At 36.4% G+C, this 144,179-nt stretch overlaps 9 protein-coding genes, 3 long non-coding RNA genes and 2 pseudogenes across 18 annotated transcripts in view; 8 read left to right on the plus strand and 6 right to left on the minus strand.

The window, feature by feature from the left end:
* Positions 1 to 3,519, minus strand: part of LOC114821036 (uridine nucleosidase 1-like) — a 3,660-nt gene extending 141 nt beyond the window's left edge. Inside the window, exons 1-9 of the mRNA XM_029092745.2 lie at positions 3,131 to 3,519; positions 1,890 to 2,005; positions 1,701 to 1,760; positions 1,280 to 1,462; positions 1,077 to 1,181; positions 737 to 833; positions 520 to 627; positions 298 to 433; positions 1 to 214 (exon numbers count right to left, since the gene is read on the minus strand). The exon at positions 1 to 214 is cut by the window's left edge and continues 141 nt beyond it. Coding sequence (XP_028948578.2) covers positions 106 to 214; positions 298 to 433; positions 520 to 627; positions 737 to 833; positions 1,077 to 1,181; positions 1,280 to 1,462; positions 1,701 to 1,760; positions 1,890 to 2,005; positions 3,131 to 3,245 — 1,029 coding nt within the window. The 5' untranslated portion in view covers positions 3,246 to 3,519 and the 3' untranslated portion in view covers positions 1 to 105. The remainder of the gene's footprint in view (positions 215 to 297; positions 434 to 519; positions 628 to 736; positions 834 to 1,076; positions 1,182 to 1,279; positions 1,463 to 1,700; positions 1,761 to 1,889; positions 2,006 to 3,130) is intronic.
* A 4,497-nt stretch (positions 3,520 to 8,016) lies between these two features.
* On the minus strand, positions 8,017 to 13,152 carry LOC103427529 (transcription initiation factor TFIID subunit 12-like). Of its 6 annotated transcripts, none has more exons than XR_011575671.1 (9): positions 12,535 to 13,152; positions 12,151 to 12,315; positions 10,624 to 11,223; positions 10,166 to 10,266; positions 9,591 to 9,669; positions 9,436 to 9,500; positions 9,263 to 9,298; positions 8,930 to 9,111; positions 8,017 to 8,333 (listed from the first exon to the last, which is right to left on the minus strand). XR_011575671.1 is itself a non-coding variant. In XM_029092909.2 (9 exons), exons 1-8 carry the CDS (start codon positions 13,072 to 13,074, stop codon positions 8,968 to 8,970), a joined length of 1,704 nt encoding a protein of 567 aa, XP_028948742.2. In that variant the 5' UTR covers positions 13,075 to 13,151; the 3' UTR covers positions 8,017 to 8,333; positions 8,930 to 8,967. The 6 variants fall into 6 exon arrangements, 4 of the variants coding, with proteins under 4 accessions (XP_028948742.2, XP_070668622.1, XP_028948743.2 ...); XM_029092909.2 differs by having other exon boundaries at positions 10,166 to 10,240; positions 12,535 to 13,151; XM_070812521.1 differs by having other exon boundaries at positions 8,017 to 8,336; positions 10,166 to 10,240; positions 12,535 to 13,151.
* A 1,341-nt stretch (positions 13,153 to 14,493) lies between these two features.
* On the minus strand, positions 14,494 to 18,649 carry LOC103427542 (uncharacterized). The gene is made up of 11 exons (XM_029092060.2): positions 18,367 to 18,649; positions 18,032 to 18,126; positions 17,851 to 17,908; positions 17,008 to 17,199; positions 16,853 to 16,929; positions 15,807 to 15,889; positions 15,642 to 15,693; positions 15,451 to 15,519; positions 15,268 to 15,354; positions 15,094 to 15,158; positions 14,494 to 14,997 (listed from the first exon to the last, which is right to left on the minus strand). The coding sequence occupies exons 1-11, from the start codon at positions 18,506 to 18,508 to the stop codon at positions 14,877 to 14,879; spliced, it is 1,041 nt and encodes a 346-aa protein (XP_028947893.2). The 5' UTR covers positions 18,509 to 18,649; the 3' UTR covers positions 14,494 to 14,876.
* A 15,190-nt stretch (positions 18,650 to 33,839) lies between these two features.
* LOC103433250 (zinc finger A20 and AN1 domain-containing stress-associated protein 4) lies at positions 33,840 to 35,464 on the plus strand. The gene is made up of 2 exons (XM_008371484.4): positions 33,840 to 34,105; positions 34,509 to 35,464. The coding sequence occupies exon 2, from the start codon at positions 34,622 to 34,624 to the stop codon at positions 35,189 to 35,191; it is 570 nt and encodes a 189-aa protein (XP_008369706.1). The 5' UTR covers positions 33,840 to 34,105; positions 34,509 to 34,621; the 3' UTR covers positions 35,192 to 35,464.
* An 816-nt stretch (positions 35,465 to 36,280) lies between these two features.
* LOC139191588 (uncharacterized) lies at positions 36,281 to 36,915 on the plus strand. The gene is made up of 2 exons (XR_011575673.1): positions 36,281 to 36,486; positions 36,843 to 36,915. It is a non-coding gene; the product is annotated as an uncharacterized lncRNA (long non-coding RNA).
* Positions 36,916 to 37,597: 682 nt separating this feature from the next.
* On the minus strand, positions 37,598 to 42,270 carry LOC103408336 (purple acid phosphatase 22-like). Its single transcript, XM_029093113.2, has 5 exons — positions 41,999 to 42,270; positions 41,506 to 41,797; positions 38,805 to 39,361; positions 38,573 to 38,661; positions 37,598 to 38,063 (listed from the first exon to the last, which is right to left on the minus strand). Exons 1-5 carry the CDS (start codon positions 42,146 to 42,148, stop codon positions 37,835 to 37,837), a joined length of 1,317 nt encoding a protein of 438 aa, XP_028948946.2. The 5' UTR covers positions 42,149 to 42,270; the 3' UTR covers positions 37,598 to 37,834.
* A 2,667-nt stretch (positions 42,271 to 44,937) lies between these two features.
* Positions 44,938 to 56,598, plus strand: LOC103433252 (probable purple acid phosphatase 20; annotated as a pseudogene).
* Positions 56,599 to 73,104: 16,506 nt separating this feature from the next.
* LOC103427531 (protein LITTLE ZIPPER 4-like) lies at positions 73,105 to 74,728 on the plus strand. The gene is made up of 2 exons (XM_008365587.4): positions 73,105 to 73,254; positions 74,144 to 74,728. The coding sequence occupies exon 2, from the start codon at positions 74,180 to 74,182 to the stop codon at positions 74,426 to 74,428; it is 249 nt and encodes an 82-aa protein (XP_008363809.1). The 5' UTR covers positions 73,105 to 73,254; positions 74,144 to 74,179; the 3' UTR covers positions 74,429 to 74,728.
* A 5,264-nt stretch (positions 74,729 to 79,992) lies between these two features.
* Positions 79,993 to 83,527, minus strand: LOC103427532 (CAAX prenyl protease 2-like). Of its 2 annotated transcripts, XM_029092326.2 has the most exons (8): positions 83,207 to 83,526; positions 82,867 to 82,926; positions 82,468 to 82,680; positions 82,137 to 82,248; positions 81,541 to 81,612; positions 81,275 to 81,337; positions 81,053 to 81,130; positions 79,993 to 80,329 (listed from the first exon to the last, which is right to left on the minus strand). In XM_029092326.2, exons 1-8 carry the CDS (start codon positions 83,408 to 83,410, stop codon positions 80,196 to 80,198), a joined length of 936 nt encoding a protein of 311 aa, XP_028948159.2. In that variant the 5' UTR covers positions 83,411 to 83,526; the 3' UTR covers positions 79,993 to 80,195. The 2 variants fall into 2 exon arrangements, with proteins under 2 accessions (XP_028948159.2, XP_008363810.3); XM_008365588.4 differs by lacking the exon at positions 82,867 to 82,926 and having other exon boundaries at positions 83,207 to 83,527.
* On the plus strand, positions 83,476 to 85,519 carry LOC103419290 (uncharacterized). Its single transcript, XM_008357403.4, has one exon. The coding sequence runs from the start codon at positions 84,487 to 84,489 to the stop codon at positions 85,252 to 85,254; it is 768 nt and encodes a 255-aa protein (XP_008355625.3). The 5' UTR covers positions 83,476 to 84,486; the 3' UTR covers positions 85,255 to 85,519.
* A 685-nt stretch (positions 85,520 to 86,204) lies between these two features.
* LOC139191589 (uncharacterized) lies at positions 86,205 to 89,776 on the plus strand. Its single transcript, XR_011575674.1, has 3 exons — positions 86,205 to 86,244; positions 89,022 to 89,108; positions 89,641 to 89,776. It is a non-coding gene; the product is annotated as an uncharacterized lncRNA (long non-coding RNA).
* Positions 89,777 to 100,752: 10,976 nt separating this feature from the next.
* Positions 100,753 to 103,127, minus strand: LOC103433253 (protein TERMINAL FLOWER 1-like). The gene is made up of 4 exons (NM_001293865.1): positions 102,930 to 103,127; positions 102,716 to 102,777; positions 101,971 to 102,011; positions 100,753 to 100,970 (listed from the first exon to the last, which is right to left on the minus strand). Exons 1-4 carry the CDS (start codon positions 103,125 to 103,127, stop codon positions 100,753 to 100,755), a joined length of 519 nt encoding a protein of 172 aa, NP_001280794.1.
* A 1,924-nt stretch (positions 103,128 to 105,051) lies between these two features.
* On the plus strand, positions 105,052 to 105,736 carry LOC108173273 (uncharacterized). The gene is made up of 2 exons (XR_001789884.3): positions 105,052 to 105,273; positions 105,507 to 105,736. It is a non-coding gene; the product is annotated as an uncharacterized lncRNA (long non-coding RNA).
* Positions 105,737 to 133,096: 27,360 nt separating this feature from the next.
* LOC103414877 (uncharacterized) lies at positions 133,097 to 136,988 on the plus strand (annotated as a pseudogene).
* Positions 136,989 to 144,179: the final 7,191 nt, after the last annotated feature.

Here is a 144,179-nt window from a genome sequence, read left to right on the forward strand (position 1 = left end):
CCGACTTGGGGCATCTCTGAGAAGGGAAAGGCCATGAAGGAAGGTATTGTCAATGGAAACTAGGGGCAGCAGCAATTATCCTTCTCACTGACATGTAGTGAGCTTTCAAGATTTCATCAACTGATTTCGTATATAATCAAGGACTGCATCCACATTCACCGTCCAAGCAACTTCAACAGGGGAATAACCTGTCCATGGATTGCTTGTATTCCACCTGTAATATAGTATACTCATTAGACTCATAGAGAAGCATTGTGTAAAAACAGAATTCATTGGAGCACGCTAATTTGCACATACTTTTTCAGTCCTTGATCCATCAGTGTATGCCCGACGCAGATACCCTGAGTCTCAACCCTCACAACGCCCTTCTTGTACGTGAAGAGATCAGGACGGACTAGTGCTACAAAACTGACAGGGTCATGAAGGAAAATCCCTGAAACATAAGGCAAAGAATCATTTAGATAGAACGCTATTAACAGATTTTGAGCAGGTTAGTGCACGGCTATAGCTTAAGTTTACCATAAACACCATCAGATTTCACATGCCAGTCTCTGTAGAATTTGCATGAGTCGCATATGAATTGAGTATGCTTTCCTTTAGATTGCCGCAGTTGAAGGAGGTCGTCATCTGAAACCACAATACGATAATCAAGTCAGTTAGGATATCAAAATTCCAGTGGAATAGCTCATGAGAATGTGTCCGGAAAGTTAAGCAAACTGTAAACTGGAAGTTGCACCTGTAAATTTCACTTGGGTCGTAATATTTATTCCAACAACAGTAATCTTCGCCCCAGACGTAAACACAACATCTGCTGCTTCTGGATCTCCATAAATCTGCAAGCCAGACATTGGTTTCTTCATGTACACATTATTGAGACAAAACCGACAAGTAAATGTGAATAATTCTCAACAGTTAATGGCAGTTATGCAAGTATATGAGGGAGAATAAGCTACGAGCCTAAGAGGGATGAAAACCAATCCCCACAATTTTTTTCAGCAAAAAGTTACTTCTAAATAAAGCATGAAATAATTTGGTGAAGTGTTATTTTTACTTGTTGCATGCACGGTGACACTTACATTTGCTTCAGCAGCAGGATTTACATTTCCCAGAGCAAAGAAGGAACCACCAAGTATGACCACCCTTTTCACCTTTTTTGCAAATGAAGAATCCCTTTTGATTGCCTGAGCAAAGAAGCATCGTCATAATAAGGAAAGATATCAAGTCTCATAAGCTCAGGTCAACACCAACATGAAGAAGTAAAAAGGACTCTTCAACTTACCAATGCTAAGTTTGTCAAGGGACCCAGGGCCAGTATAGATACTTCACCAGGATACTCAGAGACCATATCAACTAAAAACTCAGCAGCATTCTTCTCAATTTTCTTTGCTTTTGGAGGAGGTAGATGCAAGTTCCCCATCCCATCAGAACCATGTATAAAGTCTGCCACACGGGGGCTTCCACCCTACTTCCACAAGGAAACATGGTTATGATAAACTAAATAAGCTTACTTATTAGAAACTAAAGGAGGGGGGCATAGGGTAGGGTGTGAACATTATTAAACTATCAACTATCAAATGAAGCAAGTGACAAAAAAATAGCCAATGAACAAATATAAAGGTGTAATGCTCAAGGAATGCCCGAAGGCTAACCTCAATTCTAGCCTTCTAGGCCAGCTAAAGGAATACATATCAAATTATTACCTTTAGAGGCTCAGGACTTCCCTCTGCCACAGGCAAACCTGGATGCCCTGCGATCTCACACTATCCTTTTGCAGATTAAGAACAGTAATTGATCATGAACACACTCAAAAGAAAATTAAAAAAATGAAATTGATAGACAGACCCGAAGTCATTACAAGAAGATGAAAATCAAAAGACATGAGGACGAACCAGAAGCAAGGCATTGCGAGTGGCGTCTTCCGTGGTGACATTACCAAATATTGTTGTGAAGCCTAAGATTTCTAACTCCGGTGATTGAAATGCCATTAAGATGGCCATGGTATCATCTGCGGATTAGCAATAAAGAAAAGTATTACACATGAAAACATGTTGGAGAAAGAACAGTCGATAATGTTGTTTTGGATTCCATAACAAACGATTTTCCATTACATTTAACTACTAAGTAGATGTCATTCAATTCCCATTTCTATGCAAGCATTATAAAGTTTCTAAACCCTCAAGGGCATATTCTCCCACAGACTTTAACTTTACTACTCTATACATTGTGATAAAAAGGCAAGAGGGACAATCCAAAAAACAAGCAGTTCATAATATATGATCCCAATTCTTTACTTTTCCATAATTCACTGATTAACCATGAATAAGTCAATAAAACTCATTAGAATGTGAGCATCCAATCGGCAATAGGAGGAAGAGGCCCAAGAATATGTAAACTATTAAGGTAAAGCTTCCGTTTCCGATGTGGGACAACTCTCAACATAACTAAGCTTTCCCTTCATGCTCCTCAACTCCCAGTTCCAAACTATTATTATCCAAAAAATGGTTATGAAAAAGTCAAAATCACCAAATAAAAAGTGAGGCGTGGACAAAGAAACACTCCACAATACGATCACATTTCGGATACATAATTAATTCAATAACTAAAGATCCTCACGCTAACTCCATCACCATTTGGCATAAAACCAATCAAATATTCAGAATAGAAATCATCAAAATGCAGACGATTCAATGAACGAAAAACGCAAGCTAAGCCTAAAAGTAAGACAATTGAGCCTAACCCAGCAGTTCTTTTTCCTCAATTTTAGCTTAGCTCAAACAAGTTCCCCACTTTCCACAATCCAAACCATCACAAAACTCAAAATTAAAAATTCATCCTAGTTACTGTTCCCACATTTTCTCAGTCACCAAACAGAGCAATAGGAACCATCCCAAAATTCAAAATTTGAGCCAGGTTACTACTCTCTCAGCAACCAAACAGATCAAAAGGAACGATCACAAAGTTGAAAATTTAAAATTCCAGCCTGGTTACTAATCGCAAATTTTCACAGCAACCAAACAGAGCAAAAGGAACCCTCAAAATTCAAATTTTCTAGCAACCAAACACGCAATAGGAACACTAATGCCTAACACTTGGAAAAAAAAAATCAAGCAAATTGAAACTGAAAACTGACCAATTCCAGGGTCGGTATCGATAATGAGCTTCTCGCGCTTCAGATGATTAGCCAGAACGCAGTCTCTTTCGCCATCGACAGCCACGCCGTTAGAATTCGTCATCGCGCTCTCCATGAACAAACGCCTTCTCCGATCTCTCTCAGAACGATAAGAACAATCCCAGAGGAAACAACCGCGAGTATGTATTTATATAATGTGTATGTATATGCGAGAGATATACTATATTATAGTATGTATACACATATACATACACACTTATATATATAATAATCGGAATTGGGGTTTCGTCGGATTGGGAGGGACGACAAGAGCGATGGTGCCTCAAGAGGCATCTCGGCGAGTTTATATAGGTTTTAGGTGCCGGAAGATGAGGAGGAGACGTGTGTGTGTGTTTGGGATCAATCATGTGGACAGGTGGCATGTTTTAAGTGGATCTCGGTCTTGTCCGGTCACTTTGTAACTTTGTTTGGTGAAAATCCCCAGCTCGAGGGAATATTCATGAGGGGACGGAAATGCCGAAATGGAATTACAAAAGGATAATACCTGACCGGATTCAAGTTACTGACTTTTTGATGTAAAGAGATTTTTCAACGTGCTTGAAACTAAAATACGCTAGGCATTAGTCGGACGGTGGGATGAAGTTTAATGCCTAGGTGGCTAGGCAAGGTCTAGGCGGGCGTCTACGAGGATTAGGCGGATTTAAGTAAATCTATTATATTTCGTGTAAATAAGTGTTTATACTTAAAATACATATAATTTCATCATAAACTACAAAATAGAATGACATATGTATTATGAAGTATTGGACATAATGAAAACATGGGAAATAAACATATAATGTGTGTTCATTTAAGTATTCAACAAGTCTTTACAATTTATTGAAAAAATAAAATAAAATGCAAAATGAAAGTTATTTATTTTCTGTCTAAATGAGTCGCAACCTAGTCGGTGTCTAGGCAGGACTGGGCAGGCTAGGTGGCTGCCTAGGCTGTCTAGGCGTCATTTCTTAATTTTTAAACGTCTAGGCATTAATCGGGGAAGTGATCAGCCGCCTAGAGCTTAGGCGGCGGATTTTTGGAACAGTGCTTGAAACACGAGGTGTCATATGTTATATTACAAGTGGAGGGAGAGTTGAAAATTTTAATTTTTCCCTATTTATATAATGACACATAACTTTGGAAATCTGCGAGATTAGAACTCGTGGAAGATCACAGGATTTAAAGTTTGGAGCTGTTTATTCAGAATTGCAAACGACGATGAGAGAGAGAGATAAGGAGATGCATGGGAGGGGAGGCAGTGGCGGAGGCAGTTAAGGACTACAGTAGTCCTAGGCCTACTCTCACTTAAAAAATAAGATTAGTCTACTACACCTATTTCTATTGCTTTGCAGCCCTTCTCAACAAGTAAAACAAATTCATTCATTATCTATTTTTCATCTCATAGATACCATCCCAAAAATAAGTATATATTTTAAATGGTCATTTATCACAAAGAGTAGTGCTATCTGCATACATTTTTTTACCTTTAACACACTCTTGTTAATTTATGTCATTTGATATTCAATTCATTCAATCAGATGATCGCAAATTGAGAGGGTGTATGGAAAGCAAAAAGAGGTGTGTGGATAGCACAACCCTCTCACAAATCAATAACATTAAATTAAAACCCATCATTCACTTTTAATTAAAATAAAATCGCTTTTCACTTATGCACGGGGGAGTTTTCACCTTTTCTTATTGAATTTCATATATTTAGCCATTCTTAATCCCAAATTTATTGAATAAAGAACAAAAAGGTTTGTAATACTCTATTATTCACTATAAAACATTTGTTTCTATTCTATCCCACCTCTTACTTGAGTTTTAGGGTTTGCAAAGATTTTCGTACTTCTCTCTATTCAGTTTAATAATTATTTAAATACTATAGATGACATTATGCAACTGTTTCATTGCAATTCGTCAAGAATAATTTTGATTACTATGGATAGATAAAATTATCTATGCATATGTTAATTTTGACTACTTAATTATTTGGATAAATATTATGATGTTTTGCATTAGTAATTTTATAACCACTATTCGTTTTTTCTCCTTCTATACTTGTTTGAGGCCCCTCCTCACAAGAAATCTTAGCTCCGCCACTGAGGGGAGGTGGTGGAAGGTGTAGGGGTACCGGCTGGCAACGACGACGACAAAGAGGACAGTTTGGTGAAGGTTGGCGAGGGAGAAGAATAACGGTTGGATACTAGAGCGGTGAATGTTTGGTAACCAGTTTTAGTTTAGTGTTTGTGTGTACAAAAAGACACGTGTCGTTATTTGATTGTACCACATAAGATAGTTAGTATGTTGGATACTCCCTCGTGAGTACCGATGAAAAATAGATGGGTTCCAACTTCCAACTTCTTCTCGATTTTTGATAAGCGAGGAGGGGATGTCGAATTTAGGGCCTCGAGTGGAAACTATTTTTAATTACCACAGTTATAAATTTTTATATGATTATATAACATTTTGTTACGTGGTGTATTTTTCACATGTTATAATTTGAGTAGACCACATACATTTTAGGTATTAATTTTTGTTATCAAATTCTTATACGACATAACTTTTTTTATTTTTTGGTCTACTTATATGACATAACTGATGATCGTTTTTCATAAAGAAAAAAAAAATTGAAACATGATATAATTATCATCAAATTTAATCCAATCAATAATTTAAAATGATCAAGGTAAAAGTTTAGGCATACCATAATTTAAAATGATCAAGGTAAAAGTTTAGGCATACTGATCTAGCTAAGTGACTTAACTTGTATTTGTAACAAATTTACTCATAGTAGATAAGCTTAATTACCTTGAGTTACAAATTTCTTAGTTTTTACAGAGTTTTACATTATTTATAATGATTTTTGTGATGCCAATAAAATAAAATAAGGATTTCATTATTGTCATCCCCCTCAAATGTATTATTTGAGATTCCCACACAACACAACCATATGGTTTTGGTCATTTTATAGTGATTCTTATCCTTCTTGGTTATTAAATATTGCAATAATTGAAAGTGGTGGTTAGGCTAATCTATTAATTAGGAATAGTATTTGGTCGCTGAAAGAAGAGCAGCAAGTCTTACTAAAATGAATAAGTGCGCAATTAAAAAATGAACACGTGGTCAAATGATTAAAGATTTGAAAACTTTAACCAACATCACTTTAACAATAGACACGTGTTCATTTTCAATTGATTTTCAGCAGGATTTGATATTCTTCTTTCAGCAGTCAAATATTATTCATTAATTTCGTTATTAAAATAATTCGAACACGAGCTCACTGTCAAAGTATATTTTAAATAAATCCCAGTCCTACCTAGCTGTATTAAAATCAATTGAATAATGTGATGACACGACTATCATAAGCTTTTGAATTTGGATGGTGACTCCAGTCACACCACCATTATATAAAAAGATGACCCCACTTTTACAATTAAATATCCTACCTTTAAAGATAAAAATTAAATATCCTAAAACTTTGAGAAAGAATATCAAATATTTTTTCGCTAAAAACGTTTTTGTTAAAAGCATAATAAAATATTTAAAGAATATCATTTTTTTTTTCACAGAAAGCGCTTTTGTTAAAAACACAATAAAATACTTATTACAAATTCACCTAATTTTTTGAGATGTACTATCCACGTACCATTTTTAACTTCTCAACACTCCTTGTTAATTTCTGTCATTTGATATTCTTCAATTCATCCGATTCAACGGCTGAAAATTAGAAAGGTGTGTGAGAAGTAAAAAGAGATGTGTAAATATCACACCTCAATTTCTTTTGAAATACAAAGATGGGGAATCGAACTTTAGTGCTTAAAAAGAAGCATATTACTCTAACTAATTTGACTAAGCTCAGCACATTGCAAAAACATCTTTAGCCATTGTTAAACAAGCCCTAAAAGGTTGTTGCTCACTTTTCTTCAAATTCAAGAGAGCCGCCTAAAAGCTAAGCACATATTTACTTACCATGAATGAGTACGCACGGTATGAATTATCATTTATTTTCTTGACGTCTCTTGCATCTACCAAACACACAATGAATCAAAAAAAATTGAGTGGGCCTCTAATAAAAATCAGTTTATCTCATACCTGAATAACCCAAGGTCACCAAGAAATAGGTAGTTTATTCCAAACTTGAACAACCAAGTATCAATCCGGTCGATATTTTATTTCATTTCAATCATGTAAGCATACCTGAAATTCAACCTTAAATTGTGGTTTTCAAGTATTCAACTACTTGCACCATGACAGTTGGTATTCCAAACCATATTTTCGGTACACTAAAAAATCTCTCGAGCACGTGACAATGGCATTCAACATGCGACAAAGAAATCCACATGCGTAAGACAATACAGTGGTGCCCCAACCAATTAAAATAATTCACAATATCCTTTTAATGCCAAGACAAAAACATATGGGAACACATGGAAAAGCCACTTTTCTTCCCACATAAGCAAACATAATTTGGTTTTACCAATAATTTAGCGGTCAAAAAATCCGCTTTATGCAAGATATAACGGTTGCAAAGATTTATTAGATTCGCACATGGTACATACAAGATATAATTGTTGAATGTACGTATCATGAAAGAAAAAGTATGAAATATATGCAAAGGAAAGATCAAAACCAAACATCTAATGTGGAATCAGTAGACCAGATGTTAAGCCCACATACGAGCCATTTTAAATATCTTTCTTTGATTCCAATTCCAGAACACAAGATCCGTTTTATTAGTTATATCTTATATATCCAGCAAATCGCTATTTCATATCATGAGGAAAATCTCCATCAAAAAGTTAAAAAAAATGAATTTGGATTTCGTTGGTTTTAATGGAATGAGATTTCGATCTAAATTTTTACCATATCAGTAAAGACGGATGATAAGAAGAATACAAAACTATGAACTTGCCAATATGCACTCCAAGTGACAAATTTGAGTTCTTCCATATACACATCTGGTTTAATGGTGATCCGAAAAGTTCGGGGATCAATCAATTTGTGGAAGTAGAACTTCGTACTTTCAATGTTACCCCAGGGAAGAGTTATGGTTCCTTACCTCCAGGAAGACTTCGGCTGCTAGGATTCTCCTCATTCTACCGTCAGATCAAGAAATTACAGCAAAATTTGGCCCCTGCACCAGGTATGCGATGCCAGATACCTGCTGACATATGGATAGAAGCACAACAATTAGTACTTCACATCGTATGGATAGAACCACACATGCAGTATTTAACAATGGCAGAAGATAAAGGTGATAAACAGAAACAACTGAACATGACAACCGCTCCTCTCACTTGATCATATGGAACTCTGTTAAACCTGAGACCAAAACCCGAAAATTAATTCATGATGCTAATTATAGACCAACAAAATTTGATAAAATTGAGTATATTTATCAAATCCCAATCCAGGAAAGGAGGAACCTTTTTTTTCCTTTTTGGTAAATAATGGAAGAGAGAAGTTATAAGAACTACCGTCTACATCTAGTATTCATTTAATAACCTCACACAAACGAAAGTAAAAACCAATCCGTTGGCTAACCAACCACCAGGGCTAGTTAAGAGCGAGATTAAAGGGTAGACATTATAAACTCGAAACTAAGAGCAACTTTTCTCTAAAGAAATCCTGAACTGTCTACATGCATATACTTGTAGTAAGCGTAATGAGATAATTGAACGCAAATAACAGCAGCAATTAGCTCCAGGACAAGCTCCTGTTTATTGAACACAAATATCAGCATCATATTTGACATACCTTTGTAGTATAAAATCTGCTTGTAACAGTTAATGTCGTTATGTAACTTCACGCATTTTAGAGTTCAGGGAGCTTATGATGTTGGCAGGTGTCTTAACAAGACTACCCTTTGCATTTCCCGCAGCTTGTCCAGTGGGATTCCTAGCATTTGCTGTCTCAGTTGCTACTATGGACTTCTTTATCTGCCAAAGAAAGGAAGGAGAAAATTAAAGCAAATCAAATAGGACAAACCTAAGGATAAGCTTTACATGTTTCATAATCATTCATGATGCATTATTCTAACCACCCAAGTTCAAGTCAAAACACAGCAAAGAAAACGCAGGCCAAACTTACCACAGCAAGACGCTCCTTGTGGATATCATTTGTAAGCTGCAAAACCATCATAAAAAGCAACCAACAATTAATGAAGCATTAAAAGGTTTATTATTTTTGCAACCCCGTAAGTAAACATAGGTTTTTAAGTTTTACGATGCTAAAGTACTAGTAACCAGTCAATCCATGCTTACTGGTTTTCTGAAGCCTTTAATCTCATCACCACCGAACCCAGGCAGAGTTATATTCCAATTCTTTTCTGTAAAAGAAAAATAAATACAGAAGGTTAAGCACTAGTGTACATAATGTGAACAGAAATATCATCTAGCACTTCTCCCACATAACTAACCAATATGTAGAAGTATGTCTTTTGCTTCTAATTGAGTTGATTTTCTATGCTTGGCTAGTGAGCAACTAAATGTTGTAATCTGCAAATGGAAAAAAAGCATATTGTCACAATAAGAATTTTGAACAAAACAGAATAGATATATATAGAAAGCTATAACTGGGGATAATGAAAAGTCAATCATTGTACAGCATACTGAAAGCGGTGAAGCAAAGACCATACAAAACAAATAAGCAATATAAAGCCTTTTCCTATGAAGTTAGTGCTGGCCACACAATGCTTTCTTATCAAGGCAAATTATTCATACCCAAGCACCTATTTCAGCTAGAGAAGATATGGACACAAAGGACATGAGTTTAACAAAAAAAAAAGAAAGATAGCGAGCACTTACAAATTAAGAAATTGTGAAACATATGCAGATCATATTATATGATTAGCAGCGTACAAAAGGGCCCAGAATCACAAAATAAGGCAATTTTAACTTCCCAAAATTTGCTTAGGAATACATGCTTAATAATCAGGGATATCCTTTAAGTGCAAGAAAATACAAAACACAAAATACTAGCTCAATTACTCACAGAATCAACAAATTCATCTGCAATGTCCATGAGAATTTCTTCAACTTCTGGATCCAACTTCTCAGATGGATCAATCTGTCCAAAAGCAGAATACTCAGTAACTGGAAGCAAAAAGAAAGATATTAATTTTAAATATAAACAAAAAAGATATTATCGTCAAGCGGTTGGGTTAGGCAATCCCCTCTTATTAATAAGGAGTATATGTTAGAAAAGGATACAGCAATTTAGAGAGATCAGGGCTGCCAATTAACATGCTAGAGACAATTTTTCTCTCCCAAATATAAATAGGTGAGACTTGTTCCTTTAAGAGCCATTAACAAATTATATGTACATCCACTCTAGTGCAGAAGGAATGCCTCTTACAATTAGCTTTAACAATGAGTACTGATGAAACTTCTGAACAAATGCAAGCATGAGCGGATATCAAAGTACGAAGAAAGAAGGCCAACATGACTCACCTGGTTGACTAGCTCACGGATGCTTCTTTTGCCAAGAATTCTATTACAAGATTCATCTGTTTCTGGACTAAGAGTTTTATTTTGGGCCCCTGATTGGACTGTGTTAGGCTGTGCAGCTACAAGAGCGGAAGACTTAGGATTCACAGGGCCCTGAACCCTTGTGATCTGTTGCTGACGAGGCGTGGTTTGTGGGACCCTTGATTGCTGAACTTGTTGCGCAGATGATGTATGCTGTTGCTGTGAAGCTGAAGGCAGGGGTTGTTGTGGTGAAGCAGAAGGCAGGGAATGGTGCTGCTGCTGTGAAGCAGAAGGCAGTGGATGGTGCTGCTGCTGGGGAGCTGAAGGCATTGGATGGTGCTGCTGCTGTGAAGCTGTAGGATGGGGATGAGACTGTTGCTGTTGCTGCGGAAGATGTGATCTTTGCTGCATGGATGGCGAGTTCATCTGCTGCCTATATGAAGGGGAAGGAATAGGAGGCTTCCCTTGTGGCCCAGATGACAACCATGGCTGAGTATGAGGCAGCAAACCTTGAGATGCATTTGGTGATGAACTAGCAGATCCAACTGATGAAACTCGTAAAAGGCTGTGCCCTTGGAAATTCTGCATAAAGGAAATGGAATAAGCAAGCATACTTGAAGAAAATGAAAAAGAAGGGGGAAAAAACTATTAACACCAGATATCTTTAACAAGGCACAACAACAAGAATTGGTATAGAGAAGATGCACCAACAAAGATAAAGGTCAATAGCAAATGAATGCATGGTCCCATTGGGCCACAAAAGAACAAGCAGGACACATAAGTGGAACCCCAGGGCATACTCGACTTACACAATACTGAAGGAAAAATGACGCCAGGTTCCTGGAGACAAAATTCAAACAATAAAGGTCGTACCCAGTGCACAAGGCTCCCGCTTTACGCAGGGTCTGGGAGAGGTGAATGTCGGCTAGCCTTACCCCCATTTATGGAGAGGCTGCTCCCAAGTCTCGAACCCGAGACCTACCGCTCATGGGCGAAGGCACTTGTCATCGCACCAAGTGCGACCTCTTAGACAAAATTCAAACAATAATATAACATATTTGCTAATCATCATACTCAAATCCTTTGCCCTATTTTGGATAGGGGACTTTCAAAGTCCCAAGGAACTTTAAAGAGACTCAATTGTTTAAATTGCAATAGAAGAGCATGACCAACTACTCAAGGATTACAAAGCTGCTACTACAACGCTACAAATGCACTAAAATAAGGATTTTCAAATGACATAGTTTAATGAGTTATTTGAACGTTCCCTCAGATGTATTGCATTCAAGTCACAATCTAATTTTTGTAAGCATTCCTGACAATTTTGGCCTAGGTTCCATGGAACTTTAAAGTCCCTCGTCCACACTCACCACGAACAATGAACCTACAATACAACTCCAGTCATTTCTTTGCTTACACCATATATCCACATTCCCGTGTGTCCACAAACTATATATTGTACATGGAAATCAAAATAGTAAAATGTGGGTGTGGCAAGTGGATACTGACTTGGGAAGACGGGGACTGATTACTCGCAGTAGATGGTGGTCTAAGAGAGGATTGCACTGGTCTCTGTGGATGGTGTGCCGGAATCCCAGTTGGCCGCATTTGAGAACTAGAACCGAGTGAACCCATCATCCCTATTCCCTGCATTCCTTGCATTGATGGTCTCACCTATATATCCCCGAAAACTACCATTACATATTCCAGCACGTAAACCACACAAACATCCATCAAAGTTCCAAACCAAATAGAAACACAATAAAATTACAAACTTGTAGGCCAAATTGGTCACCCAACATATACCAAAATATCAAAAAATCAGTAAAATTATCTTCTTTTTCTTTAATGGAAGTTACAATGATACAATGTTAAACGGAATTGAAATGTCACCTGGGAAGGACTGGAATTGGATACAGGTTCGGGCACAGAGACGCCGCCACGGCCCATCCCACCAAAATGATGCCCGTAGGAAGACGAATACGGAGTGGGTTGAGGAGTAGAAGGGCCGGTGTGATGCGCAGAAACACCAATGGCAATGCCGCCCCTCGGTGGGGGAGGCTGAGAGGGTGAAGGCGGTGGAGGAGGCCCAGACGAAGCGGAAGAAGAAGGCGAAGGGTACTGGTGGAAGTGGGACTGCTGCTGCCAAGGAGGACGAGTCAATGTGGAGGGAGGCCTGGGCTGCGAAGGGGGTGGAAGGGACTGGGGTGGCGGTTGCGGTTGATGTAGTGGTTGTGGGGGCAATGGGGTTGAGGGTTTAGGGTTAGGGTTTGGGGAAGGGGGGCTTGGGGTGGAGGTTGGAGTGGTTGTTAAGGAGGAGGACGGCGGTGGCTGAGGCTGAGGTGGAGGCTGGGATTGGGCGGTTGGGGGTGGTTCAATGGATGGTTGGGAGGCGGAGGGAGTTGGAGTGGTGGTGGAGTTCTGTTGATCCATGTCAGCTTGTTGGGGGTTTTGGGAAGGAGGGAAATTTTGGATCTTTTTTCGGATTATGGTTTTTGGGTTTTTATAGGGGAGAAGAGTTTGGGCAAAGTATGTTGCTTTATCGCGGACGGCTGGAGTGGTGGAAAATAATCGATAATTTTAACGAAAAATTTTCGGTACTTTTTATTTTAACGAAAGATTAGGACATGTTTGGTACTGTACTTGAATCTAATTTTTTAAACTTAAAAACACTTTTCAAGTTTTAGGCCTTAAAAACTTGTTTGGTAGGATTATTTTCAAAAACTGAACTCAATACTAACTCAAAAATATAGTCTATTATCTAAAAACATAAAAAATGAGTTTTTAGAGTTTCTAAATTTAAACTCCCTCGTTTCTTTTCTCTCCCTCCTCCCCTCTCACTCCAAATCTATCTCTCTTTTCTTCTTTCTCCTTTTTTTTTTACCTTTTTCGTCTCTCCTCCAATTCAATCAAGTTTAAGTCATAAGATTTAAAAATTTTAAATCGCAAACCAATTAAGTTTTTGAGTCTTAAAGAAAATTGTTTTCAAAAAATGTTCTTAAGAAATGTTTTGAGAAATGATAAAAAAATTCAAATAGGATATCAAACATGCTATTATATTTTTACACTAAAAGGTCAATCATGATACTATTCATTTTACCCTATATTTTGTCCTTATTGTTAAAACTTAAAGTTTTCAAGCTTTTTTCATTAGTTTTCCTAAAATAATTATGTTTATGTATTTTGGTACGAGTTCAATCTTTATTGTTTTTTTTATCTTAACTAATAATTTAAGTCATTAACACTATTGTTTGTGGAAAAAAAAATCCGTAACTTTAAGCCTTTGTTTTAGATTTTTTTTTTTTTTTTTTTTGAAACTTTGATGTTTAGGCCTAATGACCGGGGACATATTTGATAAGAAAAAAGATAAAGTTACAATTTTTTTAGACGTTCAATCAAATCAAATGGAAACAGGCTAATAAGATTAAACAAAAGTATGTAGAGAAAAAAAAATAGTGTGACTATTATTTTCTGTTTGAGAAAAAAAAGTTTATGGAGGCTTTGAAGAGTGTGAAAGTTGACTAATAAAATGATGAAGTGAATCGTTAAAGACAATCACGAGTGAACCAAGTTCAGTAAGCATGCCTGATAGAAGACCTTGAGTTCTTAGTAGTATTTAATGGGAGCTCTTTAGATATTAGAAATGTATTCTTAACTCTGCTAACAGCGATGTAAAATGAGCGCTAGGTGTGACATATTCCAAATTTGAATACCCTTTCTCTAATTAAATTCTTTTTTTTTAAATCTTTTTATACCCCTTTTAACTCCATCACATATGTCACGTCTTCGTTTTGCTTTCCTGAAGTTTGTGTATAATTCGCCTATATTTCTTATACGAAAAGGCAAAAGAACTCACAATAATATGCTCTACTTGAAAAATGTCATAAAGTTTTGGGACTATACCGATACATTTGATATATGGGTACAAGATTGGCTATACCGAGGGGCAACCTGAGTGTATATATAAATCTCATACGTATCTCTCTCGCCATATAACACACATCACGTGACGAGAGAGACAAACACGAGAATGAGACATACATTCGGTTGATCTTAAGATTTTGCCTCGACACAATGACATTGGCATCCGTTTTCCAAATATTGGAGCTTGTCAAGGCTGTTGGTAGATATAAAGACTTAAAAGCAAGAACAGAGAGTCTTCTCCCTTGAGTCAGTCCCTACAGAAGATAACATGCATTCATGGCTTCTAGTATTACTTGTCATCACCACTGCTTCTACGCCTCTCGTGCAGTCGGAGACTCGTTTCTGGATGCAGCGGTTTCATCTTCAAGAACGTGGTATTCCAAGCTCCGATTTCCATTCTCAAGTGAAGTTACCGGAGCAGGATCTTTTTCCCTGTAACAGCAAACAATCAAGCAAGCGTCCGAGTAATGATTAATGACGGACTTTCACTATTTGATAAAGCATTTTCAATACAAGGTCAGAACGTACGTTAGTGAATAAATGACGAGCCCGATAACTACAACCGAAAAAGCTACATAGTATAACCAGTCCACCTGCATTTCAAGGCCGATTTGCTATCAGTATACAACAATTTATATGGATATGGAAGAGGTATGAACAAATGAATTCTTTCCAATATATAGGAGTCTGTCACTAGGGTACCTGCTGGCGGTAGAAAAAGATGCGAACGACAACTGCCCACATATCAGATGTGAGAATAGACAGATTCAACAACGTGGCTCCACTCCGCTGTATGCGAAAAAATTGAGTTAGTTCGTGCAGATCCTAATTTGCACGTACAGAACTTCAAAGAATTGGACAGCGGGAGATGAGAAGGACATTGACCTTGAGTACGAATGGAGTAAATGTGTAGAACAATATGCCTGCTAGAGTATAACCAGCCCAGGCTAATATCTGGCGGAAAAGAACGGAAAAGAAAAGAGCATTCAACTGGAGAAGTTGCAAGAGAGCACCGGGAGTATACAGAAAGTATTGGCAAAGCTATTCACATATTATACAAAGCTAAGACTACTTACAATATCTGCAGACCACGCAACGGATTCCAGAGTCCGTAATTCCAGGATAGACCTGCAAGAGGGTTAAGGAATCGAAGAAATATTGTTCTGTTCTCCAATAAAGAATCATGGTACGGATTATTTGAAGCTACCGTCTTGTATGCATTGTTGTGATGAAAAGGATACATCTGACACACACTCACTAGAAATCCATAAGTACCAATCATGCAAATTACTTCAACGCGATCTTTTTTCTTGACACAAAACTCCTGCAGTTAAACAAGGATTGAGATGAGAAGTAACTCAATAGAACTTGTGCAGACAATATTAGCACCAATAGAACTCGTTACAAAATTAACTTCTGTAGACAATATTAGCACCAAGCGGTCGCACTTGGTGCGATGGCAAGTGCCTTCGCCCATGAGCAGTAGGTCTCGGGTTCGAGACTTGGGAGCAGCCTCTCCATAAATGGGGGTAAGGCTAGCCGACATTCACCTCTCCCAGACCCTGCGTAAAGCGGGAGCCTTGTGCACTGGGTACGACCTTTAGACAATATTAGCACCAATAGAATTGGTGTTATGCACAAATAGAACTCGTTACAGAACCCAGTTACAAACTTTAATAAATACTAAAACTTTGCACGCTAAACAGACAATAAGCCGTATATAAAACACAGGTTAACACCCTTTACCCGATGAAAACAGGACCTAATGAAAAATTAGGAAGAAACGAATAATGCAAGATCGCGTTGAAGTAATGTTCATGATATAAAACACAGGTTAACACCCTTTACCCGATGACATAACACCAATTCTATTCAAAATCAACAAAAAATTGAGAGAGAGAGAGAGAGAGAGAGCATGGTTTCCTTAATCTTGGATTATATTAGCACTTCTGCAGACAAAAATGGCATAGGAAGAAAAGTGAAAGTTTCAGGCACCTAGTTTTCTATTGTGAATCTCACTGGGAAAAGCTTTCCCTTCGTTCATACAGCCGGTGCCTTTTACAAAGATAAAAAGGTCGTACCCAGTGCACAAGGCTCCCGCTTTACGCAGGGTCTGGGAGAGGTGAATGTCGGCTAGCCTTACCCCCATTTATGGAGAGGCTACTCCCAAGTCTCGAACCCTAGACCTACCGCTCATGGGCGAAGGCACTTGCCATCGCACCAAGTGCGACCTCTGCCTTTTACAAAGATAAAGTGACAAAATATGAGTTCAAAAGGATTCACCAACCTCTCCAACATTGCTCATAGCGAAGAAAATTGTTCCTGCAATAACGAGTATGTCCCCTAGGAGAGGTTTTGAGCCACCTGAATTATGAACAAAAATGATTAATAGATCACTCAAGAAGTAGAAAAGTTAGTCCAAGAGGCATTAGAGAAGATCACCTCCACCGCCCACCCCTGCATCGGAGAGGAGCACTAAACCAAGTCCCACAACACAGATGGCAGAACCAAACAATTGCCACAGGGAATACCGAGTGCCTAGGAAGATCCAAGTTAAAAGTAAGACCCAAGCTATTGTGAAACAGTCCAACAGCGTCACACTCGTAATTGATGAGAACTGGTATGCTTTGTTAACTGCATCAAAGCAACACAATGTTAATATCTCCCTGCATCGTTCATATAAAAGTTACCTATATGCAATAAAATCCCAAAAATCCTCTGCAGTAAGGCATTTCAGACCAAAACACGTCATGCCTCTTTTGTGGAAAACCTTCCTTCTTCAAAATGGAAACAAATCTCTTCAGATTAGGGATCACAATTCCATCTGTGGCAAAGTAATCCTTCGGCAATGAGGAAACTTTCCTTTCAAGGATTCTAACGTGTATAAGCGCATCGTGTTCTCCTATGTTAACTATGAGCCTATCATTATTAAGGATTGTAACATGTATGCAAACTATAAGCATATTAATCCTAGTCTTGTACAGCCTTCTCTTTAAGCTTCCTTAGAAGGCTACTTAGTGACTCGCTATCTAAAGATCCGTGAAACATGTACAGATATCGGCTCTCTTTTGCAACTGAGACAGCTCAGGCAAAATCTAATTCCTTAAGAATCGGTTCATCCTTAATGTAAAATCACCCAACCAAAACACCAATCAAACAATGTCCAACCGAATGTCGTGATGAAGACATGGATTTGATCCGAACCACTAGCAAACCGATGTTTACAGAAATGATCGATAACAAAAAAACTTAACAATCAATCAACAATCATTAACTAGCACTCACCAAGATAGTTCCCCTGAACATCAACAAATCCCAACAGCACATACCAATACCAAGAAACCTGCAAATCCCAAGTTTTCAACTTCTTCATTCCACATTTCAGAAATTGAACCACAATGGCAAATCAAATGACAGTTAATTAACAATGATCCAACCAATTAATGCTTGAAAACTGCGAAAATACCCGTAATTTCTCACGCCTATACAGCAAAATGCTCCCATAAACCAAAGCCAAACCCAAGTAAGTGGGAATGGTCTGTGTAAGAGGCGCATCCACACCTGCGCACACCCACCAACCACTTAACACCGAGAATATGCACAAATTGAACTCGTTACAAAACCCGGTTACAAACTTGAATAAATACTAAAACTTCGCACGCTAAACAGACAATAAGCCGTATATAAAACACGGGTTAACACCCTTTACCCGATGAAAACAGGACCTAATGAAAAATTAGGAAGAAACGAAGAGGGAAACAAAAAGGCAAGAAATTTGAAAAGGGTTGGCGTGGAAGCTACCGAGAGTGGCTATGAGCGAGGAAGTGAAGCTCATCATTGCCAGAACGAAGGAGACGAGCTGACCCAGCAGCAGCAGGTACAGAGTTCGCAAGGTTCCATGGCTTCTCCACCAGTTGGTGGCGGATGAAAGGCACGAGTTCATAGCTCAAGTGTTCGATTAGTGACGTCGTTTTTTTGAGATTTGGATCCGTTTGACTTATATAGTGAAGAAGATTGAGAGTTTGACGTGACAGATCCACAGCGTGCAATGGTCTTCAGCTACCGGTCTCAGGTTTCTAATATCTCATTGGCGGGGAAGCGGTACTTTTTCTTGGCGAGCACTAACCTCCGATCACGTGATTGTGTTAAGTTTGTTAACTAATCTACGAGAGATTTTTCAGTCCAATTGGTACACGGGATTGATATCACGTGTCATTAAATAAATTGTGGGATATGTATGCTAAAATGTTAATAACTTAAAAATAAAATTTCCCTTCATTCCTATTAAAACATTTGGTGTACCACTTGTGTTCCTGTCACAACTAAAAATTTCTCCTAATCTACCATTTTTCATTGAACAAAAGAAAATTCAAAGAACTTAGCGAAGAAGGCTTTGGTGTATTTAACACAATACGTTGAAATGAAGGAAAACTTATTTATTGATATCCCCGATAAGCTACAAATATGTACATATACATGAGTCAAAATAAACAAACAAGATGGAGCCTTCACAAAGGTTGCTTAGGAGAAGTCTCAGCAGTCGGTAGAGCCCCAGAAAGAGAAGGCATCGGAGGGGGATCATTCGGAGCCTCAGTAGTGGACAGAACCCTAGAAGGAGGAGGCATCAGAGGTTGATCATTTGGAGCTTCATTACGCGGTACAGCCCCAGAAGACGAAGGCAATAAATGCCTTTGGAACAAACCCACAAATCTTTGATGATCAAGTAAAACCTGACCATCAGTTTCCTTCATCTGGTCAAGCTTCCTCTTCATGTTTGTAGCATAGTCATGTGCGAGCCGGTGCAACTGTTTATTCTCATGCTTGAGACCTCTAATCTCCTGTTTGAGACTCATCACTTCGGCCGCCAATGATTCAACTTGGCGGGTTCGAGCAAATAGGCGTTGGGCCATATTAGACATAGAACCTGCACACTGAACACTGAGAGCCAGTGAATCCTTAACAGCTAACTCATCAGACCGTTTGGAAAGTAGTCTGTTATCTTTGGGAGTGAGAAGGTTCCTGGCCACCACCGCAGCGGTCATATCATTCTTCATCACGGAATCCCCAACGGTAAGAGGACCAGTAGGGGAGACGAAGGATGGGCGTCATATGTTGTCTGGAGAAGGCGGGGCTACCTCTTCAACAAGGTTCAAGTCAAAACGACGGTCGGAGGGGCCAGACATTTTCAAAGGTATTGAAGAGAGAAGAGGTCGGACAAATCAAGATCTTAGAAGTGCAAGAATTGAGCTTCTACTGGTGGAGATTCAAGTGTGCTTTGGAACTTAATGCCAGCCCCTATAAAAAGCTGCACTCGACGGAGCTTCAGACATCGAAGAGGCGCCTGCTCAGAAATCGAAGAGGCGTTTGCTTTCTCAAAAGCTGGGCTGCTTAGAGACCACGAGGGTTGATCTCATAAATCGAAGAGGTGTTTGCTTTCTCAAAAGTTGGGCTGCTCAAAGACCACGAAAGCCGATATCAGAAATCGAAGAGGCGCTCGCTTCCTCAAAAGCTGGGCTCCTCAGAGACCACGAGGGCCGATCTCAGAAATTGAAGAGGCACCTACTTTTCCAGCCTTGTCAGCACCTGTCACACGCACACTCAGCTTTGCGGAAATTATGGGTATTCTGTCGAAGACTTCTGGGGAAGTAGAAAACACATGAATCTTACTGTCCAATCACCTACTTCCCACACGCAGCAATAGCTCATGGGTACCACAGATAACTTTGCCAAAGTTCTCTGCCAAAGTTGAGCACGTGAAGCTTGCAGCTCCCACTATATCGCTCTAACCAAGAAGGGTAAAAGAATAGCAAAGAAACAGCACTAACAAAGTTTAGACCCATAAATTTTGAAGGTCTAGCTACCATATTATTACCCACAAGGGTAAAGGAACAGTACCACTGTTGGATAATTGGAAAGTCCCTGTGTGTCAACCTCTGTGCCTCGTGGCAAGGTAGACTAGCAAACATGCCCAACCTTTACTCACATTCGAGAAAACACTCCCAATAAGATTGCTTGCTCCAAAATCGAAGAGGCACCGTCCTCCGAATCTCGAGAGCCAGACTCCCAACATGACTACTTTCTCAAAAATCGAAGAGAGGGTAAAGGAACAGTACCATTGTTGGATAATTGGAAAGTCCCTGTGTGTCAACCTCTGTGCTTCGTGGTAAGGTAGACTAGCAAACATGCCCAACCTTTACTCACATTCGAGAAAACACTCCCAACAAGATTGCTTACTCCAAAATCGAAGAGGCACCGCCCTCCGAATCTCGAGAGCTAGACTCCCAACATGATTACTTTCTCAAAAATCGAAGAGACACTGCTTCCCGAATCTAGAGAGCCAGACCCCCAGCATGATTGCTTTCTCAAAAATCGAAGAGGCATCGTTCTCCGAATCAATCGAAGAGGCGCTCGCTTTCTCAAAAGCTGGGCTGCTCAGAGACCACGAGGGCCGATCTCAGAAATCGAAGAGGCACCTTCTTTTCTAGCCTTGTCAGCACCTGTCACACGCACACTCAGCTTTGCGGAAATTATGGGCATTCTGTCGAAGACTTCTGGTGAAGTAGAAAGCACATGAATCTTACTGTTCAATCACCCACTTCCCACATGCAACAATAGCTCATGGGCACCACAGATAACTTTGTCAAAGTCTCTGCCAAAGTTGAGCACGTGAAGCTGGCAGCTCCCACTACATCGCTCTGACCAAGAAAGGTAAAAGATTAGCAAAGAAACAGCACTAACAAAGTTTAGACACATAAATTTTGAAGGTCTAGCTACCATATTATTACCCACAAGGGTAAAGGAACAGTACCACTGCTGGATAATTGGAAAGTCTCTGTGTGTCAACCTCCGTGCTTCGTGGCAAGGTAGACTCGCAAACATGCCCAACCTTGACTCACATCCGAGAAAACACTCCCAACAAGATTGCTTACTCCAAAATCGAAGAGGCACCGCCTTCCGAATCTCGAGAGCCAGACTCCCAACATGATTACTTTCTCAAAAATCGAAGAGACACTGCTCCCCGAATCTCGAGAGCCAGACCCCCACCATGATTGCTTTCTCAAAAATCAAAGAAGCATCGTTCTCCGAATCTCGAGAGCCAGATACCACATACCACTTTTTCAAAGTGCTCTGACAGAGTTAAAACATATGAAGCTGGCAGCTCCCACTACCGTGCTATGACCAAGCAGGGTAAAGGAATATCATTACTACTTGTTGTTAGGGAGACTCCTATATATGTCGACCTCCATCCCCAACGGACAGGCAGACCTGCAAAAATGCTCAACCCTTCCTCATATCTGAGATGGCACTCCCAACGAAGCCTTTCGAAATATTCAGCTTTCTTTCCCCCCGATAATACCTCTGCAAACAAGCTATACTAGAGCAAGAATATCTCATATCATCAGGGTTAAAAGCAAGAGTATCCCATATCATGCTTTTTCCCTGTCTTTTCCTTTGGCCTTGTTTTTACCTGCAAGACAAGGAGAAAGAGAGCAATCAGTCAGCACTTGAAATCAAGCTCCCAGCCAGGAACTGACAGCCTGGAACCCCTTACCTGATTACTTACCTGGCATTGCTCTCGAGTACTCATCTTCAACATCTTATGTTGCCAGGGAAGATACCGCATCTGCTTGAGGAACAGATAGGGCAAGTGCGAAGGATACAAGGAAGCATGTGGAGACAAGCGTAACAGCACACGTGCCGATCCATTCATTACTCTGTCAAAAGCAAAAGTATCCCATATCAGCAGGGTCGAACGTACTCTAGATTTGATGGACTTGTTTTGACCCTCAAATTCTTCAGTCGGCCTTATACTCTGGAGGAAACCAGAAAACCCTCCAGCTCAGTTCAAGAATAAGCCTGTGGAAAGTTACTTCTTCAAAAGCAAAAGTATCCCATATCATCTCTTCTCATTTTTCTTCTCTTTATCCTTCATGCTGCTGCAAGATAGGGAGAAGGTGAACAATCAGCCGGAGCTCTGATTGCTTACCTTGTCTGTCACCTCTTTCAGCAAATCCCCTAGCTCGGCGACTTGGGGGACTCCTACTACATGGTTTGTATCGCGCTTGACCAAGCCTGAAACTACAAGTAAGCTTCAAGTGAAATTGATACATTACCTTGTGCATCTCCACCAGTTAAAGATACCACCCCTGGATGGAGGAAGAGTACTTCCAGAGAAGCTGCCACATCTACCTATGAGACAGATAAGGCAAGTCAAGATGATACCACACTCCGATACTTAGAAGTTTCGTGATTACGAGATCATTCTCCCTCAATATTTCCTAATGTCATTTGTACTCTAATGTCATTTGTACTAAATCATTCACTTGTACTCACTAAAGGAGAGCTTGAACCTATGTACTTGTGTAAACCCTTCACAATTAATGAGAACTCTTCTATTCCGTGGACGTAGCCAATCTGGGTGAACCACGTACATCTTGTGTTTGCTTTCCTATCTCTATCCATTTATATACTTATCCACACTAATGACCGGAGCAATTTAGCGAAGATCACAAAAAGCGACCGTTTTCGCTACCTAGGATCTATCTTACAAGAGAACGGAGAATTAGATGGAGATCTCAACCATAGAATATGAGCTAGATGGATGAAGTGTAAGAGTGCATCCAGCATGTTGTGTGACCGTCGTAGGCCACTGAAGCTCAAGGGAAAATTTTATAAGACGGCAATAAGGCCAACGATGTTGTATGGCACAGAATGTTGGGCGGTGAAACATCAACACGTACACAAATTGGGTGTAGCAGAGATGAGGATGCTTCGTGGGATGTGTGGGCACACGAGAAAGGATAAGATTGAGAATGAGGATATCCGAGGTAAAGTAGGAGTAGCCGAAATTGAAGGAAAGATGAGAGAAAATCGGTTCCGGTGATTTGGACATGTGCAAAGAAGGCCGACTGACGCTCCGGTTCGAAGATGTGACTACGGGACAGAGGTTCAGGGCCGAAGGGCTAGAGGAAGACCTAGGAAAAATTTGGAAGAGACTCTAAGAAAAGGCTTAGAGTACTTGGATCTAACGGAGGACATGACACAAAACCGAGCGCAATGGCGTTCTAGGATTCATATACCCGACCCCACTTAGTGGGAAAAGGCTTTGTTGTTGTTGTACCATTTTTCATTGAATTAAACGTTTAAAGAGACTAATCTAAGATTTTGTTTGCAATAAATAGAAAGGTTTAAGTACTTTCACACCGTTGAGATTTGGGTTGGATTTTAAAATAAGGTATGAGATTTGGGTTTATTTTTAAACGATAAGATATGAAGTTTTAATATTTTCATATTACACTATGTAGTTTTGAAACTCGACTAATTTACAGTATTTATCCGTTGGTGTGGTGAGGTTGATTGTATAGTCAACAATTAACTAGTGGTGTGGTAATGTCGAATGCATACTTCAAGCAAACTAACAATACCACGAAGAAATCTGCAAGGTCATCTTTTAAATTTCAAGATGTCAAAAAAGTTAGCACTTGTGTTTAAAATATCAATATGCAAATTTGTGAAAATGTCAATGGATATATTATATATTAATATTGGTTGTCTTAGATCGAAATGATGGAAATTTACTCAAAAACGTGAAACTTTAGGAAATGTCAAATACTTGCTTTAAATGAAATATAAAAGTTTCTCTGATATTTAACAGATATATCAGAAATATTGACAAAATCTGTTGATTTTAGTCAAATTTAAGATTTTTTCTGATATAAGATGATGTTTGGACTTCACCCATCTTTTTCATCTCTTTTTTCTAAATATATTAACCGTGTCAAAGAAATTTCAAGCATTGTTGGGCACCTAAATGTTAAAACTTACCATCTTTCCCATCAACAAGCCAGACGCCAACTTACACTATCAGTGGCGAAGCCAGGATTTCCCGGACGGAGGGGCGGACTTAAAAGAGTGCAAGGTTAAAGAAAAATGGAGATAGTGTCTACGAATTCTTTCACGATAATTATGTGGATAATCAAGCATTCGAAGTCTATATGCAGGGTCTGCAGGAAGATTAGCCAATATTTCATCCAACTCAGTGGCATCACTTTGTTGTGATCTACTCGGAATATTCGAAGGAGGACTTCTTGGAATATTTGAAGGAGGAAGAGGACTACTCGGAATATTTGAAGGAGAAGGACTACCCGAAATGTTTGAAGGATGATTTAAGCATTGTTTCTTATAGTATCATTCCATTACGTAACTGTAAAATGGAAAGAAAAAAAAATATCTTAAACTCTTAATCCTAGAGTAAACTATACTATAGTGTGCATAATAACTAATCCAACCTAACAATTCAATTAATAAATACCAATAAACATACAAATTATTTGATAAATAAAAATTCAATTCAACTAATCATATGAATACAACTAATCAATTCAACCAATAATCAAGAATTCAAATTTTTTTTCACCCTAAAAAATATTTTCATATCAATAATCATAGAGTCATATCAATAATCAATAACCAATAACCATATTAGTGCATTATCATATGATTCTATACCAATTAACAAAATTCGTATTAAATAATTAATTAGGGTTAGGGATTATAAATTTAGGAAATAAAAAATTTACCTTTGATTGAAGCTGGAAGTCGCGGCTCAGATGAATGGTGACTAGTGTGATGGCTGCAAAAAGCCAACGGGAATCAAGATCAACCTTCCTAACGTTTCCATTCCGTTGGGCTGGGAGTGGGCGTTGGCTACTGGGAGCAAAGCTGCTCTCTCTCTCTCTCTCTCTCTCTCTCTCTCTCTCTCTCTCTGATTGGTGAATGAGAGAGGTTGAAGGGTTTGAGGGAAGTGGGGACACGGGGACATGCAAGCGGCGTTTATTTTAAAAAATTTAATTTTGTTTTACCAGGACCAAAACTATGTCGTTTTGGCCTGGATGTTTTAAAAAAAATAAAATTTTGTTGCTGCTGCTGCTCGCAGCAGAAACAGAACACCGGAAACAGAGGGCTGCACCAGTCAGTTTGCCGGCGAGGGGAGGGGCTGAACCCAGCTCTCCAGTGGTGTTTTCCGACAAGGGGAGTGGCGGCCGCCACTCCTCGCCCTCACGTGGCTTCGCCACTGTACACTATTTCCTGTGTGCGAGCTCCACCCCAACTTGCAATTCCTAAAAGTGAACCCCAAGACGGTTTTAACTCAAGTTGAGATTCCAATCCCAACAAGGGATTGTGTTGTGTGTTTGTGTTTTGGGCACAAAACTACATTTGGGCTCTTGGGTTACTATAGAGGTCCATTTTTTATTCGTGTAGTTTATGTATTTGGGTCTTTGTTCATGTAATTATGTTGTGTTTTAGTAATAAAGTAGCCCCTTTACCCAAAAAAAAAAAAAAAAAAGAAGGGTTCAAGTTTTGAGCACTAAAATATTTTTCACATCTTGAAAATGGATTTGGTGTGTTATATGTGATATAGTCATGGGTTTAGTAAGTAGGTCCCGCACTTCCATGTCATCAGTTAACAATTCACTAGACAGTTGCGTGTAGCTCAAACGCTTACAAACATTTATTTTTCCATCCGAAGTCCTAGGTTTAATTTTCTCTCCTCCATTATAGCTTGTATTTTAATCTTTGTCTGCTAACAAATTAAACATAATAGAAGCTAAAGCATTTCACATTTGATCTCGATGGATGTACAAATTGCAATGGGGTTGATTCTCTGCTCTCATAATCTCCCTCTCTTTCCTTCCCTTCATATTTGAATGGTTATAGCTAAACCACGTCAACATTTTGTATTGATTTTTTAATAGTCAGAAGCAATGGTGGAGCCATGAATTATTTGGTGGGTGGGCTAAACTAAAATTATTACTACGAAATCAAATGGTTAATTTTTTTTTTTTGTTACTTACATAAAGTTACATAATAATAAGCCTAAAAGCAATAATTTGAAGTAAGAAATTTAACTTTGGATAAATCAAGTTTCAACTAGATTTAACAAAGAAAACATTTAAAGTTGTCACTTATAATAGAAAGAAACATACATCATCAATCTTGTCATAACAACCTAACAAATAATAAAAAATACCTATTCAAGTTGTGCCATTTGATCCTTAATGGAATTGAAATCCTTTATTATTTCATCTGAATAAATATTTTCGGCAAGCTCTTTTTCACTGTAGAAAACCATTGAATCTGCTAAAAATTCACTCTCCATCTTGTTGCGAAGTCTTGTTTTAACAAGATTCATTGCTGAAAAAGCTCGTTCAGTAAATGCAAAAGGTATATCACTCTCTAATTTATCACCATCATCTCGTTTTCTAAAGAATGAATCAATAATTCTTAACCTCTCATCGAACAGACGTTGTGACACACCCTGATTGAAAATCAAGGCGTGATGGCCGTCACGTGAGGGTGACGTAGCCATATGCACAGTGCGGAAGCGATAAGGATAAGAAATATACGAATAAAGAAAAACCGAAAGCTAACTAATGTGCACTAATAAGTAGAAAGTGCTAGGAATGAGATACAAGTGTAAATACACCTAATTAGAGCGTAGAAAATCTAGGTACAGTCCAGTAGGACAAGTACTAGTTATACAGTACCAGAAGATATCATACGAATATTATATTTTGTCAGAACCGCCAAGATCCTCAAATGCCACCAACAACAAGTCTACCTAAAACCTGGAGGGGCGCAAAACAGAAATGTAAGTTGGCAAAAATAAAGCTTTTCAAAATCATTTCATTTACCAAATGCTCTAACCCCTCGCCGTAAAACATGTATAATTTTTCCTAGAAATAGAATATAAATATATACATATATATATATATATATATATATATTCAAATCATGCTTCACATATTCATAATCATAAATATGCCATGCCAAGGTATAAACAAAATAAGTAACTCAGGTGAAAATAAATTCATGGAAAATAACATATTGGCCGGAACCCATGCAGAAGTCTGTACGGTTGAATTCGTAGCTCATTAATCAATCTAGCCGGCGTCACTACAAGTGACCTATACGACACTACACTGCACACGAGTTGGAACCACTGTACGACAAGACTGAGTGTAATATAGTTATGCTCAATGCTACGCACTCATGATAGCTATGCGATAAATCGCTAGTCACCTACGAGTCGGAACCACCTATGATGGTTTGTACGACAAGACTGTGCACCTAAATTGGATCCAATGTGAGCATATGGTGCAGGATGTGACATTATATATAGGCATGTGCCATATCTCTAACTAAATCACTAACACCAGGGTGCAAGTTCATGAGCTTAATGTTTCTCAATTAATCACAATCATTATTCACATTCACAATTTATAAACTCACCTGGGACTTACATGAGCTTCCACAACACCACAATTATACATATATATATATATATATATGCAAACAACATATGCATATTCTAAATGTAAAACATTTGGCATGGCAATTTAAGTCATAACTTAGTTAAATGCATTTTCTAGGAAAATATCAAGTATATAAGTATATACTGAAAACCAAAAGCCAACTCATTGGTATGTCAAAGGGTCGGAGCCCCCGAGTCGCCCTTGACTGCGGTCATTCTCGGGATAGGTCTCACCTATATGCAAAATAACTATAAAAACGTTAATTTAAAACACATAACCAATACTAACTAATAACTTCTCATACATTGCTCAAATGAGGTATATAAATATACCATCATGACCTACACAACTCCACAAACACGCCCAAAATTTTAAAATAATTTTTTGAGCCATCACGCGCCGTCACGCGCCGGCAAGGGCACTGCCCTACGCGCGGCCACGCGCAGGGATCCTAACGGAATCCCCTAACCCCGTTAGGAATATTCCGTTAAAAAGTAACATAAACCATTCAAACTAACCAACGCCTTTAGGAATATTCCGTCATCCCCTACCTTCAAACTCCGATTACCGTTGCCGTTGCCGAAAACTGGAAAATAACTTTAAAACCTTGTATCCCAGTCATTTCTTAACCAAAACTCATGAAATTGGTCTCAATTTAAAGCTTATAACTAGAAGAACACATCCTTACCAATTTCAAGGCTTGAAATCCACGAAAACTCACCAGAGAAAGCTCGATAATCTGGCTAAAACTTAAAACTCGTCGAACTCGATTTCCCGACGTCCAAATTGCTTGGTTTTTCTTCTCTGAGCTTCGTGAGGATGATTCAAAGCTCCCTATGCCCTTAAAAACTCCTTAAAACCTCACATTAATTAGTGCATGAACAGTACCTTAATCGGAGTTCGTGAGAAACTAAGGTTTTTGAAGGTTTTAAGTCCAAATAAAGGTATAAATCGACTTCGAGGCTTGTAAAGAGTTTGAATGTTACCTTTAAAACCTCGATCTGTGCCTGAAATGGAAGGTTTGGAGTTCGTCCGTACAAGGTTGACGGGAACGGAAGAAAATCGAGAGGGAGGAGAGAGAGATCTATGTGTTTGTGTGGTGTGTACGTTCAGCATGTGTGTGTGTGGTCTACATTTCAGCTACACACACACAATCACCAAACATTTCCAAAAATTTTAATTGGTTCCAAAAGCTTAGGAAACCTAGATAGGATAAAAATTTAAGTACATACCACACACAACACAATTCAACGTCAAAGGGCAGAATAGTCATCTCACGTCATCGATAAAATTTTATTCCGGGACGGGGTGTCACACGTTGACCTAACAAATTAAACAACAATAAACAAGTTTATATAATAAATTATATTTCTAAAAAACCTATCAGAAAAAAATGTATTAAATTTGAAACTGAACATTTCAAGTACAAACTCTTAAAATTCAAACAATAAACATATTGTTGTGACATATGTTCTAATACATATTGTGATTGTGTAAATCCTAAGCAGAGATAGATTAGGTAGGAATCCTTTGGGATCTAGAAGATCTATTCTCCACTCTCTTTCTCTCCATGCCGCACCCCATAGTTAAACATAAGCCACAACACAAATAAACTCATCAAAAATTAAGAATAAAGTAGTGAGAAACTTACCTATTGATGAGAAAAATCAATAAACTTTCACAATTGTAGGCTCAGTATTTGTGAATTGTACACGAATGTCACCGAAGCTTTCTAAAAAGTGAAAAAACATGGGCTATTGTTATAGCCAAAAGCCGAAAATACAGCCTTAAGCAACGTGTAAGTACTCATTAAAATGAATAAAATAATAAAAGTGAATAATTACTCCTAAAAACCTAGAACCGTGTGTGACTACTTCCTATGAAACCTAAAATAATAAAATACTAAAACCTAGTTTTTCAAGGAAATAGATCCTTTCCGGATCTCTTCCATCAAAACCCATGATAAAGTGATTCGAACTCTTGAAATTTGATCTAACGGCTAAAATTATTATAATTTTTAAAATATGCCTCTATTTTTAGTTGTTTGATCAAATTTTAAATGTCCATATCACTTGATCCGTGGACTTTCGTAGAAGAGATATGGAGACAACCTCTTTCCTTTTTTTAAACCATGTGACTACTCCGTAGGAAATCTAAAAATAATAAAATATTAAAACCTATAGACTACTCCCCAATAAACCTAGGAGTGTTCATAATTTTCACTAAAATAAACAATTTATTTAATATTTTTTTAACTCTTTCTTTTTATAAAAGTAATCTTAGTGTAAGAACTTTTACTTATTTTTTTGTTTTTGAGTACATCAATATTTTTACATTAAGAGGATATAGAGAGTTCGGCTAAATCACACAAGGGGTAGCCTAATTTGGTATCGAATTCGTCATCCACGAGATTCGAACCTAAGACCTCTCACTTTTAAGTGAAGAGGAATACTACTAGACCATAGTACTGAATGACTGAACTTTTACTTATTGAGTGGGCTATAATAATTAAAAATAATAAAATTGTCTAAATTATTAGTATTTTAAGCCCAAACAACTAAAATTTTCTCTATGCTAGAGCCCACCCTAGCCTTGTTACTGCCTTTGTTATTGGCCAGAAGAAGACAAAAAAACAATTTGTGAAAGAAGAGAAGGAAGGGAATGAGAATATGAGGGAAAATAATCTCACTCCAATAACAATAGATGTAGTTGTGGTAATGGTAGGAGTTCACTTATAGAGTTCGAATTTGTTGGATTTGGATCCCGTTCGGATCTAAATTATGGGAATTCTAGGGTTTCTCACATTTTAGCCATTCATCGTACATTGTACGGTCAGAAATCATTTAATTTTTTATTATTTAAAATTAAACACAAATAGTACCTAACGAAAATTGAACACACGATATACAATGAATGACTAGAATATAAGAATCTCTAGAATCCGCACAAAGAGCATCTGAATAGAATCCTCACCCGAATTTATTCGCCACCATTACTTCGTGGTGCGCGTTATTACGTATTCTTAATGAGCGCCATGTGTCTAGGGAATTAACCACGATTAACTTATTTAATCTCTAAAAGATTGGTGGATTCCAGGAAGGCAGTTGATGAGAACCATAGGTAGCCAGTGACAATTTACACGTGAATCTTGATTTACTTTACGGAAAAGGATCGGATCCTTTGTAGGGATTTAAGGAATCAGTCAACCATATTCGTTTATTATATATCGTGTGATCAGTTTTTTTAGATACTATTTATATTTAATTTTAAAATAATTTATGACCGTATAATGTACGATAAACGGATATAAGTGATTAATCTTCTGAATCCCTACAAATAAAATCCGGAAATGATCATTTTCCTTAATTTACCCCAAGTTTTTCTTTTTCTAAGCCATGGATAATTATCACGATGTAAAGAAGTGGTGGTCAAAGTGGACAACTGCAACAAGACAAGTCACTTCATCGTTGCTTCCTTAAACGCGGTTTCTTCACATTTTGGTAGATTCCACAAACCATATTTACCCAACCCATGCAACTTTTGAATTTTTTTTTTCTAACTTTGATTGTTTAGATGAATTCAGTATAATTATTTTATTATTTATACTAACAAAATAACAAAAAAATTCTCAAAAATTTTAAAAATTCTCCAAAATATGATCGTGCACTCATTCTATTCTTATTTTTAACAATTTTGAACTTAAAATACTCGCATATATCTATACATCACCTAATAAACTAAGGAAATCTAATGAAAAATGCTTGAAAATTTTGAGTTTTATTGATAAGGACAAAATAAAGGGTAAAGTGAATAGTACCAGGATTGACTTTTTAGTGTAAAAATATGGTTTTTCGTTAAAGTGAACAGTACATGGTACTTTTCGTTAAAATTCCCAATAAACAATTGTGTTATTTTGAGAATTATAAGTAAACGCCAAAATTGATGTGCATCAAATCCAAAATTCTTTCAACGTAGTTGATGGTTTTTGGCTTTGAGCTCAATATTGGTTTGAAATTGAAAGCTTTCTCAACTTGCACTCACTCTACCCTTACTTTTTAGAGCATCTTCAATGGAGATGTCAAAAGATAAATGTCAAACGTTAATTTGATAGCTGACGTGACAATGTCAAAATTTCTCATTTTCCAACTGATATGTTTTTTTTGTTATAAATAATATTTGTAGAACCCATTTTAAAAAGAAATCAATTAAAAATAAAATTTTCAAGATCTATAATTAATGTATTAATAAGACTCACACAATAAAATAATTAAAAATTATTTGACATCACATTTTCTCATATGTCAAATTTGACATATGAAAACTCATATGTCAATCCACATAGGATTGACATATTGATTCGAGCTTGCTTCTACTTTCAAATTTGATTACATGACATTCCACTTATGATTTGACATCTCCTTTGAAGATGATCTTACAATTCTCTCATGTGCCGACGAATCCTTACATCACTCAATTCTACACATTTTGCAGGTTTCGATTTTGAGCTCAATTTTTTATATCGTAATCGAAAAAACTCTGAACCAACTGAATGAGCTTCAATTCGCACACATTATACAAAATTTGGGAGAAAAAATGCAAATAAATTTTCTTTTTTTTCTTAAGCAATAAGAAAGCTATATATAGTAGCCAAAATACTCCGTATCTGGCGAACCGAATTCAATGTACCTACCCCCAGGTTTGGTTTCGACTTTGTTGCTCCGAATACGGCTGCGCCAGGGAGGCGGACCAACCTAACCACCTCCCTCCCCTGCAATAGGACCACCCCTTAAAAATAAAATAAAAAACAACAAATTAGAAAGGCAAAAAAAAAAAGGAAAAAGGAAAAGAAAAAGCCACGCGTTGCCAGATGCATGATTTTCCGTAACCTTTATTTATCAATCACAATCATTTCCCAACTTTTATGTGAATTTTCCAGGCTGTCTCCTACCATAATTCCAATTTTTCATAAATTAATTTTTGATTTCTCAATCATGAGCAAACATTTACGTCATTGATATTTTTTTTGAACAAATGATATTATTAATATTAAACATATAGAGAAGTGAACCAATCATCACAATAGGTTAGCAGTAATACGGTTGAAACTCGCATTCCGTGAAAATCAAACCTAAGGTCCCTTAAATAAAAAGAAATACTATTAGATTGTATTACTAAGTGAACTATACCATTGAATATAGCAGTTGATTTAAAATGGGTCATGATATTTCAATTTTTTCATATGTATCTAACATTTAAAGTGTTTTTGTTTTTTAACACAATGTGAAAATATTGAAACTTCATAATCAGTTTTAATACTGATTTCAAACCTCGATAAACATCAAGAACACAAAACGTATAGATTTTAATTGCACATGCTGAAATATTTAGAAATGCTGATGAAACTCTCTTAAAAGTGAGGCTTTCCATATACTATTTACCACCTCATGTTTGTAGTATAACATTTTATAATGTTGACACATAAATTGATGCTAAACTATGAGATGACAGATAGTCCATAAAAAATCTCACTTTGAAAAATGTCTCTATAACATCTCTCATTGATTTAGTTACAATTATATTCAAACGATATTATTTACATTAAGGAGTGAGTGAGTGAGCTAAACCTCATAATAGATTAGCTATAATAATATGGTTCAATTTACCTTTAGCGAGAATCAAATTTAAATCTCAAAAGAATATCATTAGACTAATTTATTATTATGTTTTCCATTTGTTTATATATTGGTTTAAATATATTTTTTTCTAATAGGTAATATGTTAGGTCATAACGACTCGATTTCGGATTGGGTCATATTCGTTTTAACGGTCTTGCACGATACAATCCGTTAAGATATCCGGTATAACACAAAAATAATATGAATCCAAAAAATATAAAAACGACACGAATACGAAAAATACAACACGCATATTAGGTATAGTTATAATTTAAATAGAAGAATAACGCGAAGGTGACGACATTCTTGTGCAACAAATAAAATTGCTAATCAATCATATTAACTTTGGACGACGATAATTCTACTTTTGTCCCGTTTCGCCGCTCCTTCCCTTGTTTAATATGATATAATTAATATTCCTCCCTCTGACCTTCTCGATAAATCTTCCGTCTTAAGATTCTAAACCCCCTCTCTCTCTCCTCCTTCATATTCTTATACCCTCTCCTCGCTTCGCTTCACAAGAAAATCTCTTCATTCCTCCTCACACAGGTACTGAAATCTCTCCCTCCCACCTTTTATATATATATTTTTTTTTTTAAATTTTTTTGGTAATTTTCTGTTTGGTAGCTGAGAAAATTAAGGAGGAAAAATGAAAGAAAACAGATGGGAGAATCCAGAATCCGCTTCGTTTGGTTCCGAAAAATTAGTTTCCAAAAACGCGGATCCTCTGGCCGCTGATGGTTTAAGATTAGCCGCAGGGCTCGCTGTTTTTTGGAGTCTGGGAACCGGAGAGCGGATTTTCTTTTTCCTTCATGTGGTTTCTCAGCAACCAAACAGCACACCTCAGGATTATTAATTATTAATTAATCCTCCGGTTTCTCAAAATAATTTAACGGAAAAGCGTTTGAGATTTCGTCAATTTTTTTTGATTATTTTTTACTCTCGATCGCAGATCAGTTTTCCGAAATCAATTCTCTTCGGCGAAGACGACGACGATCTGATCTAATCGAATCCGATCGGCGAATTTAAGAAAAACAAGATCTTGAGGCGAAATTGTAAGCAGACATGGCGGAAGAGCACAGATGCGAAGCCCCGGAAGGCCACCACCTCTGCGCAAACAACTGCGGATTCTTCGGCAGCCCGGCAACCATGAACCTCTGCTCCAAATGCTACAGAGACTTCTGCCTCAAGGAGCAGCAGCAGGCCTCGATCAAATCCACCGTCGAAGCCTCCCTCTCCGCCTCGGCTGCCGATGCCGCTTCTTCCTCTCTCTCCGCTCCTTCTTCCCCTCCTTCAACATCCTTGCCTGCCTCTCCGGCAGCGATCGAGACTCTCTGCCAACCTCCGCCCCCGGCCTTGACTTTGCCGGAGGTAGCCGGAGATATAATCGGTGAGCCCGCTGAAGTTGTCCGGGCTCCTGAGGTGGCTACGGTGGTGTCGCAGCCGAACCGGTGCACCGTTTGCAGGAAACGGGTCGGGTTGACCGGGTTCAAGTGCAGGTGCGGGACCACGTTCTGCGGGGTTCACAGGTACCCCGAGAAGCACGCGTGCTCGTTCGATTTCAAGACCCTCGGGAGGGAGGAGATCGCCAGGAGCAACCCGTTGGTCATAGCCGAGAAGCTCGAGAAGATTTGATCCGGTCCGTCGGATCTTAACACCTTTGTCAAAATTCAAATCGCTGATCGGCGGGTTTCAATCAATCAGGCTGTCCGCGGAATCGACAATATGATCAGGACCGTTCATCGAGCACGCGTGGGAATTAAGCTGATATAAATATATTTTCTGTTCCCCTAGCTTTTTAATTTAATTTTATATTAGCTTTTACTATAAGTTATTGTGGGATTTGGCTTGTAAGTTAAAAAACCAAAAAAAAAAAAAAAAAAACGAATTTCTTGTTTGGGAGTGAAATTTCGGGTAGAATTTCCGCGTCGATTCGTCTCTCTTTCGATTTAATCTTCCATCATCGTCTCACGGTGCGACTTGCTTTCGATTAATTTTTTTTTCTTCTCAAAATGATAGATTTTGTCAAATTAAGATTAACCACCGACAAAATTTAAATTCACGTCGTCATATAAAGACTAAACTCATTATCACTATTGTGGTAAATGATTCCTTGCGATTGATCGCCGTTGGCAAACCAAGTCGCAACACATAACCTTGTAGGGTATGGTTTGATGTTGGCTTGTTTACATGGAAAATTATCTGCCATGTTGTGTGCTTTTAGAAAATGAAGATGATTGGGGCTACTTGGCCCGAATTTAGGATTTTTTTTCGCTCATACATGTGCCTGTCGCTACCATTCCCTCTAGATTTGACGGATCTCGTCACAACACTAGTTCGCTGCGTTACTTGAGTGTTTGGGTCATGGGTTGGTTAGGGATAAATTATTTTCTTTTAGGTTTTTTTAACTAAAATTATTTCTGAAATGGTATAACTTCTCACTTTTTAGTCCATGAGATTTAAAATCGATAAAATTAGTTCTCGAGTTTGTCTATCATCAATCATTTTGATCATTACGTGAAAACTCTCCGTTAAATAAAAATAAAATGACAAAATACACTCACTTTTTGTCAAATCATTTTATTAACTTGAGATATTTCTATCTTTTTAGTTCCTTTTTAACAGTTTTTTTTTTCTTCACAAAATGATCAAAATGATCAGTGATAAATTCAATGATCATTTCTATCAATTTCAAATCTCAGTGATCAAAAGTGAGGCACTAAATTGTAACTAAGCCCATGTTTGATGAGTCAATAGTGCCACAGACTTCGTTCAGTCTTTGTTGCCGTCCTCTCTTCTTTCTTGGTTATGGCAACAAATTCCAGCGTTCTTCCTCCACTTCGGCGACAATTCCGGCGAGCTAACCTCTTCGTTTGTGCGGCTTTCTCTCATCTCCTTTGTTCTGGTGAATCGGAGATGTGATTTTTCAGGTGTGGGTCGCAAGTCATTGATGGTGGTATCTTTTTATTTTTTTTAATTTAGTTTCCTTAATTTATTTTTCTTATTAATTTATTAAAAGTGTGTCTTATGTTAAAAAACATTGAAAGTTTAATTATTCAAAAAATAATAATAACCATAGCTAGTCCAGTCAAGCTGGCTTAGTGATTACCAAACAACGGAAATAAATCCAGTTAAGTCTCATCCAATTTAGTCCAATACTGCAAGTCATATCCATGACAATTCATGCCAGCCCACCAAACGCGCCCTTTGAGTTTCTTTGGCTTGTTTACAGTACTTGATCTTTCTCGGTATTTGCTTGATTCGGGGTATTTTGTTTTCGACCGAGGACTGAAATTGTTGCGATTGTAATGTGGGAGCTTTCTTTGGATTTGCATGTTTGCCACCTTTCAACCGGCGGTTTGAGTTTTAGCTTTAGCTGGTGTTTTATGAAGAATTTTCGGTGGCGAGTGATCCATCTTTTAGGTTTTTAAGACTTGCCTTTGTGGCCACGTTTGAGAGAAAAACTCTTTTGGAACGGAGTTATAATTTTAGTGATATAATTTGTCCAATAGATATTCGTCACGTGTTCAAAAAACGAATCGCCAGGGTTTGGATGTTCATAATCATCGACACTGAAATGCAAGCACACATCCCACTAGTAATAGTATATGAATATGATCATACTTACTCATCACGTCATGTTTCCTTGGAAAAGGAAAGACTAACAAACAATGAGTTATATGGGCATGACTTTGGTCGTCTTTGTTAAATAAGCCAAGTAGCCAACCACTCAGCCAGCCTGCTTTCTTTGAATTGCAATTTGCAATAGGAATCTAGCCCATTTGTCGTACGTTTGAGTATTTTGTTGACATCACAAATGCTAGCTTCTGAGTTGTCTTATAATTATTTCGCAACAATGCGGTAATTTAAACAATTCTAATTTACATGGAGATAGATGGATTCAAATTTCGACGTAAGGAAACACGTTCCTGTCTCGACCAATTAGCCTTACTCACGTATGTAAATTTGCTTCCTTTGCAAATGTTTTCAGGACCAACAAGATTAATTACAACATTTGATTTTTAGACAGAAAAATCACAATCCAAGACAAAACACAATCTGATGTTTAATTTACACTAACTTGTTTTTTTACAAAGCATCCAATACAGAAACATGATAATAAACTAAGAAATCAAAGGTAATAATCCACACCTTGCACTTAATTAGAAAAGAAGAATTTATAAATATTTGCACTCAGAAACCTTGTGACTTCCAATCTTTGCGAGCTAAAAAACAAGAAGGCTAAGATATTGTAAACTTTGTGTGTAACATGTGAGCCTATAATTCATCGTTAACGGATGATGAACCCACCTTCTGGTTCCCAGGATGCAAGCATGCCTTGGAACTGCTCAAACTTTCTAACCAGAGTTGGTCTTTTACAACGGAGTTTGAGTCGTTGTTTCGATGCCATCCCCAAAATGCGTGTGTTTCGTTTACTATTCTGAGTCTTCCATGTCCAAAACTAGGCTCTCTGTACAAAGACAGGGGGGAAGCCGGATCTTCGAACCTACATTTATAAAGATGGTTAAAAGTTTGGTTATTATGAATAGAAAATTAACACACGCATGCATACATACATACATACATACATATATATATATATATATATATATATAGAGGGAAGTGTTATTGGTACTTCAAAAATCTTATTCTACACTCCTCACAAGTGTATTTTACTTTCCAAATATAGAAAGTTTGGAGTGTAGAATGAGATTTTTGGAGTGCCAATAACAATTATATATATATATAAGGTTATCTTCTAAGATTATGTAGCTATGGTCCGTTAATCTTGGGAGAGATAAATTCAAACTTAGGTGTAAGGAGACGGGATCATTGTACAATCTACATATATTTGAATATGCAGAATGAATGTAAAAGATAGTTTCGTTTTTTTTATTTTTTTTTATTTTTGGAGTGTTTTTTAAATCTCAACAACTAATGTTACCATCAAGGTATCAATAGTCATAATAACATCCTAGCAACACAAAATCTTGACCTAAAATAAAGAGAACTTACATTAACGCTAGTCCTTCGCGGTTTCCACCGTCACCAACGGTCATATACACCGGACCACATGGATCAGCTTCATTGTTGTAAACCCTAGTCTGCAACATTATATGGCTAACAACGTTAGAAACCCCAGTTTTCATAACATCAATCATTAACAAAGTTAATCATAAAATACACTGTTAGCCATTCATTAATGTTAACGAATTTGCACGTAAGGAATCAAATTAATCCAACTTACAAATCGTTCATACGCATGAACATGCCCTGCAAAAACGACATCTACCCTTGCCTTGTACAACAACTCTTCCATTGCTTGCCTCATACTCTCCCCTTCACCTTTATGGGCAGTATTGGTATTATACCAAGGTGCATGCAGAAGCACAACCACCCACGGCGTCACCTTCCTATCAATCTTTGCTAAATCAGCCTGAAGCCACTTGTACTGATCCGACTCAGCATCAAACTCAGCATAGGACCCCAGCATGATGACGTGGGTCCCGACAACTTCAAAAGAGTAGTACAAGTTGGAGGTGGAGCCACTCTCTTGGTACGGCATCTGCCACCTGGCATTGTAGGCCATGACGCCAGGAGGGAAGTTCTCGATTTCATGGTTGCCTTCTGTGACCATCCATGGGCGTTTGCTGGCGTAGGGCTCGACAATGCGGCCAAAGGAGTCCCAAAGGGGTTGGAGTGAGTTGGCGTATGACAAGTCACCGGGGAGGAGAAGCACATCGTAGTCCATTCCTCCGATGTGTTGTAGGGTTGATTTAGTCCATTCAGTCTGACCTAGGTCGCCTGAAACCACCACGTGAATAAATGCAAGCAATGTTATATGCACCAAACTTCAAACTTATAACAAATTAATGTGACAGAAGCAGGGCCGACCCTGATATTGTAGGGTTAAGAGGCAAACCATTAAGTTTAATAATTCGAACCAGAATTAATGTATTTAATATGTATGCATATGAATTTGGGTGATCTTCATTATTTTCTTGGGCTAGAAGTTCAAAGATCTTCATCAGACATTTTTATTCACCAATCAAAGTACATTTTGGATTTGCTTAAAAGATCTAAAATTAACGGAGCCAAGCCCTGAATCTAACTAACTTGGTAAATGTAATGATTTACTATTACATTCATTTACTATTTTATTCTTATAACTTACTGGGCTCCCTTCATGGTTGGCTTTGGACTTATCAACTTATTAGATCGGAAGTGCTCTTATAATGAACCTGAATACGAATTCTCCTTTGCGTAGCTTATCGCTGTTGCCCAAAGGGCAAAAGTTTTCTATTTTCTTCAAGACCAATTGGTCCTTACTACAAAATTATGAGGTCTAAGGTGAATGAGTGGAGATTATTCTCAAAGCCACACACAAATACATACGATCCAAAACATATTAATCCTTTCGACAAACAAAAAAAACATATTAATCCTATTGGTCTCAAATATCTCTGATATATATATATATATATATATATATTATCCTTCTTTTTATTCCAGAGTTGATTAATTGGAAGATAAATAGGTAGGCTGCTGCTGATTCAGGAAGATCCCAATCGTATATAATATTCATCCTTTATACCAAGGCTAATGTTTTCTTTGATAAGATAAAGTTTTACTTACATTTAGATAGCACACAATTTAGGAGAGAGTGGCTGAAATGATGATTTTACAAATCTAAAATGTTAAATTGATGACCACATATTGATTAAATTTTAACAACATTACCGATCAAATATGAACAATATACTGATAAATCTCAAAAATAATTATTTCAACAATTAAAATTTTATTTTCATCAGTTCAACCTGTTTCCCTAATTAAATTAGTGCCCATGAAACAGTTAAATGGTCATTTTAGCCAACCCAAGATTGCAAAATCAAGCAGAGGACCTCTAAAATTAAACTGAAACAGAAATATAAACTTGCAAACACATGCAAGCTGATGTGTTTTTTTGGTCAAAAACGCTGATATGTTGTTTTTGTTGGAGTATGAGTATGAATTAGTTATTAGAGCCGGCTATAGTGATTCAAATTGATATGGAAAAGTCTTGTTTGAAAGCAAGAAGTTTGTCCTGTTTCTTATAATAATTGAACTTTATATATTGGAACTGTAATACACTCATGATATTTATAATATGGATTCTTTGATGCTTTCCTATGATTTTAATATACAGGGGAATCATTACGATTGTTCTGTTATAAATAGTTGACACTCCTGTCACAAAAAATACGTTTATTATTGGACCAAAGGCATATTATTTGGTTGAGCATCGTGTATTTGTCAGAAAAAGAAGCTTACTATTGAAATCGGTTATTCTTTGATTTTTAAAGGTGAGATCATTTCTTACAGTTTTTAATTGGAAACTTTAACGAAAAGCTCATGATATTGTTCATTTTAACGAAAAATCATAATTTTACACTAAAAAGTCAATTCTGATACTATTCACTTTCATTTTTTTTATTTTGTCCTTATCATTAAAATTCAAAGTTATCAAATCTTTTTCATTAATTTTCCTTCTTTAATTAGGTTTTTGCAATGTTTACTTCAATAAGCAAGGTCTGTCCCAGGACAGTACGACTTAAAAACATTCTTTTTGAAGAAGCAGCTAAAAAGTTTGCTAAAATTGAAACTTTTCCTAACTTGTGTTTTACACTAATCTCCAACATTTGTTGTCATTCCGCTTAGACTTAAAGCAACTATATATAGTTAACTAAACAACTTTATCATACTCCAACAAATATAAAACATTAAATTCATTATAATTTCAGAAAGACGTTCATGGATAGTTCATTTCATGTGATAAGGTACTAATTATTGATCGATAAATTTCTTGCGAGAAGGAGAATTTTCTCCTGTTAAATTAAGGTGTGCTTAAATTTTACATTCTAACAACATAACATTATCTTTGAAAGAAAAAACATTACTTAACTTACCGGCCACTGCAAATTCAAGGGGAAGTTTTTGTGGGGGTGTCTTGAAGGAGAACTCGGGGCCTGAACCTCCACACCTATAGAAGTATGTAGTGGCAGGCTCCAAGGGACCAATGGTAACATGGTGGATCTTCCCCGAGTTGTAGGAAAAGTACTTGTATGATGTGTGTTCTCCAGTTGCCTTCCCATCATATATCCCAGATGCCTTCCCATACTCCACAAGTGATTTAACATGCTTGCTTTCCGTAACCCATGAAATTTTCATATGATCTTTTCCCACCAGTGAAATATGCACCTAATACAAAGTTAAGAAAATAATCAACAAGAAATTATAATAGTCGGGTGTTAACTGTTTTTCTGAGCTAAAAACTATAGCATGTTTTGGTCTTCTTCCCCATTACTTAGAAATAGTGAGTCACCGGTTCATGTACAAGATAATATCATTACCGCATGGATAATTAGACATATAAACTGTTAGAATCCCCATAAACTGTACCTGTTGAGGGTCCTCATCGGAACCAGTGTGGTGGGTGAATATTACTCCGCGAGGAGGTTGTCTAACAAAATCATCATCTTGTGATTTTAGATGATGGAAGAGACAGATGATTAGGAGAAGAGAGAATACATGAAGATATAATTTCTCCATTTTTGCTTTGTGAGAGCTATTGGATACGAATATTTCCAGAGCCTTGGAGAGATATATAAGAGGGTTGAGGGGTTTGAAAAAATGGATAGAATAATAAGATTGCAATGGCGTGTAAGTATGGCAATTCTTGCGGCAAAGTCACTGACGTTCTAGGATTCTCAATCTTTATATCTATATGATAGTTCTATCCAGCATAAATTATTAATGCAGATTGGGCTGTGCTTGGCTCTAATCTTAATTAACTTGGTTGATATCATTAGTTTAGTGATCATTTGAAGTAAGGCCGAGTTTAATTGCATGAGCTAGTAACTAAACAAGATATTATACGAAGAGATTGAACCTGGCCGGCCCTAGACTTACAGGGCACTCCCTACACATGACATTTGATAAATGATTATACGCAGTACCATATAATTAAGAACATGTCCTTTGCATGGACTGGACTATAGGGGTTTGTTTTACCCACGCCAAAGGCAAAAAATAGAAAGAGAAAAAAATACGGTGGGCAGGTAAATTTTAGGCTTTAAAAGTCCTCGATTCAAAACTTATGACAAGATGTTGCTAACTTGTTTAGGTGACCTTCTAGCAACAAATTTCCTTCATTGACGTGCAGATACATTTTATTTCCAAGCACTCAATCCATTTTGAAAAGTAGTATTAACAGAAGATATCTCAGTTGAAGATACCTTTGTGCTATAATTATTTATCATAATGTGCGATATTAAGAAACATAAGGCATATTCTTCAGTAGATATATAATATATCAAAATGTCTTTCAATGAGAGCAAGTTTTGTACATTGGACCAGATCACCAAAAGTGAGAAATTTTTTAGTGTACTATGAACACTGTCACATGGTATAATTATTACATTCAAATTATAGAACATGTCTTTTTTATTATATTCTAAATATATGTCAACCATATATTATTCATCCATACCATAAGACGTAGAATGATAACATCACGTAGCAGTATTTTAAGTACACACAAACATAGCTACCTCGAATAACATTCCTTTCTTTGTAAGGTTTGATGTGGAACGTTTTTAAAGCTAACTTTTAATACATGTTGTATGTTTATGTGTTAAATAATGCAGACCATTAATCTGAAATAGTGATCCAATCAATGAAAATTTGAATGAATGGTTTCAAATTCATATGACATTTTAAAATATGAAAAGAACATTGCTCATCGATCAATCAAAATATTTATAGAAGCGGAACTGAGCATAAGTGGAACTGTGAAGAGCTTTTTTTAGAGGTTAAGCTGAGTTTTTTTTTTTTGTTCAATTAGCTTAAGCTGAGTTTGAGCACCTCGCTACTCGGCTTGATTAGGCTTCTTTACACCTATCTTAGGTTTTCTTTTCTTTAGAAAAGTTAGAAAATACTCGTTACCATGAGGTGATCTCAAATAGTATTCTATCATTTGTATCTTTTTTAGAGAAAATACTCATTACCATTTGAAAAATTATTTCCAAAAAATGTTCTTATTTTTGTCATTATACATATTAGACACTATTTTTACTTAAAATTTACAAAACACTAAAAATTGTTGATTGTAGTCACAACAGACTTAAAATTTTGTTTACCAAATGCTAGACTGTTTTTATCACATCTGACATCTCACAGGTACTTTCAAAAGTGATTTTCTCACAGCACAACAATGTCAAACTAAGCTAAAGAATCACTCTATTGGAAAAGAGGGTTAGGCTAACCCATATAATTGGTCATCAACAATTTAGTATTAAACTCATTATTTGCAAAATTAAACTTAAGTCTTCTCACATAGTCACTTACATGTCACTAAAACAGTGGTACCAGCCGCCCATTTTTAGAAGGGAGTAGAATTGTTTTAGAAGGAAATAGTCCGTCCATTTTAGAAGGGAAGTCAATTCAGTATAATTAGAGAGCCTAAGGGGAGGGGTCCCCATTTTTTTAAGTGTGGGGCCCACTTCACATCAAATTTCAACGATCTGAACCGTCTATTTTGTTAGTCTCGATTCATAGATCATCCTTGCAAAAATTCAATTCAATCCGAAACCATTTGCCTATTTAATTATCAATATCAAATTTCATATTTTCTTATATAACAAAGTATTCGTTCATATACTTGAACCCAATTAGATGTCTTAAACATTTCCAATTTAGCTAATATTTTGCAAAGATGATCTATGAATCGAGACTAACAAAATAGACGGTTCGGATCGTTGAAATTAGATGTGAAGTGGGCCCCACACCTAAACCCCATTTTTTTCAAAAAATGAGGATCCCTCCCCTTAAGCTCTCTTTCAGTATAATACCTTATAAAACTCTGACAAAAATCTGAAGTGTGGATTTGCTCATGTATTATTATTATGAACCTTTTTAGCATAATCACAATGAGAGCTGATTTGTTTAGCTTTGTACTTCTTTTTTTTTTTAAATTTTTTGTCATCAGATTGAATAAATTAAATAAAAATACATAACAAAATTGAATAAAAGTGTGTAGAAGGAAAAAATGACGCGTCTTTTGTCATTTTTCAAATGTTTTATGATTATGCAAGTTAATTTCTTCTTCCATTTTTGAATTGAAATACCTTCTAAAGCACCCTATCATCTTTAAGCATTAATGGAACGATTCAAATTTGCTTAGCTCATGTTATGCCTTTTGGACACTTGTCCAACTGGGTGACGTCCCAAGTGTCAATACTAACCGCGATGTGTTGTTCCGATGATAAATTGACAGTATCTGTTCTATTTATTCGAGGAAGAGGAAAGAAGTAGACATTCGCTTTCTAGATCATTTTCTGGTGAAATTAGAATTCGAAGAGTAGTCTTAAACGTTAAACATGGCGGACGTCCAACGCCGGCCGGGACTGGTTCTCGCTGTTTTTACGTTAATGGGGTTGGCTTTCCCGGTGTTGTTTGGTGCATTTGTCCAGGGGTATAATCGTCCACCGCCTCGCAAGAACCTCTACGTCCCTGCGGATGATCCTGGTTCTGCTTCTCCACAACAGGTCCTGTTCATTTATTCTTTTTTTTTCACTTACTGATACAAGTTTTTTTTTTCTTCTCTTCCCATAATTTAATTTAATTTTTTTTAAAAAATGAAAACTTGAAATCAAAATTGTAGGCTTGGACAGTGGTGAATCAGAGGCCAAGATGTATATTACCAGAATGAAGAAATCTGTTTCATTTCTTACTTACCAACCACATAAGAAATGAATTAAGGGTGTTTGAAAGTTTTTTAAAATAATTGAAAATATTTTTAAAGAAAATGTTATTGGGTTTCAAAATCATCTAGAGTGTCTCCTGCAATAACCGTCACTTATGTGTTTTTTGTTGAAAACATTATGAGAGTTTTTGCGAAATTTTTACATATTTATTAAAAATTAATTTCATAAATATTTTTTTACTTCCATGAATATTTTTAACAAAAATGGTTTAGTCAAATGAATGGGGACGGACATCTGTGACACGAGCAACAAATGATGAATATTAATCATAAAAAATAAAATAGAAGATTTAACGGCTCCAGATCAAATGACGAATATTAAATAAATAAAAATTGAAATTTAAAACATCACGCTCTTATTAGATGATCCATATTTAAATTAATCCTAGCTAATATAATTGCTAATTATGTGCACATGAAGGTGCATATTTCAGTAGTAGGCGAGGACAAAATGAGGGTGACATGGATCACAGACATCCCTAGTCCGGCAACAGTGGTATATGGAACATCTCCAGGTGCTTATGAAAGCACTGCAACTGGAAATACAAGTTCCTACACTCATGGAATAATATACACGTCTGGGGATATTCAGGACGTCGTTATCGGTTCGTTGAAACCCAACACGCAGTACTACTGCCGCTGTGGCTCCTCTCATTCGGATCCTGAGTTCAGTTTCAAAACCCCGCCTGCAGCATTCCCTATCACATTTGCAGTCGTAGGTATGTGTAAATATTTAATAACTGAAATACAGGTGTCAGTTACTGAGTGGTTAGAATGTAATAAGAAGAAATATAGAAGATTACAGTATAGACAAATTAGTTAGAGGTGGGGTATTATAAAAGCAGTTGTAAAACGTTTGATATTCATTCAATATAGTTAGTCATCTTCTTTTCCGCTGCTTATCGACTTTCTCTCTTCTCAAGCTTTCTTGAATTCTTTGATCTTCATTTTCTTGAAATCATTTGTTCTTGTTATCATGGTATCAGAGCCATCGATCGTGTGTGGGTCGGTGCTCGTCTGAATCATTGATGGAAGTATGATGATTTGCAGATGTTTTTGGTGAATTTGGGAATTTTTTTTTTGGCGATTTGGAGGATTCGTGTGACGATTTGGGGATTTCTATATGCAATCACGGTGGAATCTACAGAAACTTCAGGTTCTATATTTCCAGTGCTTCAATCTATTACGTTTTCTTGTAATGATTTTTTGGGCAATTTTGGTTTGTTTGTGTTTATGCAAAGATAGTAGTCTGTATATGTGAAGATTCGAAGGTCAATGCCATTATTAAGTAGTTGCTATGCACTGGGTAGTTTGAGAAGGCCAATGCCATTACTCTGTGCTAAGAAGGGATATGAAGGCCAATGCCATTAATTCAAGAAGTTTGATTTAGTTAGAAGTTTGATTCTTGCAAATTGTTGGGTAGTTTCTTGATACGATTTGTTCAAAGATTAATTCTTGTCGATTTGTTAAAAGGTTAATTGTTGGGTAGATATGGCTTCGTCTGTGAAAATTGAAGGATTGTTGGGTATGTTGACGATTCGACTTGGTGAGCACAATTATGCCAAATGGTCTTTTCAATTCAAGGCTGTGTTAAAAGGGTACAAGTTGTTCGATCATTTTGATGGCTCTGCTACTTGTCCATCGAAATTTGTGGTTAGTGCCGAAACTGGGGTTACCAAAGAATTAACTGTTGCTTTTCAAGATTGGGAGACCACAGATTTATCACTGTTAAGTTTGTTAATAGCAACGCTGACTGATGATGTTATCGAGTATCTGTAAGACTGCTGCTGAAGCTTGGACAAATCTTGAAGAAAGGTATGCATCTGTGTCTCGAACGGGTGTCAATCATTTGAAAACAGAATTACATACAGTTCAAAAAGGTGGGGATTCAATGGATAAATATTTGTTAAAGATCAAGTCAATAAGGGATCAGTTGATGGCTGCTGGGGAATATGTCTCAGATAACGATGTGATAATTGCTGCTCTTGCTGGGTTACCTAAAGAATATGCAACTATTCGGACTGTTATACTTGCGAGAGATTCTAATGTTACTATGAAGGAATTTCGGGCGTTATTAATTGGCGCTGAAAGGGAAAATGATGTGGTGATGACTTCATTGACTCAACATATGGCTGCTCTGTATATGCAACACAATGATGGTGGTTCAAGTTCTTCTATGTATAACAATGGTGCATCCAGTTCAAATTCCTCTGCCAATGAGCCATCACGTACAGGAGGTGTCATTACAGCTACTCTTTTACCACCACAAATGTCATTATTTCCACAGTCTCAAATGGGGCAATCTGCTTCTTTTCCAGATCAGAATTCTTATGGCTCAGGTAGTGGTTTTGTTGGTAATCTAGAGCAGCATCCGCAAGATACCTCGAGGCAGTATCAACCTTCAACACAGTTCCATGGCACTCAACAACGGTTTAACAATGGAGGATAATCAAGAGGACATAATAATTACAGATCAAGATTCAGAGGCAAAGGGTCTAATTACAGGAACAGTAATGGTTGGAATGGAAACACTGAATCAAGAACTACTCTACATCCGGAATGTCAAATTTGTCAGAGAAGGGGTCATACTGCTCCTAACTGTTTTTACAGAACTGCTCAGAGTACTTCCCCACATTTTACTACTGAATGTCAGATTTGTGGTAAGAGGGGACATAGTGCACTGGAATGCTATCATCGGGGAAATTACTCCTATCAACCTTCTGGAGCTCCTGCCTCTCTTGCACCTATATTTCCTGGTCAACCTTCTGGGATTTCTCAATCACAGGGTTTTGTTCAACAGCCTCAGAATTTTGCTGCTCATTATTCATATCAGTTGCATCCACCTACACTGCAAGGGATGAATGTTCAACAGAATCCACCAATACCTGATATTTCATATCAAGTACAACCTGCAATGCCAGGGATGAATGCTCAAGGGTCAACATCATATTCCAATGCTGCAAATTGGATTGTGGACACAGGAGCATCACACCACATGACATCTGATCTTGCTAGCCTACATCAAGTTTCTCCTTATGAAGGTTCAGAGAAAATTAAAATTGGCAATGGTCAAGGTTTGCCAATTCAAAATACTGGTTCTACAATCATTAAAACACCCTCTCACTCTATTATATTGAAAAATGTGTTACATGTCCCATCTCTTGCTGTGAATTTAATGTCTGTAAAGCAATTGTGTAAAGATAACCGATGCTGGTTTATTTGTGATGACAAAAAATTTCTTTGTGCAGGACAAAGTGACAAGGGAGATCTTATACAAAGGAAGGAGTAGATCTCAAGAGTTGTTTCAGATTCATGTGTCAACATGGACAGTTCCGAGTGCGTTTATTGGACAGTTGATAAAGTCTTCTCTTTGGCATCAACCGCTAGGTCATCCTACTAATAAAGTCATGGCAGTTATGTTAGCTAAGTCTCGTATTCCAGTTGCTATAGATAATGAGCATAAGCTGTGCACAGATTGTATTCATGGGAAGATTACACGAAAACCTTTTGCTAATAACTCTTCTAGATGTATCTTACCTTTTGATAGAGTCCATTCAGATGCTTGGGGACCCGCTTCAGTCAAGTCTATAGAAGGGTATAGATTCTATGTTGTATTTCTTGATGATTGTACAAGATACATGTGGATTTTCCCACTATATAATAAATCAGAAGTGTTTTCGATATTTGTCAAGTTTTACAAATATATTGAAGTTCAGTTTGGAGCACAAATAAAATGTTAGCAATCAGATGGGGGTGGTGAGTTTGTAAGTAATTGTTTCAAAGAATTTATGCAGTCAAAAGGAATGATTCATAGGATTTCATGTCCATACACTCCTCAACAAAATGGCTTGGTTGAAAGAAGACATAGGCATGTAGTGGAAACAGCACTAACTTTGATGAATGCTGTTGGGTTATCACAGGAGTTTTGGTACTTGTCGTGTGCACATGCTGTGTATCTAATCAACCGAATGGCTTCTAAGTCATTACAAATGAACTCCCCTTATTTCTGTATATATGATAAGCATCCATCATTACAGGATTTGAAAATATATGGCTCAGCTGTGTATCCATATTTGAGACATTATAATGACAGTAAATTCCAAGCTAGATCCTCAATGTGTATATTTTTAGGATATGCTTCAGGATATAAAGGGGCTATTTGTTACAATTTACAATCTCAGAAATTGGTCTTATCTAGGCATGTTATCCATGATGAGTCTGTATTTCCTGCCAAGTGTAAACCCTCAGTGTTGTCCAATAGTGGATGTATACCACGCACGGTTCGTTCTCCTCCAATTATAGTTCACCTAAGAGATCTAAGTGAACATGACAGAAGATACACATATCAAGTTCCATCTATGACTGATACTACCTCATTGCAGCAAGATATTGATGTGCCTGAGTCTACTGATACATCACCGCATCTATCCCAAAGACAGAAATCTGAAACACAGGAATCTGAGTTATTCCGATCATATCAGTCTACTCCCATACAAGATCTCACTCAACCCTTGTTGCCTGTCCTCGATCCAGCACAACTTCAGGTATTACTTCCTATCTCTGAGAGTGATTGGACTCAGATATTGATGTGCCTGAGTCTACTGATACATCACCGCATCTATCCCAAAGACAGGAATCTGAGTCATTCCGATCATATCAGTCTACTCCCATACAAGATCTCACTCAACCCTTATTGCCTGTCCTCGATCCAGCATAACTTCAGGTATTACTTCCTATCTCTGAGAGTGATTGGACTCAATCCTCTAGTTCTATTCCTCCTGCTGATGTTCGAACTCATTCTATGCTCACGAGACTTCAAACTGGAGCAATTGAGCGAAGAAATTATGCTACCTTGTATGCTAGCTTACCTGAAATACAGTCTTTACAAATTGATGCTGATTCTCCGTGTTATACTGGATTTTCTCTTCTGGCTAAAAGTGTTGATTACGAAGAACCAAAGCATTTTAAAGTAGCAGCTACCAATTCAAATTGGCAACAAGCTATGCAGGATGAATTTGATGCTCTTAAAGGGCAAGGAACTTGGATTCTTGTCCCTCCTCCTCATAACCGAACCATTATTGGGAGTAAATGGGTATACAAGTTGAAGAAAAATCCTGATGGTAGTATATCTAGGTACAAGGCATGTTTAGTGGCTCAAGGGTATACACAGGAGCATGGTCTTGATTACTCCGAGACATTTAGTCATGTGGTCCGCCACACTACAGTGAGGTTAATTCTTGCACTTGTTACAAGTTACAAATGGGAACTTCGACAACTCGATATTAAGAATGCATTCCTACATGGTGAATTACAGGAAGAAATATACATGAAGCAGCCACAAGGTTTTGTAGATTCGAGAGCTCCGAACCATGTTTGCAAACTTGTTAAATCGTTGTATGGACTCAAACAGGCTCCACGAGCCTGGAATGCTAAATTCACAGGTGTGTTACCATCTCTGGGGTTCACAGTCTCTCAAGCTGACACAAGTCTTTTTATCAAGATGGATGGCACCGATATTATCATTCTACTCTTATATGTAGATGATATAATCCTAACAGGTTCGAATGTCATCAAAGTCCAGAATGTAATTACTGCTCTCATTGAGATATTTGATTTGAAAGACATGGGCATGCTCACTTACTTCTTAGGGTTGCATATTCAGTACAAAAGCAATGGAGATGTGTTTATTAGCCAAACCAAATATGCAAAAGAACTCCTCAAAAGAGCAGGAATGGAGAATTGTAGACCTGCACCAACACCTGCCAAGCCTCATACTCAGGTACTCATGTCTGAGGGGGAACCTTTGCCTGATCCGAGTGTTTACAGAAGCATTGTTGGAGCCCTTCAATATTTGACTTTCACGAGGCCTGATATAGCTCACTCTGTGCATGTTGTGTGTCAATATATGACACGTCCAACTGATGCACACATGTTCTTGGTCAAACGGATACTACGCTATCTTCAGGGGACTCTACATTATGGACTTACATATCATTCCGATGCTGATATTCACATTTCAGCATATTCAGATGCTGATTGGGCCTCTGATATCAATACACGGAGGTCAGTTAACCGACTATGTAGTCTTTCTTGGTTCTAATCCCATTTTGTGGCAGTCAAAGAAGCAGTCTTCTGTGTCTCGAAGTTCCACAGAGGCTGAATATAAAGCTCTTGCTCATTGCATAGCTGATGTGTGCTGGATACGGACACTCATGAGATATCTCAATCAGTTCCTACATGCTCCTCTTGATTTACACTGTGATAATATCTCTGCACTGTCTCTTAGTACAAATCCTGGCTTCCATTCCAGAATTAAACACCTGGATACTGATTACCATTTCATTCGAGAACGGGTGCAAAAGAAAGATATAGTGGTTCATTATGTCTCCACAGATAATCAGGTTGCCGATATTCTTACTAAAGGGCTTCACAGTCCTGTGTTTGTTAAGCACTGTATCAATCTCAGCCTTGGTGTCCCTAGCTGCGATTGAGGGGGGGTAATAACTGAAATACAGGTGTCAGTTACTGAGTGGTTAGAATGTAATAAGGAGAAATATAGAAGATTACAACATAGACAAATTAGTTAGAGGTGGGGTATTATAAAAGCAGTTGTAAAACGTTTGATATTCATTCAATACAGTTAGTCATCTTCTTTTCCGCTGCTTATCAACTTTCTCTCTTCTCAAGCTTTCTTGAATTCTTTGATCTTCATTTTCTTGAAATCATTTGTTCTTGTTATCAATATTTAGTAGCACATATATGCTTAATTAAACAAAATTAAATGAATGAAATTAACTATCTACCTACATGCCTGGCAGGTGATCTTGGACAAACTGAATGGACCTCCTCAACCCTCCAACACATAGCCAAAACAAACCACGACATGTTGTTACCACCAAGAGACTTATCCTATGCAGACTTGCGCCAAAGTAAATGGAACTCATTTGGCCCTCTGGTGCAGCCACTGGCAAGCCAACGGCCTTGGATGGTCACACAAGGCAATCACGAGGTCGAAAAGATCCCGATCTTCCACCCGCATGCCTTCACCGCATACAATGCGCGGTGGCACATGCCATATTAAGAGAGCGGATCAGACTCAAACCTCGACTACTCATTCAATGTAGCCGGAGTTCATGTGATCACATGTTGGGGTTGTACACTGATTTTGATCTTAGTTCTGCACAGTATCAGTGGGTTGCAAGCGAATTTGGGAAAGGTCGACAAGGGGAGGACGCCGTGGATCGTCGTGCTTATCCATGCTCCTTGGTACAATTCTAATAAAGCTCATCAGGGTGAGTCTGAATCTGTTGACATGAAGGAGGCCATGGAAGATTTGCTCTATCAAGCTAGTGTTGATGTGGTTTATGCAGGGCACGTACATGCCTACGAGCGTTTTGTAAGTTTTTTCCTTCACTTAATGTACGAGTAATGTTAGAGCCTATCACATTTTGCACTATCTAATTAAGTCATTTATTTTATTTTTAAATTTGTTATTATTAAGTGGGGAGAGTTCACAACTATTACAATAGTTTAATTAGGAGAATGAGGGTTTCGAATCCATGGTGCATAGATGAAAACCCAATACCCTCTAGCAATGATCACATGCAAATTAAGTCGTTAATGAACAGAGCATGACACACTAAAAAACATGTACTTAATCATGTCTTTTGCCACATAAGTAACTACATTAGCAAATCCATTGGTTGGTTATACTACGTAGAAAGTTATGTTGATACACTAACTAGTTAACAAGTTAATATTACGATGATCACTCGTTTTGAGCCTACTACTCTTACAAAAATTCACCTATATCTGAAATCAATTCGGATTGCTTTTAATTACTTGATTTGGTCGAATATATTACTAATAATTTTATTTTACTTTGTTGTCTTAGACTCAGCGTTTACAAGGATCAAGCCAATATTTGTGGTCCAGTGCATATTACCATTGGAGATGGTGGCAACCGTGAAGGCCTTGCTAGCAAGTAATTAAGTTGGCTTAATTAGTTGCAGTTCTTTCCATCGGTTCCTTAATTATTTCATACATTTTTTGTTAACTACATTGCAATGGTTGTGGATTGAAGGGAAAAACAAGGAGAAAGGATGAACAAAAAGATGAACAGAGAGATATAAGAGAGAGAGAGTTTAGAGAGAAAAATAGGTTTTGTATTAACTAACACAAATGAAGATTACACATACTATTTATATAGAAATCCTAACTACTTTAACCAAATACTAACTACCTAACTATATTACTAACTGTATTACATTTTTACCCTTAATACTCCCCCTCAATCTCAACTGGGGAAACTCAGTTTGAGATTGGAAGAATTGAGACATGGTAGCACTGAAACTGTAGATTTAGGAAAACCGCCATTGGATTGATACCCAAACATATGTCCACATGTAGCACTTTAACTAGAGTCAACACTTTGGATTAGCCTGCTTGAATCAGAGCTCTCCTCCGCACTCCGCTCATTGAGGTCTAAAGCTGATGATGCTGCAACACAGAAGGGTCATGAAAGCTCATCTGAAGATGTGCAGAAGCTTTCAGATGCTTTAGAGTTTCAGGAAAAATGAGATTATGCACGCCCAGGACAAGTTGCAGTCAACACGTGCAAAGTTGGCTGTTTTGGAAGGAAATATGGCAATGGCAATAATCGAAACGCAAAAGATTGTGAAGGAGAAACAAAAGAGGATTAATGATGCTCGTAGGGCCTTACGACTTCTTCGTACTGCTTGCATAGGTTGGCCAAATTCAGCCTCAGAAGTTCTCATAGCTGGATCATATGATGGTTGGACGACCCAGAGAAAGATGGAGAAGTCGCGTACAGGAATCTTCTCTTTATGCCTTAAATTGTATCCGGGCAGAAACGAGATTAAGTTCATTATCGATGGTAAATGGCGGATTGATCCCCGACGCCCAATTGTTCGCAACAACGGATACGAAAACAACGTTCTGATCATAACATAACACACACAAGTGTACCCCATGACCTTTTTGTAGCTGTTGACCAAAAACCTCTGTCTGTCATTCTTCCACTGCCTTACAAATAAAGACACCATGTATTCCTTTGCCTTTATCAGGAGTTTTACACAAGAACAACCTTCTATAAAGTAGTTGTAGCACACCCTCATGCCGGTATAACAACTTCTTACGGGATTACCCTTCATGGGATTCACTGTCAACAATCTCATTCAACTTGGCTTCGGCCTTTAATATTTACAAAAACAGAAAATTAACAAACTATAGTGTGGCATCGGCCTTAACTATAGCACCACAGGATCGCCCTTTGTGGATTTTACCCAAAACAACTTCTTTGAACAATGGTATCGGCCTTCACAATTTCAACAACTGAAAATCAACATCAATGTAGGATTACCCTTTTGTGGGATTTACCTACTCACATCACGGAATTACCCTTCGTGGGATTTACCGTTTATAACTTCTTCATACGTCATCGTATAACCGGACTTACTGTAGATTCATGCTAACAACTGAGTTGGTTAGACTCTGAAATTATAGGCTGAGATAAGGGAAAATTACTGCACAAACTCCTCAACAGAATTGCAGAAAAATAGTGAAGCAGAGAGATAAGAATTGGATACCATAAAAATTGCATAGTTCATGGTTCAAAAAATCCAGCAAACCAAATGAAGTCCATGACAAACACTGATCTTGAAGCAATGAAGAATCTTGAACCCAAATATCAGAAACAACTTGAAGAACCCAGAAAAGACGCACTAGAAAGATGATTTCATGCTTTTAAATCTTAAACAAATAACACAAACAGCTTCAAGATTGCAGGGAGCTTACCCAACATAGTTCCCGTGGCCTCATCTTCGAGAGCCATATTTCTTCTCTCCGAATATTGTTGCCGATGGAAGGCTGAGCCAAGAAACCAAGAAATCACTATTGACCTTTCGTCGAACACATAATGTGCAAGAATGCACTATATTACTGCTTCCAATTTGTCGCTTCATCTTGAAACCCAGAGCCAGAGGAAAGCCCTAGAAACAATTAAATTCTTGAAGATCCAAATGATTGATCCATGGCGTGAATCAGAACCTGAAGAAACCAAGCGAACCCCATTTTAGAAAAACCTTCCGGAAACGATTGCAGTTGGGTTTTGGCGATTTTGTAGCAAGGTCAGACTTCGAAGTAAGATTTTAGACCCAATCAACCAAATGTCCCTAGTACATAGTGACCAGATGTGATTCATAATACCGCACCATATCTTTTGACCAACACCCCTGTGGATGGCATCAGCATGGAGAACCACATCGCAGACTTCAAAGTAAATATCTCTCATGTTTTCTTCTGCCAATGCACCTTCCTTTGGCCATTGATTCGAAATCAGAAGGGAGAAAGCTCTAATCTTATGATTTTGTCCAGCTGCTGTGAGTCGGCGAAGACTGCTACGTAAGATCCGAACGCGCGTATGAGTACCTAGAAGATGAACGGTGGCGAAGAGCCTCAGTTCTTGGAGGTGGTGACGACGTCGGTGGAGAAATCTCCAAACCAGAACAATCGGGGAAAAATCAACCCAAGCTAGAGGAAGCACCGATTAATGAAAATTTGAAGAAAAACTAAACTAGGAAAAAAAAATGTAAACTACTACAAAGAGAGAAACCACCAGAATCCATGGCGTGAGCCTGGTGGCTCTGATACCATGTTAACTACATTGCAATGGTTGTGGATTGAAGGGAAAAACAAGGAGAAAGGATGAACAGAAAGATGAACAGAGAGATATGAGAGAGAGAAAGTTTAGAGAGAAAAATAGGTTTTGTATTAATTAACACAAATGAAGATTACACATACTGTTTATATAGAAATCCTAATTACTTTAACCAAATACTAACTACCTAACTATATTACTAACTGTATTACATTTTTACCATTAATATTTTTCTTGTCACAAACTAACACATTTTTTATTTTTTTATTTTTTAATATTTCAGGTATTTGAATCCGAAACCCGAAATATTGTGTTTCAGGGAGGCAAGCTTTGGGCACGGGCAATTGGTTGTAATGAATGCAACCCATGCACAGTGGACATGGCATCGGAATGAAGATAGTGAAACAAATGCAAGCGATTCCATTTGGCTCACAAGCCGCTCGTCCGATCCTGCCTGCAACAAGTAAACTTGTAATTAATTAAATAAGATAAAAAGTATATGTGTTTAGGGTTGAATCGTTATATTATTCTTCTCTCTAGGAGGCATATATATAAGTGTACAAGACGTCCTATAAGTTAGGGAACAAGAATCCCAAATATAGAATGAATCAATCATGTAATCCTATTTTGATTACATTCCTAAAACATATGTTGACTCACGCCAACACGGTGCGTAAATATCACCAAAGCCTAACTTGTCGAGTGAGTCTTGAAAAACTGTAAATATCATCTAAGCCTAACTTGTCGAGTGAGTCTTGAAAATTTTTCATTGACAATGCATGAGTTAACACATTTGCTAACTGTTCTTCAGACCTTACATATAGAATGTCAATCAGCTTAACATCCAATTTCTCTTTGATAAAATGTCTTTCCACTTCCACATTACGTACGATCATGTTGGATTGGAATATTGGCTATATCTTTCGCTGCTTGATTATCACATTATAACAACATAAACTCCTGAGGCTTAAATCCTATTTCAGTCAGAAGAATCTGGATCCATAATAATTCAAATCCCATGTGCCATACCTTGATATTCTACCTCGGCTGTGGACCTGGCCACCACATTTTTTTTACTTCTCTAAGTTACGAGATTTCCTGCCACAAATGTAAAGTAGCCTGACATGGAGCGACGATCAGTAATGTTCCCAGCCCAGTCAGCATCAGTATACCCTTTTATCTCTATATGTCTATGTTTCTTGAAAATCAACCCTATCCCAGGTGCACCTTTCAAATAACTCAATATACGCATTATGGCTGCCATATAATCCTCACTAGGGTAATGCATAAACTGATGTACAACACTAACTACATATGCAATATCTGGCCTCGTAAGTGATAAGTAAATTAGCCTTCCTACTAACCTCTGGTACCTCTCTTTATTAGTCGGAATTTGATCCTGGTATATTGCCAGGTGATGATTATGCACGATGAGGATTTATGCTGGTTTACATGCCAACATCCCAGTTTTAGAGAGAAGATCTAGCACATATTTCCGCTGACACAAGTAAATACCATCACGAGAACGAGCAACTTCAATTTTGAGAAAGTATTTCAAGCCTCCTAAATCCTTCATCTCAAATTCCGAGGAAAGATAATTTTGTAGTCTTTTTATCCTTTCTATATCATCTCCAGTGACTACTATATCATCCACATCGATTATGAACAAGGTGACTTTACATCCCATGCGTTTGATACACAGTGTATGGTCTGCATTCCCTTGTTTGTAGCCATAACTCTTCATTGCTTGGGTAAACCTTCCAAACCATGCTCTGGTGATTGTTTGAGTCCATAGAGAGCCTTTTGAAGTCTACACACTTTTCCAGCTCCATTTGGTACTTCGTATCCAGGTGGAAAATTCATGTATACTTATTCTTCCAGATCTCCATGTAAGAAGGTATTTTTCACATCAAATTGTTTCAAGGGCCAATCAAAGTTAGCAACTAAGGACATAAGAACTCGAATAATATTCATTTTTGCAACTAGAGCAAACGTTTCCTAATAATCAACTCCAAATGTCTGTGTGTACCCTTTAGTGATCAATCTTGCTTTATATCTATCTATGGATCCATCTGCTTTGTGCTTTATGGTGAATACCCATTTACATCCCATCGGTCTTTTCCCATGTGGTAGTGGTACCACGTTCTATGTTCCATTTCTTTGTAAGGCCTCCATCTCGACTTCCATGGCTTCTATCCAACAAGGATCTTGTAGGGCTTTTTCCACTTTGGTTGGGATCTTGACTCCAGCCATTTGATTCACAAAAGCTTGATACTTAGGTGATTATCGATGTATTGACACATAATGTGCAATTGTATATTCATTTTTCCATCCAGATAAAATATGTCAAGTGGTTTACCACGGTTTTGCCTAGGAGGTAAGACATAAGAATTTTCAATAATACTCGAATTATGAGAACGTACATCTTGGATATTATAGGGACATGAACGTGTACTGGTAGAGGAGAATGAGGGTTATTATTTGCTGGGTCTGCTGCTTCGGTGCTATCAATTTTCCTACTTACTGACCTAAACAATTCAAACCCATCTATAGGCCGAGTCAAAGACTCCCCTCTCGGTCCACTGCTGCATTCTGCAGCTTGCTCCCCACAGTCACCGTGTGGGTCAGTGTTTAGGCCTTGTACAAGCGGGCTTAGGTTGGTGATCAAGGCAACACGTGGGCTGCTCAAAGGTTTTCTTCTCGGTCCACTATTGCATTCCGTAGCCTGCTGACTAATATTTTCTTGGTTAATTTCAACCCGCCTATTGGACAGTTCCAGTGGCATATCAAACCACTTATATTCGTCGTCTGTACTAACCAACTCCCCCTGACGAGTAGAGTGAGTTTGATTGGTTAGGAAGAACATTTCGATTATGGAGAATGTGACATCCATGGTGACATATAAACACCTAGTAGAGGGATGATAACACTAGTATCCCTTTTGTTGGCTATTAAATTCCAAAAACACACAACGAACCGCACATGGGACCAATTCACTGCATTGACTTTTTTGAAGATGCACATATGCCACACTTCCAAAAATGCGGGGTGATAACTAGAGAAAGGATGGTAGAGAGACATGATCCGTCAGGGCTTCTATAAAGTGCGAAAATTATGAACCCGAGAAGGCATTCGGTTAAGAAGATAAACGAAATAGGTGACAACATCCACCCAATATGTGTTAAGAGCCTGAGCTCTAATAAGAAGTGCCCAAGTGGTTTCCAAGATATGCATGTTCTTGCGCTTCGCCACACCGTTTTGTTGTAGAGTTTGAGGACAAGTGGTCTCATAAAGAATGATGTGCTCCGTGAAAAACTGAACGAGTTCTGAATTATGATATCCACCATTATCTTATCTGAGGACTTTAATAGGGAGCCAAAATTGATTTCCAATCAAGTGGTAAAATTGTTGGAAGATTTGAGCAACATCACTTTTCTGTTTCTTTGTATAAAGCCATGTCATTCGAGTGCAATCATCCACAAAGATAACAAACCAACGAATACCATGTTGTGTAGTTATTGGTGAAGAACCCCATACATCAAAGTGAACTAACTCAAAGGGCACTGTTCTTTTAATGAAACTCAAATGGTACGAAGTACGATAACTTTTTGCAAGAATGCAATCATTACAGCGGAAATCAGACTCTGAAATGCCACTAAATAAATATTGAAGCAATTTTTTCAAATAACCAAATGATGCATGTCCTAGTCGACGATGCCATAACCAAATTGTCTTAGTCTTATTATTGTAACTGTTACGCACTTGATTAACTCGGGGCCTAGTACCACATCTTCCACATAATATAACCCTCTTCTCTTAGTACCACGCCCAATGATCGCGTGTGTCTAGATATCCCGAAGTAAGCAAAAAATTGGAAACATTAATATAACACAATCCAACTGTTCCGTAACCTGACCAACAGAGAGTAAATGATTTGATAATGATGGAACAAGTAGTGTATTGTGCAAAGATAGAGATGGAGTAAGGGCTATTGAACCAGCTCCCATAACAGGAGCAACTTTGCCATTTGCCATGATAATATTCTCTTTTGGTAAGGAAGTCATGTTGTGAAACAATGATTTGTCGTATGTCATGTGATCAGTAGCCCCATAGTCTATTATCCAACCAGAATCTCGTTTAATGGATGCTATGAGTGCAGTATCGATTTTACCTAAATCCTCATTTGAAATTTTCTTAATTAAAGATAGCATTTGGTCGATATCTTCCTTCGCTGCAGGTTGCAATTTTTCCTCCAAGTCGTGGATGATGTGTGTGACCTAGGCTCAGAATATCCTGTTGCAATACAGCTTTCCCAATGTTGCAATTTGACCCTACTTGGCCTGCTGTCATATCAGCCATTCCAACCCTAGACTTAGCCAATTTGGCCTGGCCTGTGCGTTTCCCCTTGGTTTTCAATTGTTTTTTTAATTCCCAATACCACTTTGGATACCTATGTATTTCAAAACATGTATCTTCAGTGTGCCTCTTTCCATTGCAGTGATTGCAATGAAATTTGTCCTTGTTGATGTCTTCTTGGGTACGGTTCAGGCGTGGTGTTCCAGTGGATGGTGGACGCATGGATGGTGATGGGGACTTGGTGATCATTGCCATAGAAGAGCTCGTTATCGCAGCTTTTCCAAAGCATGGTTGTTTTTCTTTAGGCTTCACATCGAACCAAACTGAAACACTCTTCAATCCCAGGAATGGATTTCATTCTTAGGATTTCACTTCAAACTTGGTCGAACCCATTGTCTAATCTTGCGAGAAAATCATACACCCTGTCATTTGAAAGCTCTTCCTTACGGGTTCGAAGATCAGCTGCGCACAACATCTTGATAAGATATCTTTTATCAAGATCTTGCCATACTCCATTCAATTTGTGAAGTATAAATTTACCGGACGACCATCTTGTCTAGTCCGTGTAGCCTTACATCTTAGTTCATAATACTATCGGATCAGTTGTAGAACATCTAGGTTGCACTCTCTCATATATCCTTGGTTGTCGGAAGATCAATAAAGAGACTCAACAAGTGTGGTTCCATGGCTTTCAACAGCCACCCTCACACAATCACATCTTCGGTAACCCACTTTGTGTAGCCCAAAGAGTCTTCTTCCACAACTGGAATCTTCCCAGTCAAATATCCATGCTTTCCGAGGCCTGCAACATAGACTTCCATCATCTTCGACCAAACTTTAAAATTTGTATCATTCAATCGAATTCCAAACGGAACGTTGCTGAAGTTGGTGGACTCGTTCGAACTGAACATAGGTTGGATGGTAACCAACTCTCTAGACTTTCTTTTTTCTGCCATCGCACCAGGTTGGTTGTGATTTTAATAAGATTAAATTTTGATGTAGCTTTGATGATTACAAAGCCACAAAGGTTTTGTATTTCTGGGTTCAAATTTCAAGAACAAGAGAATTGGTTTATGATGCAACCTTTGCTGAAGATTGCACGGCTTGACTTGTTTTAGGGTTTGGTTTGGGAAGAGACAAGTCTAAACCTGCTCTGATGCCAAGATAAAAGTATATGTGTGTAGGGTTGAATTGTTATATCATTCTTCTCTCTAGGAGGCATATATATAATTGTACAAGAGGTCTTATAAGTTAGGGAACAAGAATCCCAAATATACAATGAATCAATCATGTAATGTTATTCTGATTACATTCCTAAAACATATAGTTGACTCACGCCAACAAAATATACATAAGAAAATCCATGTATTGGATGTGTTACTTCCAACCCTATAATCAAATGAGAAAATCGAAATTATTAGTTCAGGTTCTCTACATGACACAGAACCGATCGCAATGACGTTCTAGGATTCATATAACCGACCCCACTTAGTGGGAAAAAGCTTTGTTGTTGTTGTTGTTTTGATATACAAGCGAGAATGAGAATGAAGACTCTAGGTATATTAGTGCGTGCTCGTAATCATTAAAGTTGCAAATTCATTGTTGCTTTTATTTTTAGCTTGCGAAACATGTTTTGCCGCGTTACATAGAGACTAATAAATCACTATGCATATTCAATGTTAATATGTTCAGGTGATATTCATCTCCAAATCCAAAAAGTTACCGGCTAAACATAGATGTCAAACTCAATACTTAATTATGACTCACGTTTTATATGACTTAGGTTCCCACTCTCAAATGTGTATCAAAACAAAAACAAAAACAAAACATGCTTATACGCCAAATAATCATAAGGGCAGTGACAGCTACTTAGCCCAATTACAACAATGTGCTAACCCAATGAAATAACTTGGACTTTCTGATAAAATGAAAGCCCAAAACACATGCTTTCCTTGTGATATCTTTGGGCTACCGTGGACCCAATTAAGTTTTCAGATCGAAAGTTAGATGGCCCATGTTCCACTAACCGGCATAAGATAGCTCCTCTAACATTTTTATATGTCACATCAGTGTCTAACGAGAAAGTATATTGTCTACAACGTGATTGTAAAGCAGATCCGTTTGAGTCCAACATCCCGGAAAAAATTTCAAGAATGACTTGCAACTGGGTGTTTAAGAGCAATTAATGTGGCAATATTGATCATGAGTACAATGTGGAAGAAAGAAGAATCAGCAGTTGGCAATCTTAATACTCTCTTCATCTTATCCCAAGATGGGATTTTCGACTTCCCTATTCGTTCTCTTCGAATCGTTAATTGTTCCCACCAAGCGGATGCATACATGGTTAACTTAATGGCAACAATCTTCACTTTACGATGGTCTGGAACTTCTTTGTAGTCATAGACCCTTTCAATAGTATTCAGCCAGTCGCTGAACTATTCTGGTTTGATCTTTCCTTCGAATTCTAGAATGTCCACCTTCATATTGATGTTGTTGAACCTGTCATTGAGCTGATCACCATGTCTGTTTCTGCCCTCTTCACTCGACTCTTCATCCAGAGCGCGTAAGTGGAAGGGGTTGCCATCTTCATCAGAGGCTTGACCATCATTGTGATGGTTATGGGTTTCGAGACGTTCCAAACGTTCTGTCAACTGCTGCAATTGTCTCCTCAATTCCTCATTCTCAATATCGTGAGGATCACATTGGTGATGACCACATCCACCTCCACATCCACCTCGAACCATCAAGTTACAAAGTGACTAGCGGAAATGAGATCCCAAGGACTCTTGGCTCTGATGCCAATTGATACAGTCCTCTTAGGGCTGTAGAGAATTGGAAAAGGTAGAACAAAATGCAAATTTGGAATAAAGAGAAGCTTGACAGCCAACTCGATAGTAATAATTTCATTCAAATCAGACTTGTCCTCCAACATCCCAAGTACGAGTTATTTATACAATAGAAGGAACATAAACTAGTACATGAAATAAATAGAGAAACCCAATAAACATAGCAGTTTTAACATTATTAGTCTTCTTAATCTTGGAATCTGATGGGTTTTGGAACCACCCTCCTAGGGATGTTCCTTGGCAATAGTGTAACATCCCACATCGCCCAGGGGAGTGGATCTTGTAAGCCTTATATGTATATTTCTATCTCTACCTAGCACGAGGTCTTTTGGGAACTCACTGGCTTCGAGTTCCATCAGAACTTCGAAGTTAAGCGAGTTCGCACGAGAGTAATCCCAGGATGGGTGACCCACTGGGAAGTTCTCGTGTGAGTTCCCAGAAACAAAACAACGAGGGCGTGGTCGAGGCTCAAAACGGACAATATCGTGTTACGGCGGAGTTGAGCCCGGGATGTGGTGGGAGCCCGGGCCGGGATGTGACAATTTGGTATCAAAGCCAATCCCTGGCCAGAAGTGTTCGACGAGGACGTCGAGGTCCTAAGGGGGGGTGGATTGTAACATCCCACATCGTCTAGGGAAGTGGATCCTGTAAGCCTTATCTATTCCTTGTTTTCAGCATTTGCACTCAATAAATGACTTTAGTCACCTTCGGGTGTCAGCCAGCACGTGCCTATCCTGGCATTCGGAGAAATATCAGGATCGGGGCATGTCAAATAGAATACCCATTAGATGATGCCCCTTTTGACTTTAATTATATGTGTGACTCCTTAGATGATCATTCGTCAAACTGGGTATTTAAGAACAATTAATGTGGCAATATTGATCATGAGACAATGTGGAAGAAAGAAGAATCATCAGTTGACATCCCTGACATTAGGGATGGGCAATGGTTATGCGGGCGGGTAACCGCGGTTAATTTACCCATAACCGTTTATGCTCATATCCGCATAACCGTTTACCCGTTGGGTAATTACCTAAACGGTTTTGCCCATACCCATAACTTTTTATAAACGGTTAACCATATCCATAACCGCATACCCATTTAACCGTAACCGTTTAATACCCATTTACCCATTTATCATTTTTAACCCGTTTATCTTTTTTTTTTTTTACCATTACCCTTTTTTCACCCGTCTACATGTTTTTTAACAACTTGAAAATAAAATAAAAATTGTTATAATTTTTTTTTTTGACAATTAAACACCGTTATAGGTACATTTATCATATATTTCCATATTTTAATTTTTTAAGTCCTTATACCATTCCAATAATTGAAATAATAGTTTACGGATAATATTTTTAACTGTTACCAATGAAGGTAAATATAATATTTGCTAAGTATTATTGGGTTACAAAAATTGTTTAGAAGACAATTCAATCAAAGCATTTCTGTCAATTTTACGGTTACCCGCAAGGAATTTAAATTAATTTGGTCAATTCCTTGATGATGAGAATCATCATTCCTGTAGTAGTGTTATTAAGAAAATGACCGATGAATTCCTTGCTAATTTATTAGGTGCTAAGTATTATTGGATCGCGAACATGTTTTGCGTTAGTTTTACATATATAAAATAAATGGGTAAACGGTTACCCGTTTATAACCATGGTTAATACCCATAACCGCCCATTTAAATTTCGTGGGTAAACGGTTATACCCATAACCGTTTATTTATCTAAACGGTTACCCATAACCGTAACCGTTTAATTTAAATGGATGGGTAACCGCGGTTACCCATAACCAATGAGTATTTGCTCATCCCTACCTAACACTGAAGCAACTAAATTTCAACCACATACCATCCCTATCCACAACAAAAAATGATCATCAGCTTCTGAATTGTTAAAAAACTCCAGTTGAAATATTGTTCATGGACTCGTCATGTCCTGTCCTATCGAAATCCTAGTTATCTAGAGAACACTTATATTGTGATGTTTGGTGTATCACACTATTCCCGGCACACTTAAAACTTCTCCTAGTTATCAATGGTTTGCAATAATAATGGTGTGGGTAATCCAAGACTGCCATATTTCTATGCCTCCTGGAATTTGAGCATCATCCCTTTGGATTCATTACGATGTTTCTAAACAAAGTCAAATGTGGTTATAATTTTCTTACTTATGAAAACTGTATCTCTGATGTGAACTTTGCAATTTCCTCCACCAGAGTGAATGATAATTTGTGTTAGGGTTGTACGTAAACCATCATTTTCTGCTGTAGTGTCACACTTATCTTGGGACCCCCTTGGGTTGTGGATAAAGAGGCATACATTTTGGCATTTTAATTTAGTCCAAAGGTGAAGATGATTTTTAGAATGAGGAGAGACAAATTACTAGGCTGATAACTAATTAGCGTCAAAATAACTTGAGTAAGCGTCGTAGTTACATGAAAAGTAATTACTCTTTATAATTTGGACCAACTATTTGTGTCATCAACTGGTGTCTTAATTTTGCATCTAATTCTTGCATTGATGCATATCTTGGCGTCTAAACTAGGTAATTGATGTGTATTGTAGCTTAAGCGACGTTTAGGATTAATACTTTGCACCCCTTTCATTTAGAGTCAGTAACATTCTGATCCATACTTCTTAAAATTAAATGTTTAGGGTTTACCCTTAAGTAACAAATTCAATGTTATTACCCTAGAGGCTTTTCTTTGTACTTATTTATCAATCGACGTATCATTTTGTTGTATGGAATCATATTGATAACAAATAGATTAACATAAGTTATAAACAGAGTTGAGTAACTACTTATATATGTTCTATTTGATGTTCATGTAAGCAAAAAGCATAAAAATTTGTCACTTTACCATTCGTTACATTAACAATTTCGTTTTTTTAAGCCTGGTCATTAACAATTTCGTTGATGTTCCAAAAAGTTAAATTACTGTATTCTTTGTGCTTTTTGCCTTTTTGGCAAAAGGGTACTCCTTAAAATCTAACAACTTTCATCATGAAAATGGAAAGTATGTGAGATCCACCTATCTGAAGTGGGTTCAACATAAGCAAAAACCTACTTTGGTATCCACTGATAAATTAGTGTTTCACCAAGGCTGACCCCATTGTTGTTTGCCTTTTGTGCTTATTATCGTTTTCATTTATTGTTTTGTCTTTGAAAATCTTGGCATAGTGCTCCCCACTTATATTATTTTTATTATTATCAATAAATTAGGTGGAGGAGGGTCGGGCTGGGGGTTTCTAGGAGTACTGGCCCTCACCCCTTTGGAAGAGGTAAATGTCTCGCACGTAACTATTGACGAATAACTAATTTCGTCTAATCTTTCTCCATTAAAAAAAAAAAAGTATATTCAAAGTTACATATAATTTTGATGAGAAATTATCTAACGGGAAATGATTTATTTACAACCTTTTTCACCTTTTTGGCTTTTTGACAACTTTATTTTTTTAATTTTCAATTATTAGATTGAACAAAATAAAATAAAATCAAGAGCCATAATTAAAAGAAAATGTGCATCAATCACTCTCCTATTTTATTTATGCACGTTATAAATTGCATTCCAAAATGAGTTTCTTCCATTCTTCATGATAAGCTTTTGAAGAAGTGTGGGAAACTTGTTTTGAAGTGCAAATGACATTTTCCTCGGTTATTTTTTCTTTGATTTAAACCATTATTGATGAGTTGAATAGGAGTCAGGTTTCCCTTTAGACTGAAAAATATAAAGGCATGCCAAAATCATGTTACTCGACTTTCTTCAAAACTAACATAGCATCGGTTGACACGTGCTACATTATTTGCACAAATTGTATACAACTAGTGCTGCGACGAGAGCACTCTTATGAGATATATAATTAACTTCAAATTTACAATATCAAACTCCTTTTCTAATCAATTAACAAGTTATGCATCAAAGTATCATGTATCCAATTAGAACTGAGAAATCAGTGGGGTGGTACATGATCCAGATTTGAACTAGCTAGCTCGACACCCTCTAGCCCACCTATAAGGCTATAACCGTGTGAACTCCTCGTGGTGTTCAAGTAGTGATCTTTTAGATTTGAGGCCAGAACCCAGAAGAGATAAAAAGGGATTATAATCTTCTCTTACACGTGTGGTCCCAAACAAAATTACCACCCTAAAAAGTTCAAACTATCAAAGCCTTCTTAGCTCTCACGTGTAGGGTTCAATGCACTTACTAACCATAATAATGTAGGATTTTCATCATTAGCCATGCAGGAAATTGGAATTATGTGAAATCATTAAAAACGACCTCAGAAAAAGTTGTTTTTAGTACGTACAGAAGCCACTGGAATCTCACGTTACAACTAGTTCACCAAACATAAACCACGATTTTTTTAGTACGTACAGACATAATCGCAGATTCAGAAAATTTATTGGGGTTTTAGTAAGAATAGCGGGCACAGTATACAAATTTGTTTGGACGTAATAGCATGTAAATTAACATTTTATCGAGCCTTGATAGGCTAAGGTCATTTGCTAAGTCATATTGTAGGCCTAAGGTCATTTGCTAACTCATATTGGAGGTCTGTTGGCAAATGTCAACAACTTTCAAAAGAGCATGTCTACTAATGTCAATAGCTTTTGAGCGAGCATGTCGACTAATGTCAATAGCTTTTGAGCAAGCATACCAACTGATGTCAATAATTTTTGAGCGAGCATGCTAATTGATACTAACATATACCAAATGAGCATATTGGCAAGAGCCCATAACAATGCATACAAATGCATGAGGCTAGCAGCTATCCTGCCCAATGTTTATAGAGGCAATTCGTCGAGCAATCAGAAGGTAGATTTTAAAGGTATATTAGATTTTCAAAAGGACAACAACAAGCTTTTCCACAGAGAACTTCTGAGGTTTTTTTTGGGAACTTTAACGAAAAATTCCTGGTACTGTTTATTTTAACGAAAAACCATATTTTTACACTAAAAAGTCAATCATATTACTATTCACTTTAGCCTTTATTTTGTTTTTATCGTTAAAACTCAAAATTTTCAAGTCATTTTCATTAGTTTTCTTTTTTGGAGGAGGGGGGGGTCAGATGACCCACCTTGTCCCAAGGTGGATCCGCCCTTGTAGAAACACTACTTGTTTTACGCATATTTGAGTGTTAAGTTTAATCCAATGGTTTAAATTTAGTGATTGAAAATTGTTGAATCAAATTCAACGACCAATTATGCGTTAGCTTAACGCACTGAGTGCCTTTAAGTATTCAAAAAAAATTGCAGAAACCAACCCATGATTATAAAGATAAATTGGGATAAATCATGCCATTGCCATCGAATCACATTGCAGGAGTCAGCAATTTAAGTTTCACCAGGGGTGATGCAGTGCAATCATCTTTCATATTTTTTTAGGTGTTGGGTAAAAATTAGGGGGCATTTAACCCTATACGGAGAGGGGACTGTATACATAATGGTAATTATAGGCAATGTGCATGATGATGGGTGTTCATGAATGCCTCTGTGGCCATACAAAATCTCTCGAGCACTGCCATAACGCATTTATGAAAGCAAACAACCCTTAACCCCTTCAAATCATAAAACCCCGTTTTATTTTCTTTTATTTTTTTCCTCCTCTCTGCAATTTTTCTTCTTGCTTTGGTATTGTAGGGTGGCTCAAATTCTGCTGCAGAAAGTAAGAAGGTTATTTAAGAAGGATTTTTTTTTTTAGTACATTGATGTTTTTATATTAACTTCTCCCCCTCTTCATAAATGGGGGTAAGGCTAGCCGACATTCGCCTCTCCCAGACCCTGCGTAAAGCGGGAGCCTTGTGCACTGGGTACGACGATTGATGTTTTTATATTAGGGAGAGGGTGAGTTTGGATAAGTCACACAATAAACCGTCTAATTTGGTATCGAATTCGCCGTTCACGGAATTTAAACCTAAAACCTTTCACTTCTAAATAAAAATAAATATCATCATATCGTAGTACTGAATAATTATTGTTTGAAGGGGAAGGAAGGACGGGGGCGTGGGGAAGAGGAACCATTATTGTTGGAGATAGCCATCATTGGTTGTTCCAGAGACGGATTTATAACGCTTTAGTTTGTCAATTTTCAGTCCACTCTTGCCAGGGATTCTGCAGAGATACCACCCTTTGGCCCCTGTGTTTTTGTTGACTGGGTCATTTGTTTGTTTGAAGAGAAATGTTTGGAGAACTCTTTATAAATTTTCTATCATCTTACAGTTTTAGTCAATTATTATGCTAACATTATAAAATATTGTGTTATAAAACATAAGGCTGTAGAGAATGACCAAATTGATTTGCGATAACCAATTTCAGGGACGACATTGATTGATTTTAAAACTAAAGAATCAAAATGAGAAGTTAAGTCAATTTTAAAGACAATTCATGATAAAAAAATATAATAAAAAAACCCTTTTATTTTTTATTTTTTTGGCGAACAAAAACCCTTTTATTTGTAACTAGGAATTTAGGATACTTATGTTACGACACTAATCTGATTTAATCAATCGTCTTTTACATATGCCTAGTTGTCTGACAAGAAATACTATTATTGTGTATCATGAGACCCTAAATGATTTGTATTCATAATTGTTTGTCCAAACAAGTGGCAGATCTAAGTAGAGGGCTAGACAAGCTATTACCCAACCAAAAAAAAATGTTTTATCTTAGTTTTCTTGACGTATAAAGGTTAATAACATTTAATCTTTAAAATAATATGAAATGAAAATTAAAGTCCAACATTATTTTTTTGTTTTTGAACAAAAAAAAATTAAAATCCAACTATTAAATAGTTTTTCAAAATATTTATTTTATGTTCATCAAGTTTTCTTCTTCTTTTTTTGTAAAATATGAGTCCTTATTCCAATAATATGAAGAAAAAAAAATCCTATCTTATCTTATGGTTCCACATACATAGCATTAGTTTTGTGCATATCAAATAAAGAGTTATGTAACGTACCAAAATTAGTTTTTTTATAACGTACTAAAATACTAATACATACTCAAATTAGAGTACATGACATACTAATAATGTACCAAATTATTAGTAAGTTATGCATATATCGTATCTCATAATTATCTGTTAATAGGATGTTTGCTATGATTTTAGAAATTGTAAATGACTTTTATTTGATATAAAAAGAAGTTTCTTTTGAAAAATTGAAATGAATTATAATAAGATAATACACATGTACTAAATTTTAGGATTTTTATGATATTAATTTACGTAATTATATGTTGCTTGATGTATCACTTCGTATTTTCAACATGTTAAAAAAGTGCTATTGAAATCCAGAATTAGATTGAGGTAAGCACAGCCCCAAATGAGGATTGAAATGAACGAACTCCACGAGGGACACGAAGGCAGTTGGACAATTCTACCCTCAGGTGATAGACCCTTCCAAAACACCACCTGTCAAACCATGATTTTTCACGTTAAGCCACTGATAATCCATGAGGGCTCGAAGCTGGCTGCCCCATAAAACTAACGCACTACACACCATTTTTATAAGGGGTGGTGCTCTACACACACCTTGTGCAACTTTTCTCACAGATTTAATTTTCGATCATCAAATCAAATGAATTAAAAATTATTAAAAGATAAAAATTAATATAAATGTATAAAACGTAAAATAGAGTGTATCGATAGCACCATATTTTCGAGCTCACACCCTTAAATTGGGCAAAAAACAACCTGCTTTTTTTCTTATGATTTTACCTTGGTCTATAATTATGATTGTAATAACGTAAAACAAAACACCATCGATTTGGTGAAAAACCGTTCAAGTTACGTATAAGGGTAAAATGGTCATTTTATTGTGTGCTTAAGGGACCGATAGGCCTACTAAAGGGATACCCTTCTTTGGTACCTTTTTTAAGCAATAGGGATTCGCACTTGGGGTAATGAGTTTGTCACAAAACAATGCTCTAGGCACACTAACACTATTCAATTAAGAAAAATGGTAAACACACAACTTTTAATTTCTCATACATTTGTGTTTAGTTATGAACGTTATCTTCGTTTTATTTATTTAATCCGATAAAAAAGATTGTAAGAGATGCTAAAGGGAGTGTCAAAACTATTTCCCTTCAATTAATACTTTTAAAAAGCAGGTGCAAGTTTGATTAGTTAAGCAAAGTAGTGTGTCAATTTCCTTGTACCTGAATTCAAATCCTCCACATCGTACATTTTTTTTTTTGAACAAATGATATTATTTTTACTAAGAGGAGGGGGTGGGCTAAGTCTTATAATGAGTTAGTAATATTGCAGTTCAAATTCGTCTTTGATGAGAATCAAACCTAAGACCTCTCCCTTACAAGTGAAGAAGAATACCACTAGATCGTAGTACTAAGTGGCTCCACAATGCATATTAAAGTAGGTAAATTAGCACTATCAAATTAATATATTTAAATATAAACAAACGTGAACTAGACTAGACAATTAGCATAATATATCTGTCAATTTGTATTTATGTTTGGATTTTTCTCAATGTGTATATATAATATATGAGTAAATTTTCTTTTGTAATAAGGATAATGGATTAAAAAATCTTTGAAAAGACCTAAAACACACATATTTTTTAGGGGTGTGCTATCCACACACCCCAAATTACTTCTCACACACCCCCTATTAATTTATGTCCGTTGATCTTCTTTAATTGATCTAATCCGACGGCCGAAAATTAAAAGAGTGTGTGAGAAGTAAAATGGGGTGTGTGGATATCACACCCCATTTTTTAACACTCATTTTTAATCATGATTATTATTTTCGTTTATTCATGTAATTCGATAAAGAGGAGCGTTCAACTATTACATTTAAGAAAACATGTGAGGGTTTGATCAGTTAAGCGAAGTCGTGTGTTTGCCTCCATACATCTAAATTCGAATCCTCTACAACGTATATTAAAGTAGGAAAATTAACATTATTAAATTAATACACACACACACACACACATATATATATATATATATATCTAAATATAAACAGACGTGAGTTAGATCATGTAATCATGATAATACGTTTGCCTCTCCATATTCAAGTTCAAATCTTTCTCAATGTATATGCAAGTAAATTTGTTCTTGTAACAAGGATAATGGATTCAAATCTTTGATAGGACTTAAAAGATATGAGATAGATTTTTTCTTGACCAAAATGACAAAATGCATATTGAATTTTTTGATCTTGAAAGGGTGGGAAGGGAAACCAAAAACCATAATGGCTGAAATTGATTATTTCCAACAGTTCCCAACACGAGAATTATGAAATGAAAGGGGAATAAAAAAAAGGGACCAAAATAGTAGTTAGTAGAGAAACAAGAAATAAGAAATAATTGTAAAAAATGGTAGAAATTGTAATTGATGATGGAGGAAATAAGAGAAGGGAGGGGAAGGGAAAAGCCAATCCAAACCATCATTGCGAATCTTGGGACGGCCCTAGCTCCCCCATCATTTTACAAAACCCTAGCTACCCATAATTGTCCCTCTACTCTTCTTCCATATCCACTTTTATGACCAAAATACCCCTACTATGCCCTTTATTTTTTTTTCTTTTTTTCCCAAGTATTTTTTTTATATAAATTTATTTATTTATTTTGCTGCAAAACCCAAAAAACCATCATTCGCATGACGCCATATTCATCATCATCATCATAGAAAACAAAAAACACTAAAATCTTTTAGGCCCCTAACCGGCCGCCTTCCATGCTTACACATGCATGATTGTTGTGTCAGATCGAGACGGGCATGTCCCCTTCCCTTCCTCTCTCTCTCCTCATGAGGAAGGACAACCCTCTCTCTCTCTCTCTCTCTCACATATGGTTGCTTTGTTTTTCTCTCTAGGAGGACTAGTAGTAGTGGCATTGGCTCTATAAATTAAGGCCCTCTTTGTTCCTTTTGTCCCTCACACCGAACTCTTCCTTTTTCTCTCTCACTGCTACTGCTTGTTACAGAACCGGAAGATTTGCTTCTTGGCCCCAAAGCTCTCTTACCAACCCAACCGTCTAGAGGTCACTTCTTTACTCATCTTACTTAAAACAAATATAACACACACACACACACACACACCTCTATCTCTCGATGCTTCTTTTTTCCTGCTTACTATTTTTATGTTCTTCGTAGTTCACATTGTTTTTGGTTTAGTGTTCTTCTTTTCCTGCCTTTAGAAACGTTTAACATCTTGGATTCTCCTACACTTTTTATTTGAAATGGTTTCTCTCTCTCTCTCTCCCCTTCCCCCCCTCCCCCCCCCCCCTCCCCAAAAAAAAAAGAACTAAACAATTTTTGTTCTTATTTTTATAATCTTTTGATCGTTCTTACCAACTTCTTGAATGTGGAAAAGGGTAAGATTTGTATTATTTGTGAATGCTCTTGTGATCAAACCAGGAAGTTGAAGTTTTTGCAGTTTGAATACATAACTTTTGATCCTTTCCTTTCATGTGTGGGAAGCCGAAAGAGCCCATTGTTTTTTTCCTTGAGTGCAGTTTTAGACCACTTATGATTCCATCTCTCTTTTCCTTTACAAGCAAAACAACCCACCAATACACACACACACACACACATACATAATTAATCTGACCAAAGTGCTCCAAATTTTGTTAAGTTGCTCTGCTTTTCCCTGTTTTCATCACCTTCTTTTTGTGCAACTGTCATAAGTGCTTCCAACAAAAGCACTGCACAAACCAAAGTTATTTCCAACAAATTCTAATCTGTTTCTGGGTAACATTTCTTTGATCCAATGTCTCCCATTAATTTCATATTGGATTTTCCTTTTTTTTTAATACCTTCTTTTTTGCATTTTTTTATAGTATAATGTTATTGTCTTCATGTGAAACACATATAAAATGTTTAAGCTACTAAATAACATTATCTGAGATACTTTTTTGGTTCTGATTTCAGGGGTAACACAGGAATTCAAGACAAAATTTCACAGCAATGGACAGATTGAACTCGAAGCTGTACTTGCAGAACTGCTACATAATGAAAGAGAATGAGAGGCTGAGGAAGAAAGCACAGCTGCTGAACCAGGAGAATCAAGCATTGCTTTCCGAGCTTAAGCAGAAGCTGTCCAAAAGTACCTCTTCAAAAGCAAAAGCCAATGCAGCTGCAGCAGCTGGGAATACCATTCCTGACCTCAATCTCTGCTCTTCCTCCAACCCAAATGCTACTGGTTCAACCAGCTAATTATCTGATAAAATTAATTAAAATTAAGTAAAAATGTGATGACCCCGGTAGGAGGAAGAGGAGGATTTAGCCTCTTTTTTGTGTAATATTTTTAGTGAACAGTTGTAGTTCCAGTTTTAGATACAAAATAGGACAAGATGAAGTTGTAGTGTGTATCTTTTGCACTGCCAAAGGATGCTTCTGCTTCTATTTCCCTATCTTTTTTCAGTAGTTCTTTTTTTGGGGGGTTATTAAAAATATCTGCAGTACAAGGATGTATCAAGCTATCTAGCAAGCAATATAAATATTATTTTAGCTTTATTTCTCTCTCTCTCTCTCTCTCTCTCTCTCTCTCTCTAAATATCCAAATTAGAATTAGAACAATTGTCTTGCACCAATGCATACATGCATGTTCATTCAAGAAGATTAACTTACATGAAATGAGATATCACAACGGTACATGAATCCCACTAACCAAAAAAAGTTGAAAATGATGATAAATATCTCTCACCCTTTTAAAGAAGCACTTGAAATGGTAGGCATAGTTGGATTTGGCAAAATAGTAAATTCCACAATAAGTTGTGTGACATAGTAAATCACATGGCAAAGTGATCCAAATGTGTACAAAGCCAAAAGCTTAACTGGCTAACTGGTTTGTACCAGAGACTATAATTTAGACAGCAAAAAAAAAAAAATAGAGAATTCATTGTGTAATCGAAAATACGTTCACTTGTGTTTGCATCATGTAATAATAATATAAGGTGTTAAAAGATGTATTCTGATTAGAGGACATATTCTCTTTAGAGAAAGTAAGCAACATGAAACACACGTAATGGTACAACTTAGATCTCACACCACGTACTTAGGAGCAACTAAAATTGGAGAATAAATTATATAGACGGTGAACATATGGGTAAGGTGATAGTTTTCTAAACCAATTATGTGATGTTATATGTAAAAGTTAAAACATATAGTGGCGCATGATAGGTTTGAAACTTTGCCTTATTTCTGTTACCATTTCATGTATTTCTTTCAATTAAAATATATAAATTATTTTGTCGCATAAATGATTCATATTAAATACGGTTTGAATCCAAGGACACACATTTTGACTAATATTTTTGTGATTCCCATTCTATAATTTTTTTCAAGGATCCAAACCATCTATATTTCAATTCATCATTTATTGATCATCCTTGCGAAAAATTTGGCAAATCCAAAATTACTAAGATATTCATTTGTAGCGAAGAAAATGACGAATACAGTTCTACGAAAAACAATAAATTTAATCCAACAATCATATGGTTCCGGATTTGGGTAATTTGGGGGGGGGTTATTAAAAAATTTATGCCTCTTCCTCTCTCTGGTCTCTCTCTCTCTCTAAATATCCAAATTAGAACTATTGTTCTTGCACCAATTCATACAAGCATGTCTATTCAAGAAGATAAACTTAAATAAAATGTAACTTTACACCGACACATGAATCCCACTATCCAAAAAAGTTAAAGAAAATGTTGATAAATATCTCTCACCCTTTTAAAGAAGCATCTGAAATGGTACATAGTTGGATTTGGCAAATAGTAAATTCCACAGTATGTTGTATGATATAGTAAATCACATGGCAAAGTGATCCAAATGTGTATAAAGCCAAAAGCTTATCTGGTTAACTGGTTTGTACCGGAGACTATAATTTAAACAGCACAAAAAGAAAAAAAAGAGAAAATTCGTTGCGTCATCGGAAATATATTCACTTGTATTTACATCATGTATTGATAATATAAGGTGTAAAGAAATGTATTCTGATTGAAGGACAGATTCTTTCTAAAGAAAGTAAGCAACATGAAACACACAAGTAACGGTACAACTAAATCTCACACCATGTATTGAGAATCAACTAAAATTGGAGAATAACTTACATAGACGCAAACAAATAGGTAATGTGATAATTTTCTAAAACAATCATGTGATTTTATATGTAAAAGTTAAAATATATAGCAATGCATAATAGGTTTAAAACTTTGTCATATTTCCGTTACCATTTCATGTATGTCCTCCATTAAAATAAAATACAGTATTGTTTCGCAAATGATTCATATGAATTTGGAGACACGTTTTTGTGGCTTGCATTTAGTAACTTTTTTCAAGGATCCGAAGCGTTTATTTTTTAATTCATCATTTATAGATCATCCTTGCAAAAAAATTATACAAATCCAAAACTATAAGACATTCATTTGTAGTGCAAAGAAACACTAAATCTAATCCAACAATCATATGGTTTTAGATTTGCATGATTTTTTGTAGACATGATTTTTGAATTAAGACATAAAAGATAGACGGTTGAATCACTGAAATACATTATGGAATGAACATCACAAAAACTTGTGTCAAAATGTATGTGAAAATATGTGTTCCCGAATCTTAATCCTATTAAATAAAGGGATGTAATTTTTTAGTACAATAGAGGAGCTACACTCCAGCATTGAAACTAAACACCAGCACAAACTTAGGTCTAAAGACCCCACAATATCTTCTTAAACAAATCGTCCTTCACTAGCAAGAAGGGGTAATTACTAATTTCTGCACTCCATGTTCACCATCTGCACTCTCTTAATTCTTTTTATAGTCATTGCATAATTTGCATTGGATAAACCAAAGGTTTATCAATAGAAAGAATGGGTGTGATATCCACTCATCCCTTTTTACTTCATACACTTTCTTAATTTTTGGCTGTCAGATTGACTGAATTAAAGACGATTAAATGACATAAATTAATAAAGTATGTGAGAAGTAAAAAAAGATGTGTAGACAACACACTCATGGATAGAATTGACGAAAGAAGTGTAGGATAACAAAATGGAGTACAGAAATTACTTTCCATTAGAAAAAATGCTAATTACATTACACACCCTTTAGGTTGGAAGTAATTTTCAAAATGGGTAATGGGTTCCAGTTTGTTTAGATTGCGCCTTAAGGTTTTGAAATCGTATCAAGTTAAACATCATATCTCTTTGAATGTCTAACCCTCCATCAAAATAATGATTTTTATGTCAATACGGTGCAAATGTAACTTACATGTTAGTCTAGATAAGAGTGTCAAACTCATCACGTATCAATTGAATGAATTATCATACAACCAATCCAATCGAAAGTACAAATTGATAAATTTGAATAGTTTAAGATGTAATATAAAAAAATGATCAAAACTTCGTAGTCTATTTTGAAAATCACTCCAAACTTAAACCGCATAAAATATAATTAGAAATAAAAAATCATAATTTAATCTGAAAAAGAGCCTTTTCATTCAGATTCTATAAGACTGAGAACCGAGTTTGATAGGGGAGTATCTAATCAGAGGACCAACGTCATCAAAAGATTCAGAAAACAGAGTCGATGTGGGTTTATGAAGTTTGAAAAAATAAAAGTGGTAACCCACAAAATATCAAATATGTAAGTCATGGACATGACATTAGTCTCTTGGCATATCGTTTTGGTTTGACCATCACACACATATGAAATGAAATCTATCAGGAAATAAAGAATGTCTAATCAGAACTCGATTGTGTCTAACAAACCCTCTCTCCCTCCTAATCCTGTGGCTACTAATGAATGACACCTTACCACCCCCATCACCAACTCAGCAAAATCAATTTGGAGGTTGAAAATAGCATCAAGGCATCATGACTGAGATTTCGGTAACTTCTATGAAAGGAGTTTAATATCTATCGTGATACTTTAGTTTAATAATGTATTGTCATTTGTAGGTTATTCTCTAAATAATATTATACTATTAGACCAAAACGCTACGTAAAAGTGAACATGTTTCATGGAAGAGGATCCTCTCCTGAGCTCAGGATGGGGATCCTTCTGACCAGCTTATCTGGACCGTTCAAATTTAATCCAACAATTGCAATATTATAGCTTTTAGAAGGTCTCTCTATTTGGAACCGTTGGATTAAATTTGAACGGTCCAGGTGAGCTGATCATGAGAATCCCTATCCTGAGCTCAGGAGCGGATCATCTTCCATGTTTCATATACATTGCTCCTCCTTCCAAAACCAAGAACATGAAGACTTACTTACACTTTAGACTAAGTTGTTAATAAAAAAAATTAGGCTTAGCATAGTCTACCACCAACATCATCAATATTGTCTGAATATAATCAATTATTACTAGGGGTTGAGATTTATCATAAAAGACCTTAGTGATATTAGGGATCGAAAGTCCCATATATTAAGTGAAATTTTTTTTTTGGTCATATGCCTGATATGAGATATTATTCTCAAACAACTGTGTATTTGAAGAACACTGTAGCTCAAAGGTGCTTCTAGTAAAAAGCACTTCTATTAGAAGGAAATCAAAATTTTAATAAAAATACAAGTTCTTCCTATAAAAACACTTAAATTGCTTTTTAAAAGCATGTGCTTCTTCCATAAGAATGTTAAACTTTTTGTGCCAAACATTATCAGAAATGCTTTTAGTGATCTAAAACACTTTTAGTTATTTTGAAAACAATTTCAAACAAGTCAAAAGTTATATATTTTAACTTTTCTATATAACAATGTGTTATTGATATGAGAAATGATCATGTAAACAGGTTTCACTTCCAAGAAAAGGTCCTTGCTAGTAGATAAAATTGAGACCTAAATCCATTAAATATGGAAAATTAAAGTAGAATAGGGATATAGGGTATTTGAATGAACCCTAACGTTTGAATGGGTTTTCTCTTTGCTATGATGCCAAATTTGTCTAGCTATTATTTTCTTTGCATCAGCATTGACCTTCATTTACAGGGTAGTATCCTTAAAGATTTTGGCCATCATAACAATATCTAAGATGTTTGAAATGTTGAAGAGGGTTATGTGGCCCAAACGATTAGACACCTAAAGTACTTTAACAGATTGATTTGATTCAACATTGTTAATTGAACATTCCCTCGATCATCAATCAGCGCCATGTCTAATTTCTTAGCTCGTCAAGGAGAAAACTTGGTTACACCGATTTCATGTACCAGTGTTGTATTCCTCACACGTTCGTCTTACACGTTTACTTGATGCATAGGGCAAAGACAATCAGTGTATAAAACAGGAATGTGAGAATTCCTCTTCATTTAGAGCATTCCCAAGTTCAGATACAAAAGTTGATGTATAAGATAGACACAACCGAGATATAAAGCGAGGATTAGAATTAGAGATTCTATTTTAAACAAATTTAAACGGTAAGGAGGGGCATTTCTATTGAGTGTATAGGAAGGGGCATTTCTAGTTGATGGACCAGTCCAACCCAACTTGTTGAACCTAAGTCGACCCAGAGCCCAATTTCAACCAAACAAGCTGAACAGGTTTTCAAGAGACTACTTATTACTTAATATCTATTCAATGATCTGTTCAAAAAAAAAAAAATCTATTCAAGGATAATATTTTGCATCGAATATGCTAGCGTCAGTCGTGGACGGATGACTAGCACAGTCATTGATGTTTAAAGGACCCAACTGTGGATCCCACACTCAGCGATGGCTGTGATAGCATCAACACCCAAAAGCGACTGGTGTTAGCACAACTCACAGTAAGCTTCATATTCCTCTGAAGTACATTAAAAAGTTCATAATTTTGCTCAAGTAAGCCAAAAAAGGGAGTGTGATTTCAGTTCAAGAGGAGGAAAGAATATACAAATAGAAAACTAAAAATCCTTTGCTACTCTCACATCAGATCATACGAGCAGTTGATGCCAAATAATGCTACAAAAGGAATTAGAATCGACCAAACCTATTTATTCCGAAGATTTCACAGGCTTAGTTTCCGGAACAATATCCTTGCCAGCATCTGCAATTATCTGTTCTGTCATTATACAAATCTGGGTACGTCATTGGAAAAAGTAACCACAGGAAACCCACAATTCCTGCTACAGATGCCACGGCTATTAACCCTGGGAAAATAACGAATATAAAGATGAGATCCCAGAATTTAACTTACACAACATAGTAAAAAACAAATCCCCATAAGGAGACAGCACAGCATTAGAATATTAGAGGCCTTTTCAGTGATACATTTTCACTCTGTACTGAAACACGTTCTGGTTATTCACAAGAAGGAAAATATTTGGCTTAAGTTTGCTACTGTGTCAACAGAACAGACTCTATGTAGCATCCATGCCCGCCTTGTGTGTGATTTCAATGGGGCACCTAGGTTCATGTCATGTTCTACAGTGGTCAGGACTCCATGCCCCAAAATAGAGTTGTAACTTTCCCATTTCTTCTTTTCATCTGAACGGTTTGTTTTATTCTTGTTTCTTACAATTTGTTGGGTTTCTTCCCCATCTCCTTTTACACACATGATTTTCCACGGTGCTAGGTAAAAGATCAAACAATGGAAAGTTTGCTCTTCATTCTTTACGTGCAGTGCAGATACCCAAGTTTCATGAAGTTTCTGAAGTACGATCAACATCTATGAAAAAGATCAAACAATAGTACATATAGAATAACTAACACACTTGCACAAGTTTCTGAAGTACGATCAACATCTATGAAAAAGATAAATCACAAGTAGGTTATTTTCTAAAACTACATTCTATGATTTCTCAGCTATGCAGTTTTTATCTTTTTTGGTTGTTATGTCCTCATTTGGTTGCTAGGAAACTGTACTCGCATACCTTTCCCTCGTGAAACTAGCACAGGCAATCCCATAACGTTGCAAAATGCATGAGCAACTACAGGAGCAAGAAAATTTCCTGCATCAAATAAAATACAACACATTTCAGCGACATAGAAAAGTATCACACAGAAAAAAGAGGAAATGAAAAAGCTCCCCATAGTGCCGTGACACATATCAGCGACAATAACAATAATATCGGAAAACACCAACTATCACCTACCAGTTTGAATGAAGAGAAAAGATGCATATGAGCCAAAGACGACCGTATAGCCCAACTGGAGACCTGTCAAAGCACATTCAAATTAATTGAGCATCATGGTGACAACCGTACAATTTTACAGAAATGCCATAAGTGAAAAATACCAGAGATTGAATGTACTGAAGTAGAAGGGGAAGGGGATTCCATAATGGAACTGCCTAGTGCTACCGATTCTCTAGGCTGAATCTCTGTGCCCTATCCATGCAAGGAGAGAAAGTTGAGCATACCTATAACCATGAAGGCTTTGATCAAGTTATGGTTTTGCTTGCTGTAGACCTCCATTAGATTGTTTAAATGTGCTGCAAAAATTAATCGTACACAGTAAGATCAAATTTTCTCCAAGTTCAGTCAACAAATGGGACAAACAAAAGAAAAACTTTACTATTTTAAATGAAATGTCAGAGCGAGTACTCATGTAGGGCAGACAAAAAAAATTATTGGGCACACAAAGGAACATCTCAAAGGGATTTTTCTGCACTAACAAATTTGGAATTTCAGAGAGAGTAAAAGTAACCAGAAGACAAACTCTTTTGTAGTTTTACGTTGAGGGTCAATAGTGAACCATCAAGGGTTTCTGGAACTAATCCGGAGAATATATAAGTTATGGGTAAACTGTATTTAACACATACACAAGCATGAATTACCAGTAACCACAGATACAAACAGCGAGCATAATATTTTGCTCTTTAACAGAATCGTAAACGTAGAGGTTGTCAGTCACCAAAGCCATAAACTATTAATACACAATCACCAGCTCTTAGTAAATAGCCAGATTAATAACCTGATCAGGATAGACATCTACTATGTCATTTTTTTAACTTACCCAAACTGAAGAAAATGGGGCAGAAAAAGATGACTGTGGATTTTTGGAATCCTCCGCAGAGAAGTAATGGGATCATACATGCTCTGAACACCAACTCTTCAGTAATAGGAGCCTGTTTAAAAATACTGCCAATGAATATGAAAAATACTATTTTTTTTCCGACTGAAGCCAAAGAAAGATACATGTGGATAAAAGTAGCTATAATCTTTATTTTCATCACGTGATAAATCCACTTACGAATCAGGAAATGTTAACATGAAATAGATTCGTTATAGGGTTTATATAACAAATAATCAATTTAATTCAGCACCAAAGATACAAGTAAACTTACCACAATATAATTACGCCAAACCAAAACATTGGAAGCCATTGTACGAGTACAGGCAACAGCCTCTTGTGAGACATTTTTGATATATTCGAACGAAAAGCCTCCACCATAATTCATATCTTCTGTCCATGAACTCACTAGCATTAGTGCCTTAAGGACCAAGGATCCAGCGTACATGAGAGCAGTCAACAACAGAGGAAAGACCACAGCTTGCCACTGTTACACACATAAAATCGCGATTCAGCATGCAAATTTAGCAAGCATTCACACCGTTTCCCAATCTGCATACGATACATAGAGAAAAACGGCTGCTTCTTTTAGGAAATCACTAGGAGGGTTTTACTAAAAACCAAAAGGGAACCCAACAATATAAAGATTGTATCTTAGCATAATAATACTCACAATATGGTCTGTTCGGATTCCGTATACACTTAACAGAGATGATAAGTCCCTGCTTTTCATCTGACATTATTCAACAATGTTAACAAAGTGAGCTAAAAAATAACAAAAATTGCAATTGGTCAACATATAAGTGTACCCAGTAACAGTTCTTCTGTGAACAGTAATGTCATCTATTTTATATCAGTAAAAACGTCAAATTTCGAAAACCCAGTTTCCTAATATGCTAAATTTCCTACTACAAATAGCCTAGCTACAGAGCTGACATTGTTCAAAGCGATCATCTAAGATGCTGAAGATCTGTACTGGGTCAATCGAAACTGGGAAGTTAAAGCGGACTTACAGGGAGGAGGAGGGCGGAGACGATGACAGAGACGACGGATGAAATGGCGGCGCATACGAACCGTCGGATCATGAAGTTCTTGAAGGAAGGAGGAGGAGGAAGACGGAGGATTACAGTCGGGGCGTAGAGAACGGCTACGTAGAATAGCGCCATGGCAGCGCAAGCCACCACCGCCACTGCTTTCGAGACGCCGCCGTCGTCCATTTTTCAGTTGAGAGAGAAGGAGACTCCCGCTCACTGTTGTGGTCGTTGGTATTGAGTTTTTTTTTTTTTTTTTCTGGGTTTTTTTGTCGACTTGGATTTTCGGAAGGACTAATTGGAATTTAACCCCTTCTTGTTTATGCTGCTTTCTCATCAAGCAAAAGCCGAAAAGGACTACTCTACCCCTTTCTTATGATATGAATCTTAATCAAGATTTTGTTACGTAGACGCGAGTTAAGCCAGCTCATTAAATTAATGTGTCTTTTTTTTTAAACCGTTGTTAGACAACAGGTAACAATATTTGATAAAAAAAAAATTGACATTAAAAATGTTTGATCTCGTAATAAAAGTGATTTACTGAAAGTGCTTCTAAGCGATAATACTTCAAAAATAAAATCATTTTCAGACAGAATGGTAGTTTGAAATCTAGTATCACATTAACGACAAAATTTCATATATGTGTTAATTTCTTTCCAAGTCTCAAGCATCGATTGATGCTACATTGTTAATAAGAACCTAGTTAACATAAATAATTAATCACTTTTATTTGTGAATGATACATTCATAAGTTGAGCGTGACGTTAAATTTTGAAAATAATGTTTATGACAAGATTATCTGCACTATGAAAGGAGGACTAGTGTTCTGTTTGCGACTCAAGTGCGGCTAACGCCCTATAGAAAATTGAAGTAATCAGAATTATGACGAAAACGATTCGAACTTGAGTGTAAAGGATAACAATGTTAAAAGAAAACAAGAGGATGTAGTTAAAAATAAAAAATAAAAAAATTTACCTCAAGACTTAAAGAGCAAGGAAGTATCAGACAAATAACAGAAGGGGGCAAAGTTGTAACTTCAAGCCAATACCGCGCGACAAAGATCATCAGCTCAACACCAATTAAGCCGAACTTCACCGATGAAAAGTCAAAAACGCCCTTACTCCCCCTCCCAAATACAACCGCTTGCTACGTTCAACTGATCTCCCCACCTCGCTCGAAAGCTCCACCCCAAATTCTGAAAACCCTAATCGATCTCGCCCCCAAATTCCCCAAATCTTCCACCCGAGCTGTCCGATCTCAAAATGACGAAGGAATTCGCCGTCCCCCCGGTGGTATTCCCCTCCGGCGGCAACCCTAGCGCCGTCGGATCCAACAACATCCAGCAACGCCGCGTCGCCACAGCGCCGTTTCAGCCCCCGCGCTCCTCGACCTCCTCCATCCCTTTCATGTCCTTCGACGTCGGTTCCGCCGCCGCCTCCTCCTCCTCCTCCTCCCTCTTCGGTGGACCGATCGGATCCTCCACCGTCCCCGGCGGCTCCGCCTCCTTCGAGGACGAGGAGCCCCTCCTGGACGAGCTCGGCATCCACCCTGACCAAATCTGGAGTAAAACCAAGTCCATCCTCAACCCGTTCCGGTCCAACCCGGCGGTCCACAAGGACTCGGACCTCTCCGGGCCGATCCTCCTCTACATGTTACTCTGCCTATTCCAACTCCTCGCCGGAAAAATTCAGTTCGGCGTCATACTCGGGTGGATCGTCGTTTCATCAATTTTCCTCTACATCGTCTTTAACATGCTCGCCGGGCGTAACGGCAATCTCGATCTGCACAGATGTACGTCCGTAGTGGGGTATTGTATGCTGCCCGTGGTAATCTTATCAGCTGCCTCGCTCTTCGTCCCCCAAGGCGGCACCTTCAGGATTGCCGTGGCTGCTGTCTTCGTCTTGTGGGCTACTAGGGTTTGCACAGGGCTCATGGTTGCGCTTGCTGATGGCGGCGACGAGCATCGTGGCTTGATAGCGTATGCTTGTTTCTTGATTTACACTCTGTTTTCGCTTCTTGTGATATTTTAGTAGAATTGGCTGTGAAACAATTTGGGTATTGCAAATTTTTGGTGGTTGGTTGATAGTGAATGGGTTAAAACATCTCTGTAGCTGTGGATTTAGGTGAATGTGATGTTGTGAATTCGAAATCTCATGAATGTATGTTGGAATATGTAGAAAATGGAGATATCACGACGAAAGGAATTATCTTTTTTTGTCAGGATTACTTGAAAAAATGTTTTACCTCATGATTATCACTTGTTATAAATGGATTTTTTGTCCTGTATTGTTTCAATTATGTTGCATTGTTGCTATTGTTGTTTTTATTTTATTCTGCTATAAGTTCATGAATTAAGTGATTCCTTTTGCTTATGCACTCCCTGCTTAGTTAAGCTAAATGTATCAGTTGCTCTGTCATCTAGCCTCTTTGAAGCATAGGACGTGCTTGACTATATGTCGAAATATTTAAAGGGTTTGTGGTTGGGTTCCATCTGAAGCGTGACGTGAGTTTGAGACATAGTCAACTCAACAATGTGATGGTTGGCTATTCGCAAACTGGACGCGCACGGCCACCTGCATTAAATGGTAAAAGAAATCGCCGTGTTCTTGGTGTTTGGAAATAGTCATCTAAGGCTCATTTTAACTGGTTAGGTACAAAATCCAAAGCTCCAAATGATTTAAGTTTTTCTGATTTAGGCTAACAAAGATGTAGCCCGTATGTTCTGGGTTCTTGCATGTACAAAACCTTATAGCTGAAACAAGAAAATTTAAACTTTCGATGAATTTGCAAGATGAGAAAAGAGAAAAAATAGTTAATATAGTGGCCATACTTGTAGATGGAAATAGGGCATTGCTTATGCTATTTGAATCCCTTCTATGGTTTTAGCTTAAGATATGAACGTAATGAATTGTATACTTAGTGATGGAAAATGTGGCCTTGGTTTTATATACTCAATGTTTAGGCCTCGTTTGGTGTCTAGGTTTGGACTGGATTGGAATGGACAACCCACTACAGTGAAGGTATGTTGATCATCTCCCTCTACCTTCTATATAACTTGAATTGTTTCTGAATTATCCAATCCATTCCAATTGTAGCCACCAAACGAGCCCTTAGAGTTTAGGCTAATGCTTTAGACAACTTTAGAAGTTATTATACTTATTAGGTGATTGGTATCCAAACTCCCTAGATTGGTCTTGTCACATTGTTAGACTCCTGAGAGCTATTGCTTTTGGTTGTTAACTAAACTTAAAGGATTAAAAGCAGTGTGTCCTAGGTGTGAAATATCTTGTGTTTGGTTGAGGTAGTTAGGTCTACTGCTCAAACTTTGGTGGTTTTGGTAGATATTGAATCAACAGTTCCTTATTGACACTGGATTTTTAGCTTTTCTTGAGATTTTTAGCTTTTCTTGATTCAAATCAGATTCCGTCTTTCTTGACTTGCAATACCATATTGCCTGTGATGAAATTGAACATTTTTTAATCACATGATGTGGCAGGTGATGTGTACATATCTGTTGTGCGTTAGAATTTTGAAAATCATTTGTATTTGATTTGGTGGTGAGCGTCCTTTTCTATTTGTTTTGATTTTGGGAGGAATGTTTTAGGGTGATCTTACTAATTGGAGCTATAATATGAATCTCCGGTACTAATATTTTGAGAATCCACTTGAACTAGGACTAGCCTTGTTTGTATTAACTCTTTGAACTAGTTTTAGGGCGTTTACCTCGTTACCAAAAAAAGAAAAAGAAAAATCATGTACAAGTATTTGAGAGTATATGTCAGGCATACGTGGGATTTTGACTTTGGAAGAAGTAGCTTTCAAAGACCAATCTCCACATTCTTTTAGTGTCGTTGTAAATTTGTTGTAGGGCGTTCTAATTCCCACCCGAACTCCAACCTCACCACCAAACACCAAATATGTGCACATATATAAGTGGAAGAGCATATCTACGAAACTTAAACCACCACAACCATGGCTTATCTCGTCGAAGGTTCCCCTTCCACGCAATGTGCTGGACTGTGTAAAGGCCTAGCGGACATCGAAGACGAAGATGATCTCTTTGAGATCGATCTCGATTTGATTGACAGCGTTCCTCAAACTCAGTACTACTGGAACAGGTATTTCACTGCGACCGGAAATGCACTGCTTGCCAATTGCCTACTGCCGGCCACCGACATCTCCCGTGCCATCCCCGTGGTTTCGAAGGCACTGTCGTCGTCGGAGCGGACTGGTAATGTTGTTATGGTCCCGCAAGCTGTGCCCTTGGGGCAGCTTCTAGGGTTGCCATTCCACGAGGCATTTGGGCTTCTCACCTTAAGTGAAACAAATGTGCAATCCGATTAGGAAAAATGTTCATCATTTGGACGTTGGGTCCGAACCATTAGAAGGGAGTTATCAAATTGTTTGTCGGGGATAAGTGTATTTTTTTTTCTTTTCTTTTTTTTTTTGTTAACATCGGGGATAAGTGTTTGTCTGCCAAAATGTTCACTATAGTTACTTTTTTAATTTCTTTAATTTGTTGCTAACTTTTTAGTTTCTTTAATTCGTTGAATACTTATGCTACAAAAAAATGATTTAGAAATCGATTAACTGTAGCAATCGTCCTTGAATTTTATCCCTTGTCTAATTTTAGTGTGAACTCTCGTATTAGTTTCTTTAGTTCTCGAAATGAATAATGTGTTGTCTCATTGCTCTTTTTCACTAGCGCCGTTTATTTTTTAGGAAAACTAATGAAAAGGGTTTGAAAACTTTGAGTTTTAATGATAAGGACAAAATAAAGGGTAAAGTGAATAGTACCAGAATTGACTTTTTAGTGTAAAAATGTGGTTTTTCGTTAAAGTGAACAGTACCGGGTGCTTTTCGTTAAAGTTCCCTTATTTTTTTTGTTAAATCTAGGGGTATATAAGGAACTTCATCCCACATCATCAAAAATAAATTTTAAAAATGAATTATCAGAAAGAAAAGAAAAAACTAAAAAAAAAAACCAGTTTTTATGTTTGTGAGAAAATTAGATACCCGTAGATTTAAGGTTTTACTAGCCTCTCCGCATGCGCGTGACGCGCTCACACACATGTGAGAGGCATTTTTACATCACAGGCGCTATGCGCCCCAAAGATGTGTTGTTTTATATATTCTTATATTTGTTAAGTGATTATTTTATAAATTGTGGGTGTTTGTCCATCACAACAATTTCTTATTATTTTCAATCATCTAATTTAGTCTTTTTGCACCCCACCCATTTGTACAAAAAAAAAATGAAATTTATGAATTGCACACTAACCATTCCACATTTTTTTCTCTTGCTGATTATTATGGTGTCATTTTTTCTTTGTTTGGCTAATAGAATTTGGTTTCATGAATTGAACTATGCTTGGTCATTATTATCACTTTGGTAATTACTGATTAACAAAAACATTAAGTTAATTAGAGTAGTTAGAATTCTCTTATATCCATCAGTATTGTTTTACCCCAATATATTGTACAGGAAGAAAATCAAGAGTTAGGTTCCTTAAAATCAAGAGTTGGGTTCCTTAGTCAATAAGGGATTAAAAATGGTGGATTTTATTTTCATTTACTATGATAATGGTGTTATCGTTATCTATTCATAAGATTCCAAACAGACGTGTCTCTATTTTTCCTCCTGGTTGGGAGATATCTATCGGAGTAAAAACTACTGATCTAAGCCAACTGATTCTCAAAGAGTAGAAAAAGAAGAAGCATGAGCAGTATGTATTCTAAATTCTTTATTAAATTTGTTACAAGAAATTCTAACATTATATATACCTTCAATATATAGGTGACGCATGAAAAAGGCTGTAGAAGAATTAAAACCTTCAACAACTCCTCACATCATACGTATTTGGAATAAAGTCCAACAAATTAGGTACAACACCATTTCTTACCTATTTATTTTTAATGGCATTCTCTATTTCATTCTACAAATTAATTATCTCAAAATAAAAAATTAAAAAAAATTGTACAAATTAATTATCTCAATTATAAAAAAACAATTTATGGGTGCGGGAAAAAGATTAATAGTGACCAAACAACTTTTCTAAATACGGTGGGCCTTCTCTTATTTTTATACGGAAGTATACTATAAATTCAAATTGCATTCAATTTTCAAATAGAAATAAAATTGTAATTTTTGTCAGTTTTACAAGCATAACACCTGTCTCAAATTACAAAGGTTGAAGTACAAGATTAAGGTAACATTTGTTACTATTTAATTTGGGAATTGTTTTGGCACTCCAAAACTCTCATTGTACACTCCAAACTTTCTACATTTGGAAAGAAAAATACACTTGTGAGGAGTGTAGATTGAAATTTTTGGAGTACCAATAACACTTCCCTTTAATTTTGTAAACATGATTACAATTTGTTACCTCAAACTTGACAAATTATTTATTTTTCAGTATTCTAAAAGTAACTGGAGTAAAAATATCCAACGGAGAGGGGGTGATGTGGCTTATATGTACATGTCCACATTCATATAGCACGAGGCATTTTGGGAGCTCACTGGGGGGGGGTGAGAGCATTCCTAGGATGGGTGATCCCCTGTGAAGTTCTCATGTGAGTTCCCAGAAACAAAACCGTGAAGGCGTGGCCGGGGCCCAAAGCGGACAATATCGTGCTACGGCGAAGTCGAGACTGGGATGTGACAGTATTGCCATGAGAAAATTGTCAAAGTTAAAGGTATTTAGGTTAAATTGCTTACGACCTTTATATTTGGGATTGTGCATTATAGTTAGACTTCTTATTTTATCATCGTTGCTTGCAGATTAACCATCAAAATCTAAAGCATCAAGTGCAAGCAAATGGGTGGCAAGCATGGCTTTTATTTCACACGTAAACGCTATGTTTACATATGTACATGTTGTCCATATTTTGATTTGCTTCATATATTAGGAGTTCATCCCTGCTAGCCTAAAACTTTGACCGAAAACTTATGAATCTGAAAATTTTGATTCAAGGGCATTCAATGTTATCAGCATGTATTCATAAATGAAATTACATGTCATATTTTCAGATTTTTTTTTAATAGTTTACGTTTTCCCATTTTAACTTCGTTGTTGTTTTACATGAAAAATAGTAAAAATTGTATGAGAGATTACTCACATATGTGCAAAGTGGATGGAATATATGCTGCTAAATTCTTCAACGAATGTGGCAATATGACAATATGGCATGTATAACGATAACACCATTATCATAGTAAATGAAAATGAAATCCACCATTTTTAATTCCTTATTGACTAAGGAACCCAACTCTTGATTTTAAGGAACCTAACTCTTGATTTTCTTCCTATACAATATATAGGGGTAAAACGATACTGATGGATATAAGAGAATTCTAACTACACTGATTAACTTAATTTTTTTGTTAATTAGTAATTACCAAAGTGATAATAATGACCAAGCATAGTTCAGTTCGTGAAACCAAATTCTATCAGCCAAAAAACAAATGACACCATAATAATCAGCAAGCAAAAAAAAGTGGAATGGTTAGTGTGCAATTGATAAATTTCATTTTTTCTGTACAATGGGCGAGTGCAAAAAGACTAAGTTAGAATACATACTGCTCATGCTTCTTCTTTTTCCACTCTTTGAGAATCAGTTGGCTTAGATCAATAGTTTTTACTCCGACAGATATCTCCCAACCAGGAGTAAAATAGAGATAGGTTTGTTTGGGATCTTATCAATAGGTAGTTCCTTCTTCATTTTTTGTGGGTATTCTTGTAAATATCCTGAGAATGAAAACAAATAATTTTTTAAATTATCATAGCACACGTATATCACATTAAGATAATCAAAATTGAAACTCATAATTTGACCAAAATTTGAAAAACTCACAATGAAGATTTCAAAGGAAGAAGTTAAAAAAAACCCAAATGAAGCTAAACATGGGAATTCATACAATTACATATTATGCTTACATGGAAATGTGTAAAATGAGTACAACCATGCAGGAAAAAGAAGTGAAACCCCACCGATCTCATACGACTATGCTTCCATCACCATGCTTCTAGTATCTAATTAATGACAGTGCGCATGCTAAAAATGGAAGGAGATGGGGTTGAGCTCATATCATTTACAAACACAAAATAAAAAAGATCGAAGAAATAGAACAACTTAGAGAAGTGAAGAAGGCAGAGCAAAAAATGGGGAGTATAAGATTCGGCCACATAATCGGAGGAGATGGGGAGTACATACAATAATACTGTAGCCAAAATAGAAAAAATGGGAATGTATGGGGAACTGGGAAGTTACTGCTTGGTAGTGGGTGAACTTCACCATTTTTTAAAAACTAACGACAACCTCTACCCTTGTTCTCCCACATTGTTTCTTATTATTATTATTTTTAATATAATTTTTTTAGATATTAATATCTCCTCCTAAAATGGAGGAGATACGTTCATGTTCTTTTCTTTATTTATTTTTCCTTTTTTCCAATAAAACAAATTTTAATTTTCTGTTTAATATATCTCTCATAAAATGGAGAGCAATTACGTTGTTTTTCTTTAATATAAAATTTTTAGATTTTTATATATAATTTTGTTAGATAATTAATATTTTCTCTTAAAATGGAGGAGAAGTTATTATGTTCCTGTTGTTTTATTTGTTTCTTTTTTTTTCTTTTTTTCAATATAACAAATTTTAATTTCCCTGTTTAATATCTATCTCTCCTAAAATGGAGAGCAGTTATTCACCTTGTCGTCTTTTTTTACTTTATTTTTTAATATTTCTCTCCTAAAATAATGTTCAATACAATTATCTTTGACTTTAATATCTCATCCTAAAATGGAGGAGTTATTTCATCACGTCCCTTTACTTTATATCCTGAGAATGAAAACAAATAATTTTTTTAATTACCATAGCACACGTATAGCACATTAAGATAATCAAAATTGAAACTCATAATCTGACAATAATTTAAAAAACGTACAATGAAGATTTCAAAGGAAGAAGTTAATTAAAAAAACCCAAATGAAGCTAAACCTGGGAATTCATACAATTACATAGTATGCTTACATGGAAATGTGTAAAATGAATACAACCATGCAGGAAAAAGAAGTGAAAACCCATCGATCTCATACGACTGTGCTTCCATCACCATGCTTTTAGTATCCAATTAATGACAACGCCCATGCTAAAAATTGAAGGAGATGGGGAGTACATATTATAATACTGTAGCCAAAATGGAAAAAATGGGAATGTACGTGGGAATTGAGAAGTTACTGCTTGGTAGTGGGAGAACTTCACCATTTTAAAAAAACTGACGACAACCTCTACCCTTTTTCTCCCACATTATTTCTTATTATTATTGTTTTTAATATAATTTTGTTAGATATTAATATCTCCTCCTAAAATGGAGGAGATACGTTCATGTTCTTTTCTTTTTCTTTTACCTTTTTTCCAATAAAACAAATTTTAATTTTCAGTTTAATATATCTCTCCTAAAATGGAGAGCAAGTACGTTGTTTTTGTTTAAAATAAATTTCTTAGATTTTTTTTTTAATGTAATTTTGTTAGATATTAATATTTTCTCTTAAAATGGAGGAGAAGTTATTCCGTTCCTGTTGTTTTATTTGTTTCTTTTTTTTTTCCAATATAACAAATTATTTTTTCTATTTAATATCTCTCTCTCCTAAAATGGAGAGCTGTTATTCACCTTGTCGCCTTTTTTTACTTTATTTTTTAGTATTTCTCTCCTAAAATGATGTTCAATACAGTTATCTCTGACTTTAATATCTCATCCTAAAATGGAGGAGTTATTTCATCATGTCCTTTTACTTTTATTTGTTTCTTTTTGTTTAATATAATTTTGTGAGATATTAATATCTCATCCTAAAATGGAGGAGTTATCCACCACATCCCTTTACATTTGTTTGTTTGTTTTTTTTTTTTTTTTAAATATAGTTTTCTGTTAAGCATGGTTGTTTACCAGTTTATTCTCGTTTTCTGTTTTTTTTTTCTTTCTAATTTGGTTTTGAAGGAAACATGAAAACATAAATATTAAAACTTGAAAACAGATCTAAAATATAGCAATAACCGTACTAATCAAAATGGAAGCATAAATATTCTATGTAATATTTGTTAAAATTCATGCATCAATAAGTTAAGGTGAATAAAAGAGAAAAATAACTAAAAAAGAAACCCGGCCAATCGAAATTTTTTTGAGGCGCTTTCCCATCGATATCCATTTAAAAAACCAAACAATAACTGCTCATAACTGCTAACTTTTAATTTGTTTTATTTTTTATTTGTTTTTGTTGCCTTTATCATTTATCTCTCTCTCATCTCCATAACTACTAACTTTTAGTGGATAATTATCATGATTTTTTTAATTTTAATTACCATGTTTTGTTTCCAATACAATTTCTGATAAGTTAAGTTCTTTTTCACATTTTTGTCCTCATTTTTTGGATTTTGATTGTGAAGGAAACATAGGGATATTCTTGGCATTTTGGAATGCTTGACCAAACTGGGGCTCTCACTTTATATATATAAACTTTTATTTTAGGGAATTGTTATTGGCATTTCAAAAATCTTATTCTACACTCCAAACTTTCTATATTTGGAAAGAAAATACACTTGTGAGGAGTGTAGAATGAGATTTTTAGAGTGCTAATAACACTTCTCTTATTTTATTATTATTTTATAAATTTTTACTTTATTTTTAGTATAAAAACCTAATATAAGAGTCCAGATCCTAAAATTGAGTCCATAACATAAAATTAAACTAAGTAAAATTTCAAGACTATTACTACAATTAAGCCTATAAATTAGTACAAACAGTTTAATTCCTCTCATTGATTAATTGCTACAACAAGATGATGTTGTACCAATTGTGATTCACTTTCTCTCAATGAGTCCATTTGGTCAAAGGTATTTCCGATATTTGTAGGGTTTGAAATTTCTTTGATACTATCGATTTTTTGGTGGAAATTTCATAAAAATCAGAGAAAGATGGAAACGAGGACTTTACCTTATATTGGAGCAACTCTTAAACTTCGACTAAAATTGATAGATTTCGTCGATATTATCAGGATCTTGGTTATCCTAAAGTTTTATGTTAAATTCATGTTTTTGAGCAAATTTTTATAATTTTTAGTGAAGGCAACCGATATTTTCACCGACACTGATATTTTAAACATTGGTCAGAATAAATCAAAGATGGAGAGAATTTAAAAATTTACTAAATAATTTTTCCTTAAAAACAAGTTACTAGTCTAACAAATTCCAAATTTGAAATGATGGGAATTTGTTTTGTTGGCTCGTAGCCAGATTTAGCATGAAATGGACAAAAAAAATCTCCAGCCATGTCCGGCTAAAAAGATTCACCCCCTTTGGGCCACACACGGGGCAATCCAGGGAGCCCACGGCTACTTTTTCTATGGGGCCCAGCCAGGTTGCTCCGGACCACGTATGTAAACGAAAAGCAAGGCGCGCTGGCGTCATACCTTTTTTTTGTCAGAAAACCGAATAAAAGGATTTTTTTTAATTTGTTTTTTAAGAAAAAGTCAAAAATTAAAAAACCTAAAACCTAAAAAATAAATAAAAATAATGTCTATGTGAAATGAGGATCATTTTCGAATATGATTTACGATAAACAGATACGATTTAAAGATCCTCTAAATTCTCATAAAGATGATCCTCATTCATCTATGTGTACCACATATTTCTACAAACAAGTCCACACTTATTTCATTCGAAGATTTCCTACAAATTCTCTACTTAATTGTGGTGGTAGTCAGAACGATGGTAGCACAAACATTGTCAGGTTTTTTGTTGTTGTTTTTCAAACTCCTACTCTCATGAAAATTTAGAAATAACAATTATCCAAATTTTTTAAATACGATGACAAATTGACAATTATAAGGCGAGCCAAGCTCATTCATTGAACTTCACCTTGAACAAAGGCCCCTTCATAAAAAGTATGTCCTATAAAATCATGCTATTTATATAGCCAATTAAGGCGCGATCTTTTAAGGCATCTTCACACGGAGTTCTAGCAATCAGAACATCTCCAAGTTGCTATAACATCTCCAAAATGTCCTACATAAATTTTGAGAAATTTAGGATATGTTTGGTACTTTAATTGAATATAACTTTTTAGGTTCGAAAAACACTTATTAAGTTTTACACTTTAAATACTTGTTTGGTAGAACTGTTTTAAAAATTAATATCAAAATTAAAGTGAAAATTAGCATACTTCTACCCAAAAAAAAAAAAACTCCAAATCCACTACTTCGATCTCTCCTCTCTTCTCATCCCCGATTTTTTTCTCTCTTTATCCTGTTGTACTCTCTTATCCTCCAAATATCTCTTTCCTCCCTCCTCCCTTGAATCTCTCTCTCCTTCTCTCCTCCCCTCCTCCCCTCCTCCGAATCTCTCTTCTATTTTTCTCCTCTCACTGCTCTTTCTCCTTCATCTCTCTTTTTTCTCTCCTCCCACTACTGTTTCCCTCTCCTCTTTCTCTCTAATCTCCCTCTCATCCGACTCTCTTTTTGGATATCTCTTTCTGTCAAATTGAATTGTATAATAACTTCCAAATTGATGGGAAATTGTTGTAGCATAGTTTTTCTTTTCTTTCTAATTATTAAAATATGAAAATAATTTTGAATCTCATAACAAATAAGTTTTTGAATCTTAAGAAAAATTATTCTTAAAAATATATTTTTAAGAAATATTTAAGAAATTCTGACATTTTTTTAATACAATAACAAGCCCCTTAGAATGCTACGACAGTTTCGTGATACTTGTTTATATACATTGTACCCAGTGTACAAGGTTCCCGCCGCTTTACGCAGGATCTGAAAGAGGTGAATGTCGGCTAGTCTTACCCCCATTTATGGAGAGGCTGCTCCCAAGGATACTTGTTTATATACATAAGATGATTTTTTATATAGAGAAATTCGCATAACAAATCAAAAGCTGTAAATAAAAGTTTTTCATTTTGGTAAAATTCGATTGTTGAGCTTTCGCAAGATATTTTCCATGCACAGTAAAGTATATCTCATAACTCATTTGCATTGATCTGACCATTTATTAAGTTGCACAGGAACCTTCTATTTGAATTGATCTTAAAACAGAAGGGAAAAAACATTAGGAACTTTAATAAAAAGCTTTCAGTATTGTTTATTTTAACGAAAAATCATATTTTTACATTAAAAAATCAATCTCGGTACTATTCATTTTATTCTTATCATTAAAATTCAAAATTTTCAAGTATTTTTTTAATAATTTTCCAAAAAAAATTATTATAACGGCCTAGAATGTATCTCTAGTTTCTCACCGTAACCTTTCTAGTTTTCCACGCTCTCTTTACTTTTCCTCTTACACTGTAGCTAAGGTTTTGTACGATGTTGATTATTAGGGTGGCAACTTTTCTCCGGATCAATTGAGTTCTTACTTCAAGTATTTCTAAACAGATTCATACATACATACACACATACACACACACACATATATATATATATATATATATATATGCATGTTCAAAACCTTTTCATTTGGTCATTCTCATTCAATTTTTTCATTTCTCTTTTATTGTGCAACGTTGTATAATGATCAAAACCATTTATTTTGGGTAAGAGCTGAAAAGGTAAAACAAGATGATTTGAGAAGATTACTAGCATCCTCATACATTTAAACTACCTATTAACAAAATTTTCTTTATCAATTTAGCATTTTATCACAAAATAAAATCATAGACAATAATATAATTTACCTCAAACCAAATTTGTTGTTTTTTTTCTATTCTTAACCTTCAAAGCATAACCTTCCTCTTCATTTTTTTTTTATTTTTAATTTTTTTATTCACACACACGTGGACTACATTGTAGCCAAAAATTTATCCCTTACATAAATGTACCACTACCCCATAGAAAACTACGTACTTAATTATCTATTCTTTTACAAGATTGGACTGGACGTGGTGTGACTGCACTGGCTGGTGTCAAATCCTACATATTTGTTCTTGAAAATAAACGTGCAAAATATGGCACCCTAACTGGACGAGTAAAAGCCTCAGAGGGCCTTCTACTTTTCCAGTTGAAATGGAAGCCAAAAACCTAAAAAGATAGAATGGGATAATTACTTTGGTTGGTTCCTCCCAAAGCTGTAAATAAAAGTTTTTCATTTTGGTAAAATTCGATTGTTGAGCTTTCGCAAGATATTTTCCATGCACAGTAAAGTATATCTCATAACTCATTTGCATTGATCTGACCATTTATTAAGTTGCACAGGAACCTTCTATTTGAATTGATCTTAAAACAGAAGGAAAAAACATTAGGAACTTTAACAAAAAGCTCTCAGTATTGTTTATTTTAATGAAAAATCATATTTTTACATTAAAAAATCAATCTCGGTACTATTCATTTTATTCTTATCATTAAAATTCAAAATTTTCAAGTATTTTTTTAATAATTTTCCAAAAAAAATTATTATAACGGCCTAGAATGTATCTCTAGTTTCTCACCGTAACCTTTCTAGTTTTCCACGCTCTCTTTACTTTTCCTCTTACACTGTAGCTAAGGTTTTGTACGATGTTGATTATTAGGGTGGCAACTTTTCTCCGGATCAATTGAGTTCTTACTTCAAGTATTTCTAAACAGATTCATACATACATACACACATACACACACACACACACATATATATATATATATATACATGTTCAAAACCTTTTCATTTGGTCATTCTCATTCAATTTTTTCATTTCTCTTTTATTGTGCAACGTTGTATAATGATCAAAACCATTTATTTTGGGTAAGAGCTGAAAAGGTAAAACAAGATGATTTGAGAAGATTACTAGCATCCTCATACATCTAAACTACCTATTAACAAAATTTTCTTTATCAATTTAGCATTTTATCACAAAATAAAATCATAGACAATAATATAATTTACCTCAAACCAAATTTGTTGTTTTTTTTCTATTCTTAACCTTCAAAGCATAACCTTCCTCTTCATTTTTTTTTTATTTTTAATTTTTTTATTCACACACACGTGGACTACATTGTAGCCAAAAATTTATCCCTTACATAAATGTACCACTACCCCATAGAAAACTACGTACTTAATTATCTATTCTTTTACAAGATTGGACTGGACGTGGTGTGACTGCACTGGCTGGTGTCAAATCCTACATATTTGTTCTTGAAAATAAACGTGCAAAATATGGCACCCTAACTGGACGAGTAAAAGCCTCAGAGGGCCTTCTACTTTTCCAGTTGAAATGGAAGCCAAAAACCTAAAAAGATAGAATGGGATAATTACTTTGGTTGGTTCCTCCCCCCCCCCAAAAAAAAGTGGACGAAAAGTCATTTCTCAGAGGGTTCTTAATTATCTTTCCAGTTAAAAAAGATAATTAAGAATCCGACAAAATATGATCAGAAGCAACTTATTGAAACCTTCAGAAAATATTACATAAAATCTGATTGAAGACCTAGAAATTACACACAGCAGGATTACCTGCTCTCTCTCTCTCTCTCTCTCTTAATTAACGTTTGGAGTTTATTCTTGTTACATGTAAATTGTGGCGTAATGGGGAGGACATTAATTAGACACAAATTTATTCAACAGACATTTTAAATGTTGTCCCTAACTATTAATATTATTTGACTAAAATTTTGTTGGTATTTAACTTTTCATCGAAATCCTTGAAATTAATGTAATAATGTATTTCTATGTAGGTTACTATATTTTTTAAATTAAAAATTAAAATTTATAGTTGTTTGTATTAATGAGATTTTAAATACAAAAACCCATAATTTGTGGATTAAAATTATTAAAATATAAATTATACTCTCCAATATGTTGTGTGTGTGTGTGTGTGTATATATAAACATGGGTACATTCATGAAAATTAACAAAAAAATTATTGTACCAAAATATGGTACATTCTTCAAAATCATAAAAAAAAAAAAGATTTTAGGCTTAATAACATTAGTAAATTTCTTCGATTAAACTTGATATGAATACATTTTCAAATCAAGAAAAAGAATGTACCTATATAAGTTAAAAAATAGATTAGAAAAAAAATTGAACAGAGTTTGTATAAAAAAAAGGTACATTTTACATACAACAAATTGGTATATTTAGGAATAAGAGCTATTAATCCTACCCCCAATCCTATTTCCCCACCCCTTTATTAATTTATTTTTAATGACATGTTTACCCCCTATGTCAAATGACGTAAATACCTAAATAATCTAGAACCCTTCTCTCTCCCTCCCTCTTTCAGACCTCTTGCAGTCCAGCTCCACTCTCTAGAACTCGCATCCCACGAATCTTCTTATCCATAATTCTAACCAGTTTCTTCTCTTTGTTTCTGCAAAACCCATAAAGACCCAATTTCTTTGAATTCATTTTGTTGTTAGTTGCTTTGGTATAATTGAAAGAAAAAAAAAGTGAAAAATTGAAAATTTAGAAGAAAAACGGAGAGCCCAACAACCAACTCCCCACATCCATGAACTACCAACCCCATCCAATTTGATGGCAGCCATCCTCCACCGGCTTGACACTTCAACCTAAACTCCTTCCTCCATCTCAATCGAACTCACAAATAATAAAACTCAACTTCAACCGTGGATGTTGTTGTGGATGTCGCTCATCCTCCTCCTCCTAGTCAAAATGGGCCACGTCAAGGCCTTCCCCTCCAAATTTCCAGAAAAAATTGTTTCTGGTGGGAAGGGAGGTTGTTGTCGAATTGCGTTAGATGATGTTAATTGTATCTAGGATATTTCTGGAATAAAAGTGGGTGAAGAAAGAGTATTAAGTATTTTTAACTTTCTACGGTGGGTGAAATTATAAGGTGGATGAGAAAATAGGACAATGAGGTGGGTTTAGTAACACTTTTATGAATTGGTACATTTTAAGATTAAATTTTTTTAAAAATTACATGAATGGGTACGTATAAGATTAAAAAATTGGAAACCCTTTTATAAAAAATAAGGGATACAAACTTATTCTAATTTTTTTTTTACTTTGGAAATGTTTTAAATTGAAAATTGGTTAGGAGTTCAATAAATGTGTGAGATTAAAATCCTAAATTAATTATTATTTTTTATTTTAAAAATTATGTAACTGACATGTAAATTCATTATTGTATTACAACTAAGAACTTTGGTCAAAATCTGAAAACTAATAAAATTTCAATCAATAAACATTAGTAACTAAAAATCGGATACTAATTATTCAATCAACATACATATGGATGGAGGAGTTTTGGGAAGCCATTTAAGAACCCCATGAAATCTGATCAGATGCAACTTTAAACCTTCAGAAAATTTTATATAAATTCTGATTGAACAGCAGGAAAATTACTTAATCAAACACACACAGTAGGAGTACCTTCTCTCTCTCTCTCTCTCTCTCTCTTAATTAACTTGTGAAGTTTATTCTTGTCTTGTTACAGCATCATGAAAGTACGTAATAGTGGCCTAATGGCGAGAATATTAATTAAGCACATTTATTTGATTAACATATATATGGATGTAGGAGTTTTGGTTAGCTACTGGCTAGCGTCTTCTAGCTGCACTTTCTCTCTGCGCATTGAAGTAAACGGCAGCGACAGGAAGACCCAGGTCATTTTCAGCGGCGAAGCTTCGAGTGCTGAAGCAATCCCTTGAGGAAGGTATGTTGATTGATTGTCTTCGTTTCTGCTTGAAGAGAACAAACACAAACCTGTGGATGCCAATGTTGGGCCTTGGCATCTCATAGCTCAGCGCCTCTCTTCCTGTTAATACAATTAATTAAAGTGTTCTTTACACATAAGACCTATGCAATTCCTGTTTCTTAAACAAAAACTCATATAATATTATCAACATCCGAATAAAACACAAATTTAAAATATGTTACCATGTAGATAGATAAGTGACATATTTTTTTAATTTTTTTTTAGCAAACGATATTATTCAAATTAAGGAGAACGATGTGGGCTAAGTTTCATAATAGGTTAACAATGATGTGATTCAAACTAATCTTTGATGAGAATCGTTAAAACCTCTCACTTACAAATAGAGATGAATGATATTAGACTGTAATACTAAGTGGTAAATAAGTGACCTATTATCACAAAATATTTATAATTTATGCCACAACAGTACCAATCGTGTCAATCAAATAACATTCATATATTTTGTAAGTAAATCATTTTGCATGTATTGTTTTATTATTATTATTATTTTAACCTAATTTACCTATATTTATATCCAAAATATAGATGAATGAATTTGAATCAATTAATATTCTTTTATTTTTTAGATAAATTATTTTGCATATATTATTACACATATACAAGACAATTTTATTGTTAATATATATGCTAGTTGAAGCCACACATTGTGTATGTGTAAATATTTTTTTTTAATATATGGAAAATAGAAAGAAATTGTCTTTCCACCTTCTTTTGGTTGACAAAAAGTATTTTGTTAATAAGTTGTTTAGATATGTGTGTAAATAATTTAGCTATATTTTGTAAGTAGATTATTTTGGACATGTATTAGTCAATTGAAAGAAAAGAAAACACTAGCCATTTAGTACTACGGTCAAGTTATATTTTTCTTCACTTGTAAGTGAGATATTTTAGGTTCAATTCTCGCCAAAAGTGAATTTGAACCACATTATTGCTAGCTTATTATGAAGCTAAGCCCACTCCTTGCCCCTTAATGTAGATAATATTGTTTTTTTTAAATAAAAAATAAAAAACACTAAGAATGCTCTTATGTAGGACTTACCAAATGCGGCATCTGTGGTGCCTGGAATGTCTGTCACAATCCTGTTTAGTTCAGATTAGAGAAATTTGTGTTAGTTTTGTACTTGACAACTTTCCCTCTTTATAGCTCTTTTTGTTTCATTTTCTCATATGAAAAAATAAATAAATAAACAAGGACAAAAATACGGTGCATAGGTGGTATAACAGGTACAGATCGCACACTCTAATTTTTGTTAGTTTTGTACTTAACAATTTTTCCTTCTTTATAGCTCTTTACAGTTTGAAGCTTCGGTTGATGCTTAACAAGTACATAAGGACTCTGTAATATTGCCGACAGGTTTTTTCATCATCTTTTTGATGAAAATGCCTACATGTTTTTGGGGCTTTTGGAAATGATGGTACTTCATGAGAACACTGTAATTTTTGTTTGGTAGTTTTGTACTTAACAATTTTCCCTTCTTCATAGCTCTTTACAACATGAAGCTTTGATTGATGCTTAACAAGTACAGAAGGACTCTGTAATATTGCCGACAGGTTTTTTCATCATCTTTTTTATGAAAATGCCTACATGTTTCTAGTGCTTTTGGAAATGGTGGTACTTCATGAGAATATATATATAGGCATTACTGTATCTAGGTTAACCTTCCACTTTAAAGCGAGGTTAAGTAATTTCATAGTGTTTAACCCAAAATAAATAAATAAGGAGAAATCAATTCACAGTGCAGGTGCTCCATTTAGATAAGGATCACTAGGTTCAGCATATATACCAGTGCAGGTGCTCCCTTAGATAAGGGTCACTAGGGCCAGGACAATCTGGGTCTGTCATCACCTGCAAGATTAAGAAAACTATCACAGGACTTCAAAACAATAACATTATCAAATTATATGCCAGTAAGGGAGACTTAGGGTTAGGGAGTAATACAACGATGGTAAAACATAAACAAGAACTAATCAATTCATTAATAACAGATCAATATTTACCAAAGTAAAGAAAGATCTCAACTCCCCTCCTTGAATCTCAACTCTAGGTTTGGCTGTGACAACAGAAGGAAAGAGCTCAAGTCCATTGCAGACTAGCTTGGCGTTGTAAGTAACAGACATGTGTGTTGTTGGAGTGAAGGAATCAAGAACATCTCCTATCACTCTCCCAACAACTAGAGGCTCCGGGACTCTTGCCATTTTAAGAGAAGAGAGTAGTACTTCTTATATTGCTTGGAAGTGGAATCCTTGTATGGTGTATTTATAGTGTTTTCATGTACACAACGAGCTACTTACTTTAGATCTCTAGCTAATATGTGTTTTGAGAGAAGAAGAGAAGAAGAATAGTATAAAGGAATATTATAATATGGATGTCTAAAAGACATTGCTAGCTACTCTCCCCAACTTCCCACCCTTCTTTCTCTACGTCACGTCAAGAGTTTTTAGTGGTTTGCTTTCATTCTTATATGTTTAATGGCTGAATTAAATTGAGTGTATAAATCCCTTTTTGAGAGGACTCACCGTTGTAAAAATTAGAGTATTTAACTCAAATATTAAGTGGTCAATTCTACATTCTAATTATATTTTTCTCCACTTGTAAATGGAATTCTTAAGTTAAACTCTTATATGACAAGTTCGATATCAAATTAGTGCTAACCTATTGTGTGGGCTAGACAAACTTCATCAGACAATATCGTTGTGTGTATAAAAATAAAAAGAAAACTCAAAATTAAGTGCAATGCTTGTATGCAATAATTTATACTGCTTATACACAACGTAATTAAAAATTAATCAGAGAAATGTTATACACATTTTATACACATAATGTATGCAAGAATTTTTTTTTTTTTTTTAACATGTGTGGAGCCAAAAATAATTTTAAAAATCTTGGAGACGACATGTGAATTTTTTCCTGAAGAAGACAATAATGCCCTCATTAAATGGGCAAGGCCCCCAAATATTGCCATGTGCAGTTCAACATCCATAGAGGCTTAAGCAGCTGACTACGACATCACCAAGCTCCTTTGCTTGTGTATGGAGGAAAAGTCAAAGACATTAAAATATGATTAATTTGCTAAAAAAAGGATTAATCACCCAACCCTATCATTAATACGTTCCTGATTGAAGATCAACTCAAACAAGTAAGGAATTAATCCTCATCACAATTAATCAAGGATACTTATCATCCCAATATATTATCTTCTAATTAATATCTTTGGGATTATTATTTCCTCTTCTATCCTACGGATGGCAGTAGCCAGTGGGAAGCTGCCACATGTAGGGAAAAACCCAACCATTTCTGCCACCTCCCTATAAATAGCTCATCTCCACCATTTTCTAGTAAGCTTTTGCCACACATACAAACTCCAAAATTCTCTCTTTTCAGAGAAACTGACTTAGGCATGAGAGATTTATTGGCCATACCCTCCTCCCTCACCTCGTGGGCACGTATGGCTTTGACATTGATCAAATGTGTTTATTTGTCTTGTTGATACAAATTCATCCTGACTGAAGATGATAGATTATGCTACCACAAGATTGATGGATTTTGCTACCACAACATGCATATTATACTTATGTTTTGTGTGATCTGACCCTCTATATTTGTGTGTGTGCCTCCCATATTAATTGGGTCCCTTGGAATTTTTTTTATTTTTTTTGAAACAAACGATATTATCTACACTAAAAGAAGTGAGTGGGTTTAGTCTCACAATTGGCTAGCAATAATGTGGTTCAAATTTTCCTTTTGTGAGAATTGAACCTAAGACCTCTCACTTACAAGTAAAGATGTTTAATGTTACTAAACCGTAGTACTAAGTGATGGATCCTTGGAATTAGTTCTTGATTGGTTGTAAACCTAATTATTGAATATTTTGATCAAAAAATAAGGGGGATGTTTTTCCTTAGTTAGGCCAGAAAATCATTATATAATCCTGCAACGTGGGGGTCCTACTTTGTCATAGCTGTCAAGTCTTACCAATATATTTTATAAAAACAACATAAGGTAATTAAAAACAACAAATTGCCTAGAATTATTCCTGAACAGTCACAATCTAATCAAGGAAAATCTTATCTTTTGCAGTTAGGGTAACGAAAATTTTGAAATGGAAATATACTGTTGAATGGATGCATAATGTACACGGGTTTTTATCATTTTCAGAGATTCTTTCTTTTAAGATATCTCTTTTAACTTTTTAAGAGATGAGTCACAAGAGCATAAAGGAGCTCCACCTGCTCTCTGAGTGCCTCCTGCCAAGCTGCTAGTAGTGCTGAGAGGGCATCTCAATGACTCAAAGAAGCAAAAGCAGAGAATTCAAAGAACTTCCCAGATTGGCAATGAGAGGAGGTAGCGAATTTTCCATAACTAGCCAAATTAGTACTTCTGTTTTGTATTTTTTTTCTGTATATCACACATGTACCTCATCTGGAAATGTTTTTACTTTCCATAACTTGAAGCCAAAGTACTTTTGTTTTTCTTTCTACTGCATGCACCAGCACAGCACCACACCATGTTTTCTTTAATCCCTTTATTTCTTTGGTGGTTTATTTAATTAATTAATTTCCTCTTTTTCTCCTCAGGATCGATTCTTTGCTATATTGTTCCCTGTATTATATAATTACTTAAGTTGGAGGAGACCCTCATATAGTTTGTTTATCACTATCTATACCTTTTTGTATGAATTATATGATGAACGTATGGAACCGCAATCTGTCTTCTCGTCACATTCCAGTCACAATAACGGGATGTAAAAGGAACAGTAAATGGCAAAAGGAGAAATTAGGTTAACATCTTTTTTTTTACTACTCCATTGATTAAAATCCTATTCATTTTCAATTTTTTATCAAGGTCATTGGTATTAATAACATCATTAATTATTTGAATAATAAAATTATTTTATTTTTAAATATATTCCTTTAGTGTTAAAAATGTTACAATTAGTATATTTATATTTATGGCTAAATTTTTATCATATATTTTTATTTTTAGTTTGTACCTATTTTTAATTTTTATCCATATATTAGTTTCTTTTTGTACCCATAATTTTTAAAGTTTTATTTGTGTTTGTACCCATGTGTATTGTAACATCCTACATCGCCCAGGTGTGTGAATCCTGTAAGCCTTATATATATATTCTCATCTCTACCTAGCACGATGCCTTTTGGGAGCTCACTGGCTTCGGGTTCCATCAGAACTTCGAAGTTAAGCGAGAAAGGGGTCAGAGTATTCCCAAGATGGGTGATCCAATGTGAAGTTTTGCTCGCGTTAGTTCCTAGAAACAAAACTGTGAGGACGTGATGTCACATCCCGGCTTGGGTCCCCACCACATCCTGGCCTCAACTTCGCCATAGCACGATATTGTCCGCTTTGGGCCCCGACCACGTCCTCACAGTTTTGTTTCTAGGAATTCACACGAGAACTTCCCAGTGGGTCACCCATCATGGGATTGCTCTCGTGCGAACTCAGCTTAACTTCGGAGTTCCGATGGAACCCGAAGCCATTAAGCTCTCAAAATGCCTCGTGCTAGGTAGAGATGAGAATATACATATAAGGCTTAGAGAATCCACTCCTTTGGGCGATGTGTGATGTTACACTTGGTCGGGGCCCAAAGCGGATAATATCGTGCTACGGCGGAGTCGAGCCCAGGATGTGGTGGAGCCCGGGTCAGGATGTGACAATTAGGTATCAGAGCTAATCCCTGGCCGGGGGTGTGTCGATGAGGACGTCAGGCCCCTAAGAGGGGTGAATTGTAACATCCCACATCGCCCATGCGTGTGGATCATGTAAGCCTTATATGTATATTCCCATCTCTTCCTAGCACGAGGCCTTTTGGGAGCTCATTGACTTTGGGTTCCATCGGAACTTCAAAGTTAAGCGAGAAAGGGGTCAGAGCATTCCCAAGATGGGTAACCCACTGGGAAGTTTTGCTCGCGTGAGTTTCCATAAACAAGAAGGTAATGTCTCTTCAGCCAAGGGCTAGGCCACTTTCAATCTAGATTTGTGCAAAACTCATCTCCAGTTAAAAGGCCAAAAATGTCATGCTCAAGACTTGAGGTCGGTGAAAAAATGAATCCCGCGCCCAGTGCAAGAGTAAAAATGAAAAAAAAAAAATGATATACGGTGTTGAAAATAAATTCCACTCTTATGAAGATAACTCTCATAATTCTTACAAGTGTACAAAAATAATAAAATCCTATCCCGCTCTTTTATAACAATTTCAAACCATCTGCTCTTTGTTCATCTTGTACTGAACCTGCAAGGACTAAAATGTAAAGGGTGAGTGAAATCACAACTCAGTAGGGATATAAGTCTTATCAGTGATAAATGTCAAGGCTAACCAAGTGTGAGGCAACACGCAATTCAATTGGACAATGTTAGGGTAACCAAATTTGCAAACCAAGTTATGTGTCACGAATAAGAGATAAGCATGTTAACCGACACTTAATTAATAATCCAATCATCTACAACCACATCATTTAGTTTGCAAATTTGGTTTTCCTAACATTACCCAATTTAATTATATCATGTTATCAAATATTAACAACATAAATTATATTTTATGAATGCAACTCAATTTCAATTAGCCAACTCGTTAATCTATATAATAAACAAGCTGAGAGCTTTTGCTTGACAAATAATTGAGACACAGAAAAAAAAATTTATATAATAAACAAGCGGACTTACACGTCCTATACCATGCATTTATCACTACATGGATGGTTTGAGTGCTCTATTATACAAATTAACCCCTGTAACACAATCATCTCAGTTCGCTTTTGTTAGTCTTCTTGTTCTTCTTTCGATCACTAGTGTCTACTACTTCATACCATTCATATAATTTCAATTTTGTTGTACTTGATGGTCCCTACAAGAGTTGGACTCCACCACACAAAAGGATATTTTCATATCCCCATATCTCGAATAAACCAATAAAATCCATCAGCTCTAGTATGAAGTGATACATGCATATAATCAACATATCATGGTATCCACATTATTGAATATAACAAATAATATATCAAAGTTTCAATGTAAATAATTAAACCACTTATAAACATACCAAGTATAATGTATACTTAAACAAGACAAATACCCTAATGTTGATAAGTTTTCCAAAAAAAAAAAAAAACTCTTCAAAACTAACGTTGTGCCCAAATGCCAAACTCCAAGACCTTTGAGAAAACTCCTTGATCACTCCTCACGTCATGTATTTCTTCCGCTCTTTCTTCTCATCTTCTCTCTTTCATTCACTTTCCATCTCTACGTAAACCATTGCTTGCTGCTTTATGGTGTAAATACTTTATACTACAAATGAAGACGCCAGCACTAGCCTCTAATTGGTTGGCTTCGGTGGCTACAGATCAAAACGAAATGAACTTTAATGACACTAATCTAAATCCTCCTACAAGCTAATGTGTGGTGATGTAAATCGACATTGGATTGACAAGTGGCACCCCATATATGAAGATATAATACAAGGCACGTCCAAATAGGTAGAGATAGTCATCATCTAAAATCGTTATCGAAGTCTATAATCACTATAATATTGCCACAACCCCTCAACTGACTCATAAGTCTACAGGAATTTCTTAAAGGGATTTAATTGATAAGCTAAAGTAGATAGGCATGCTAACAACTACAAGGTTGTTTCGAACTTTCGATACCACGCTGCCTTTTCCTATAAAATCCAATCAATTCAAGAAAACATATGCATGTATACATACTGTTGAAATCCCACATTGGCTACAGAAGGAAACAAATAAGAATTTAAATATCCTAACTCCATTTTAGCTAACACCAAGGTCTTTGGTGATAAAATCTCACACCTAACGGATTGTGCAGGTGGTAATTACCAAGTTGAGGATAGTATCGACGTTGTTGGAGTTGGGCCCTCGGCCCGTCTCTCTGATAGTTCAACATGGTCTCAGAGCCAGGGAGTGGGCCCGTTCTGTACTACCACGTGATGGGTGGGTCCCCTTGGCACCGCATGTAGGGTGAGTCCCTTTGGCTTCACGTGGTTGCTGATGTGTAGATCTCTCACGTGTGACCCACCAATTAGGTTCCATGTGAGGGGGCATGTTGAACTCCCACATTGGCTAGAGAAAGAAACAAAGAAGAGTTTAAATATCTTAACAAGTTAGGGACATATCGATATTGTTGGAGTTGGACCTTCAACCTGTCTCTCTGATAATTCAACACATACGTGTAGATATATAGAACAACATATATGTATATATATATAAAAATGGAATTTTAACTAAAAGCTTCTGGTACTGTTCATTTTACTGAAATACCACATTTTTACACTAAAATGTCAATCCTGATACAATTCATTTTACTCTTTATTTTGTCCTTATCGTTAAACTCAAAATTTTCAAGTCATTTTTATTAGTTTTCCTAAATAAAAAAAAAACTTAATAATAAACATATATTATTCCAAATACGGGGTCTTATGCAAAATGAAATTATAATAAAAAGAACTAGGGCTAAATTTAGCGAAGGGCTGACTATATACAACAGATCCCTTAGCAGGCCCGAACATACATCCCAAGTCAAGATGGAAAGGTTTAGTGCTGCAAGGCTGGAAATTTAAAAACCTTAAATTGTTTTTTGAAATATTAGTTTTCTAAGAGCTAGAACATATATAGTCAAGTCTACTTTTAACCCACCGTGACTGGAGATGACTTTAAAGTCACAGTACAAGTTTACCATCCAAGGTTACACTATAATGTTAAGATTATAATTAATAACACAGAATGATATTGTTATTTTTTTTTGTGAAGAATGACATTGTTATTTTGATGCAACGTGACCAAGGAAAAAATAAACAAAGTTATTGTTGAAAGAACAAAAGTTATTCTTCAAAAACAAGTTCTGCAGTTCATGAGAAATATGAGAAAGCATGAAAGTTAATTGATAATAATATATGTGAACGAATACAAAATAAAGGCCAAGATTACTTATTATAAAATGTAACTTAACCTAGAATTCGTAAGAACCTAATGGAAAAAAAAAAAAAACCAATAACAAAAAACCAATGCTAATTAAGGAATGAAAATCCTATCTGCTGTAGGACCCTTTTGAGTGTTCTGTATAAAAGCCTTGAAAGTCTTGATGTTTAGTGAAAGAAAATCTGAAGGTTCACACACACATACAGTTGAATATCAGAGTGCGGAACAAATAAGGTTACAAAATAATAGGAATTTTATTGAACAAACTGAGAATGCCAAGACGGCTACAAAAACCCTAGAGACTACATTGTGACTAACTTATTCTCTAACTAAATTACAAGCTCTATTTATAGAGCAATAAACCAAAGAAACCCTAATGCGTATATGCCAAAAATACCCTACTACAAAATCAAAGCAAATCTCTAATTAATTTCCTAAATAAACCTAATAAATTCCAACACCCCCCCGTCAAACTCATGGCGGTACACGACATGAGTTTGCCAACAAGCAAATGTGGATGCAAGCCTCCAAATTCCGATGTCGATGCCGATGCTGATTTCCGATGCCAATTTCAATACGAAATTCCATCGGTGCAAGTGCAAGATTCTAATGCCAGTGCAAGATTTCCATGCCAGTGCAAGATTCCAATACCAGTACCAGTGCAAATGTCGATGCCGATGCCTAACAAACAAACAAAAAATCCAACCAAATATTTTTTTTCTTCCTTCTTTCTTCCTTTTTTTCCTTCTGTGCGATTCCTTCCTTTTTTTTTTTTTTTACCTTCTGTGCGAACCAACGTGCGACCCAACATCACCAACCTTCTTCCTTTTTTTTCTTCTGTGCGAACCAACATCACCAGCCTCCTTTTTTTTTTCTTTTTTCTTTTTTTTTTCCGTGAGGGTACGGTTGTGGACGGATCCAGATGCAGGGTAGGGCTGGGGAATGCAGAAATCCTAGTGCAATGGATTCACCAAATTCCTTTTTTCAAAAAACAGAATTGTTTTTCCCTTTCTTGAAGACTACCAAGGACAAACTGAAAACCAAACCAGAAAACGTAAAAACTCTACGGACAAGACTAACACAATTTGACGGTCAATACCGAAATCCAAAGACAAAGAACATAAACAGAAATCCAAAGACAAAACGAACAAAAATAGAGTGACCAAGAACAAAGGACACATACCAAAGCGGAAGCGAAAGCCTAAACGAGACCCAAACTAAACCAAAAAACAAAAAGCGACAAAACAAATTGATACTAACAAGAACGGATTGAACCATAAGGAGCGAACCCGCTCTGATACCAAGTTGAATATCAGAGTGCGGAACAAACAAGGTTACAAAATAATAGGAATTTTATTGAACAAACTGAAAATGCCAAGACGGCTACAAAAACCCTAGAGACTACATTGTGACTAACTTATTCTCTAACTAAATTACAAGCTCTATTTATAGAGCAATAAACCAAAGAAACCCTAATGCGTATATGCCAAAAATACCCTACTACAAAATCAAATCAAATCTCTAATTAATTTCCTAAATAAACCTAATAAATTCCAACACATACATATATACACGCGCACTTAATTAATGCTAATTATTAAATGATCAAATAAATTCAAATTAAAAATGAATTTTTGTTTGGCAAAACTAATACTCAAAACAATTATCTTTTCGATTATCAGATCAGCTTGCGGGACTGGAAGGCGAACGAAAAGAAGAAGGAGAAGATGAAGGAGAAGGAGAAGATACATCCATGTACTGATAATGTGGGGTTGATCAACCGTGCAATAATGTGACATTGATCAGAACTTAAGAGCAAAAGTCTACCAGTCATCATTATGGACCAAATTATTATCCTAGCTTGGTACCAGTTTGGGGTTGTTGAAATGATTTAAAAATTTCGGTGTATTTCTCGTCAGATCCTTTTCTTGAGGATTCTAGGAATTCCGTGATCGTTCATTGTACATTTTGTGATCAGAAATCATTTTAAAATTTAAAATTTAAAATTAAATATAAATAGTATATAACGAAAACTTACTGCAACATGTATGATGAACGGTCACGAGATGTGTTTGGTAAATGATGAGAATCTGTTTTTTTTTTTTATAATCACTGGTCATTAACAGCAGAAGTCAAGCAACAAGCAGAAGTGGGATAAAAGATGCTTCTGAAATTGGCTTTTTTTTTTTTTCAAAACACGGGGGAACAGTAGTGTTAATGGAAAATTTTAAAATGGCAAAAATACCAAGAATTTTTATTAAAATTACAGCAACAAGCTTCAGTTACCTGAAGAAATCAACAGTAAGCTATAATTCCTTGAACGATGCTTTGCTCGTTTTTTTGCTGAAGTAATACTAGAGAGATCAAATTTGTAGACTAAATTAGCAAATCAAATAAGATGTCATCAATAAAAATGAACACGTTTATCAACGATTAAGTAATAATCTAATTATTAACTTTTATGTAATTTAGTTTACAAAATTTAATCTACAAATTAAGTCTCCATAGCATTACTCTGCTGAGTTTTCTTTAAATTTTGATCTTACAGTGGTCACATGGGAACATAGAGAGAGAGAGAGAGAGATTGAAGGTTTTATAGAAAATGAAGAACAAGGAAAATGAAATTTGAGCATTGTGTGGGAGAGGGAAGGCAAGTGAGACTGCATGCGACGAATCCATTAAGTTTCTGACTTCAAATGGTATCGTTGTGGTCTGATCCGTCGGGGTTATGAAGACCGAACATTGGAGCTTCTAGCTAACAATAATTTGGAGCTGTAGATCCGATGAGAAATTGAAAATATATGGGAATGGCTCTGGGGAAACGGGATGAGAGAGAGAGAGAGAGAGAGAGAGAGATTAAGTGGTTGGGGGTTGTGCCATGGGCAGAAAGGTGGCGGAGGCGGAAGAGGGTGATCTTTTATCAATCCATCTCTGTTGTTTATATTACGTTTGTTCTTTTATTTTTCTTAATAATTTATGTCTTTCTTGTTTGTTATTAACAACATTTTTTGGTTTTGGTATTTTTTGTTTATTAATTTCAATATGACTTAGATTTAAGGTTAGAAAATTTTCTATTAAACTATTTGATGGTCATTACTTTAAGGTAAGTGAAGTTGGAGAAGATAAACTTTGGGAAAAAAAAATGGAGAACATAAGATTATTAAAAAGAAACTAAGATAAATTTTCATTGAACATCATATCTTTTTTGTCACTTAACATAGTCACAGTAGTTTACATAAAATTTATTAAACACTTACACATTGCTTTTATCGTTAAAAAGCACTTTCAGAACTAGAATTTATCAAACACTTAATTGCATTCTTACAACAACAGCAAAAATAGTATTTTTTAAGGCACAACTTTTTTGGAAAGTCTCTTTCAATTTAGGTCTTAAATCATTTTACAAGTGATAGTTTACTTGCTTAATGTGAAAAGCTAAAGGCACTATCGAAGAGAGGCTTTTGGCAGAGATATGGGTGAAACAGATCCTTTAATTTACTATGCTAGGTGGCATAACCAAAGCAATTAAGAAGCCCATAATAAGGTCCTCATAAAGCAAGGTTATGCATGCTTATATAGTCCACTGGAACGAGCTCACAACTCAATGGGATAATTTTTTTATATAGTAATTAGAACTTGACTTGAAGATTTGGGATAGCTAACAAAAGAAAGGACATAGTTACCTGTAACTGGAAGAGGTCGCTCTGCTTTCCAAGGAGGAAACACTCTTATTTTAAGTTCTTTCAAAGATTGTTTCTTCTGGACCTATTCTCTATCCGGCCGTAGTGGAAGTGCTCCCCTTATTCCCTTACTCTTAACAAGTAAGCGAGTAAACTCTTGCTTTCCGATGTGCAACAAGTAAAAATCTTGATCATCTTTAAGGCAATTCACATTGTGTTCGTATATTGACCAAAGCAAATTAAAATTATTCTCCCTGGTCGAACATAGGAAAATTTCGTACTTCCTCCCTTAAACTTATTGACAAAAAAATAAAGACATGATGAATTTTGTTTTTTGTCAGAAAATGAATCTTTTATCGAAAAACAATATATTCTTGTTTTGGTGAAAGCTAACTAAAGAAAGACAACTACATACGATTTAAATCATATAGAAAAAAAAATCTTTTTTGAAAATAAAATATCCATATGTAAAGTTAACTCAAAGAACTTTGTAATAAAAGCACTTTTGTGCAATGTCGAAGCATTATTTGGTTACATGCCAAGTAACACTTTTTTGTTAAAAGTTTTACTACCCAAGTGCTACGGACAAAAAATGTTATTGAGTAAAAAAGCTCATAGAATATATAGCACTTCCAAATGATCTTTTAATTACACCTTAAACAAAGTAATTTATTATCCACCCAATATTAGACACCCACAAGGGTTTAGAAACAGCAAGGGCAACATAGTGTGCTATGATATGCTATCAACCCTCAGTTTTTATCATAACTTCACTTACCCATTTATTTAACAATCTAACCCTAACTTACACACAATCCACTTACATTGTGAATTTGTGATGATAGAGCACAATGAACGAACAAATTAACATATATGACGAAGAAACGACAAGACTTTTGAGTGTTTTACAACTTTTAGTTAGGTTTTTGAGTTTGAAAAAAATAGTATGTGTTAACCAAAGCCGCAAAAACCTTGCATTTAGTTGTCAAAGGAGATCACACGCTGCCAGGAGGTTCGAGGGAGAGGCGAGATAAAAGATCTAGGTTTATCGCGAAAGAAGTGAGAGAGCTTGAGGGAAAGATGTGTTACTACATGCGGATGAGATGGGGTTTAATTTTTAGGAAAATGCTAGAGCGAGCACACATGATGTGACTGCTTACATGTATTGCCACCACTATCATCTCCCAAAAAAAACCATTAAATTGAGTAGTCGATTCAATCTCTAAGAAACCCAAATCACCTCCAAACCGAAGAAACCTAAGTCAATCCGAAACTGAAATGTTAGTATGAAACCGAAGCATTCCCAAGACCGAATTGATACCATCGGTATATTCGGTACAAACTCTCGAATCATACCATATTGATACAAAATTTCGGTTTCGGTTTCTATTAGGGACGAAGCTAGAGGGGGCATCCTCAAACAACAAATTTACAAATTAAAATGCTCAAGAATTTACTTAACAAAACACTTATATATTAATTCATAAAACTAAAAACTAGAGGTCTCGTGTTCGAAACCCATTGCTGGTGTGGAAGTCAGACTTGTGTTCAGGGAGAGGTTGAAATGCCTATGCGAGTCTTCCCAGCCCTCTGAATGGGTGGATAACCGTGGCTTACCACCAGTTGTCCATTTAATAAAAAAAAAAACCATAAGATTTTTCATACAATATATTATAATATTTCTCGACGCATTTTTATGTTTTAACAACGTTGCATGAAAATTTCATTACCAATACCATAAAATATCTCTCTTTTTGAAAATAATCATGTAATCATTCATCCATTGATCTTCCATCCGATATTCTTTAGAAATTTCATAACTGAAAATGTTCTATCGTATGAAATTATTGGATGCAATATGTACAATTTTTTCACCAAAAAATTTAATGGGGGCATCCGCCCATAGCCAAGTTGGCTCTGTCCATGGTTCCGTACAACTCCCATCTCGAATTAAATCGTACCATGCCCAGGCCTACCCAACCCTAGCACTTTGTTTTATCAATCAATGAAAATTTCAGTCCCTACCATGTTTAACAAAGAGTGGTCACCAAAAAACAACTTTGGGGTCCATGATGCTCGGAATTGGAAAAGGATACTCTCCAAATACTTTTGTGGGGATTCAGGAAATCAATCAATCATATTCGTTTATTGTACATCGTGTGGTCAGAAATCATTTAAAATTTAAAATTAAATATAAATAGTATCTAATGAAAATTAACTACACGATATACGATAAACGGATATGATTGATTGATCGTTCGGATCTCTATAAAAAGGATCCGGAGAGAATCCTTTTCCCTCGTAATTAACCTTTTCCTCTTTTCATACTGATTGTTGAACAGGCACTTCATCATGTGGTGGGAAATATCACATGATCTAATTTTTAAGTGCCCAAGTAAATGTGTTGATCAAATTAAAGTGAGGGGTATATTTGTACATATGGTAATTAGTTATATGTGTCCGGATGAAAAATGTCCCAGCCCAGAAGCTGATTTCTCAACTCTAATGAGAACGTTTGGATCAAAATCCTAATGGCTACTCCAAAGCATTTGGCAACCAACAGGAAGTTGACATCTGAGAAGACTTGCAAGCGAGAAAATCCTTTTTATGAATATCACCAACACACGTCACGCAGTATATCAGTTTACGTATTAAAATAAGAGTGAATAATTTGTTTAATAACTTGATATATCCCACTTTAAGTGTTGACTTGTAAAAACAAATTCGCATGCTAGAGTAAAATAATAATGGACATGATCGTGTTCTTGTACACTGAAATAATTGCTCCATACAAAGAGGAATTCCAAAATTTATTCGCATACGTTTAAACTTGCCCATATTTGTCACAATTAACCTACAAATTGAATTTCTGACACACCCCGACCCGAAATATCCACTAGGATTCCGAATCGAGTTGTGCTGGCCGACACCTTGAAGGTGATGAAGCCATAAAGTATAGTGATGTGGAAAATGTGAATAAATTTAAACCTAAAAATGCCTAAATACCAGAGTGCGTTGTGTGCAGGAATGAACTCATCTCACACGCGACGTCAGAGCATAAGTAAAGTACAGTAGTGTGGGTAAGGATCATACCCTCAGAGATAGCCACCTATACTGAGATTCGCCAAGAATCCTCGTCGATACGAACTTTTAGCAGTTAAAACTTGGAGGGGCAAAAAACAAAAAACGTGAGTAGGCAAAAACAAAGCTTTTGTAAAAACATTTTTCTTTCCAAAAATAATAACCCCTCACCGTAAAACTCGTATAATTTCCCAGAAAATAATAATACATACGTATATAGAAATCAGGCTTGAGAGCAATGAAAACCAAAGTGAGTGCCATGTTAAGTATCTCAGTAATAAAATAAGTAAGCCAGGTGATGCGAATCAATATAATATGATATGTAAGCCGGAGTCACCTAACGTGACCTGTACGGCTGAACTTATAGCTTATAACCAATTCCTGCACACGAATTGGAACCACCAATGTTGTCTGTACGACAAGTTAGGTGTAAATAAATACGCTCAAGTGCTACGATCATGTGAAGACTGTGCGAAGTATCGCAAGTCACCTATGAGTCAGAACCACATAATGTGGTCTGTACGACAGGCTGGCACCTGCCTTGGATCCAAGGTGAGCATGTGGTGTGGGAGGTGATGAAGGCTAGGCCCTGGTCTTAGGCGGAGGACTAACACCGGGGTGCAGGATAATGAACACTAAATGTATCTCAACATAATCATACACACTGCAATCACTATCATCAATATGTACTCACCTTAAGCTTACATGTGCGTCCGCAGCACCATGCAATAATATGCATATCTATACTAATGCATATACCAAAATGTAATGCAATCGACATGACGTTTAAAACATAATTTCATTTAAAACAATTTATGGGAAAATGTAAATAATAAATACGTACGTGTGTGCAGTGGCGGATCCAGGAATCTTACCCCAAGGGGTCGCAGTGTAAAAGTTCAAATAAAAATTTAGGTTGTCTGTTGTGGAGACCCAATCTGAATTGTGTGTTCTGGTCGATCTTGGATAATTCCCTTAGAATTAATGGAATTAAATTGTCCCAATTATGGTGTTTTTGTTTTTTTTTTGGTGTTAGATTTGTTTAATTATTGGGTTTTTGGAATTTTAACTAAACTCACGTTATAGATCATGCCATGATGATAACAAAAGGACTAGTAGATTTGTGTATGCGATGAGTTTTAGTGAAAATTATACCATCGCAGTGAGGAGAAATCTTCTTGGGTGTGGTCTCTCTGTGGCCCCAATGAGTGTCTGCCACCTATTAAATTCATAAAAACAAAATTAAGAAAAGTTAAGATATTTAATAGGTGTCAGACATTCATTGGAGCCACAAAGAGGCCACATCCATTTTGGGTGCAGAAGATTTGATCTCTTGCAGTGAGTGGTTTTTCGGACTTTGGTTTTCGCGCTACAAGGATTAAAAACTACCATGTCCAATTAAATTATGAGTTTAATAAAGGTTAAAGTGAAAGTTTAATTAAAAGAAATTATCCCTTAAAACCCCCCTATTCTCCGCAATTAGTTCTAGATTTTACACATCAATGGCTTTCTTTATCATTTTTTCTTAATGGGTTATCGATTCCTGTTTTCAGCTTTCCCAGCTCGAGTTCTTCTCTCTCAGAACCCAGCTTTCCCAGCTTGCCCGTCTGTTTTGAAAAAAAAGAAGCGCGCGAGCTGCTTCTTCTTCCTCTTCCTGCCGAGTCTTCTTCTTCCTCTTCCTGACGACCCCGACGACCCCAGCTCCAAGAGGTCGCATATGGGAGCTTCAAGGTTGTTTCCATGGTTTCCAAGGGGTCGTTCGACCCCGACGACCCCACTGTGGATCCGCCCCTGCGTGTGTGTGTGTATATATATATATAGAAATATATATATAACCAAAAGCCCACTCACCTGGAGTCTGCTCTACAACTCCCTAGCACAAACATCGAGATTTCACGAATGATCGGCGCCTAGAACAATTATTAAACCACATCTTAGAATCCTTATCAATAGAACACATAACTTACATTAAAACACATCCCTAAGGGTGGTCTAGAATGATTTGAGACCCATTGACCAAAAGTTAACTGTCGGTCAAAGATCGACGGTAGGGTCCACAACCCTACGTAACTCGATCCGGAAGACCCGTATCTCATATTTCCGATTAGTAACTTCCAAAGATCCACATTATGCTTCTAAAACATCATACTAAAATTTCATTACGATCCAACGGTTGGATCTCCGCCAATTGCAAATTCAAATGGCGGTTAACGTTTATTTTACGAACTTGCAATTTCACTTTGGGAAGATCCGTATATCGGATTCCCAATCCGTAAGTTCCTACGATCCTTAAAGTTTGGTTACGATCCAACGGTTGGATCGTCGATTCATATTTTTACCAAGTAACATATCGTAGTGAATTTAGGTTCAAACGATCAACCTACGTCATGCGAATATCAAAACTAAATTCAAGACATCTAATTTATCCTAAAAATAGCATCAATGGTCCTCTGGCCACGCGCCAGCACACGCCTCGCCGTGGATGGCGGTCGGCTACCCCGACTTGCTGGAAAATTTAACTACTTCTAAAAATTACCAAATTTTACAAAAATGAAGATCTCGATGAGTGGAGCAAATTTCACACCTGTGACTAAGGCCAATTTGGCCAGGAAAAGCCTCAATTTCACGAAAACCCGTCGGCATCCTAGAAATTGGTGGTTCTTGATTCGACTCCATACAAGCTCCGACGTCTCCAAGGTTGATTGGGCTTGTTTATGGGTTCATGAAGAGTCTATTGGTGGTGGCATTCTAAAGAAATTGTTTCACAAATGGTGGTTTAAAGCCAAGAACCACCTAGACCTGTCGGTGAGTTTTCTCCAATATTGGGACTAAAACTCGTCGGTTTTGGTTATAATTAGCTGCTAGGATGTTGTGATGAGGTTTGATGGTGATGAAAGGTTGAAGAAAACCAGAAATTTGGATGGAAAACCGTCGGAAAACACTAAGGGAATTGGGTCATCGCACGTGTCAAGGGAAACCCGGCCCTTTCCCCTCATTTTTCTCCTCCCTCATTTCCCTCATTTCCCTATTCTCTGGTTGGTCATTCTCTTCTCTCTCCTCTCCCCATTTGCCTTCACCTCTCCCTCATTCTCTCCTTTATTTCCAACCTCCACCGCCCATCTCTATTTTCCTTCAATCTGGGCCACACACGTGGCACCATCAGATTTTTTTGCTCCAAAATCTGGAGCATTCTAGAATTTATTAATTTACAATTTCACCATCAACTTTAAACGTTAATATCTCATTCGTTATAACTCTAAATAACGTTCCGTTTGAGTCCACGCATCTGTAGTGATGAGTACTACGAGGACATCCCAAGAAAATGAGTCTTACGTGACACAACACAACAATCAACAAAAGTCAAAACTTTGCATCGAAGGGCATTTTTGTAAATTCCCTTATTAAAATTATAAAAATCAAAATTTTTAAGGACGGGCTGTTACAATCTCCGCTCCTTAAGAAAATTTCGTCCCCCAAATTTAAAATAACTGGCTAAATGTAAAATACTCGAAAATAGGGAGGAAATATGTATGTAAATACATATGCAAGGAAGAAATAGAGTTAGAGCGGCTGCATAAAAGAGAATGCAATTCTGTCGCGATCAGATTGCAATTATTCCTCTTTCATGCCTCCAAGCTCATACCTTACTCATTCCTCGATAATATAGTAGTATAATACCCATATAAACCGTAAAGTTGAAAGCACCAATTATAACATAATAACATAAAGAGAAATATACCTATAATAAAATATCAAAAATATAACATATATATATAAAAACGTACGATTCAAATTGTGAACACGAATTTTTCCTGAAACGAAAGAGACAAGAACAACATGCACAAAATAATATTTGTATTTGATGATTTTAGGGTTACAATTTCTCTCAAATTTGATCATCTGATTCGATCTCCGTAAGGTGTTGATTTGTGGATGTGCGATTGATCCAAAGGGTCGTTGGGCTTAATCTAAGGATGAACGTTCTTCAAGGGCCGTGGGCTTGATCTTGAAGGTGGATTTGAGCAGATCTTCAAGGAGCCGTTGGGACTTGATCTTGAGGATGAGCGTTTCTTCAAGGGCTGTTGAGGCTTGATCTTAAATAATGGTGATGAATTGATCTTCAAGGGCTTTTGGGCTTGATCATGAAGAACAGTGATGAACAGATCTTCAAAGGCTTTTGGGCTTGATCTTGAAGAACAATGATTAACGGATCTTCAAGGGGCTTTTGGGCTTGATCTTGAATAACGGTGATGAACGGACCTTTAAGGGCTTTTGGGCTTTGATCTTGAAGGACGGTTGGATGTGTGGATTTGTCGACATTGTTGATACAAAAGGCCGTTGCGGCTTGATCTTAGGATGAACGGATGATGACTGATGAACACTTTCTTCAAGGGCCGTCGGGGCTTGATCTTGGAAGAACGATGAACGAAGAACGAAGATGGCTTTCTTGATTCTTTGGGAACCTGGATGCTTGAGAGCTTCGGAGTTTCAGAGCTTCAGAGCTTCAAGGTTTGGGTGTAATATGAATTGGTCATGAATTGGTTCCCCAAATGAATGCATTGGCTTCCTATTTATAGAATTTTCCAAGGCCTAATTTTGAATATATTATTCAGATGAAATAAATCGTTTCTGCCAGGTGTTGACACGTGTCCTGTTTGATGACTTTTCTGATGATTCTCGATTTTTCGTTAAGTCACCTGCTAGTGTAAAATTTATGTGACATGTGAACGTTGAAATTTTAATTATTGATCAACATTTATTTCACCGAAATTTCGATGTCTACACAAATACTTATATTGAGTTTAAAACCAAGAGTGAAAATAACTCACCTAGAATTTGTAATGGCAGAAATACCCATATAAATAAAATAACGTGGTTGAAGAATGTTTGCACGAAAAATTAAAACTAAAAATGAAAATGGACCTCGCCAAACATTCGTTGTGTCACAAACTTCGAGAATAAGCTTGAACAATAGCTAACTAGTAAGTGTTGCCATCGATGAGTGATGTGAAAAATAAGTTAACACACAAAATTAAACCCTCTTTTTATCAAATGTAGTAAAGTATGTAAGTAGGGATCGTTCTAGGCCGGGGATTGGGAGGGATTGCTAAACACTTGAAAACTGACTTAAAAACATAAAAACAAAATTTAAAACACTAAACTAGACTCAAAGAATGCAAAACTATACTTTAAAATACTTAAACAAACATAAAACTCAAAACAGCAACCTAATGACTCAAAACTGCCTAAAAACCACTTTCTGGGCAGTTTTGAGAACCTAACAAGAACTTGGACGAAGTTGGATGAAAACTTGAATCAAAACACTTAGAAACACAAATCAAAACACTTTCTAACTAATCTAAGACTTCAAAATAAAGGGGGATTTGTTTTGGACGAAAATTGAAAACAAAACAGAAACTTTAAAACAAAACAGATTGTAAAACGTTTTTGGATGAAAAGGATGGATAAAAGGCTAGTTAGGAGGTTCTTCTCCACACATGACACACTTGCAAACAAAATGATTTTCAGTTGTTCTTTCAATAAATTATGAAACTCAACACCCCAAGTTAATTAGATACGCTTAAATTAACCTTCAAGTTCTCCTTAAGTTAATGAATTGGATGGAAAAGCGCATACAACAATTCAAAGCATTCCTCAAAGGTTCCTTACGTGATGAGCACAATAAAGATACAATCAAGAATCATGAAGCACAATGAGAACTATAAGTGTTGACGAGGCATTCGTTACTATGATGAGCATGAAACTAGTGCCAAGAATTCATTCAACGCGATCGTTTTCAAGCGACCTTCACTACTTGTGATTATAAGATTGTAACTATTAGGTGAAACTCCCTCATAATCTAGCATCATATTCATGCATGAAAACTAAGCGTGCACTCTCAATCAACATACACAAATAAGTTATCAATCAAGTAGATGAACGAATTGAATCCGCAACTTATGAAATAACAACTGAATGTAATCAAATCATATTGCAAGCATGTACATGGTTTCGAATCACCCCCCCCCAACTAAGGGGGTTTAGTTCCTCATTCTTGCAATACAAAGATACATAAAATTAGACATTAAAATCAAAGGAAAGAAAACACCTAAAATGCTCCAACTTGGAAAGCAAGTGCATCAATGGATCTCCCTTCCTCCTTGTTGCGGCATGAAGCTTGTGGACAGATTTTTGGGTGGATTTATGGTGTAGAATGGATGGGGAATGATATGGAGGGGTTTAGGGTGAGTGTGGAAGAGTGTTTGATGGTTGGAAGGTGGTGGAGAACTAGGCAAAGAGGGTGGAAGAAGGTGGAGTGGCTGTTATGTTTTCTAGGCACTAGAATGGTGTTTTTGGGGTGTTTTGCTTCCTAGGGTGTGTATGGACGAATTTCTGTTATAAAATGATGAATATGGGGGATTGTCCTTTGGCCAAGGGGTGTAAACATGTATTTATAGGCCCCAAAAACCTTAGAAAATCAGGTTAGGTTAAGGATGAAATGCATGGTAATTTGTGTGTGTGGTGTGCAATGGTCCAAGGGTGAAAATGAAGTGATGATGCAAAGTGTGAAGGGTAAAATGGAGTGGTCTTGAAGCTAGGGAGCATGAATGATTGTGTACATTGCATAGAGATGGAAATGGAGGTGAAAATGTGTCAATAAATGGGTCAAAGGTGCAGCAACATGTGGTACACAAGGCATGGGATTCCAAATGTGAATGATGGAGCATCAATTGGTGCATGTAATGGATGTAAATGTTGTCTAAAATCTAATGAGTGAAGGGAACAAGAGGTATCAAGCAATTGAGTGTAATAATTAAATGAATTGAAGCATGAAATTAGAAATTATGTAGGGGACAAGAATGATCAAGCATGGCATGGAATCCAAAGGGAATTCTATGTGGTTTGCATGGCAAGGAATGCAAGTTGGGGTGACAGATTTTTGGGCTGTTTTCTTCATCTTTTGGACCATAATTCTTCATATTCTTGGCCTCTTTAGTTCTCAAATTCGTCCATCCACTTGGCCCATGCATTTGCTATCCATTCCAAGCCCGAAACATGCTCCAAAGGCCTCCAAAATGCATCTTCTTGCATACTTTGTACTTAGAGTCTGAAAACACACGAAAATGACTTTAAACATTAAAATAACTAAGGAAACACGACATAAATGCACAAGAACAAGCCAACTAAGTCGCATAAATATGCTCATATCAATGAGCCGACTTGCTCACTCGCTTAGTGAACCCAACAATTAAGTCACCGATATTACAGTTTGTAGCCTGTAATGACGATAACTCATCGTTGTCTCAATAAGCTACTGAGAAGTTCCCGAGGATGCCAAAATATCATTTTGCTCCTCATGTGCGAATATGCCTCGATCATCCAATTCATGTCTTGATCGTGATGTTGTACTATCCAGAGCGCACTAATCCAATTGCTAGAAGTGTTTCGACGTCCACATCCCCACAACAATAAGACCCTGGAATGAAGCATTGGAAATATACGTAGAGACGAACGCATATTGCGAAAACCTTCCTTTGTGACTAATCACTAGAGTTGCTCTCCCAATCGAAGGGTATAAGATTTGAAAGCTTAAATTAGAGAAACCATATCTCTGACGACTTTCTTCAAATGACAGTTGCAATTTTGAGCCGCACTTGAAAATTAACGCCACAATCACCAAGCTCAAAACCTACATTCTAACCTTCACCAATACCTTGCAGAAATAGTGTTCAATCCTCAAAGCCGCTTAAATTTCTTCTTGGTAAGTTTGGTAAACTTGCAAGAGGATTATATTCCAATGGTTCCTGCTAGCATTGATATGAAATTGGCGCACACATCCGCCAAGACGACTTATCATGAATTTCTCGTTGATTGAGCGAGAAACCATGTCGAGAAGGCTAAAAGAACATTCAAGAATTTGAGAGTCAAAACAAGTTCATCAAATTTAAAGTTCAAGATATCTAGATTGATTGTCTGCCATCCCACTACAACTTCCGAAATATTCAATCACCAACATTAACGATCCATCCAACGGAGTATTTGACAAGTGATTGAAGAATTAATGATCATAACTAGATTTCAATATCCAAGCAATTCTTCTAAACAATCTACCTATCTCCTAAATAATACGAACCGTAGTAAAGTAGACACGTACCCAAAGTCGACTAGAATGTCTTTCCAGCACAAATGAGTGAATATGGAGTCACAGTAAAAAATGCTGATCGAAATGCTACAAAATTTGATAAATTCAAGAACGGGTAATTTTACCAAGTGGTCTAAAATATAGTCCATTTGGACCAATGAAAAATGGGTTTACTTGTCAAATCGATCTATAAACATTGAAACATCATCATAATCTCCATATGTACAAGATACCTCGTACTAGGAGCTTATGGGGATATTTCCCATTTGCATTTGGGTGCAAAAAATGATTATAATCACTCAAACGATTTCTTGATGGGTTAGAGGTAACGTCATATTGATACTCGTGACTTCAATTGGAATGGGATAAAGAAGACTGAAAATGTTTAGGGGTAGAAACAATTCTTACTACGGTGCTTAATAATTACGTTTGCACAACCGGGATGATCCACGATAGTGCAATCATAGACGTTAATTTAGTTCTTCCAATGCTACTGTCAGAAACTTAGCTCTTTCCAAAAGTAAGTGAAATTGGGAAGTTTTAAGGTTAATAAAGATTTTGGACATATTTCTCCACAGAAGAGTACCAATCGGTTTTCAAATGAAAATGACAACTGTTGACTCTAAGTCATATTTATGATGGCTTATTTTGATTGGTTCTACTGTTGGGAAATGTAAACGATACTCCATTATACTACCTCTACACGGTTAAAATACCCAATGAACATGTCATCATGGATTTCCAAAATGGTCAATGTCATCGAAAAGTGTAAAGCGATGGTGAGGTGAGAACAACAGTTTCGTTGTCAGAAACTTTATCCATAATCAACACCCCAAGCTTAACTAACTTTCCTTGGCTGATAAGGGAGGAAAACATTGTAGCCGAAAATCGCTAATCAATTGTCGATAAACTCGACAAGTTATGAGAAGGTCGTTGATAAAACCATTGTGAATGTGTCAAGTTATGAAAAAAACTCGGGTTACAAAGGTTGGTCAGCTAGATCATCAGTTCAAAGTAAAGGATAATGGTTCTTAATCGTTACCCAAGGAAATACTAAAATTTAGGTATGATCCTAAGGTTCGAAGTTCCCTAGCTAAGGGGCTTGGTTGAATAAATCCCTAATTGGTAAGCTTTAGGGAGGTGTATTCAATTGGGATTTTGAGGGATTTTAATTCTTTTAATGAATCTAATTGTATTCAATTTAGAAATTGATTTTAAAGAATTTGATAAAGTTGAGGAATTAGAAGGAATTGGAGAGATTTTGTAGTGTATTTTAAGCATCTACAAATCTCACATCTCTCTATGAGATTTCGAGAGAATTGAATCAAAATTTTATATGGAATCTCTACAAATCAATTAAACTCCATAAAAATCCATGGATTTATAAATCCATTAAAATCTTTCAAATTCTCAATTGAATACACCCCTATTAGTAACTATTCGAATTTTGTAATTTTATTTAAGGGTTCCAATTATTGATCATGGTTGTTCGTTGTAGCTTGTTCTGGTGTAATGTAGTAACAATTTCTGTTTACTTGATGAGAAAGTGCAGGACCGGAATGCAAGAATTCGGTTTGTTTGAGGCAATTTCATAATTTGGGTTTTAGGAAAGTTTAGAACTTTATTTAAGAAAGCATTATCTGTGATTAGGTTGGCCGAGTTTTTCATTATATTTACAAGACCATTCAGAGGGCTTTTTTTTTTTTTTAATTAGAAAATTTTTAATTTTATTAAAGGAAAACTAATGAAAAGGACTTCAAAACTTTTAATCTTAACAAAAAACCAGGTATTAAATTTATTTAATGGTTAGGACAAAATCCAACATCAAACTAGCCCAAGAAATGAGTTTCCAGTTTTACCCCTAACTGCAAATCTGTTCCCGTTTAATCCTCTCTCCCTTTCTCGATCTCTCCCGACTCCACCTAATCTCTACTTCTCGATCTCCAGGTCTCAACCTCTCCACCTAATCTTGATTTCTGTTTTGCACAGAAACAATTCATCCACTTTTGTAATCGAATTGATCTATGTACCTCTCTTTCGATCTCTCCACCTTATCTCTGTTTTCATTTTCAATTCCATTCGAATTCACCATTTTTCGAATCACCATATTAGGAGTCTTTGAGGATGAAGGAATTTAAGGCTATTGGGTTCTGGGCATCCGCAGCATGAGCATTCGCAGCATTGGTGGTACTGCTAGGTACATACACTTCTCCATGACATTTCTTAACAAATTTCTCCAATATTACAGTTTCCCTTAATTTCTTCATACATTTTTAAGTTCTAATCAATCTTTTTCGACCTTTAACATTCCCTAATACAATTGTTAATAAGTAAGTTCCATGTCTGCAAATAAAAAATAAAAAACACATTTTTTACTTGTTATCTTTATATTTTGAAATTTCTCCAGCAATCCGGCATGATGTACCAAATATATTAGTTATGAGACATGTATATATGCAGGTGTACCCCTTTGTGTTTGTATGCATAAATTTTTTAAAAAATTATTTATATTGCTATGTGGAAATTGCATATTTTTTGTTATTGCTCCGTTGAATTCAAGGTCAATGCTTGGAAATGAAAACGCTAAAGCAAATTAAAGAAGAAACTTAAACAAGATTAATGATTGACAGCTCAATGGAGCATTTTAGGTACTTCATAGTAAAACCTATGTAGGAAATGTGGATAAATCGCCCCGAATTATGGAGGACCCGGAGTTCTCTGCAATTGTTTGGCTTAAAGAGAATTTCATGAATTTGAATATTAAAATAAAAGTTGTTTTCTAGGAATGATGACTTATGGTTTTTAGTTTGGTATTAGCATTTGTTGTTTGGACACAGGTACTGTTTTTGTGCGTTAGGTAGTGTATAATAACTTCAAGAAGGATAAAAATGGCTACTGGAAGTGGTTCGCTGGGAACCTAGCATCAGGCGGTGCTGCTAGTGCTTCATCTCTTCTTTTTGTATATTCTCAGGACTATGCAAGAACACGTTTGGCAAATGATGCCAAGGCTGCCAAGAAGGGTGGTTGAGAGGCATTTTAATGGTTTAGTTGTGTTGGAATTTTCGTGTATCGTGGACTTTACTTTGGAATGTACGATTCTCTAAAACCTGTGGTTTTAACTGGTGGCCTGCATGATAGCTTCTTTGCTAGCTTCTTGTTTTCTTGTTGGGATGGGGAGTTATGATTGGTGCTAGATTAGCTTCTTACCTCATTGATACAGTGCGCCACGGATGATGATGACCTAAGGAGCAGCAGTTAAATATAGTAGCTCTCTGGATGCATTTAAGCAAATTATAAAAAACGAGGGTGCTAAGTCGCTGTTTAAATGGAACACTAGTACTATCACTGTTTCGTAAACTAAACACTGACTATTTATCAAACAAACAATAGTACTATCACTGTTTCGTACACTAAACACTGACTATTTATCAAACGAACACAAGTACTATCACTGTTTCGTAAACTAAACATTGACTATTTCTAAAACAGAACACTAGTACTATCATTGTTTCGTAAACTAAACACTAACTATTTCTTAAACGGAACACTAGTATTATCACTGTTTCGTAAACTAAACACTAACTATTTATCAAACGAACACTAGTACTATCACTGTTTCGTAAATTAAACACTGACTGTTTCTTAAACAGAACACTAGTACTATCACTGTTTCGTAAACTAAGCACTAACTATTTCTTAAACGGAACACTAGTACTATCACTGTTTCGTAAACTAAACATTGACTATTTATCAAACGAACACTAGTACTATCACTGTTTCGTAAACTAAACATTGATTATTTCTCAAACGGAACACTAGAACTATCATTGTTCCGTAAACTAAACACTAACTATTTCTTAAACGGAACACTAGTACTATCACTGTTTCGTAAACTAAACACTAACTATTTATCAAACGAACACTAGTACTATAACTGTTTTGTAAACTAAACACTAACTGTTTCTTAAACGGAACACTAGTACTATCACTATTTCGCAAACTAAACACTAACTATTTCTTAAACAGAACACTAGTACTATCACTGTTTCGTAAACTAAACATTGACTATTTATCAAACGAACACTAGTACTATCACTGTTTCGTAAACTAAACACTGACTATTTCTTAAACGGAACACTAGTACTATCACTGTTTCGTAAACTAAACATTGATTATTTCTCAAACGGAACACTAGAACTATCACTGTTTGGTAAACTAAACACTGACTATTTATCGAACGAACACTAGTACTATTACTGTTTCGTAAACGAAACACTGATTATTTCTCAAACGGAACACTAGTGCTATCACTATTTCTTAACTGAACATTTACAACTTCTTAAAATGAAGACTATTTCTTAAATTAAACACTGACTATATCTTAAACCGAATATTAGTACTATCACTATTTCATAAACTGAACACAAGTCCTGTAACTATTTCGAAAACTAAACATTTGTTAAGAAAAAGTTGACCCAAACCCTTTTCATTAAAACTATCTTTTTCAAGTCTCAAATCACACCACCAAACACTCTTAATCCTGCAAACTAAACGTCCCTCTTCTCTTTCTCTCCGCCACGGTTCACTCAATACCAGCAAAAACATTGCAAATTCTTTCACAAAAAGCTATCACCCATCTAACTGAACTCATACGATTTATTTTTAGAAAAAAGAGATTCATGCTCTTCCTTGAGGTTCTTCTTCACACACTGATTGTAACCACTATGGAGATCCAAATAATTAATGGCAGAAATTGTGGCTTCAGGATCTTGCTCGTCACCACAAGGCACAAACATCACCGATCAAATGGGGAGAGGGACTGTCGGAATTGATGATGATAGGTCGCAATCATCGTCGTCGTCTATAACGGAGGATGACGATCGCAGTCGCTGTAGAAGAAAGGGATTGGTGGGTCGCAGGAAATAGGGATTGGGGTCACCGGAGAAGAGAGGGATTGTGGGTGCGTCGCTAGAAATGAGAGGGGATTCAGGTTCGATGAGGGAGAAGAAGAATGTTTGGTTTGCAGAACAAGGGATGTTTGGTTGTATGGGCAATTTTGGAATATTAATTGTTATGCGGTTTGGGCTTTTTGGCGAGCCCATGTGTTTTAGTTTTTGTAAGGCTTGACATAAAAGTTTTGTGTCCTTATGATTAAAATTTAAGCCTTTTTTATTAAATAATAGTTTAGGGTGGTTTTTCATTAAATAAAAGTTAGTCCAAACCCTTTTCATTAAAGCTCCCTTTTATTTATTGTTGCATCTCGTGACATACCATTGAAAGTTTAATATGTGTCTTCAGGTTGAACTGGGGTTAGAACTAGGATAGGTCATGACTCATGGTTCGATCCAATTCAATCTACCGAAAAGAAGTAATTATTCGAAAAGGAGTGGTCTTGACTTGCATAAACTTCAAATTTACGATTGTGTTAGCAGTGTGATCTTTGAGATTGTATCGTTTGTTGAAAGCAAAATAGTATCCAACGTAAATTAGGAATAGCTGAGATTGAAGATAAGATAAGAGAAAATCAGTTAAAGTGGTTTGGACATGTAAAATGAAGATATACAGATGCGGTGGTTAGAAGATGCAATCACAAGACAAAGGCTCCGGGTCAAAGAGGTAGAGGAGACCTAGGAAGACTTGGAAAGAGACTCTAAGAAAAGACTTGGACTACTTGGATCTAGTGGAAGATATGACACAAAACTGAGCGTCGATGATGTTCTAGGATTTATATAGTCGACCACACTTAGTGGAATAATGCTTTGTTGTTGTTGAATAACTCACTTGTAGATCCTACTCTCAAATATGATGCTCTATATGATTTATGGACATATCAAAATACAAATTGATCAGGGACTAGGATTCTTTATAGTATTTTCACAAGGTCTTGCATGTGACTGCACAATGGATTTCTAAGTAATCATTACAACCATTTTAATTTTCACCATTTATTTATGAGTTGTTTGGTATTCTATTTGAAATCAATTTATAATTTTAAAATATGATGAACGTAGCAATAATATATTGGTTTCAAAAACAATGAGTTGGATACCAAACATCTTCTTAATTTCTTGTAAAATTCCAAGAATTTGGTCTAAATGCATCTTATCGTATTTGTGTATGTCTTTGAAATCAGAACTAATGCTCAAAGCATGAACTTGAAAAATTGGTCCTTTCTTTCTTTGTGCTGAAATCTTCTCCGATCTCTGTATTGTAAATTTGTGATTCATTTAAACCTAAAAAATTTCTGGATTATTGGCGTGGGCATATCAGGCGATCCAACCTCCTCCATCGAAGATATGTGGCTCTCCTGATGGGCCTCCTGTTACAGGATCAAGAATAAAACTTAGGGATGGAAGGCATTTGGCCTACAAAGAGCATGGAGTCCCAAAAGATAATGCACAGCATAAAATAGTTTATGTCCACGGTATTGATAATTGCGGGCATGATGCTGTCGTTGTTGAAGCCATGTCTCCGGTATCTATCTTATGATTTAATTAGTATGTATCTCGTGTTTCCTGTAATAATATTTAACCTATGGTAAATTTACCCAGGAAACTGTGAAAGACTTGGGGATCTATGTTGTCACTTTTGACAGACCTGGTTATGGAGAAAGTGATCCTAATCCAAAGCGAACGGTGAAGAGCATGGCTACAGATATAGAGGAGCTGGCTGACCAATTGGGTTTAGGACACAGATTTTATGTAATTGGTTTCTCCATGGGTGGACAGGTGATTTGGAGCTGCCTCAAATTCATCCCTCACAGGTAGGATTTTTGTACAGGAATGGAAGTGAACAGGTTCTGCATGTGTGTGTGTTTGAAAGGAGATATATATTTACTTACGCTAGGTGTGAATGGTAACAGGATTGCTGGAGCAGCACTATTAGCGCCCGTGGTTTACTATTGGTGGTATTCCTGCAAATCTATCCAGTCAAGCTTACTCCCAACAGCTTCTGCAAGACCAATGGGCAGTTCGTTCGCACTACACCCCTTGGCTTACCTACTTTTGAAACACTCAAAAATGGTTTCCCAGTTCAAGTCTTCTGGCTCACTGTAGAGATTGTCTTTCTGACCAAGACAAAGAACTTATACCTAAGATTCTTAAAGGACGACCAAATGTGGTAAGTACCCCATATTTTGGAAAATTCCGTAGAATTATTATTTTTTGAATATCTGATGAAACCATTTTGTAATGAAATTAGCTAACTTTGATATTTTACAGATACTGAATATGTAAATTTAGTTTGATAATCTATGGTAGGCACAGATACTGAAACCAGCTCTGTTTATAGATTGTTGCATCGCAATGCGGTTGCTTCTTAGGGATTGATTTTTGAAAGTTGGGTTTGACAACTACGGTGTGAAACCAGGATGGTTGTTTGGTACATTTGTATGTGGAGCTTTTCGAACCGGTAGTAAGGAAAATTCTTGCACGTTTACTTACCACAGTTTTTTTGTTTCTTTACGTCAAGTGTCGAGGAGAAAACTTTTAACTAACTAAACTACAAATTTGCACCAGAAATTACATTGAAGTACATACTGATACGAGATATAATAACTTTTGTGTGTTGAGAAAAACATTTATCAATATCACCAAAATAAGTCACGTGGTTTCAAGAGTAGACAATATAATTAATAACTTGATGTATCCCACTTTAAGTGTGCGTATGTAAAAACAAATTCACGTGTTAATGGTAGAACAGTAACGCCGTGTAATCGTATTCTTGTACACCAAAAAAATTGCTCCGTATAAAGGAGAAAGTTCAAAATTTGTTCGTATACGTTTAAACTTGCATGTATATGTCACAATTGGCCTACAAAATGAATTTTCCCAGGAACTACAAGCATCTAAACATTTAAATTGATGGTTTTGCAAACATAGCACTCTAATCACTTTTTTTATGCATACTCCTTTTAATAAAGATGAGTGCGTTTTTAGTGTTGATCCTTGATTTTTCTGCATTGGTGCGATGGCAAGTGCCTTCGCCCATGAGCGGTAGGTCTCGGGTTCGAGACTTGGGAGCAGCCTCTCCATAAATAGGGGTAAGGCTAGCCGACATTCACCTCTCCCAGACCCTGCGTAAAGCAGGAGCCTTGTGCACTGGGTACGACCTTTTTTTTAATTAATATTATATTTTTCAAATAAAGAAATATCGTTTCTTTCACGTCATCATTTACTATCAAATTGACATAAAATTTAACTGAGGTCTAACACTACAACAAAATTCATAAGTTAAAGTTTGATATTGAAATGTTTAAAACATGAAGTATGTAATCATGATTCGATTCATAATTAAGATAGTTTTGTGTATCACAACTCACAACACACACAGTGACAGGCAGAGTCTCGTCACCCGTTACACACTTGTCTCTGTGACTAAACCCTGAGTATCCTATTGACCAAAAAACCCTGAGTATCGAACCTCTGATTGATCTCGTGGGCTGGTGAAAATGGCGGGAGGAGTGAACAGGAAGATATCGGCCGCGTCGGCGAGAGCTCACACCCGAAGAGCCAAGCAAAACAGCTCCTTCCAGCTTCCGGCAGGTGGGTTTTCTTCCTCCTTCGTTTCCCCTTTTTATTTAAGGGTTCCAATGATTGATTACGATTGTAGTTGTAGCTTGTTCTGTTGTAATTTAGTACCAATTTCTGTTTGCTGATGAGAAAATGCAGGACCGGAATGCAAGAATTCGGTTTGTTTCCGGCAATTTCATAATTTGGGTTTTAATAAAGTTTAGAACTTTATTTAAGCAAGCATTATCTGTGATTAGGTTGGCGGAGTATTTTAATAAGAAAAATTTGAAATTTATTAATTGTTGCATCATGTAACATACCGTTGAAAGTTTAATTTGTGCCCTTCAGGTTAAGCTGTGATATGTTGGGTTAGAGCTAGGATAGGTCATGGTTCAATCCACTTCAATGTACCGAAGAGAAGTAATTAGTGGAAAAGGAGTAGTTTTGACTTGTGTTAGCAGTGTGATCTTTGAGATTGTATCGTTTGTCGAAAGCAAAACAGTAAAACTGAAATTGTTTCTTTCTCCTTGTGGTAGTTGGTCTGCGTCCCACAGTGAGATTCAAATAACGACTGCCTGATATAAGATATTTGTATTTAATCTGGATTCTGGATATCAATATAAAACTAACGGCGTTCATGCATTTAAGCAGAAAGCTAACAAGCATCTAAAGGCATTCACTGAGTGCATGCTTTCTTAATTTTTTTCTGTGTTGAATATATCGCTTCTATATCCTACTCTGAAATACGATGACCTATATGATTTATGGACATATCAAAATACAAATTCATGCTGCTTGATTCGAACATTACTTCAATGATCAGTGACTAGGATTCTTTATAGTATCGTCACCATCTTAGTTTTCACCATTTAATTAGGGGTTGTTTGGTATTCTATTTGAAATCAGTTTATAGTTTTAAAAAATGACGAAGTAGCTAAATTACATTTATTTCAAAAACAATGAGTTGAACCCAAGAAGGATACCAAACATTTTCTTAATTTCTTGTAAACTTCCAAGAATTTGTTCTAAATTCATCTTATCGTATTTATGTATGCCTTAGAAATCAGAACTAATGCTCAAAGCATGAAATTGAATAAGTTGGTCCTTTCTTTCTTTGTGCTGAAAGATTTTAGTAGAAATTTACTCCAATCTCTGTATCGTGATTCATTTAAACCTAAAAAATTTCAGGGATTTATAAGACAGCACTTGTAGCGTTGTTTATTGGATTATTGGCATGGGCATACAAGGTGATCCAACCTCCTCCATCGAAGATATGTGGCTCTCCTGATGGGCCTCCGGTTACAGGACCAAGAATAAAACTTAGGGATGGAAGGGAAGGCATTTGGCATACAAAGAGCATGGAGTCCCAAAAGATAATGCACAGCATAAAATAGTTTTTGTCCATGGTGTTGATAGTTGCAGGCATGATGCTGTCGTTGCGGAAACCATGTCTCCGGTATCTATTTTATGATTTGATTAGTATGTTCCTAGTGTTTCCTGTAATAACATTTTAACTTATGGTAAATTCACCCAGGAAACTGTGAAAGACTTGGGGATCTACGTTGTGTCTTTTGACAGACCTGGTTATGGAGAAAGTGATCCTAATCCAAAGCGAACAGTGAAAAGCATGGCTTCAGATATAGAGGAACTGGCTGATCAATTAGGTTTAGGACACAGATTTTATGTAATTGGTTTCTCCATGGGCGGACAGGTGATTTGGAGCTGCCTCAAGTACATCCCTCACAGGTATGATATTTGTACAGGAATGGAAGTGAACAGGTTCTGCATGTGTGTGTTGGAAAGGAGATATATATTAACTTACGCTAGGTGTGAATGGTAACAGGATTGCTGGAGCAGTACTATTAGCGCCCGTGGTTAACTATTGGTGGACTGGTATTCCTGCAAATCTATCCAGTCAAGCTTTACTCCCAACAGCTTCTGCAAGACCAATGGGCAGTTCGTGTGTCGCACTACACCCCTTGGCTTACCTACTTTTGGAACACTCAAAAATGGTTTCCCAGCTCAAGTGTTCTGGCTCAGAGTAGTGATTGTTTTTCTGACCAAGACAAAGAACTTATACCTACGATTCTTAAAGGACGACCACTTGTGGTATGTACCCCATATTTTGGAAAATTCCTAGAATTTTTTTTTAGAATTTTTAATGACTCCATTTCATAATGAAATTAGCTAAATTTGATATTTACAGATACTGAATATGTAAATTTAGTTCGATAATCTGTGGTAGGCACTTATCCTTGCTAGCTGTCTGAAAATTAGGCTAGTTTTTATAATAAAAGATTAGGCTAGTTCTTTCCATCTTGATTTTATGCTGAAATAAGTAAAATTGAATCACTTAATGTGGGGATTATATAATCCCGTTGATGTATAGTGAAGTAAATAATGAGCTATATCCCGGACTTGTTTTCTATGTTTAGTTCAATAGCATGTGTCTAGTTAATTATTCCCCCCCTGTGGTTGAATTCGAGACCTCTCGCATGTGGGCAGAGGTATTACTTGGTTAGCCATACTGTTGATACTGATTGAGTGTTGCTTTTAATAAAGAATAAAGTTTTCGTCATCTTACAAATGAATCTACTGTGAAGCCTACACTACAACAATGGAGATCTTGCAAGCCTGCTGGTTATTTTTAACTGTTGGTTGGTCCTAGCATTTCACTGGAACTGTAGGAATGTATTGCAGGACTCTAGTCTGCCACCTGGTGAAATCTAGATTTTATTTTTCTTTCCCTTCATGGAATAGCGATGAAAGAATTTGAAGCTTTGCATTACTGTTAGATAGAATTTGATCATTTCATTGGAGTTGTGTGAACATAGCAGAGCATCAATCAGACACCTAGTGAACTCTGGATAGGTCTCTTTTTCTTTTTTTTTTCTTCTCTTTTTTTCATCTTTTTTTTCATCTTTTTCTTCACAGAACAGCAATGAGAGAACTTTGAAGCTTTCTCTTCCCTAGAATTGGATCCCTGCCTTATCTGTACAGTTTTCCTTTTCAACTTTTAATCACAGATGAAGCTTTCATGGAAGCTTTTAATCACAGATGAAGTTTTCTTTTTCAACTTTTAAGCTCTCTCTCTCTCTCTCTCTCTCTCTCTCTCTCTCTTAGAGAAGCCCTCAATTCATGACCATACGTGTCATAAAAGAGAGTGAACAGTACATGTAGTTATGCTATTATAATAATAAGTATAATTAACATGTCATTGTTTATCAATGTGGATTCCTCAGGGACAGGTAAGACAGCAAGGAGAGTTTGAGACCGTTTACCGTGACATGAATGTTGGATTTGGGACCTGGGAATTCAGTCCTCTGGCACTGGAAAACCCATTCCCGAACAATGATGCTTCTGTCCACGTGTGGCAAGGAGATGAAGATCGCATGGTACCTGTTTTACTACAACGCTACATTGCTGAACGGCTTCCTTGGATCCGTTATCATGAGATACCAGGTGCTGGACACTTGTTCCCACTTGCTGATGGGATGTGGGAGACCATTGTCAAGGCACTTTTAGCTGACGGATAGTAAACCCTTCCGCTTACGTAATGAGCTACCGCAGGGGTGAACTTTTCTGTGCATTTCTCTGATACGGAGTTACGAATTTCAGTTGATCATTTTGGTATGTATGTGTTTGGATCCAAATTTACACCATCGGCCCGTGTAATCAAGGCCGTTAAGTAAACATAGTTCTCAACCGTCGCACTTGGTGCGATGGCAAGTGCCTTCGCCCATGAGCGGTAGGTCTCGGGTTTGAGACTTGGGAGCAGCCTCTCCATAAATGGGGGTAAGGCTAGCCGACATTCACCTCTCCCAGACCTTGCGTAAAGCGGGAGCCTTGTGCACTGGGTACGACCTTTTTTTAAAGGATAATATTATGATTTTTATCATAATATTTATCGTTTAAAAAATTATCTTGATATTTTCTTGTACAAGATGAGGTGCAAATTATATCTTCAAAGTGAGCAGTACAGTTCAATTTAATTTGGGGTTCTTGGGATTTAAACGTGTGGTAGATTAGAGCATCGGAGTATTTTATTGCTATTATCCATTTAAAAGTGGGTAATAAATGGTGGATAAATGTTGTTGAGCACGTAGCTCGGAATCGATCAAGATGGTTTGTTGAGATGCATGCATGATGCATGGATGAGATGAAATTATGAGATAAAATGAATTTAATATTCATTTAAAGGAAGCCTGGGAACGTAGGTCTTTTTGGTGATGTGATGATAAGGTAGGCTAGGTTTTTAATGCTTATTTCTTTGGTTGGTTCCGTGAAGATGGATGGAGGAAAGCAAGTGGTGAAGCCACGTCACCAAAGATCAAATCCTTTAAAGATCAAGTCACGTCAGATATGGGAATTTGAAATAAGAGTCAGGCGGTGCCAAGCAAGTACATCAGTCCCATAAATACAGATGCAATGGCAACGGAAGAAGGGACCCCCTGCAAAAAACAATACAAAACTGCCCTGCGTAAACTCAACAACTTTGAGATTTTTTCTTTCTTTTTCGCTGACACATCTTCCGTTGGCATCAACAGCACTGTGAAAGCAACCGGTGATATCTTAAGTCGGCATAGATAGCTCTGTCACCGTAGAATCAGCCGGTCTCGCAGCATCTTCCGTTGGCATCAACAACACTGCGGCGAGGACGGTTGATTACCTATCCAAGTCTCGGTCGAGAAGGATTTCTGAATCCTTATTGGTCGAGGTCATCTCATCAGCCTTCTCGGCAAAGTGAGGTGTTACATTTATTACATTCAGCACATTGAAAGCCGAATTTGATATTGAACTTCGTAAGAATAGTAACCTTGTCTTCAGGTTCGAGAGCCCAAGAGGCCGAGACGTGTTCCTTTCTCGGCCGCAATCGCAAGACGCAGAAGTCAGCCGCGCACCCAACGTAACATCAACAAAATTTACTCCTCGACCGAGCTCAGCCGACGAGTTGGCACGCCCCGCATTCACCGAAGGACGTAGTTAGCTTATAGATTACTCGGCCTGCGCGCCACGTAGGCTTGGTAGTTTCTAGGGTCAACATTTTGGCACGCCCAATGGGACCCAGTGCTAATACTACGAAGTTCATATGATATATCAAGATTCCAATCTGGCTCAACGTAGCCGATTGTACGAGCTCCTGGAGGAATTGAAAAAACATAATGAGGAATGTAAAAAATCTTTGGAAGCAGAAAAAGTTCTTCGTGGCCATAGAGAGATGCAAAAGTCATTCGCTTGCATGTTGAAAATAAAAGCTCATGTTACCTTGCAAGGGCAATGGGTAAATGAAGACAGGGCTCGATTTAATGCCTGGCTAGATGAAGAAAATTTTCCTTATGTTTCTGATTACAGATCAATTCCATTTGAAAAATGGTTAGGCCCAAAGGCCGGGGGGCAATTTTTCGCTCCGACCGTAATCAGACATCGGCCTAAGAAAATTGTTAATTTGGCCGAAGAACAAAGGCCACCTATTTTTTCGGTCGAGGCTGAAAATATGGTCGGCCAAGAAGAAAAACCTAGGCCACCTATTTTTTCGGTCGAGACTAAAAGTGTGGTAGGCCTAGAAGAAAAAGTTAAAGTTTCTGAGCCACAAATCGACTCAAAAAATTATTCGCCAGAAAAGTGCTCCAATGACGAACAAGGCCGAGACATAGGCCTAGCCAGAAAAACCACGCCAATCGATATGATTATTAGTGATGAAGCCGATAAGGAGAAATCTCATTCGGCCAAGTTATTTGAATTAAAAGCCGAAATTATGCCTGGGGGGCATAATAATTGTTCAACACATTCGGCGGCCGAAAATAAAAAATATTTCACCAAGTCAGAAATATTTGGAGATTATTTTTTATTTGGCTCAATGCAAAATTTGATTGGCTGTGTTGATATACAAAAATCTCGGCTTGGAATAAAGCATCGTTGGCCTCCTCCTGATTATGATTCGGCCACTTTTCTTTTTGTCTGCTAAATATATATATATATATATATATATAAAATAAATTATTTTCTTAAACATACGGCTATGCAAGCCGATGCATAAGAAAATTAAGGGGGCAACACAGATATAAGAGCATTTCGGCCGTTTAGGCCGAGACCGAATAAGAACATTGGTACTAGGCTTGCGCTCGGTCAACCTTTAGGCCGAAGTCAAAGAGACATTGCATGGAAGACATCATCATTATAGCCAATAGGCCAGGATTTGAGTTTATGGCTTTGGTTATATATATAGGAATTGCTTAAGGGGAGGGATCTCCATTTTTTCAAAAAAATGGGGACACGCTCCCCACCGTTGGATTTGAATTAAATGAAATCCTGTGGTTGAGATTCTATGGCCTGTGTTTTAATCTCAACCACACAATTTCATTAAAGTCAATCTAACGGTGGGGAGCGTGTCCCCATTTTTTTAAAAAAAATGGGGATCCCTCCCCTTAAGCTCCCTGTATATATATATATCTTGCTTCAGGGTGCTGCCACCAAGAATGAGTGAAACCGTGTATATATATATAATATGCCAACTGCATGGCTGGCATATCACAGGTCATCAGGCTACTTTTATGGATATATATATATATATATATATATATATATATATATATATATATATAAAGGGCTGCATTATTAAAGATAGAGACATGCAAGACAGATACAAGACATGGGTTTATATATATATATATGCAGGTTGAATCATTCTCGGCCTCACTTTCCGCTCGACCTCAGTTTTTCGACCGGTTTATGGCTTTGGTGACATATATATTGATAGGAGCATATTTATGCGACTTAGTATGTTTGTTTTCGTGCATTTATGTTCTTAGTTCTTAGTTATGTTAGTAGTTTAAGCCATTTTCGTGTGTTTATAGGTTCTATGGGCCAAGGATGCAAGAAGATGCATTTTGGAGCATTTTGGAGCATTTTTGGGCCAAGATTGGATGGTGCAAACATGGAGACATGAGGATGGACGAATTTGAATATTAGAAGGCTAGGAAATCAGCATTTGTGTGTGCAAGTGTGTTGGCCTACAACTACAAACATCATAGCTGCCATGTGATGGCAGAAAATGTGTTTATTGCTAGCTAAATGGATGAAGAGCATGTATGTGCAAGTATAAACACCACATGGGCAGCAAGAAGGAAAGAAAACAGCAACACACACACCACATGGGCAGCAAGGAATCAGAAATTAAAGCATGGAAGAGTGGGAAGTGATGAGGACAACACACACACACACACACACGGCAATGGAAGATTTCTACAACAAGGGGAGTGAATGGACAGCAGAAAAGCAAGGAAATTGGACCACTATGAAGTGGATTTCTTGTTGGTCTCCCACTTATAGCTTTGGGTGGCTTTGGAATGATTATTTCTAGGTGGAAAGAGCACAAAAACAGCACACACACATGCAAAACAAAGCTGGCAGCATCCTTTCTTCCCTTTGCCGTGAGTTGTCATGTCCATTACCTTGCATTTCTTTTCATTTTCAACCTCTATATAAACACCATTCAGCCTTCAAGGAAGACACACAGAAATTCATACACATTTACATTAGTTCCAAGGCTTGCAAAGAAGGAGGAGTGCTTGGAGTTGTGCTAGCCATTCCATTGGAGTTGTTGGAGCATTCTAGGTGTATTCTACTTTGTTTTTCTATGTTTAATATCAATTGTTTTTGTTTAATTGCAAGTATGAGGAACTAATCCCCTACTTAGCTAGGGGGAAGTTCAAAGCCATGAATATATTTGTAATATGAATTGATTACCTTCAGTTGTGATTTCTGAGTTGTGATTTAATTTGCTTAACTGCTTGATTGATAACTTATTTTTGTATGTCGATTAAGAATGCATACTTAATTTACATGCATGAATTTGATGCTAGAATATAAGTGAATTTCACCTAATCGTTATGAACTTATATTCATAAGTAGTGAAGGTTGTTATCCACAATCATGTTAAGTGAATTCTAGGCTGGATTAACATGCGTATTCCATAGTTATGAATGCCTAGTCAATGTTATGATTTCCGTTGAACTTAATGATCTTTGTTGAATGTTTATATCATGCGTATTCCATTGTTAGGGACTTTGATGAGGAATAATTTGGTTGTAATGCGTATTCCATTCAATCCAATGAATCTAGGGAAATCTAAGAGTTAATTTAAGCGGACCTAATTAACTTGGAACATTGTCATTCATAATTTATTGAAAGAACAACTGAAAATCAATTTAGGTTGCATATGTGTCATGTGTGGAGAAAAACCCTCTAGCTAGTCCGTCATCTATCCTTTCACCTTAATTTCATGCTTTTGTCAATTCTGTAATTTATTTAAGTTTAATTTACTTCTCGTCAAAACCAAACCCCCCCATTATTAAATTATATTATTTAGTTAGTTTTCATTGTTGTTAATCTTTTAATTCAATTTCCGTCCATTTCAGTTCCTAGTGTCCAATTTGATTGTTTTCATTATTTTGAGTCATCCTAAGTGTGTTTCGAGTTATTAGAGTTTTTAGCCTAGTTTTGTGTCCTTGAGTATTGTTTAATATTTTTAAATTAATTTAGAATAGATTAGCAATCCCTCCTAATCCCCGGCCTAGAACGATACCCTACTTACATCTATACTACAATTGTCAAAAAGAGGGTTTAATTTGTGTGTCAAGTAATTCTCACATCAAATTTTGGCGCCGTTGCCGGGGATTAGCAACTTTGCTAATCCCTTTATTTTTGTTTTTGTTTATGTTTATATTGGTGTTTGTGTATTTTACTTTTGATATTTGATTTATTTTTCTTTCTTTGATTTTAGGTACAAATGGAGCAAGACATGGCACTTGCGACCATTCAAGCTCAATTGGCACAGCTCACTGCTCAATTGACTCATAATGCCGAACGGACCACAATGCCAAGTGTCCCTACATTTGATGTGCACCTATGGGTAAGGATATCAACATCCTCAATTCACTGTGAACGAAGATGCTTGGGGTTATCAAGGCTATGATCAACCAAGCAACAACATGTTTTCCAACGCTTACAATTCGGCTTGGAGAGATCATTCAAATTATATGTGGGGGGAACCTCAACAATTCCAACAAGATGGATATTGGCAGCAAGAGGAGGAGTTCTATTCAAAATCTATGCAATATGCTCAATCAAACTCAGGTTCGTCAATAAATTATAATCAAATTCTTAATGAATTAAATTGTTTGGTGCAGGGCTCACAAAATCAAGCCAAGGAGGCTCAACAAGATGCATATTGGCAGCCATATGACGAGTTCTATTCAAGACCTTCTATTCAAGACCTATGCAGCCACCACAGCATCCCCCACAACAATTCCAATCAAATCAAAGTATGCCCGTGAATTATAATGAAATTCTTGAAGGACTAATTTCTTTGGCGCAGGGTTCACAAAAAGAAGAACAATTGCCGCAATCGGAAGAGTTCTATCAGTGGCCATATGAACCGTCACAGCCACCACAACAATCAACCCAATTCAATTCAGGTATGTCCTTCGATAATGATACACTTAATAAGTTACTCACCTCTTTGAATCAGGGAGTAGAAAATCAAAACCAGGAGATGCAAGACTGAGTCAAAAGAGTGGACGAATTGGAGATGCAAGTTAGGCAGATTGTGGAATTCATGGCACAGATTCGAGATCAAAGAGAACTTTCCAACTCAAACATTGCAAATTCAAAGGCAGAAAGTGAAATCGATGAAGCCATCACTTTGGAAGGTGACATGAAGGATGAAGCTGTCCCAGAACCATCCAAACACAGCCCGAACATGGATGAATTGCTGCTGCAAGCAGAAGAGGAGGAGGACGACCTGGGCAGTTTAGAAGAATTCTTGCTGCAAGCTCCTCAAATCCCTATGTCATCCAACTCAGGTGAGGAAGTTCTAAATTCACTTCATTCTAACATTATTCCACCGAATGTCCTTTGTCCTTGCAGGTTTTTGATTCCAAATATCAAAGAGAGTGAAAAAGACATTGTGGAAGCTCTTCCAAAGGTGCAAAGTGATATCCCAATTCTTGGTGCACCAAAACAAGTTCCCGATGGTATTGAAACGTTCAAAGAACCTTGCACACCAAGAAAAGGGATTCAAGAGAATGAAGTGGTTGAAGCATATCAAGAATACATCTAAGAGGTTGTGCATGAGACAATCAAGCCCAAAGCAGTTGAGTTTGATGACACGGGACAAGCCATAACCATCATAGTAAACCTGGCCAAGTTCAAAGTCCTGGAAATGTTCAAAAATATGGTGTTTGTCATTGAGTTTGTGTCGGAAAAAGAAAGTAAGCCATCTTCTCCGATTTTAATTTTAATTTATACTAACATGTTTCTGATTTTGATGATTCAGGCACCCACTCTTGAATTTAAACCATTGCCGAATCATTTCAAGTATCACCTCCCATTAAAAGATAAATTCCATGCTTTGGAGCCGAAGGGGAATTTAAAGGAAAGATTCGTCCCGCTAAAGACGTTAAATCAAGCGCTTCTTGGGAGGCAACCCAAGCATTCAACGAAGGGAGACTTTGGAATCGCTAACCAAATCAGATTTGCATTCTTACACCCTTATCTTTATTGCTTTCATTTTGTTTTGTTCAGTTAGTTGTGTTATTTGGTTGATTTCTGTGAGTTTGTGTTATTTAGTTTAAGTGTGGGGGAAGGTTAAACAAAGTCTTTTTACATTGATTTACATATTTTACATTGATAAAAAAAAATAAAAAAAAACAAAACACACCTAAAAAAAAAAAAAACATAAAAGTAAAAATATTTTACAATGATGTGTAAACTAATAGCATTCATTGGTCAGGTGGTGCTTCAGTAGTCGGCAGGGCCACGGAAGGAGGAGGTATCGGAGGTTGATCAGTTGGAGCTTCACTACGCGGTGCCGCCCCAGAAGACGAAG

Source organism: Malus domestica, chromosome 14, assembly GCF_042453785.1.
Source record: "Malus domestica chromosome 14, GDT2T_hap1".
Lineage (NCBI taxonomy): Eukaryota > Viridiplantae > Streptophyta > Magnoliopsida > Rosales > Rosaceae > Malus > Malus domestica.

What these genes read in the sequence shown, in the direction of transcription:
- LOC103427529 (XM_029092909.2), bottom strand. Translation starts at nt 13,074, where the DNA reads ATGGATCAACAGAACTCCACCACCACTCCAACTCCCTCCGCCTCCCAA. An exon ending in CAGATGAATTTGTTGATTCT is followed by an intron (nt 9,670 to 10,165) that starts GTGAGTAATTGA and finishes TTCCATTTGCAG; the next exon opens with ATTACAACATTTAGTTGCTC. An exon ending in ACAAGGAGCGTCTTGCTGTG is followed by an intron (nt 9,112 to 9,262) that starts GTAAGTTTGGCC and finishes TTTCTTTGGCAG; the next exon opens with ATAAAGAAGTCCATAGTAGC.
- LOC103427542 (XM_029092060.2), bottom strand. Translation starts at nt 18,508, where the DNA reads ATGAACTCGTGCCTTTCATCCGCCACCAACTGGTGGAGAAGCCATGGA. An exon ending in TTGCGTGGTCTGCAGATATT is followed by an intron (nt 15,520 to 15,641) that starts GTAAGTAGTCTT and finishes CTTTTCCGCCAG; the next exon opens with ATATTAGCCTGGGCTGGTTA. An exon ending in TTACTCCATTCGTACTCAAG is followed by an intron (nt 15,355 to 15,450) that starts GTCAATGTCCTT and finishes TTTCGCATACAG; the next exon opens with CGGAGTGGAGCCACGTTGTT.
- LOC103433250 (XM_008371484.4), top strand. Translation starts at nt 34,622, where the DNA reads ATGGCGGAAGAGCACAGATGCGAAGCCCCGGAAGGCCACCACCTCTGC.
- LOC103408336 (XM_029093113.2), bottom strand. Translation starts at nt 42,148, where the DNA reads ATGGAGAAATTATATCTTCATGTATTCTCTCTTCTCCTAATCATCTGT. An exon ending in CCTTGAATTTGCAGTGGCCG is followed by an intron (nt 39,362 to 41,505) that starts GTAAGTTAAGTA and finishes TGGTGGTTTCAG; the next exon opens with GCGACCTAGGTCAGACTGAA. An exon ending in CGCGAAGGACTAGCGTTAAT is followed by an intron (nt 38,064 to 38,572) that starts GTAAGTTCTCTT and finishes TTATAAATGTAG; the next exon opens with GTTCGAAGATCCGGCTTCCC.
- LOC103427531 (XM_008365587.4), top strand. Translation starts at nt 74,180, where the DNA reads ATGGACAGATTGAACTCGAAGCTGTACTTGCAGAACTGCTACATAATG.
- LOC103427532 (XM_029092326.2), bottom strand. Translation starts at nt 83,410, where the DNA reads ATGGACGACGGCGGCGTCTCGAAAGCAGTGGCGGTGGTGGCTTGCGCT. An exon ending in GAATCCGAACAGACCATATT is followed by an intron (nt 82,681 to 82,866) that starts GTGAGTATTATT and finishes TGTGTGTAACAG; the next exon opens with TGGCAAGCTGTGGTCTTTCC. An exon ending in CAAAGCCTTCATGGTTATAG is followed by an intron (nt 81,338 to 81,540) that starts GTATGCTCAACT and finishes GTGCTTTGACAG; the next exon opens with GTCTCCAGTTGGGCTATACG.
- LOC103419290 (XM_008357403.4), top strand. Translation starts at nt 84,487, where the DNA reads ATGACGAAGGAATTCGCCGTCCCCCCGGTGGTATTCCCCTCCGGCGGC.
- LOC103433253 (NM_001293865.1), bottom strand. Translation starts at nt 103,127, where the DNA reads ATGGCAAGAGTCCCGGAGCCTCTAGTTGTTGGGAGAGTGATAGGAGAT. An exon ending in TGAGATCTTTCTTTACTTTG is followed by an intron (nt 102,778 to 102,929) that starts GTAAATATTGAT and finishes TTAATCTTGCAG; the next exon opens with GTGATGACAGACCCAGATTG. An exon ending in CTAAGGGAGCACCTGCACTG is followed by an intron (nt 102,012 to 102,715) that starts GTATATATGCTG and finishes TGAACTAAACAG; the next exon opens with GATTGTGACAGACATTCCAG.